This window comes from Perca fluviatilis, chromosome 22 (assembly GCF_010015445.1).
Source record: "Perca fluviatilis chromosome 22, GENO_Pfluv_1.0, whole genome shotgun sequence".
Taxonomy (NCBI): domain Eukaryota; kingdom Metazoa; phylum Chordata; class Actinopteri; order Perciformes; family Percidae; genus Perca; species Perca fluviatilis.
Genome location: NC_053133.1, coordinates 2,876,103 through 3,020,281, shown reverse-complemented (window position 1 = coordinate 3,020,281; position 144,179 = coordinate 2,876,103). Strand labels below are relative to the sequence as shown.

The 144,179-nt window shown below is 41.6% G+C and overlaps 2 protein-coding genes and 1 long non-coding RNA gene across 15 annotated transcripts in view; 2 read left to right on the top strand and 1 right to left on the bottom strand.

Moving 5' to 3' along the window:
• Nucleotides 1–31,356, top strand: part of svila (supervillin a) — a 147,289-nt gene extending 115,933 nt beyond the window's left edge. For 11 of the 13 annotated variants that reach the window (XM_039790282.1, XM_039790286.1, XM_039790285.1 and 8 more), the window contains 12 exons: nt 1,422–1,572; nt 13,724–14,003; nt 15,142–15,296; nt 16,108–16,213; nt 17,178–17,385; nt 18,012–18,145; nt 23,027–23,182; nt 23,884–24,027; nt 24,864–24,985; nt 26,312–26,467; nt 27,970–27,990; nt 30,151–31,356. In XM_039790282.1, coding sequence (XP_039646216.1) covers nt 1,422–1,572; nt 13,724–14,003; nt 15,142–15,296; nt 16,108–16,213; nt 17,178–17,385; nt 18,012–18,145; nt 23,027–23,182; nt 23,884–24,027; nt 24,864–24,985; nt 26,312–26,467; nt 27,970–27,990; nt 30,151–30,237 — 1,720 coding nt within the window. In that variant the 3' untranslated portion in view covers nt 30,238–31,356. The remainder of the gene's footprint in view (nt 1–1,421; nt 1,573–13,723; nt 14,004–15,141; nt 15,297–16,107; nt 16,214–17,177; nt 17,386–18,011; nt 18,146–23,026; nt 23,183–23,883; nt 24,028–24,863; nt 24,986–26,311; nt 26,468–27,969; nt 27,991–30,150) is intronic. The other 2 variants (XM_039790288.1, XM_039790275.1) reach the window with 1 other exon arrangement.
• A 20,764-nt stretch (nt 31,357–52,120) lies between these two features.
• LOC120552330 lies at nt 52,121–76,359 on the top strand. The gene is made up of 4 exons (XR_005637986.1): nt 52,121–52,409; nt 53,738–53,794; nt 75,381–75,464; nt 76,262–76,359. It is a non-coding gene; the product is annotated as an uncharacterized LOC120552330 (long non-coding RNA).
• An 8,353-nt stretch (nt 76,360–84,712) lies between these two features.
• znf438 (zinc finger protein 438) lies at nt 84,713–141,770 on the bottom strand. Its single transcript, XM_039790273.1, has 4 exons — nt 141,485–141,770; nt 104,413–104,509; nt 87,696–89,468; nt 84,713–87,518 (listed from the first exon to the last, which is right to left on the bottom strand). The coding sequence occupies exons 3-4, from the start codon at nt 89,438–89,440 to the stop codon at nt 86,921–86,923; spliced, it is 2,343 nt and encodes a 780-aa protein (XP_039646207.1). The 5' UTR covers nt 89,441–89,468; nt 104,413–104,509; nt 141,485–141,770; the 3' UTR covers nt 84,713–86,920.
• Nucleotides 141,771–144,179: the final 2,409 nt, after the last annotated feature.

The following is a 144,179-nucleotide window of genomic DNA, read 5'->3' as shown; positions in this document are numbered from 1 at the left end:
CTTGGTTGGAAACCTAATGGACATAACATGGGGCCCTATGCAGTCTGTCTTTATAGCTTTTTTTTAATTCTTAATTTTGTGTATCCAGACATTATTTGGTATAACTGAAACTATTGGGCTCTACAGTAATGCTGCCATCTGTCTGGGACTGGCCCCAGCCGGGCCCTCGTCGATAGAAAGACACTTGCCAGGGCCTAACAACTTTTGAATCTGATTTTAAAATATCAGATAACGAAACAAAGCGGTTTATCAGTAATCACAGCTCCATACAGTCTGTCAAACCTGCACGGGAGTTTGTTCAACCTGCCATGTTGGCATCTAGCCAATGATAATTAAGTGATTCATTAGTTGTTGTTGTTGTTGTTTTTTGTTTGTTTGTTTATTTTTTTGTTTTTTTTTACATTTCAACCAAGTCTGCCATTTCGCTTGGATTTGAGTTAAAAAAAAATGTGTAAGGAGCCTGGCTGAAACAAGCGACCAACAACAAGATGAGACTGATTCAAAGAAAAGAATAAGAATATGTTTTAATACCAAGTGGACAGTTGGCGACAAAGGCAAAGTTTTTGAGTAGCTGATTCACAGTATGAAAACAAGTACTGCTGTTGTGTGATTGGGTCAGAGAACGAGAAGTTGAATCCTTTTGTAATCAAGACTAAAAACGTAAATTTACAAGCAACTAAGGACCAATCAAAAACTTGGCTAGTAAAAAGCCTGTGAAAGAGCCACAGTGGCTGGTGGCCAAAAAAGTTAACTTCAGACCCTGCCACACATGAATGCCACAACTACTAAGGTTGGAACAATTATTACATACTGTAATTGTCTTATTTGCAATAATTTTTCTACATAATCGCCATTTCTTTGTTTAACCGCAATTACTTCCTGACACTAGCTAAGGTCCTACGTGGTATGACCGTTGATGGTCAGTTTTACGTTAATTTAAGAAAGAAATACAATGTTTTATGTTAATAAAGAGGCGTGGTTTACTTCATAGGCTGTGTAAGTAAGTAAAGTTTATTTATACAGCACCTTTGGCAAATAAAGTCACAAAGTGCTTTGCAGTAAAGTGAAATATAATAAATAAAAAGCATAAGAATACAAAGGAAGACATAAGTACATCAACTCCGACAGCCATAAAACCTGTGTTATGACATTCTCTGGGTCACATGACAGTGATATAACCATAGATGTATTTTGTACTGGTATTCATTCAAAACTTTAATTTGTTTGGAAAAGTAATACATAAATATTTTTAAATTTGACTGAAGGAGACAATTATATTATTGATCACACTTTTTTCTGAGACAATTAATTGTGCAGTAACATTCGGAATTGTTACAGCTCTAATTACTACAGTGCATTAAAAACATTGATTGAAGTACTGCTATTGGGTCACTGACGGACCGTATCCTCTTGGCCTGCAGGAAAGGTCAGGGCCGACCGGACTGGGCCGTGTTCGGCAGACTGACGCAACACAATGAAACCACCCTGTTCAAAGAGAAGTTCCTGGACTGGAGCGACTCCAGGAAAACACCAAGTCCCACGAAAAGCAACGACCACGCCGCTGATCAAAAGGTATCAAAAAGTTCTTCAGTCAGAGCTGGGCGATGTGGAGAAGATCAAATATCATGATTTTTTTTTTACCATATACATCGATGTCAATACTGCAGCGATATTGTAGGATTGACAAGTGGTGCTTTTCACAAAATATTTAGTGGGAATGCTGTTCTACAGCATTCCAACTATTGTTGTTTCTGTCGGCCATTTTCTTTATTAGTGGGAATGCTGTTCAACAGCATTCCAACTATTGTTATTCGGTTCTTTATATACTTCTTCTTATTATTCCGTACGTTTTTTGGCTCTCCGTAACTTCTGCATACTTTCAGCTATTTAAACCATTCAACTTTTCAAATGTTCAGCTCTTTCAGCTAATGATGGGACTTCTCCAACTGTTTTTCTACTATTTATACTTTTTAAAATTTTAAGCTTTTTAACACTTTTTTTTAACATTGAAGTGAATGAGAGCAGCGTTCAACTCCTTAAAATCTTCTTCCGCCCCTAAATTTTCAGCTCCTTCATACTTTCACCTACAGACGCCAAACAAACTTTAAAATATTCACAACATATTCAGCTATCTGGCTTGTGCTTTTCAGTTTGATATCTTTTACAGTTTTTGTGAAAAAGCGGTTTAAGTTTAGTGATTATTTCAGGAAATTTTATCGATTAAACAGAGTGTGTATTGCGCTTGCTAGAGTGGATGATGTCATAGCTAGAGGGTGAAGCTTCGAAAAAATTATCTTAGTTCCTTGTCTGTAAACTGCTCTCACGCCCACAATATCTACTTGTCATACACAATTTATACATCAAAACGTAGGTATTTTTGTCTAGTTTCAGAAAACTTGCTCGGTTAAGCGATATGTCTTATACTTTGGGCTCAGCGAGCTTCCAAATGACGAGAGTATGAAATAATTCTCCATTGGCTCCAATGTTAAAACTCCTGGATATTTCCCAGCGAAAAACTCAGCGAACCACTTTTTTAAATCGCTGATATGCCCACATTTTTACATTTATCCATATAAATTTTACACCGATACGTTCACAAAGGCCTTGTGTCTCTAACGGTCAAGTCGCTGTTTCGTTAGCATGTACTGTTGTGGATTTATTAAGGATTGTTTGAAGGGTTCTCTCACACTGTCTCTCACTCATTAGGTGTGGCGATTAATGATCAAAGGGAGGCTTTATAAAGACTGAAGGAACATTTCTTGTCTATCCTAAAGATAGCACAGTGGTTATGCTGCAGGGCTTTAGTGTGGAGGACCCAGGTTCGAATCCTGCTGTGGTACATCAATCAATGTGTCCCTGTGCAGGATGTTTTTGGACTTTTTCAACCACTCTCGCTACTTCAACTTATTCTTACGGATTTAAGCTATTCATCCAGTTTAGCAGACACACACACAAAGACACACACACACAGACACACACAGACACACACACCCAGACACACAGACACACAAACAGACACACACCTACACACACACACACACACACACACACACACACACACGCGCACACACACACACACACACAGATACACACACACAAAGATACACTTACACACACACGCCTACACACACACGCACATAGCCACACACATACACACAGACAGACACACACACAGAGCCACGATCGTGCGATCGTTATCAGATCAAAGAGATGTTTATAAACATGGCCCAGGCCCTTAGTAACCATGACAACCCTTTCACAGACAGTCTACCTGATTACTCCAGGCTTGCTGTAGGAGTCAACTAACTAGACTAACTATGATCATCAGGCTAGATCATTTGCGTTCCACTTCTGTCTGTCTGTCTGTCTCCTTATCTGTCTGTCTCCCTCCCTCCTGTCTCCCTCTCTTTCTCTATGCCTCCCTCCCTCCTTTCTCTTTTCTCTGTCTTCCTCCCTCCTCTGTTCCCCTCCTTCCTTCCTTTAGTCTCCTTCCCTCTGTCTCTCCCTCCCTCTGTCTCTCCCTCCCTCCATCCTTCTCAATCTCTCTCTCCTTCCATCACTCCCTCTCTTTCACTCCCTCTCTCCCTTCCTTCTTCTGTCTCTCCCTCCAGGGTCATTTGTGATTTCATCCATGTATATAGCCCGTTTCTTTTCAGCCAATATATCCACCTCTCAGCTCTTTAGGCTCATGCTTGTTTGTTCTACCCAATGGATATGGCTGATAATAATACAAAGTCTTTAAACTTTCAGCCTTTTTATTCAATTTTAGTCAAAGTTGCTGTCTTTCTTTTCCTCTCCTCTCTTTCCTCTCTCTCTCCTTCTCTCTTTATTCTCTTTCTCTCCTCTCTCCTCTCTCTTCTCTCTTCTTGTCTCTTCTCTCCTGCTCTCCTTTCTTCTCTCTTTCTCTCCTCTCTTCTCGTCTCTCCTGCTCTCCTTTCTTCTCTCTTTCTCTCCTCTCTTTCCTCTTGTTCAGACCCATTCTTTTCACCTAATATATTTCACATGTCATCTCAGCTACATTGATGCTTTTCGTGCTATGCAGTGTATATATCTGATAATAATAAAAATATTTCTTCTTTCAGCCTTTTCAACTTTCATCTTTAACAGTATTACAGTATTAATTTGTTTCATATTTCTGCATATGTGAGTCATTATCAGTTAGAAAATTTACTCAGACCTCACAATGTTCTACATATTTTGTCATTATTCAACCTTTAAAGCAAACAGTTCAGTTTAGCATAAACTTTTAACTTTTAATGAAATTCATACTTATTAAACCGATTTCCGCTTTTTCAACTATTTTCACTACTTCAACTTCTTCTTACAGATTTAAGCTATTCAACCAGTTTAGCTTTAGCAATTCAGCTGTTCAGCATTCCCACGCATTTTCTGCAGGAAATGCATTTTCTAGTTTATTAAGGGGAATGCTGTTCTACAGCATTCCACCTATTGTTATTCGGTTCTTTATTGGGGGAATGCTGTTCTACAGCATTCCACCTATTGTTATTCGGTTTTATTTATTATTCCGTCTTCCGTACGTTTTTGGCTCTCTGTAACTTCTGCATACTTTCACCTATTTAAACCATTCAACTTTTCAAATGTTCAGCTCTTTCAGCTAATGATGGGACTTCTTCAACTTTTTTTCTACTATTTATACTTTTTCAAATTTTAAGCTTTTTAACACTTTTTTTAACATTAAAGTCAATGAGAGCAGCCTTCAAATCCTTCAAATCCTCTTCTGCTTCAAAATGTATCTCCTCCTACATTCTTCCACCTACAGACGTGATTCAAAATTTAAAATGTTCACAAAATATTCAGCTATTCGGGGTCTACTTTTCAGGTTGATATCTTTTACAGTTTTTGTGAAAAAGCCTTTTAAGTTTAGTAATCTTTTCAGGATTTTTTATCGATTAAACAGGGTGTATTGTATTCTTGCTAGAGTGGATGATATCATAGCTAGAGGGTGAAGCTTCAAAAAAATTATCTTAGTTCCTTGTCTGTAAACTGCTCTCACGCCCACAATATCTACTTGTCATACACAATTTATACATCAAAACGTAGGTATTTTTGTCTAGTTTCAGAAAATCTGCTTCGGTTTTGCGATGTCTCATACTTTGGGCTCAGCGAGCTTCCAAATGATGAGATAAAATAATTCTCATCAACTCGAGCAATGATAAAAGCGTCCATATTTTTTCCAGCGAAGAGCAGAACGAACCACTTTTTAAATTGCTGACATGCCCACATTTTTATGTTTATCCATATAAATTTTATACCGATACGTTCACAAAGGCCGTGTGCCTCTAACGGTCAAGTCGCTGTGCGATAGCATTAACTGTTGTGGATTTATTAAGGCTTGTTTGAAGGGTTCTCTCACACTGTCTCTCACTCATTAGGTGTGGCGATTAATGATCAAAGGGAGGCTTTATAAATACTAAAGGAACAATGTTTGTCTGTTCTGAAGATGGCGCAGTGGTTATGGCACATGGCTAGGTGTGTGGGGCCCCGGGTTCAAATCCCATTGTGGCATATCCATCATTGTGTCCCTGGCTAAGGTGTTATTTGACTTTTCAACTACTCACTACTTCAAACTTATTTTTACGGTTTTAAGCTATTCATCCAGTTTAGCTTTAGCAATTCAGCTATTCATGTTTTATTTTGCAAACACACACATGCACGCAGCAACACACACACACACACACACACACACACACACACAAACAGACACATAAACACACACACACACACACACACACACACAAACACACAAAGACAGACACACATGCAAACACACACACAAACACACACACACACACACACACACACTACTCAAAAACACACACACACTCCCACCCCACACACACACACACACAAACACATTCCCCACACACACACACACACGCTTCGCTCATTGTGACACACACAATACACTCTTCTCTCTATCTCTTCTCTTCTGCTCCTCCTTTCTTCTCTTTCTCCTCTCTTCTTTTCCTTTCTTCTTCTTGTTCAGCCCCATTCTTTTCACTCTACTATATTTCTACATCTCATCTCAGCTAGATTGATGCTTTTTTCGTTCTATGCAGTATATATCTGTAATATGTATTTCTCTTCTCTCCTCCCTCTGTCTGTATCCCTCCCTCTTGTCTCCCTCTCTATCTCTATGCCTCCCTCCTTCCTTCTTCTGTCTCTCCCTCCAGGGTCATTTGTGATTTCATCCATGTATATAGCCCGTTTCTTTTCAGGCAATGTATCCACCTCTCAGCTCTTTAGGGTCATGCTTGTTTGTTCTACGCAATGGATATGGCTGATAATAATACAAAGTCTATAAACTTTCAGCCTCTCTCTCCCTGTTTCTCTCTCCTTTCTCTCTCTCTGTCCTCTCTCCATCCCTCCATCTCTCTCTGTCTCTCTCTCTTTTTCTCTCTTTCTCCTTCTCTCTCATCCCGCCTTCTCCCTCCCTCTCCCTGTCTCTTTTTTTCTCTCCTTCTTTCTCCATCCCCTTCTCCCTCCCTCTCTATCTCTCTGTTTCTCTTTTCTTTCTCTCTCTTTCCCCCTGTTTCTCTCTCTCTCCTCTCTCCATCCCTCCTCCCTCCCTCTCTCTGTCCTCTCTCCATCCCTCCATCTCTCTCTGTCTCTCTCTCTCTTTTTCTCTCTTTCTCCTTCTCTCTCATCCCGCCTTCTCCCTCCCTCTCTCCCTGTCTCTTTCTCTTTTCTCTGTCTCTGTCCTCTTCATCCCTCCTCTCCCTCCATCTCTCTCTGTCTCTCTCTTTTTTTTTCTCTCTCTCCTTCTCTCTTTTCTTCCTTCTCCTCTCCTTCTCTTTTTTTTTTTTTCTCTCTCTCCTTCTCTCTCCATCCCTCCTCCCTCCCTTTCTTACTTTTTAACTTTATTGAACCAATTTCCACTTTTCAACTATTCTTCAGCTTCAGCTAAAGATCTCTCACAATGTTCTACATATTTTGTCATTTTTCAGCTTTTAAAGTCAACAATTTTAGCGTCAACTTTGAACTTTTCAACGATTTCCACTTTTTCAACTATTCTCTCTACTTCAACTTCTTCTTACAGATTTCAGCTATTCAACCAGTTAGCTTTAGCAGTTCAGCTGTTCAGCATTCCCGCATTTTCCGCGAGGAAATGCATTTTTCTCGTTTTCTTCTGCTTATTCCCTCTTCCGGCGTTTTTTGGCTCTCTGTAACTTCTGCATACTTTCACCTATTTAAACCATTCAACTTTTCAAATGTTCAGCTCTTTCAGCTAATGATGGGACTTCTTCAACTTTTTTCTACTATTTATACTTTTTTTGTTTTAAGCTTTTTAACACTTTTTTTAACATTGACGTGAATGAGGCAGCCTTCAATCTTGAAATCCTCTTCTGCTTCAACATGTATCTCCTCCTACATTCTTCCACCTACAGACGTGATTCAAAATGTAAAATGTTCACAAAATATTCAGGTATTCGGGGTGTGCTCAGTGTTTTGATATCTTTTACAGTTTTTGTGAAAAATCTGTTTAAGTTTAGTGATTATTTCAGTGAAATTTTTATCGATTAAACAGGGTGTGTATTGCGTTTGCTAAGAGTGGATGACATCACAGCTAGAGGGTGAAGCCGAAAAAATTATCTTAGTTCCTTGTCTGTAAACTGCTCTCCGCCCACAATATCTACTTGTCATACACAATTTATACATCAAAGACGTAGGTATTTTGTCTAGTTTCAGAAAATCTGCTCAGTTTTGTGATACGCCTTTTACTTTTGGCTGGTTGAGCTTCCAAATGACAAGATGTCCATATCGTTCTCCATTGGCTTCAATGATCAAACTCCTAGATATTTCCCAGCGAAACACTGAACGAACCACTTTTTGAAATCGCTGATATGACCACATTTTTACGTTTATCCATATAAATTTTATACCCGTTCGTTCACAAAGGCCTTGTGATGCTCAGGATCACGTCATTTGACTGATAGCAGTTATGGTTGTTGCCACAGTGAGGCTTTGTTTGGGGCTCGCTCTCAGGGACTCTGAATAGCTGCAGCACGGCACAGCTGACAGATTCAGCAGGTGACAGGCTCGTTAGCTTGATTACAGACATCAAAGCAAGTAAACATTCCCAGGCCATGGTTACCATGACAACACTTTCACAGACACACACCCACATACTACAGGCAGTAATATGAACAGTAGTCTATACAGATACTACAGGCGTAATATGAACAGTAGTTATACAGATACTACAGGCAGTAATATGAACGTATTATAGATATACAGGCGTATACTATCTATACAGTACTACAGGCAGTAATACAGTAGTTTACAGATACTACAGGCAGTATGAACAGTAGTCTATACAGATACTACAGGCAGTAATATGAACAGTAGTCTATACAGATACTACAGGCAGTAATATGAACAGTAGTCTATACAGATACTACAGGCAGTAACATGAACAGTAGTCTCTTTGGCCTTCCACTTCTGTCCGTCTGTCTTCTCTGTCTGTCCATCCTCTTTCTGTCCTCTTTCTTCTTTCCTCTTTCTGTCTTCTTTCCTCTTTCTGTCCTCTGTTCTCTTTCTGTCCTCTCGCTCTCTTTTCTCTTTCCTCTTTCTGTCCTCTGTTCTCTTTCCTCTTCCTTACCTCTTCTTTCCTCTCTTCCTCTTTCTTCTTTCTTCTTTCTGTCCTCTTTCTGTCCTTTCTTCTTTTCCTCTTTCTGTTCTCTTGCTCTCTGTTCTCTTTCCTCTTTCTGTCCTCTTTCTTCCCTCTTTATTCTTCCCTCTGTCCTCTTTCTTTCCTCTTTCCTCTTTCTGTCCTCTCGCTCCCTGTCCTCTTTCCTCTTTCTGTCCTCTTTCTTCTTCCCTCTTTCTGTCCTCTCGCTCCTGTCCTCTTTCCTCTTTCTTCTTCCCTCTTTCTGTCCTCTTTCCTCTTTCTGTCCTTCTCTTTCTTCCCTCTTTATTCTTCCCTCTGTCCTCTTTCTTCTTTCTTTCCTCTTTCTGTCCTCTCGCTCCTTGTCTTCTTTCCTCTTTCTGTCCTCTTTCTTCTTCCCTCTTTCTGTCCTCTCGCTCCCTGTCCTCTTTCCTCTTTCTTTCCTCTTTCTTCTTCCCTCTTTCTGTCCTCTTTCTTCTTTCTGTCCTCTCGCTCCCTGTTCTCTTTCCTCTTTCTGTCCTCTTTCTTCCCTCTTTATTCTTCCCTCTGTCCTCTTTCTTCTTTCTTTCCTCTTTCTGTCCTCTTTCTTCTTCCCTCTTTCTGTCCTCTCGCTCCCTGTCCTCTTTCTGTCCTCTTTCTTCTTCCCTCTTTCTGTCCTCTCGCTCCCTGTCCTCTTTCCTCTTTCTGTCCTCTTTCTTCTTCCCTCTTTCTGTCCTTTTTCTTCTTTCTGTCCTCTCGCTCCCTGTCCTCTTTCCTCTTTCTTCTTCCCTCTTTCTGTCCTCTTTCTTCTTTCTGTCCTCTTTCTTTCTGTCTTCTTTCCTCTTTCTGTTCTCTTTCTTCTTTCCTTTCTGTCCTCTCGCTCTCTGTTGTCTTTCCTTTCTGTCATCTTCTTTCCTCTTTCTTCTTTCCTCTTTCTGTCCTCTTTCTTCTTTCTTTCCTCTTTCCTCTTTCTGTCCTCTCGCTCTCTGTTCTCTTTCCTCTTTCTGTCCTCTTTCTGTCCTCTTTCCTCTTTCTGATCTCTTTCTTCTTTCCTCTTTCTGTCTTCTGTCCTCTTTCTTCTTTCCTCTTTCTGTCCTCTCGCTCCCTGTCCTCTTTCCTCTTTCTGTCCTCTTTCTTCTTCCCTCTTTCTGTCCTTTTTCTTCTTTCTGTCCTCTCGCTCCGTGTCCTCTTTCCTCTTTCTTCTTCCCTCTTTCTGTCCTCTTTCTTCTTTCTGTCCTCTTTCTTTCTGTCTTCTTTCCTCTTTCTGTTCTCTTTCTTCTTTCCTTTCTGTCCTCTCGCTCTCTGTTGTCTTTCCTTTCTGTCATCTTCTTTCCTCTTTCTTCTTTCCTCTTTCTGTCCTCTTTCTTCTTTCTTTCCTCTTTCCTCTTTCTGTCCTCTCGCTCTCTGTTCTCTTTCCTCTTTCTGTCCTCTTTCTTCTTTCCTCTTTCTGTCCTCTTTCCTCTTTCTGATCTCTTTCTTCTTTCCTCTTTCTGTCTTCTGTCCTCTTTCTTCTTTCCTCTTTCTTCTTTCTGTCCTCTTTCTTCTTTCCTCTTCCTCTTTCTTCTTTCTGTCCTCTTTCTTCTTTCCTCTTTCTGTCCTCTTTCTTCTTTCCTCTTTCTGTCCTCTGTTCTCTTTCTGTCCTCTCGCTCTCTTTTCTCTTTCCTCTTTCTGTCCTCTGTTCTCTTTCCTCTTCCTTTCCTCTTCGTTCCTCTCTGTCCTCTTTCTTCTTTCTTCTTTCTGTCCTCTTTCTGTCCTTTCTTCTTTCCTCTTTCTGTTCTCTTGCTCTCTGTTCTCTTTCCTCTTTCTGTCCTCTTTCTTCCCTCTTTATTCTTCCCTCTGTCCTCTTTTCTTCTTTCCTCTTTCCTCTTTCTGTCCTCTCGCTCCCTGTCCTCTTTCTTCTTTCTTCTTTCTGTCCTCTTTCTGTCCTTTCTTCTTTCCTCTTTCTGTTCTCTTGCTCTCTGTTCTCTTTCCTCTTTCTGTCCTCTTTCTTCTCTCTTTATTCTTCCCTCTGTCCTCTTTCTTCTTTCTTTCCTCTTTCCTCTTTCTGTCCTCTCGCTCCCTGTCCTCTTTCCTCTTTCTGTCCTCTTTCTTCTTCCCTCTTTCTGTCCTCTGTCTTCTTTCTGTCCTCTTGCTCCCTGTCCTCTTTCCTCTTTCTGTCCTCTTTCTTCCCTCTTTATTCTTCCCTCTGTCCTCTTTCTTCTTTCTTTCCTCTTTCTGTCCTCTTTCGCTCCTTGTCCTCTTTCCTCTTTCTGTCCTCTTTCTTCTTCCCTATTTCTGTCCTCTCGCTCCCTGTCCTCTTTCCTCTTTCTGTCCTCTTTCTTCTTCCCTCTTTCTGTCCTCTTTCTTCTTTCTGTCCTCTCGCTCCCTGTTCTCTTTCCTCTTTCTGTCCTCTTTCTTCTCTCTTTATTCTTCCCTCTGTCCTCTTTCTTCTTTCTTTCCTCTTTCCTCTTTCTGTCCTCTTTCTTCTTCCCTCTTTCTGTCCTCTGTCCCTGTCCTCTTTCCTCTTTCTGTCCTCTTTCTTCTTCCCTCTTTCTGTCCTCGGCTCCTGTCCTCTTTCCTCTTTCTTCTTCCCTCTTTCTGTCCTCTTTCTTCTTTCTGTCCTCTTTCTTTCTGTCTTCTTTCCTCTTTCTGTTCTCTTTCTTCTTTCCTTTCCATCCTCTGCTCTCTGTTCTTTCTTTCCTTTCTGTCATCTTCTTTCCTCTTTCTTCTTTCCTCTTTCTGTCCTCTTTCTTCTTTCTTTCCTCTTTCTGTCCTCTCGCTCTCTGTTCTCTTTCCTCTTTCTGTCCTCTTTCTTCTTTCCTCTTTCTGTCTTCTGTCCTCTTTCTTCTTTCCTCTTTCTTCTTTCTGTCCTCTTTCTACTTTCCTCTTTCTGTCCTCTTTCTTCTTTCCTCTTTCTATCCTCTTTCTTCTTTCTGTCCTCTTTCCTCTTTCTATCCTCTTTCTTCTTTCTGTCCTCTTTCCTCTTTCTATCCTCTTTCTTCTTTCTGTCCTCTTTCCTCTTCATGTCCTCTGTTCTCTTTCCTCTTTCTGTTCTCTGTCCTCTTCACTGTCTTCTTTCTTTTTCTGTTCTCTTTCTCTGTTATCTGGCCTCTTTCTCTGTCCTATCTCTTTCCTCTTTCCTCTCTCCGTCCGTCCATCTGTCTGTCTGACAACTTCACCTTTTTCTTACACATTTTAACCAGCAATCCAGTTTAGCTATAACATAAGCTTTTCAAAAAAACTTAAATTATTCCACATATTTTGTACATTAGTGGTAGTATGATATGAAATTTAAAAACCATTCCTACTTTTTCAACTATTTTCACTACTTCATCTTCTTCTTACGGATTTAAGCTATTCATCCAGTTAGCTTTAGCAATTCAGCTATTCAGCATTCCCACGCATTTTCTGCAGGAAATGCATTTTCTAGTTACACATTGAGATTTGTGATAAATAATCTTCAGTAATATGGATATGACTAAGTTGGTAAAGGCAAATAATAGAACAGCTAGAACAGTCTGGTAAAGTCAGAAAAGTACATCACTTTACTGTAATGCAGCCTTTAAAACCAGGAAAAGACAACCCTTCATATTACGATATCCAAAATCTAAGACATCTAGTTTCATATTATGATATTGATTTAAATTGATATATGGTCCATCCCTAACTTCAGTATCCTAGAAGGCTTTATTCAGTGTGGCACAGAGAATAATGTACAGCAGATATCTTTAACAGGGGATCTGTTATTTATTGTTAATTATTTTGTTTGCTTGTTTTTTTCCAAAAATGAAAATGTCTTTTACATGAATCCAACATATTATTAGCAAATAAAAATCTGCCCATATGGGGGAAAAACATTGATGATAAGCTTACTGGCCTATAGGTAAGGTAGTCACTAAGGTAGCCATCCACAGATAAACTTCATCCTAAACATTCACTGTACCACATGTATGTTTACATTAAAAGATGATTTATAAAATCATGACAACAATTATTATTGTAATAGTGTATCCTATGCACTACAAAGGTATGTGTAAAGGCTCTAACCCGTCTATACATTATTGTAGGCACAGTTTAATATGCAACTTAATTTTATAGAATAAATGTAGGGGGTTCCCTGATCGGTCTCTCTCAGCTAAGGGTGTTAAGGAAAAACTCAGGAGCAGCACAACTCATTTCACATATGTGAAGAAGAGTCGGGAGACTTTGATCAATTACACAGAAGCCTTTAATGCACACTCAATTCAGGAGACAATTAAGGCAGTACAGTATAACCATGATGTATCATTGTGCAGTCCTGTCCCAACTCTCTGAAGTTCTTGTCCTCCTGAAGGTGGAGGGCTTACGTTTGGCTGAACCTTTAAGATAAACAAAGATATTGCAGGCGCCTAAACACAGATGCTGAAGCCTAGTTCAGCCTATCTCTCTCTCTCTGAGAAGAATCAGATGCTGAAGCCTAGTTCAGCCTATCTCTCTCTCTGAGAAGAATCAGATGCTGAAGCCTAGTTCAGCCTATCTCTCTCTCTCTGAGAAGAATCAGATGCTGAAGCCTAGTTCAGCCTATCTCTCTCTCTGAGAAGAATCAGATGCTGAAGCCTAGTTCAGCCTATCTCTCTCTCTGAGAAGAATCAGATGCTGAAGCCTAGTTCAGCCTATCTCTCTCCCTCTCTCTGAGAAGAATCAGATGCTGAAGCCTAGTTCAGTCTATCTCTCTCCCTCTCTCTGAGAAGAATCAGATGCTGAAGCCTAGTTCAGCCTATCTCTCTCCCTCTCTCTGAGAAGAATCAGATGCTGAAGCCTAAATTTTTTTTTTTTTTTTCTCTCTCTCAGTTAAGTATGCTAGAAGCCCCACAAAAAAAAAAACCACGACCTCCAAAAGGAGACAGTCCAGAAACAAATCATTCCCTTAACATTCAACTGTCTAGACTCCTTGAATCTGTAGCGAGACGAACATAATTATACATCAACAGGTCTGGTTATCAGAGACTGGCCGAATGTCCTCGTCCCCCGACCTGTGACCTATGAATGACCGGGTGTTGTCTAAGCTTTCCCCTGGAAACTTCAAAGGGGAACACCCCAGTATCAAATGCACATCCTGTCCTTCAACTCCATCCCTCATCTAAATCTTCACCCCAGGAGCAGTCCACGTCTGATCACCCCCACGCGTACGACGCCTCCCTGATGCTGCCCCTCCATCAGGCGCCCGTCTGCACCAAACTGGACGGGTTCAGTGTGGGCCGGGGCTACGGCCTGGTGGAGGCAGAGGACTGGCGGAGCTACGAGGTCAGCACGCTGGCTGTGGAGCTGTGGCACATCCTGGAGTTTGACTACAGCCGCCTGCCGCTGCAGAGCATCGGCCAGTTTCACGAGGGCGACACGTACGTGATGAAGTGGAAGTACATGGTCAGCACTGCAGGTTAGTGTTCACCTATTGTCACATACACACCATCACTTATTCACACACTTAAGGATCTTTTGTCTAATAGTAGTTTAAAAGTCTTTATTGATAACTTCATTTAGCAGTGCTCTGCAGGGTTATTGTAGTGAACTAAAACTAAAATGAAAATAAGCAGTGAAAAATATTTTTAGTAAACAAACTAAAAGCGAAAACCTTCAAGAAAAGCTAAACTAAACTGAAAACTATATTGCCAGGTTAAAAAAACTAATAAAACCAAATCAAAATGAATCATTGCCGTTTTGAAAAAAGGAGACTGCATGAATTCCCGTCAGCTCTCGTGTCATTGAACCACAGAAACTGAACCGACATGACATGAGATGGCGCTGTGCCGTAACTGCTTGACATCGACACTGAAGTAGCACAGAGATTAAACAGCTACTGCACTTAGACATTTACCTGGCCCTAAGAAAAAGTAAAACTAAACCTTTCTGAAAAATAAACCAAAAATATCAAACACACTCTGAAAACTAACTCAAACTAAAATAAAATGGAAAAGTCAAAAATAAAATGCAAACTAATTGATCATTTTGAAACTATTATTATACTGTAACCTTGGTGCTGTGCCAGTAAAGAGAATACTGGCACACTTGTTCGAGCAATAAAGTTGCTCGAATAAGTCAGCTGGTTTCATCCCATCTGTAACTTCTGACAGAAATATGAACACGCTACTGATAAGATCATTTACAGTTTGCCTCCTCCTCAAAAGCCACAACACTAGGTGATCCTAGTTTTTATGTGGCTTGCTATAGATCCAGGCCACTCAACTGTTCATACATCATATCCTTCTGTAAAATGCCTCTGACTCGCTCTGAAAACATCCATCTTTGATTTAGACACCAGTATTCTCTATTCACAGACATTATAAGATGTGGTTGAGTTGCCTCTGCTAGTCTATCCCTACTAGTGTGTGGATCAGAGTAGTTAAACACAAAATAAACTCATAAGAAAAGTCTTTCAAGGTATCTGATTGTCCAATTTAAATTAGATTATCCATCACTTCCTCATTAGATCATGAAAGAGATATGTTTATCTTTGTACTGTATGTGCTTAAAATGTGTCTGAACTTGACTCCAAATATACAAATGTTGGCCATCAGTTGGGAGGAGACAGAAGCCGGAGCAGCAGAAGACGACGGGGGCTGGGAAGGAGAAGTGCTGCTACTTCTTCTGGCAGGGCCGCAACTCCACCGTCAGCGAGAAAGGAACATCAGCACTGATGACGGTGGAGCTGGACGAGGAGCGCGGACCACAGGTGGGTGTGGGTGGGGGGGGTGTTGAACCGTCTTACTTTGCTGTTTGTGACAAATGTTTAAATGTGGAATTTTCCACTTTAAGATCAGGCCAGACAGATAAAGTAGGAGGGACACCAAACGGAGCTGACTCATACACAGGAAACCTATTAATGCCCTGCCTCACATTAAAAGCAAGCCGTTTATGGGACACAGGGAAATGATCGATTTTCTATTTTTTTTGCGCTTGATGTTCATGACTTTAGAAATGTTTTAGTGCCACTCATGACGTAAACATGAAAGGAATGTTTGTTCAAGTGTAGACAAAGAACAATAGCAGAAAGTTTCCTTTCAAATTTTGGTGTTGTGTGCGCGTGCGTGCATTCGTGTGCGTGTGTGTCTGTGTGTGAGCCGTTGGTGGATGAAACTGCACTTTGATCAGTATTCTGATTGTTTACTTAAATTAAAGTACTGATACTACACTGTAAAAATACTCTGTTACAAGTAAAGGTCCTGCATTGAAAATGTTACTTAAGTAAAAGTATGAAAATATAATTAGGAAAATGTACTTAAAGTATTAAAAGTAAAAGTACTCAATGCAGACAAACCCTTACATTATAGAAACTGGAAACGATCCAAACTGTTCTGTCAATCAACTCAGTGTTTAATCAGCTAATGAAAAGAAAAGACTCCAGTAGTACCTTAACATTTGTACTTGGGTAAACGTACTTAGCGAGTCAGTTTTCTGTCCGTCTATTTACTGTAGATTAATTGTTAATTGTCATTCATTTTGTGAGCTTTACTCCTCTCCTGTATCATTGGATCCCCCTCCAGGTTCAGGTCCAGCAGGGTAAGGAGCCTCCATGTTTCCTGCAGTGCTTCAAAGGAGGGATGGTCATCCACTCAGGGAAGAGAGAAGAGGAGGAGGAACACTCCCAGGGTAAGTCCACATTAATCATCAAGACAAACGCACAGTTTGGTCTCTGCTGCTATTCCATTATTTTCTGCACAGGCTTAATACGCAAAAAAGTGTATTAAGAGTCCATTTTTTCTAAATTACACTTAAACTCGGACAGTTTTAAATGAATTAGACTCACAATGACTTCTTAGACCTGCATTTACAGTAATCTCTGCTTCTGTAACAGTGATATAAATTCATCATCTGCTCATAATGAGCGACTCACGTATATGAGAACTGTGTTGTGGCTCAGAGAATAATTGGATTGCAAGAATAGACACCATCCGGAGGGATAAACACTGCCACTGAATCATTCAGGAGCTCCGTATTTTCCCACACCTCAAATAGCTGAGCTTTTTTGTTCTTTAGGGCTACAAGTAGGGATCGCCCAATACTGGTTTTCAAGGCCGATGCCGATTATCGTTATTGAAGCCAAAATTAGTCAAAATCAAAAGATTTTGGAACATTACAAACTCCAACACAAAATGTAGTTTAAATGCTTTAAGCTAGAGCTGGCCAATATATCAATGATATATCGATATCGTGATATGACACGAGATATCATCTTAGATTTTGGATATCGTAATATCGTGCTATGACATAAGTGTTGTCTTTTCCTGGTTTTAAAGGCTACATTACAGTAAAGTGATGTCATTGAAGTCAGACTCTGTGGATAGTGAAACCAAAGCAGAAGGTCAGACACAGAGCTGTAGCAGAGCCAGAGTAGAACACTTTTTAATTAATACACTTTATCAGTTATCAGGCAAATAAAACACTGATACAGATAAACTGCCAAAAAATGGCCCGGTATTCAACCAGGGCCGGTAATCTGTCTATCCCTAACTACAAGTTCCACTTCAGCAAAGAAATATATAATTACTTTTTTTACATCATCCGCTAAATCTATCTCTGTGCCCGTGTCCCTTCTCTTATCTCTCCCCTCAAGGTGACTGGCGTCTGTACTGTGTGCGAGGGGAGGTGGAGGTGGAGGGCCACCTGCTGGAGGTGGCCTGTCACTGCAGCAGCCTGCGCTCCAGGATCTCCATGGTGCTGCTGAGCGCTAGCCAGTCCCTCATCTACCTGTGGCACGGCTGCAAGGCTCAGACGCAGACACGGGACGTGGCACGCACCGCCGCCAACAAAATCAAGGAACAGTGAGTGGAAACTTGATTGGCTGCCCTTTAGGGCTGGGTACCCAATCCGAGACTTTTTAGGCACCGACCGAATTGCCTCTAAAGTATTGAGTATTACAAAATGCCTCGTCATTCAATACCTAATTTCAATCCCTAAGGATTAAATCTCATCAGTGTCAGTGAGCCAATAAGCACGCAGCATGCTTCTACCAAGATGTAGTAATAATAATAATAATAATAATAATAATATGGCTGTCTAACGCTACACATTGTAGAGACATGCACGAAGAACTCTATGATACACAGAGACGGGACTCTTGAGTAGGAGCTGAAAAATACAAAGATTTGTGCTGTAATGTGTAATGTTGTAATTTATATTTGTTTTATAAATTGATATAGAAAAAAGTAGCGTTTAGGAATCTTTATCAAATTCACGTTACGATACCCAGCCCTAGTCCTCTTAAAGTATTCCGTCGGAAGTGACACTAGAAGTAAAATTCAAACAAGTGGGACTGTTCAATTGGAAGCAATTCCTGAAACCTTTTATTATTGATCGTGCAAATGTATTGAGAAAAATCCATTTATGATTCTATCTTTTTTTAATACTGCCGCCATCATTTCAGTATGACACGTTTGTCTTTGTACAGTTGTCCTCTGGAAACAGGCCTCCACAGCAGCAGCAAGGTGACCATCCGGGAATGTGACGAGGGATCAGAGCCCACAGGATTCTGGGAACCCCTCGGGAGGAGGGACCGGAAAGCGTACGACTGCATGCTGCAAGGTGGGGGCCACCAAAGTGCATCAAACCCCTAGACTGTATAATATTAATGGACAGAGCATGTGTGACGTCACCCGTTGGTTTGTGGAGATCTGCTATGAGTCGTCGAGTTTGCCGTTACGGGCGCAGCCATCCTGGTTGGGATGTGACGATTTTAGACGAGAGGGAGGAGTGAGGGAGGAGCCACGTTACGTTACACACTGTCACTGGCAATCACATCATAGCCACGCCCTAAAACCCTCCCTGCTTTATCGACGATTTTAAAATAAACAAGACCATAATTCAAAAACTGAACATCATTCTGTGTTGCAGAAGACTTAAAACTAGCGATTAAGACCATAAACTCATTATTAAAATGTTTACTGAGGTAATAAATCAAGAGAGAAGTGGGTCACTTTCTCATAGACTTCTACAGAACCGAACTCCTTTTGCCACCGCACGTGTCTCCCCCTGCTGGTATTCAGATAGAATGCAGGTTTAAGGAGTCTCCCCCTGCTGGAATTCAGATAGAATGCAGGTTTAAGGAGTCTCCCCCTGCTGGAATTCAGATAGAATGCAGGTTTAAGGAGTCTCCCCCTGCTGGAATTCAGATAGAATGCAGGTTTAAGGAGTCTCCCCCTGCTGGAATTCAGATAGAATGCAGGTTTAAGGAGTCTCCCCCTGCTGGAATTCAGATAGAATGCAGGTTTAAGGAGTCTCCCCCTGCTGGAATTCAGATAGAATGCAGGTTTAAGGAGTCTCCCCCCTGCTGGAATTCAGATAGAATGCAGGTTTAAGGAGTCTCCCCCCTGCTGGAATTCAGATAGAATGCAGGTTTAAGGAGTCTCCCCCTGCTGGAATTTAGATAGAATGCAGGTTTAAGGAGTCTCCCCCTGCTGGAATTTAGATAGAATGCAGGTTTAAGGAGTCTCCCCCCGCTGGAATTCAGATAGAATGCAGGTTTAAGGAGTCTCCCCTGCTGGAATTTAGATAGAATGCAGGTTTAAGGAGTCTCCCCGCTGGAATTCAGATAGAATGCAGGTTAAGGAGTCCCCCTGCTGGAATTCGATAGAATGCAGGTTTAAGGAGTCTCCCCTGCTGGAATTCAGATAGAATGCAGGTTTAAGGAGTCTCCCCTGCTGGAATTTAGATAGAATGCGGTTTAAGGAGTCTCCCCGCTGGTATTCAGATAGAATGCAGCGTTAAGGGTCTCCCCTGCTGGAATTTAGATAGAATGCAGGTTTAAGGAGTCTCCCCCCGCTGGTATTCAGATAGAATGCAGGTTTAAGGAGTCTCCCCCCGCTGGTATTCAGATAGAATGCAGGTTTAAGGAGTCTCCCCGCTGGTATTCAGATAGAATGCAGCGTTAAGGACTCCCCTGCTGGTATTCAGATAGAATGCAGGTTTAAGGAGTCTCCCCTGCTGGAATTTAGATAGAATGCAGCGTTAAGGAGTCTCCCCGGCTGGTATTCAGATAGAATGCAGGTTTAAGGAGTCTCCCCGCTGGTATTCAGATAGAATGCAGGTTTAAGGAGTCTCCCCTGCTGGTATTCAGATAGAATGCAGGTTTAAGGAGTCTCCCCTGCTAGAATTCAGATAGAATGCAGGTTTAAGGAGTCTCCCCCTGCTGGAATTCAGATAGAATGCAGGTTTAAGGAGTCTCCCCCTGCTAGAATTCAGATAGAATGCAGGTTTAAGGAGTCTCCCCCCTGCTGGAATTTAGATAGAATGCAGGTTTAAGGAGTCTCCCCCTGCTGGAATTTAGATAGAATGCAGGTTTAAGGAGTCTCCCCCTGCTGGAATTTAGATAGAATGCAGGTTTAAGGAGTCTCCCCCCGCTGGAATTTAGATAGAATGCAGGTTTAAGGAGTCTCCCCCCTGCTGGAATTTAGATAGAATGCAGGTTTAAGGAGTCTCCCCCCGCTGGAATTCAGATAGAATGCAGGTTTAAGGAGTCTCCCCCCTGCTGGAATTTAGATAGAATGCAGGTTTAAGGAGTCTCCCCTGCTGGAATTCAGATAGAATGCAGGTTTAAGGAGTCTCCCCCTGCTGGAATTTAGATAGAATGCAGGTTTAAGGAGTCTCCCCCCGCTGGTATTCAGATAGAATGCAGTTAAGGAGTCTCCCCCCTGCTGGAATTTAGATAGAATGCAGGTTTAAGGAGTCTCCCCCCGCTGGTATTCAGATAGAATGCAGGTTTAAGGAGTCTCCCCCCGCTGGTATTCAGATAGAATGCAGGTTTAAGGAGTCTCCCCCCGCTGGTATTCAGATAGAATGCAGCGTTAAGGAGTCTCCCCCCTGCTGGAATTCAGATAGAATGCAGGTTTAAGGAGTCTCCCCCTGCTGGTATTCAGATAGAATGCAGCGTTAAGGAGTCTCCCCCCGCTGGTATTCAGATAGAATGCAGGTTTAAGGAGTCTCCCCCTGCTGGAATTTAGATAGAATGCAGCGTTAAGGAGTCTCCCCCCGCTGGTATTCAGATAGAATGCAGGTTTAAGGAGTCTCCCCCCGCTGGTATTCAGATAGAATGCAGGTTTAAGGAGTCTCCCCCCGCTGGTATTCAGATAGAATGCAGGTTTAAGGAGTCTCCCCCCGCTGGAATTCAGATAGAATGCAGGTTTAAGGAGTCTCCCCCCTGCTGGAATTCAGATAGAATGCAGGTTTAAGGAGTCTCCCCCTGCTGGAATTCAGATAGAATGCAGGTTTAAGGAGTCTCCCCCCTGCTGGAATTCAGATAGAATGCAGGTTTAAGGAGTCTCCCCCTGCTGGAATTTAGATAGAATGCAGGTTTAAGGAGTCTCCCCCTGCTGGAATTTAGATAGAATGCAGGTTTAAGGAGTCTCCCCTGCTGGAATTTAGATAGAATGCAGGTTTAAGGAGTCTCCCCCCGCTGGAATTCAGATAGAATGCAGGTTTAAGGAGTCTCCCCCCTGCTGGAATTCAGATAGAATGCAGGTTTAAGGAGTCTCCCCTGCTGGAATTCAGATAGAATGCAGGTTTAAGGAGTCTCCCCTGCTGGAATTCAGATAGAATGCAGGTTTAAGGAGTCTCCCCCCTGCTGGAATTTAGATAGAATGCAGGTTTAAGGAGTCTCCCCCCGCTGGTATTCAGATAGAATGCAGCGTTAAGGAGTCTCCCCCCTGCTGGAATTTAGATAGAATGCAGGTTTAAGGAGTCTCCCCCCGCTGGTATTCAGATAGAATGCAGGTTTAAGGAGTCTCCCCCCGCTGGTATTCAGATAGAATGCAGGTTTAAGGAGTCTCCCCCCGCTGGTATTCAGATAGAATGCAGGTTTAAGGAGTCTCCCCCCTGCTGGTATTCAGATAGAATGCAGCGTTAAGGAGTCTCCCCCTGCTGGTATTCAGATAGAATGCAGGTTTAAGGAGTCTCCCCCTGCTGGAATTTAGATAGAATGCAGGTTTAAGGAGTCTCCCCCCGCTGGTATTCAGATAGAATGCAGGTTTAAGGAGTCTCCCCCCGCTGGTATTCAGATAGAATGCAGCGTTAAGGAGTCTCCCCCCGCTGGTATTCAGATAGAATGCAGGTTTAAGGCACTTGCAGCACTTCGCCGATGCGGTGTCCATTAATATTTACAGTCTATGATCAAACCCAAAGACTTTTTCTTTTTGATTTTTCCCAAGTTTTTTCTTTGGTGTTATGAACTTATGTTTGTTTGTTGCGAGGTGTTCTAACTGCATTTAGAATTTCTAGTTAGTTTTCATTTTAGTTTTCGGAGTGTCTTTGCTAGTTTTAGTTTTAGATTTTCACAAAGGTTTAGTTTTTATATATTTACTGTAGTTTTGCCGTAGGTTTAGTTTAGGTATTGTTTATAGTAAGTCTTGTGTATCCTACTGTAATCTGTTTGTCTGCAACTGATGTTGTGTGTTGTTCCAAACAGGTCTCTCTTGAGAATGAGACCCTGTGTCTCAATGACATTACCTGTATAAATAAAGGTTAATACAAAATAAAAATAAAAGCTACATATACATACAAAATACATGGTAGGAGAGAACTGTATATGAATGGCCACAATGGCTAATCTTCGTGCTACTACTAGTGTCAGATGTGAAGTAATTGCATCACAGCGCCATCTCCCGGAATGTCAAGTCCATAAGTTTCTGTGGTTCAGTGTCACAGGAGTTTAGTTCAGTTATTAATTTACGCATATACAAATACTACAGATTAATATACACATAATCAATAAAAGATGTGATGGAGCGATGCAAATAAACCTCAGAAGGTCTTCATCTGGGCACTCTCCAATGCATACTCCAATTGAAATAGAAAGATAGAAGAAAATTACACACTATCAAATCAACAGAATACATATGAAAGGTAAAATAATATCAGGAGTTACATGGGTTGTTTACAAGACATCCCATAGGGAGAACATTGCGGAGCCAAAAACCAACCTTTAACAGCTTTCTTAAATTGTACGTTGTGTTAGCTTTGATTAATCTGATGCTGAAGTGTTCCATATTACTGATCCTCTGTCATTCAATCCAAACTGAAGTTGAGATGTTCGACAGATAGGAGGCCTGAGTTTCTAATTATTTCAAGTGGCATGATTATGAAGATAACAGTAAAAAAAAAAATGTCATTATAGAATGAAGGAAGTGTCTTGTATAGAGATCTATATACAAAAAAAAGAGAAAGCAATCTCTAGTAGATTGACTGACTCATGCTGTCTCCTTTTTTTTCCAGGTGTGAAATATTAAAGCTGAAAAACTAAAACTGCATGAATTTCCTTTCATTTCTTATTTAATTTTCTTTGGTTTAACCAGGCAATATAGTTAGTTTGAGGTTGTTTTTGTTTTTTTAAGTTTTGCTGAAAGTATTTCTCACTGCCTTCTTTTGGTTTGAGTTTATTATAATAACCCTGGTGTGTTGACCTTTGACCCTCAGACCCGGGGAGGTTTAACTTCTCCCCACGTCTGTACCAGTTGAGCAGCAGCTCGGGGGAGTTTGCGGCGGTGGAGTTTCTTTACCCTGCCAGAGAGCCCAGGAAAGTCAACTCTATGCCTTTCCTGCAGGAGGACCTTTATGCAGCTTCCCAGCCAGGTATACACACACACACACACACACACACACACACACACACACACACACACACACACACACACACTTGTCTAACTGTACATGTGAAGATAAAAATAGTTATATAATTTAATAATTTTTATATGTGCTTTTCATGATCAAAGATGATTTACTTAGCCATTTCTTCACTCTGGGGGGGCGCATGTGCGATCACAGAAGGCTTGTACCATGTGTCATTGTCATTACTTTGAATTCTTGGTTACACTTTACTTGAAGGTACCTACATAGAGTGACATGACACTGTCATGAACATGTCATAAACATTATAAACAAGTCATAAACATTTATGACATTAACGCTTTTTGTCGTTAAGTGTCATTCGGTTTTTGTCATGACAAGTTAGGGTTATAGTTAGGGTTAGAGTTCATGTGTCATGACAGTGTCATTTGTTCTTGACAGTGTCATGTGTTATGACAGTGTCATGTCACTCTTATGTAGATACCTTAAAGTAAAGTGTTACCGAATTCTTCATAGGGGAGACAGAAACTATGCACTGTAGCTTTAAGACGAGCAAGTCATCCAAAACAGTTTTTCAGTGAATCCCCAACATGTAAGACCTAAAACCTCATTCCTAACACTAAACTAGCATCCTGAATAAGCTGATGAGCGACCACTCTATGAAACTGTCCTCACTCTGAGTGTCCTCCTCTGATTCTCCGGTCCAGCCCTGTTCCTGGTGGACAACCACCATGAGGTGTATCTGTGGCAGGGCTGGTGGCCTCAGGACAGTGAAAGCACCGGCTCAGCCCGAATCCGCTGGGACTCGGACAGGAAGTGTGCCATGGAGACTGTGCTCCAGTACTGCAGAGGTATTCCTCTTCATTCTTATTATTATGCCAAGGTCAGTTTGGTTCTGATCTATTAAGAAGCTAATTGTGCTTGATAAATATACTGGGTGGACAGTACAGTAATTAAGAAACTTATGGAATAGTAACTTGATCCATTAATTGATCTGCAAATGTTTTTTTTCGATGTTGACGATGTTTTCGGTTATAGGGCTGTATGGTTGTTTATTGAAAACAACCATTATCAACATTTCATAAAAAGGGTAGGACCTGATCTTGCTTCTTCCTACTCCTTTTTAAACATGAGAATTTATTTATTTAGCTTATTCTTGCTTTTTCTTAAACTGAAATACTGTCTTGAATTTTAAGTTTACGGTTTATTTTTTTTGTATGTAGTTTCATAATAAAACCATTCATTATTAGACACGTACAAAACCACTTTCTGTTACTGTTGAGGACATCCTCAGACAACCGTAAGACTGAAAATGATGTATGTGAACTAGGGCTGGGCAATATATATTTATCGATATATGAGGCTAGATATCGTCTTCAATCTTGGATATCGTAATACGATATTGTCTTTTCCTGTTTTTTAAAGGCTGCATTACAGTAAAGTGATGTACCTCACTGTTATATTACCACTTAGTTATTATATCCACATGACTGATGATTACTTATCTAAAATCTCATTGTGTAAATATTTAGTTTAAGCACCAATATCGCCGCAGTATTGATATCGAGGTATTTGGTCCAAAATAGTTTTTCTCCATATCGCCCAGCTCTAATGTGAACTGCAGTGCAAAACCACTGCAGCAGTGCTTTTTTAACACAGGTGGTCTGTTGTTACTTTGTTGCCACAGAAAAGAATGAGAAGAAGCCTCCCAAAGCGTACCTGATCCACGCTGGTCTGGAACCACTCACCTTCACCAACATGTTCCCCAGCTGGGAGCACCGAGAGGACATCGCTGAGATCACTGAGAGGGTGTGTGGATCCCATCCTATTATCTGATTCCTCCCAGCTACATCATCTGATATGAACAGTGTCTGCTTGTAGCCATTAGTGTGTCTACTGTACGGAAGCACATACACTTATTGTATTCCTTTTTGATGAATACAGGTCAGTATGGGCTGGGACGTTAGCAGACACTTAAAACAATAATCTGAGCCTGTCAGTGGTAAAACAGCACGTGCACGTTTTGTGGACGTAAACTGAAGATGCCCAATTGCCCATCAACATTACATTGTAGCTTGTTTCGCCGCTGCCGGCTGCAGCGATCTCGCTTAATAATGGACCAATTTCAGAGATTGTTGTTCCCATCAGTCAGACAAAAAACGTAGGAAAATAGGGTCCAGGTTGAAAATAAACAAACAGAAGTTACCCTTTCAAAGTAAAACTTGTGACAAGATGTTGCTAATGAAAGATGTCTCCTCACATGTGTGCTGATGGTCTCTGTGAGGGCCCGGTACCAGTCGTTGATGACGCTGTCGATCTCTGACTGGATCAGCAGCTCTGTCCCTTGACGAGTCTTCAGCTGGGGGGGGAAAAGTCAACATTACTATGGACTAGGGCTGGGGCCACATGCCTCTGTCCCCATTCCATTCTTTCATGATACATGGGCGCCGATTCCATTTGTATTGCGATTTTCATTGATTGTGATTCTAGAAGTATTGCGGTTTTCTTTTCCGTATTTGACAAGAAACTAAAGTTGAATAATACACTTCTGGAGAAAATATATCATGAGTCATTTCTAAAAACGCAAATCACGTCAGTCTGACATTTATTTCATTTGTAAAGAAGAACAAAACATGGATTTTCTGCTGTTAAGCTGTTTAGCTGGAAGCAGATATGATGTAGTCGCCATCGGCGGTGAATCATTGGTAAAAAATTTAAATAAATATCGGGAAAATAAAATCATCGCAAAAAAATCACAGTACATACAATTTTCGATTTCTTCGCACGTTTTTCTCCCATCCCAGAATGCTGGTCCCTGCTACACTCACTGCTGCTGCTGGCAACGTTTTGCCTCCACCTTCCTAGTTCAGAGTCCCAACATGACTCAAAGTTTAAAATGGTTTTCAGTGTCTTTCTTTTGGCTCACTCTTTTTTTTTTTTTTTTTTTAACCCAGGGGGGGTTTCAGCATGGTGCTCCCTGTCTGTTTAGCATGCTGCTTGGCTGATCCAGGGAGCATTATTAAGAGCGCAGCCATCGGCGCCAAGCATAACTGTATTTCCATTTGTTGCGCAATAAATGGTTAAATCTATTACCAGAGTGTTCCTGACTGAAATATTTAGTGTGTGTGTTCTCAGGAGGCGGAGGTGTGTAACCAGATTATCCTGGTAGAGGACGTGTTGGCCAGGCTGTGTAAGACGGCGTACCCACTGGCAGATGTTCTGGCCCGGCCGCTGCCTGAGGGCGTTGACCCTCTCCGCCTGGAGGTCTACCTGTCTGATGAGGACTTTGAGGTAAGACCCTGCAGTCTACAGCCGCTCTCTGGTGTTACTTTAAAGGTGCTACATGTTTAGTTTTTTTAGATATTAACCATGATGATTGTTGGTCATTAACTTAAAGAGAAAACATTTAGCTAGAGAATGTGAAACATCTCAATAATTGTTTAATCCTGATATATTAGAAACACATTTTACGACTACTTTCACAGTGATATTTTTTCAATTTGCACTATTCAATTAGCCTGGGAAAACCCTGACGAACTTCCAGCAAATTTGAGATTTGCTCTGCAAGTCAGTCTGGCCAAGAGCCCATTCAAGCCCATTTCCAATTTATCCAAATCGAGGCACATTGACGTTGAGGCGGGCTTTACACGATGACGATAGCGCAGCTACGGCAAGCAGCTTTTGGTTTACATTGATCATGACGGCCACCGCTTCGGCAGCAACCCGTTGATGCCGCTGTCGCTGCTACGTCACCCGGATCGTTGGTCTGATTGGTTGAAGGACTATCCAATTGCGCCCAGAGGCATTTGAGCGCCGTCTGTTTGTGACGCCCCTTTGGAAATGAGCTGTGAGGGTCTGGTGTCAGCCAGGCTACTATTCAATCTCATTCAATCCGTGGCTTGGTAGCGTTGCTTCCCCTCCCCCCTCCCCCCCTCGACTCATTTCCTGGTTCTCCTTCTCCATAAACAACATGAAATCAAGGAGAGGGTTAACTTTTCCTGCTACAGATTTACCACCTTAGTCAGAAAGAACAGGGGAGACACGTTGTTTCTCTCACTAGGACTCTAGAGTCACTACTCTGCTACTGACGGTGACTGCTCTGAAGCTAGTCACTGTCACTCTCTCACTCACTCTACCACACACTCCCCACACACACACACACACGACGACACGATGCACACACCAACGCACAAGTAGAAACATCAGGCCACTTATGTAGGCTACGGCGAGAGCTCTGCGTGGAGCCTCCGCAGAACCGGAAATCACGTTTTAGCCACATGAACTTTATATGCCCATAATATGTCAGACACGTGTGATGTTCAGCTTGTTGTGACCCAAAGTGGCCAAAAAAAGTGATTAGTACTGCTTTAAAGTACAGTATGATAGACTGTATTTTGCACCTTTTAAATGATAAGACTGATGTTGTTTAACATCTTTCTTATTGCCAATAAATCTTCATAAATACCATAGCAGTGAGTAGATGCATTCATTGTTTTCATTTATTGACAATGAGAAGAATATAGAATAAGTATGGAGTTAAAGGGTAAACTTATGTTCACTCAATATGACTTTCAGGAAGGTTCTTGTTTAGAAACACTGAGTTATAGGAATATTATAGATCACTTTCTGAAAATATGTTATGGTTTTCCTGACCTATCTCAGATTTCCCTTATGTTCATTCTCTTCCCTTTTTTTTATTTCGCATTCTTGTCTTTCATCATGTTTTGCCATCTTCTCTCTATCTTCTTGCCTTTTTTTGTGAACCTGTCTACTTCTTTCATTCCACCGTCCAGGGTGTAGGGGCTTATGGGAAGGTGAGTCATCTGACTTGAGCATGGATGACCCGGACAAGTTGCACAGCATCCTCACTCAATTTAACCATAAATCACTTCTTTTTTCTTTTTTTTTTATCCAACTTCCTCATCTCTTTTATATTTTCTGTCTGATAAAAGGTCTAACTCCTCTTATTAGTTTAGCATGTTGTTCACTCACAATCTACGAGCCGGTGTGGACGCAGTACTGAATCCTGGAGATTTGAGCTCTTTGACCATATTTTACCAGACATGGAAATTAAAGAAAAGATGACTGCGTTGTTAATCTCACTGACACATGAGTGTGTTCTCAGATGTTACTCATTCCTCACCATGCATGTTGCAGGATGTGTTGATGTGACATTCTCAACAGTTTGTATTGTAAACGTATGGTAGAGATGTTCTGATACCAATATCAGATAAACCTCCGATACCGCCTAAAATGCTGGTTTCAGTATCGGCAAGTACTGGAGTTTTGTCCCCCGAATACCACGTTATTTAGCCCTGAAGAAAATCTACTTAAAAGTAGTTATTATTTTTGTTTTTCCATTATGACTCACTGTCAAAATGGATGATAAAATAAAGTTCTACTACGTCCATTGTTTGTTCATGTTTCACAAAAAGTTTAACCTGAGCCAGAACGAACAACAATGGCTGTTTACATGCACATAATATTCCAGTTTTTTGCCCTTATTCCCAAAAAGACTATATTCTGACTAAACTGTCTACACGGCTAATGATTTTTACCACTGACAGGCTCAGATTATTGTTTTAAGTCCCAGCCCATACTGACCTGTATTCATCAAAAAGGAATACAATAAGTGCGTATGCAGTAGACACACTAATGACTACAGGCAGACACTCTTCATATCAGATGATGTAGCTGGGAGGAATCAGATAATAGGATGGGATCCACACACCCTCTCAGTGATCTCAGCGATGTCCTCTCGGTGCTCCCAGCTGGGGAACATGTTGGCTACGTTTACATGTAGCCGTGCAAAACAGGACTTTTTCAAAGTTTTCCAGCGGTGGAGGACTTGTTGGAGCGTGTGAACACAGCGTCACCCTTTTATTCCTTCAACCATCTTCTAGAAAAGGTCGGCATAGCGATGTGTGCTCATATCCAAAAACCTGTTGATATCCAAGTCTTTTGATAAAGTTTAAAAGTAGCTGTGTTTCTCCTTCTTATCGGGTCTATAGCCTTCCAAACTGTTGGCTGGTTGGTTTGTGTACAGAAACCATAGCAACGCACCGAGCTGACCATAAGTCATAAACGGGCAAGAGGCCACAAACTGGTTGTAAACTGCTGTGAAAACCCTGATTGAGACACATATTCCAAATGTGCTGTATACATGTCCAAAGAATGTCTCTAAAACCTGAATAATACCGGAATATCACCCATGTCTTAATCAGAAAATACTATATTCGGTAAAAGGCCTTATTTGGAATATCCTACCTAATATGCTGTTTACATGTCCTGTATCAAATTCTGAATATTGTCATATTCGGAATTATAGTGAAATATTGGTGTGCATGTAAGCGTACTGAGTGATAGCAATCCTATCCCATGCAGGGATAGTAGTATACAGCTGTTAAAACATAATAAAATATATGACTCACTGGTATCAGATTGGTACTCGGTAGGGCTGAATGATGAATCGTTTTCAAATCAAAATCACAATTTGAAAGAATGTGATTAGCTAATCGTGCAGACGGTGAATAATCAAATGTAAATGATTTAGTTGAATGTTTGTAACATTTGGTTTAACATTTTTTATTCTTATTAGATTTACTGTTTTTAATAGGATAATGCTGGAACAGTGTTACATTTCACAGATTGTTTATACAAATGTCCTATTTTCAGTGGATTTTTAATTTATTTGTTATTACTTTATTTAACATGATCGTAGAAGGTGCAATATGCGGCTATAAAAAAACGCAAATCGAATCGTAACCGCAATATCTGGCAGAAAAATTGTAATTTGATTTATTTTTTATTTAGTTTTTTTTTTTTTATTAAATCGCCCTAGTATTCCGTATCGGCCGAGACGCAAGTTAAGGTATCAGAATCGATATCTGGAAGCAAAAACTGGTATCAGAGCATCTCTGAACTATGATGTGCGTGTGACTGTATGTGACTGTGCCTGCTGCGTGCTCCCACAGAAAGCCCTGGACATGACCAGAGAGGAGTATGGGGCGTTGCCCGGCTGGAAGCAGGTGAAGCTGAAGAAAGCCAAGGGACTTTTTTAACAACAGTTGAAACTGAGAGCTTACCAGAAGACACCAGGATGTTGTTTTTGTCTCCTCTTGGCTTGCCGTCCGGACACAACAGAGGCTCAGGAGACAAACGTGTATGTATAATGCTTGAGTAAATGAAACCCCAATTAACAAAACAGAAAGTAGTATTAATATTTAAGTACTGCTGTCAGTACGGCTCACCGGAAGACACTGGACGGTAAAACTGAGATCAGCTCTCATATCGAAGTTTATGTTGTACGGTTGTTTGGTAAATTGCATTGAAACACATTGGGAGAGGATTTAAATCGCTATTTTTATTCTCAATTCTTGTCATTTTGGCGCAGCTGAGTTTTTATTTGGCTCTGGGTAAAATGTTTTTGGGGGGGGCGCCAAAAAAAAAAATCCCTGGTAGGTGGATGCACCTCTGAGGGAATGTGTTAATAGCTCTTCTTTAAAGTCGCCCTTTTGAAACTTGGCAGTTTCAGATGACGTCTATAGGCACGGAGTTGCAGGTCCAACAACTTTATTGAATTTAATGTTAATGGTTGTAAATATGTACTATACGCAGAACAACCCAGTGCCCTTACATTGTCAGCCATGCAGCCATGTGTTAGAGTGGGAGCAGGTCTGTCAGCCTGTTGAACACACTCCTCAGCATCTCTCTGCTGTTCTTTGTATGTCTGTTTGTGCATTACAAATAATTTATATTTATCAAATTCATATAGGATTTTTTTTTTTTTTTTAAAGCTTCATGAATGTTCACGGAGTTATTGATAATGATTGAATAAACTATAGTTAATGTTGAGGAGGTTTCTAATGTATGATGATGAATACTGGATATTACAGAAGTGTCTCTTGCTGTACAGTTCACCAGTTGCCATTTATAAATCAGATGACGCAGCTCTGTTATTGCATCTAGTGTCATTTCTGTTTCAGATATAGAAATAAAAACAGGATACGGGCTTGATAAACGGCAAAGCTAATGATGATGAAATGCGTTTGATTTTTAAATCCTACAGTGTATAGTGCCTTGCTTTTGTGTACAGTTTACATACAGATCCTAGTCTGCATTTCGAAGACTTTTTGTGATATAAAGAAATATTAGAGAAATAAACTCTGAAAGTCAGAACATTTTCCTTGCCTTTTTCTTTTCTCCGTGGGGCAGGTTGACCTCACTCATTTATATACTGGATTACAAACTGGTTCAGATTCTTAGATTCATAGCCAGTGTTTTTCATGACTCGGAATGGGCCTTTTGGGGGGGTGGGGGGACTTCACGTATGATCGCTTCGTACAGTAAAGGCACTGAGTCGGTGTTACCTTATTTGACAGAAATCTACACTACCGGTCAAAAGTTTGGGGTCACTTATAAATGTCTGTGTTAAAATGTTTTTTAACCAAGGCAGCAATTTTCAGATTACAGATTACATTATGTGCTTACATAATTGCAAAAGAGTTCTCCAATGTTTTCTCAGTTAGCCTTTTAAAATGATATCAGATTAGTATAACAGAATGGGCCTTTGGAACGTTGGATGAGTGGTTGCTGATAATGGGCAATGTAGATATTGCATTAAAGATCAGCCACTTCTTTCTACAGTCGAGAACCCTTTTGCAATTATGTAAGCACATAATGTCATCTGAAAACTGCTGCCCTGATTTAAAAAAACAAAATGCAACTGATCTCAGCTGGTATTCTGTCTGGAATGGATATTTCTAAGTGACCCCAAACTTTTGACCGGTAGTATATGCATTTGTCATTCCTGACAATTTGATAAACATGTCTACTATGCTTGAGTAAATGGAACCCCAATCAACAAAACTGCTTAAAAAACATAATGGGATAGAAGTGTGATGCCTCACTAGCTAAAACGGAGAGCTCAACACAGGGTGAAAAGAGGAGCTACAACAAAATATGGTGTTTTTTAAAAATTAAACCATGTTAACCTATTCTGATATAACCTCTAAATACAATTATGAACCTGAAAATGAGCATAATATGAGCACTTTCAATACTAACGTGAAAATTTGTGATTTGCGTTTTTTTGTCAGTTTGCAGATTATCTGTATCAGCGTTTTATTTGCCTGATAACTGATAAAGTTGATGAATTAAAAAGTGGTCTACTCTGGCTCTGCTACAGCTCTGTGTCTGTCCCTCTTCTTCAGTTTCACTCCCCACTGAGTCTGACTTCATGTCCCCCCCCCCAACAACACTATCTGACTCTCTCACTCTGACTCTCTCACTCTCTGTTACTGGGGATTATAGTGAAAGTTTCTGATTTATTAAGTAATTGCTTAAAGCATTTAAACAAAGTTTTGTGTTGGAGTTTGTAACATTTCAAAATCTTAATTTTGACTTAAAGATTTTCATTTTCACTGTAAATGCTGTTATGCGGTTATCTGTTAACTACTAATGATCGGTATCGGCCTTGAAAAACCAGTATCAGTCGATCCCTGGTAAAAATCACCGGGAGAGGCCGGCACAGCCTGACTGGATGGTAAAACTGAGATTAGCGCTCCTATTTAAGTTTTTGTTCTGCTTGTTCAACAGTTGTTTGCTAAATTCCTATTAAGCACATTCAGAGAGGATTTGAATTGCAATTTCTTCTCTCAATTCTTATCATTTTGGCACTCTTTGGGGGGGGCACCAAAAACTCCTTTATGAAGGAAAATCCCTGAGATCTGCTGTATGGGACCACAATATGAACACAATATTCTTTTATAGTCCAGTAGAGGGCAGTATACTAATGTGTGTGGACTGGAGACAGGACTGGTACAGAAACTCAGGTGATCAGTTGGGTTCATGGTGAGTCACATTGAAGTCATGTGAGATGACGCTGTTACTACCAGGAACACTGATTACACGGGGTTTGCGTCAGTATGATCTCCTCAATATCACGTGCTGCAGATCAATTTTTTTTTCTGTGATAAACTGTTGAATATTGACTAAATGTAACTTCTAGTAGCCAGAAAGACGAGACATATCGAAGCTGAGTGGGTCTGTGCCTCCACAAGGGAGGTTGCAATGGAAATCTGAAAGCTCACCAGATGATTAATAGTACAAATATTTTTTTTTCTTCGTTTTGTAATTAACAATTGTTTTACTTTTCACTTTTTAAGTAAAAGTCATCACCACCCACCCAGACAACAATCAAGAAAATATGACACAGCAACTACAATATTCAAGACCATACAACAAAATAATAACAAGATAGGAAATAAACATATGTTTTTATGACAACACCATAAACCCATCATACACGTCTCTCCCCGGTACACAGCCTCTTAGGAGCCCTCCAGAAAGTTCTGGCTCTTTCCCCATTTTCTATTATAGACATCCAATCTGGCAAACCCTAGCCATCTCACAACAAGCCCACTCCTAGATAGACGGCAGCCCTTCATTCTTCCATCCTCTTAAAAGAATCTGTCTGGCTATCATTCAACTAGTCTGGACCCAGCTTCTCATGTGCTTATCCATCCTGTTTAGGATTGACCCATCTCCCAGAACAAATAATCTTGGGCTGAATGGAACCTGAGTCCCTGCAATCAGACACAAGTTATCGTGTATCCCGGTCCAAAATTCCTGGACCTTATCACAGGATCATAGGACATTACGTTTTTTTTTGTTTTTAATTATGATGTGCTGGAGGGATTTTACCTCTACATCTCAGTTTCTATTTCAAATGAAACGGAAGAAAATCACATAAAAAACAGCAAAAGACAGTAGAAAAGGAGGTCGCAAGTAGTCCTAACTAGTTCCACTGCAGTAGCTCGGAGATGACGATTAATGATTGTGTTGAAAGAACAAAAGCTGAAGGAATCAGATTCATAGTCCCTTTTTTTTCCCACAGCAGACATTTTGACTAAGTAGGAAAACCACAGGTGTTCCTAATAACATTAATGATGGCTCTGTTGTGTTCCAGCGTCGCGGTGAGCCGTGACTGGGTTACGCTGAGCCAACGTGAAACTGAAGCAGCTGAATGGAATTCAGCCAGCAGTCATTGTATTATTTACACCTGTGCTTTTCCTACGGTCACACGTGAAAATGCCCTGTTTGGTAACCATAAAGCCGAAATCTTCAACAGCAGCTCAGAGTTGCTGCAGGGGGGGCCTCCAAATAGTTCAATGGTTTGAAAAAATGAAAGAAAATATACGTGAACATGAATCCAACATATTAATAGTAAAGATAAATCTGTAATGTACACAGCATTGATGATAGGCTTACTGGCCTATAGGTAAGGTAGCCACCACAGATACAGTTCAGCTTAAGGATTCACTGTGCCACATTTTAACATTAAAACATGATGTATAAATATATGAACATGCCAACAATTTTTTATTTTAAAAGCTTAGTATTGTATGCACCAGTGGTGTAGTCTAATGTCTTGTAGTGGCTATACTGTATTGTGTATACATATACTATATGGGCCAGAATCTGCCTTTGGGGAAGGGGGAGCATATCATAGTGGGGGGGTCTGGGTGTCTGCTCCCAGGGAAGTTATGAGCATCAACAACTTAATTTTCTGTATTTGGATAAACCTTTATGCACCAATTTACGGTGGAAGTACCTTTATTTAGCCTATGTGAAGAAAAATAACACCGATGACATTTCAAAATATATCAAAAATATAATGGAAAGTATGTCGTTGCGTGTCATTGGGCAGTTTGTTTTAAGTTGGTATATGGAAATCCTGGAGCTTTCTGAGTGGGTATACTGCGTATACCTGCTTATCACGTAGACTACACCACTGGTATGCACCAAAAAAATGTATGTGTAAAGGAGATAGGCCTCCCACATATTACTGTAGACCCAGTTTAATATGCAGCTCAATTGTATACAATATATATATGTTCTGTCTCTCAGCTGAGGGGTCCTTGGCCTAAAAAAACGTTGAAGACTCCCGCAATAAAGAAACAGATGCTACGCCAACAAGATTAATCTTGGAAAGATATATTTACCAAGCAAAATGTATGTAAAGCACAAAATGGGCAGATTTTTGGAAAGTTAAAAAAAAAAAAAAAATGTTCATTAATCAAACCTGTCAAATCCAAAATATGAAGAAGTCTATCTTGCTGTTTTTCTCAGTGTATTGAGAAAGACTTTCGGCACTAGTCACTAAAACCAATGGTGAATGTGACTAATAGACTCAATTATGCTATTTATTTGACAACTGTATTTAAAACTGGCTCCATGTTGACCAGCTACAGAGGTGAAACGCTACTTACACATTAATACATCAGCAGTATTTAAGTGGCCCTTTTTCTGTATTGAATACTTTTACTTTGGAAACTTTAAGTACATCTTGCTAATAATAGTTACTTTAAAGGGATGGACCGATACTGGTTTTTAGAGGCCGATACCGATCATTAGTAGTTAATGAAGCCGATAACCGATATTTGGAACCGAAATGAATTTACAGTGAAAATGTAAATCTGTGAGTCAAAATTAGGATTTTGGAATGTTACAAACTCCAACACAAAACTTAGTTTAAATGCTTTAAGCAATTATTTAATAAATGAGAAACGTTCACCATAATCCCCAGTAACAGAGAGTCAGATAGTGTTGTGGGGGGGGGGGGCATGAAGTCAGACTGCCAAAGTATTGCACTTTTTCATTAATTCACTTTATCAGTTATCAGGTAAATAAAACGCTGATACAGATAATCTGCAAACTAATAATCAGCCAGGGCCGGTAATCTGTCTATTCCTACTATAACTTAAGTATTATTTACATGTAAGACATTTACGTATAACAAAGTATATTCTACAGTGTTACTACGTCCTCCACCACTACTAAAAACTTCGGGACAACTTATATTTCTTCATCTGCACAACCGAAATACACGATAAAACATTTGGGGGAAAAAATCTGCACTTCATGTTTTTGATGTTATTTCAATTAGATTCAACCTGGCTACTTTTGTTGCTAGTTTCCCCACTGTCGATAGAAATGGGGTTACGTTTCAGAGAGGGGAGTGCCATCACTTTTTTTATTTCTTTAGGGGGGGGTCCAGGCAGTTAACCCCTTCCAAAGCCAAAGGAGGTGTTCAGTCATCAAAACACAAGACTGGCTGTGTTTATGCTGCGTAAATTCCCCGTGACTGTGGAACAGGGCGGACCTACTGTATGTGTATACATAAAGTCAGTGCGTTAATACTGGTAATCATACTGAGAAAGTTACCGTTTCCCCGTCAGTCTCTTATAAACACTTCTGTCACCTCTGGGGTTTGATATATTTCATATATTAGACAACCTTCCATTCGGTCTGCTCGGCTCACATATGGTAGCTTTATGGATTCTGTTAAAAGCTCAATTACCTATGTGAAGTCACAGGTGAAAGCTACAATCAGCCTTCCAACCTGTCAAACCTAACAGCCTCATTTTCCAGGCTGTCCTCCAACTGCACGCACGCACGTACACACACACACACACACACACACACACACGCTGAAGGCTCTCAGATGTTCTCAATATCAGCCATTGGCCTGTGTTGAGGAACAAGAGCAATTAGAGGGGAATTTCATGCAATCACAGTAGAACAATATACACAGCAGGTTTCTGTTCATCCAACTGTTGCTCGAGTGTTGCTCAATATTTTTACAGCCTTACTGACAGCCTGCCCCGAAACAGCAGCGAGAGAGAGAGGAGAAGAAGAAGAAGAAGAAGCTGCTGCCTTTTTCCAAAAGAGTTGGCAAGGCGCTGCGTGCTTCTCGCTGCTTTTCATCTGCTCGCCCTCTCTCGCATGCTAAGTTGTTGGATGCTGAGTGAGTCCGTGCTGGATTATGCTGGATCCACATGCCTCCTCTGAACTCCTCTGGCCTGCGAGGAGTTTGATGTGCGACACGGAGCGTATCCACCCACCCGCTCCTCCACACCCACTCAATGCAACATGCTCCCCCCCCCACCCCCCCCCCTTCCAACACTTCTCTGTCTCCAGGAAGACAGTAGGATGTACAGTGCGTTGCTGTGCACACACTGCCAGGTGTGTGTAGTATCTCTGAACCCGTTTTGACTCTGAGCCCACTTTCTGTGCTGAGCTCCAACATGCTTTTCTTTTGAAAACATTCTCTTTACAGACTGCAGAAACATGAATGCCAAACACCATGACACACACACACACACTCACCTGTACAGTATAGTATAGCGACACACACACTAAGAATCTAGCAGTCGGGGGACAGAGAAACCAAACAGTCAAACCAAATCAGTGGTGGAAGGTAATCAAGTACAGGTATGTTTATTCAGGTGCTAAAGGCTCAGTTCACCCAAAATACCAAAAGTTGTAGTTTAGGGCTGTTCACAGCATTGAAAAGTACATCAGAAAAAAAATCCCCATCAACAATCTATTGTGGATAAGCCGTAGAACTCGCTGACATGAGGTTTCAAAGGGAGGATTTCTTTGGTTGAAAATATTTCCATGTTGCCATCAATTTCCTGTGAGATGTGAAATGTTATTACTTGGTTCAAATGATTTCAAAATCCCCCCAAAGTTTGATGTGTCACACAGAGCACAGTTAAACCCTCGTGCAGTTCATTTCAGGGCTTACAAACCCATTTACTAAACTAGATTAGAGAATAGAGTTCCTCTAACTTCTCTATTAAACTGAAATCTGTTCGGAAGGCACATTTATTTCTACAAGATATTAAATTACAAGTAAACTCAGTGTGCTATACATGGCCAGTGGTGGAAGAAGTATTCAGATCCTTTACTTAAGTAAAAGTACTAATACCACACTGTAAAAAATGCTGTACCGTTACAAGTAAAAGTCCTGCATTGAAAATGTTACTTAAGTAAAAGTATGTAAGTATCATCAGGAAAATGTAATTTAAGGATTAAAAGTAAAATTACTGGATGCAGAACTCTCCTCCCATAGTAGTGTGTGTAAAGGATCCAAACTGTGTTTAATGGTCTCATCATCTCAGCTGGACTTGTAGCCGTTATATTGTCAGCTAGTTTACTTTAGAATCAAACATCAGATTTTATAAACTACATGTGGTTAGTGTGCAGAAATCTGAATGTGTAAAGTAACTAGTAACTAAAGCTATAACAGATGAATTTAGCGGAGTAACTAAAGTAACTAGTAACTAAAGCTGGAACAGATGAATGTAGCGGAGTAACTAAAGTAACTAGTAACTAAAGCTGTAACGGATGAATGTAGCGGAGTAACTAAAGTAACTAGTAACTAAAGCTGGAACGGATGAATGTAGAGGAGTAACTAAAGTAACTAGTAACTAAAGCTGGAACAGATGAATGTAGTGGAGTAACTAAAGTAACTAGTAAGAAGGGGGAGAAAAAAAAAGAGAGAAAAAAAAGAAAAAAAGGAAGAAAAAAAAAAAAAAAAAAAAAAAAAAAGAAAAAAAAAAAAGAAAGAAGAAAAAAAAAAAAAAAAAAAAAAAAAGGAAAGGGGGAGAAAAGTAAGAGGAAAAAAAAAAAAAAAAAAAAAAAAAGGGAAAAAAAAAAAATAAAAGAGAGAAACTAAAGTAACTAGTAACTAAAGCTGGAACAGATGAATGTAGTGGAGTAAAAAGTCCAATATTTCTCTCAGAAATGTAGCGGAGTAGAAGTAGAAAGTGGCATGAAGAGAACAGACTAAAGTAAAGTACCTCAACATTTGTACTTAAGTGCAGTACTTGAGTAAATGTACTTAGTTACATTCCACCACTGTGCATGACCATGCATGTGCCAGCATGCAGAACCCACATCCATCCCACAGGCACAAACATCCAGTATCTGATGGTGAGAAAATAAACCTGAGGAAATGGAAAGGTTTTCAGTTCTCTTTTGAGCGTGGACACAGTTGTAGGAGATCTCGGGCCATAAGGGACCAGGTCTGGATCTTATTCTAGGTACAGTTAGAAACCACCCCATAATGACCTGGAAGTGTGACTGTTTTGCAGTCAGTAACAAAAGGTCAGAACTATACTGGAGAGCCAAACCATTAAGTATTTGAATTAATTTAAAAACGCAGGCAAAGACATCCAGACATTTAGTCCCTAGTAGTGGTATTTATTTAGTATATTTAGTCCCTACAAAATGTTGGATGCTATATGTCTAATATCATCGTTATTTTGCCCAACCCTGCCTGTTAGATCTGAAGTTACTTTATGAATGAAATAGACATATTACATATCTGAGGGCCAATTCCAGGTCGGTTTTGAATCATTTACAATCCCATAATGTTCTCCATCTGTTGAAAGGCCGACTGAGATTGACTCGGTGTTTCACCCGTTGTCTTTCACTTTCCCTTTCAGCTTTTAGTTGATCTTTGTTTCATTCCCTTCTTTCCTGTGATGGTCCTGCCCCAGTATCAGCCATAACTACAACAGATAACTTCTAGAATAACATTAGAATACAATTAGGCCTATATAAAGAACTCTCCTGCTACCTTTTACCTGGCTCCGCTAACCTGGCATACACTAACACAGGCTTTTCTGGTGTTCCAAAGAAATCTGTGACCCTTCAGAATGTGTTACTGTAGCTCCGTCTACCTGCCCTAAATCACTCTGTGACTTCGCAGGAAAAATCAGACCAGGGCAGAGACATTATGATAACTATATGAAACTAGCGGTCTTTTCACTGTTAGTCTCGTTTGCTGTTACAGGTCATTTATGATCATCAGATGGAATATTACACAGTTTTAGAAACATGTAAAAGTTACATATCATCACTTTAAGTATCTTTTGGTTTTAAGTGTCAAGTTTGCTCAGCTCAGTTCCTGTTTTTAATGCATTCATTTTTGTCGATTTAGGGCTACGTTTATATGTGGATGAATGGGGCTATCTTATGTGTGTATATCTGTGTGTGTGGGGGGGGGGGGCTTTGTGCTACATTGACATGTATGAAAAGTGTCATATAAATACAGTCTGATTGATTGATTGAACCAGGTGCAACATGAAAATCCTGCGAGCACATTGACTAGTAATAATGAAATAATACATATTATACATATATTATAGTAAGGGGTAATTTTGCACCACGACGACTAATCAAAGGCTTCATTCGTAATGTATATTTATATTGTATTATAGGCCTTTTCAATTAAATCCAAAATAAATGGAAGTTGGACAAAAGCGTCCTATCCTTGATCAGTATGTGACAGCACCTCATTCTGAGCCTCCGCAGAGATTCTGTGCCTCTGGAGCAGCGCCGTGGAAAGGTGAAACTGTAATGTTTGTGATTAATTATTAGATTATGCAAAGGGTAATTAAAATATCAGTCAATATTTACCGGGCCATATGCCACGGGCGCATTTGCAGCCATGGCTTGCCTGTGAATTTTAATATCCCAAACGGGGGAGAAAGGCGCCCTTTGGCAGGTATCTCCCTAATGCTCTTAACCATCTGTCGCCGCTCAGCCCACTTCCACACTAACATAATGTTTTGTTTATGATAACAGTGTTAATTCAACACAGGCTTAGGTGCAAAGTGGCACAGTTGAGCTTCAGCACTATTTATTCCACAATATTTGCATTTGGCGGCGGGCCTGCCCAGCAGCGCTCCTCCCCTCCTCTCCCCTCCTCTCCCCTCCTCTCCTCAGTCCACAGAAGATGACAAGCAGCGAACAATGAGAGTCCAAATAAGGATTAGCACATATTCTTCTGCCTGCTGTGTTTCCTTTTTGTTCACAGTTTCTATTTATGTGTGGATTATCAGCTGCTCTCAGCATCACAATGGAGCTATAGGTTCCTCTCCTCCTCTGATTCCTCTCCTCCTCTGATTCCTCTCCTCCTCTGATTCTTCTCTTCTGATTCCTCTCCTCTTCTGATTCCTCTTCTCTTCTGATTCCTCTCCTCTTCTGATTCCTCTTCTCTTCTGATTCCTCTTCTCCTTTTCTGATTCCTCTCCTCCTCTGATTCCTCTCCTCTTCTGATTCCTCATCTTTCCTCTTCTGATTCCTCATCTTTCCTCTTTTGATTCCCTCTGCTTCTTCTTTCGTTTTTTTTGTTTATTGTTTGTATTTAGTTTTTTTCTTTCCTTGACTTGTTTTTGATTTTGTGATTGTATTGCTTCTTTGAAATGGTCCAATAAAGGGACTTTGAAAACCTCTCCTCTCCTCTCCTCTCCTCTCCGTCTTTGGGTTGGAAAAAAGCTCTAAGCCCCACACTTCCTGTCCAGAGTCTAGGAAAGCCACTTCAAAGACTCGGGCCTCAGATGATTTATGGGAAATGAATTTCAGAAAGAAGACTTTTCTTCTCTATTCTGGTGCCCTGGGCTCTTAGTGGTAAGCTCTGCTTGTTAACCCAGATTTAGATCTCTACCCTGATGGAGCCCATAAAAGTGGTGTGGATTTATATAATGTGGAGCGCAGCCACGTGCCTCAGGTCCCCTCGCTCACTGTCTCCTGTCCAATTTAGACCTGGACGGTCACGTTAAAGGCTGGATGGAGGCTCTGCACCGCCTGGGGCACATCAGCTCTAACAGACCACACACTACCGTATGAGCTCTACAGAAGTTTAGCTTTTATTCCTCAGGTTTATGATGGAATTATCCTCGAGATGGAAAATATTGGACAGGGCCGCAACTAAGGGATTATCTTTTGACAAAATAGTCTTCAATCTCAGAGCTCACTTAGTAGCTTTTTCCATAGGTATTAATTGCATCTCAGACCAAGACTACCATGTGTTCATTCTCGCCAGCTTCAGCCAAATATACAGATTATTTTTGCTCAAAATCTTCTAAACTTTGTTGCCAGTGTTGTAGTACTCGAGATCAGTCTTGGTCTTAAGACCAGTCTCAAGACCACTTTTTCTAGGTCTCGGAATCTACCACATTTTTACTCAGTGTCGTCTTGGATAAAGAGGACTCGGGATTTTACTGTATTTCAAGACCATAACTGCAGGGATATCACTAAATTGCCTGTGCATTTTCTGATTTATGTGTTAACATCATTAGAGTGATTGGATGTAAAACTTCCTGCTTGCAACTAGAGATGGCCGATACCATTTTTTGCTTCCCGATATCGATTCCGATCCCTGAATTTACGTATTGGCCGATACCAAGTACTGATCCGATACCAGTGTGACATATATTTTATTATGTTTACTAACTGTATACTACTATCCCTGTATGGATGTGATATTATTTCTCTTTGTTGTCGGTCTGGCTCAGGTTAAACTCTTTGTGAAACATGAACAAGTACAAACCATGAATGCCCCAGAACTTTCTTTTATCGTCCAGTTTGACAGTCAGTTATAACGGAAAAACAACATAAATAAACTACTTTAACGTAGATTTTCTTTAGGGCTTTATTACGTGGTATCGGATCGGTGCATAAACTCCAGTACTTCCCGATACCGATACCAGCATTTTAGGCAGTATCGGAGCCGATCTGACCATCGGACCATCTCTACTTGCAACCAATAACTTGACTAATTTCTAATTTAAAATGTGTTACTGTTAACCTCCTCTCCCCACCCCCTTACTGTAAACCGCACTCCCAAGAAAGTGAATGAGGGAGACAGGAGAAGCTCTGGCTGTCTGGCCCTGCCTTGGTCTTGGTCTTGACTCGGTCTGGCCTGGTCTTGGTCTTGGTCTTGGTCTTGGTTTTGACTCGGTCTGGCACTGGTCTTGGTCTTGACTCGTCTGGCCAGGTCTTGGTCTTGACTCTGTCTGGCCCTGTCTTGGTCTTGGTCTTGACTCGGTCTCAACCCCTCAAAGTCTTGGTATTGTCTTGGTCTTGATACACTCTGGTCTTGGTGATGACTTGGTCTCGGTTTAGGTGGTCTGCTTGTTGCTGCTCTATGTGAACACCCTTTCCATGGTCTGCCAAAAGCTTGAACAAAGTAGAACAATTGAGAAGTTTCATTCCAAAATGTCAGTGCCCCCCAGTGAAAATAGTGAAAGCCTCTTTTAACAAACATTGCAGGTGTCATAGTAAGGTCCATTATTAAAGACTTGTTTAGAAAACAGGCAGCTTGTGAGAGTTATCAGCTACTTGAAATGTTAACTGATACATTGCTGAAACAGAGACAAACTGCTTTATTTTACAGGTCTGTAATGTTCCAATCATTTTCTACTTATTTCCTGGGACTTTTCCTAGAAAGATTTTTTGTAAACTGGTACTAATTATGGGGAACGTTTCTTCCTGCTTCATTTAAACCCAAGTAAATATTCAGTTATATTCAGTAAGATTCATTTATTATTGGAAACTTTATTCGTCTTGTTGAATCGTATGCTATCCTTCAGACAAAATGTTGCATGTTCAGTTGACTCAGTGTTGTGCTGGCAAATTTTCATATAATGTGTACCAAATTACACAGTCATTAAAAGTGAATGAAAATGATTAGGAAATTACAGACCTTTGGGATAAAGTCTTAACAAAAATCCTCAATTATCGAAGACCATAAAGAGTCTGTGCTGATGAAGACTTTGTGTTAGGTTTGGTTTTGGTTTACCTATAAGGGAACATAGAAGTTAATATACTCTTATGAGTATAGATCATCTTAAAAATTACTTATTAAATTACTTACTGATTGTTTTCAGTATTCATCTGGAAAAAACACTTTTTGTGTTGTCAAATAATACATTTTTGTAAAATTTCAAATAATAGAGTCCCCTTCAAAGTGTCATAGAGCATCTTCAAATGACTTGTTTTGTCCAAGCAACAGTCCAAAAGATATTCCAGAATGTTTTTGCACGCTAACTAACTCAAACGATTGTTTGATTATTTCAGTTGTTAAGAATTGAGGATTTTAATAGCCTGCATGTTGGCATTCATTTCTTATTTTGGGGTTCCAGTATGAGCATACTACAGTAGCAAATTAATATATGCTATGACATGTGGATATAAGTGGAAAGCGGAAGTCTGAGTCAAATTATTCCATCCATCCAGGATGAAGAAGGGTAACTGCTGCACTTGAAGATTCTGCCAATCACTGAATCAGTCAAAAGCATCTTCGCCTGTTAGAAGAGCTCCCCTACTACGCACTTCACCTTTAGGTGTGACTCTGTGTGTGTGTGTGTGTGTGTGTGTGTGTGTGTGTGTGTGTGTGTGTGTGTGTGTGTGTGTGTGTGTGTGTGTGTGTGTGTGTGTGTGTGTGTGTGTGTGTGTGTGTCTGTTTGCACCTCCAAATCGCAGCCTTTGGACCGGAGTCAAGAGACTGCCCTCCCACCGCCACCTGGCATCATTAGAGGCTCTGATCCTCTAATCAACACCAACAAACACACTCCCCTCCTCCATCCATCCATCCTACCCTCCACCTCTCCATCCCGCGGCCCAGCCCCGGGCCTGGCAGCCTGCTGTGGAGAGCAGACAAGTGGATTGGTTTTTTTTGGGGGGTGGGGGAGGGCGCTGCTAACCAGGTGGGTGATGATGAGAGCCGACCCAGCTGACAGCATGCTGGGTGGTGGTGGTGGTGGTGGAGGGATTTGGACATGATTTAGAGAACTGCAACGCAGTTTCACTCACAAATGTGTTACTTGTGGTTGTTTTCCATTCACCAGCTCCCTGTAGAAGTTATTTTCTCCTCGACCAGTTGGCCAGACAGGGATTTTTGAAGTTGTAAAGCAGGACGAGGTTGAATGTGTCATCTAGAAAACACATGCCGGTCAGAACTTAAATAAGCTTGACATTAAACGTCTTTTGGTGTGTGTGTGTGTGTGTGTGTGTGTGTGTGTGTGTGTGTGTGTGTGTGTGTGTGTGTGTGTGTGTGTGTGTGTGTGTGTGTGTGTGTGTGTGTGTGTGTGTATTTGCAGGGAAAAGAGGAGGGTCAGGTGTATAATTTGAGACGCACAGGGATCCAAACAAAAACACAAAAAGCCGTAACCAAGAGGAGAGAGTGAGTCAGCCTCAGGACTCGCTGTTGTGCTCTCCAAAACCCAAAGCCGGGGAAACAAAAACACCGGGCTTCTCTCTTTAGTTCAACTCCAAACGGTGTGTTACCCTGCTCCAACTGCTCAGCCTCGCTGTAAAGACTGATGAGGAGACAACATGAAAACGCTGGGGCCCCTAACAGCCCATTCCCATCACCGTTATGGCACAGTTCACCCTCAGCTAACAAACAGGCTCATTTAATGCCCCCTCGCCGACCTACACACACAGATACACATCTACACACCAGCGCGCTAACTGGAGGGAAAGCTGCAGCGTGCAAACAGCTGGCTGCTGTCTGAAGCATAATTAGTGGTTAATAAAATAGGCTAATAAGGACTTACCTTCAATAGTCAATAGCTAAATGAAATTAGTCAGAGAGGAGAAGAGGATCTACAGGGTCTGGCAGACTGATTGGACTGATAGAATGTGGGACCTACACATGTCCTCCAAAGCTGCTTTAACAGGGGAAGCAAACTTTTTCTGTTAAAGCTATAGTGCGCAACTATTTTACTGTATATTAATGAACGCCCGTTACATTCAAGCCACAGACAAATGAGTTGATACAAAGCTAATTAAGCCTATCAGCTCCACAAAACTCTCTCTGGATTTCTCAGTATGACTTAGGTTGGAATGAAGATAATTAACCCTTCTGAAGAGTCCGTCATGTTTTTTTAATCCTCCGTGTCCTCCTTAGCTACTAGCAACTGTGCGGCGAAAGGTTGGGGGGCGGTGCGTGATTGCCGAAGGCTTGCCTCATGTGGATGCAAGGACAGTGTTGTTGTCATTACTTCAATTTCCTCATGGGGGAGACAGAAACTACGCACTATACCATTAAGGGATTGGAAATAAGATAAGTGCCAATAGAAAGGAAAAGAGAATGTGGAATGTAACTTCTGTGGATTACTGCACTGTTTACACTTGCGCTATAATGCTGCATATGTAATGCAAGACAGTTGAGTTCCTCCTCATTTTTTAATCCGGCTTCCAGCGTGGCTCTAGACATGGGAAAGTCGGTCATTCATTCGGTCTGCCACTTTGGTTCAGGTTGAAATAGCTCAACTATTGGATGGATCGGACATTCGCGGTCCTCAGAGGATGAATCCTACTGACTTTGGTAATCCCCTGACTTTTCCTCTAGCACCACCATGAGGTTGACATGTGTGAGCAAGGAACCTTCTTATTTTCTAATGCATTTGTTAAGCAATATTGTGTGTCTGTGCATGCGTGCGTGCCTACATGCGTGCACAGACAGACAATATTGTACACTTGTATGTCTTGTTTGTTTTTGTTAAAAGTCTTGTTGAGTATTCATTTTTCTATTCATGCTTTGTTTTTATGTGTATGCTGTTTTTAATGTAAAGCTTTTTGGGTTTAAGTGTAATGAAAGGTACAAATAAAATTGACAGTGACATTCCCATCAGCCTCAGCATAGCAATAGTTCTAATTAGCAACCTGACAAACTAATTGTCACTGTGTGTCTGTGGAACCTTAAGCCGTTTTTGTTATATGAAGTCCTTCACACATGTAGCACACAAAAGGAAATTGTGTCTGTCAGACGCATTCTCAATTACTGGAAATACTCCAGGCAAGGAGGGGGGCGCCTCAGGACATGACGCAGATTTCACCGCCAGTTCATAATTTGGTCATTGAGTCTTTTGCCATTACTTTAATTTGTCCAATGATTTCAGCATTGACCCTTAGCGACAGAAGTTCCAGAATTTCATGTTCTCTCCAGAAGTCTCCGGACAACGAACTGCTCTATTCACACATGGGCTAAATTGGACATTACACTGGCTTTGTACTAGAGAGCTGGCGGGGTAAAGTCTGTTTAATGTCCAGTCCAACTGACATTTGGGTTCGCACACACAGCTCCTCCAGGTAATGTCTAGATAAGTTCAGGGTTGCAATGCATGTGTGAAAGGGGATTTACAGTATCAGTGACATAACACAAGTAAACAGGGAAACATTACCTGCACACAAAAAAGTGGCACTGCTACATACCTCGGGTCTCCTATGAACCCATAAATGTTTTATGCTTAATGCTTCAATTTTGACAAAACAAATGCTTTAGGAATAGCAGAGAGTGGAGAGCCTAATTGAATTAGTCGAATGAATTAGAGTGTGATATGGTTCAAGGTATCTAAAGACCCATGGTATGAACCATAAATCCTAACATTATCACAATGTAAACAGCCTTTTCCTTTCGTACTGCTGATTCTGCAGTGATGTCAATCCTAGTTCACCTACTAAATCTACACAGCCTTTCATCTCAGCTTTTTGTAATGCTCCTTACAGCAACTCTCCCACAGACAGCACTCTTTCTCAACTGCCTGAAAACGCCTCGCCCACATTCCTGTTTGAAATTCATCAATTAGTGGTGTCATTGATTGAGAAAGCCAGCCCAGTTTTTACATCTGTGCTGCCCATTGGTGCTGCCAGAGCAAGCACAGCCCGCCCAGCGGCTTGTTTGAATTTGGTTGACCAATCACAACAGAGTGTGCCAGCTGACCAATCAGAGCGGACTGGGCTTTTCAGGAAGGCGGACCAAGAGCTCAGACGGAGCGTTTCAGGTGGAGGCAGTGCAGCAATGGGCAGTATGAGAAACATACCACGTTTTTTGAACATCAAAGCATGTAAACCTATTCTAGGAGACTCCAAGTGTACAAATATGAGGCTGAAAAGGTGTATAATAGGGGCTCTTTAAAGCTGCTCTATAGTCCATGGCACTATATGGTCCATATAGTACCTAATGGGGAAGTTTGCAGAAAAACACACAATATGTTATGCTTTGCAAGCTGTTACAAGCAGAAATATTACTATGTAAACAGGACATTGCATTCCGTGCTTTCCAGTGTTTATGTTTTGATTAGAGTAACACTGATTGACGACATGGCGTAGGTGTTGTTTCAACATTGGGGATAATTTCATTTCTTGCATTCTGGTGAATTTTTATGCAACAATTTGTGCCTTTTCTGCATCAATTGATGGTGCAAAAATCTTTATTTAGGTTAAGGGGATTATTATTTTGTATTCATTATTCTCATGTAATGTTCAAAACTTTCTGCATATTTTACATCACATGTATTTCAGGATGTTTTTTTTAGGAATCATGTATATCTCAACAACAAATAAAAAAAAAAGTTTAAATCTACATAAATCTATCTTTGTTTTTCACGCTCCTGTTGTGTTCTTTAACCCCCCCAATGTAGCACAAGTAGACCCAGTTCCTGTTTTCCGTACACGTTTTGAGCCCCCTAAATGGTTGTTTTTACTTCTTTTGGGGAGTGGGTTGTCTTTCTTTTTTTTTTTTTTTTGAGTGGGACAAATATATATCTAAATATTGGAGAGGACATATCCGCTGTAGGTCCCTGTGGCCTCCTCACAGCCTGATCACTGCTGTGATTTTTCCTCAGTACCTGCGTGCCAGAACACATAAATATATATTTAAAACCTGTAAACTCCTACCATCCATAAAAATGATTAAAGTCCCTATTTTGGTTAACTCCGTGCCTTCCCACTACAGTACAACTGGGTTTGATTTGTCAGTGCAAACCAGATGCAGGTGATGTTCCGTGTTCTCTTCCAGGGATGCAGTAAATCAAAACCAGGACAGGTCTGAATCTGATGAGCTCTGCGACGAACCTGATACCCACTCAGGTCTTGGCCAGGGACCTGTGGACATACTGTACCTATGGGCTTAGGGCTTTAGATTCCCCCGGGGGTCTGCACTGTGCTGTCTTCACCCTGAACTCAATGCTACAGCCCACAGTTGTTTTATTACCACCTAGTAAGCACTAATTCAGCCAGGGACGCAAAATGATGCAAGCCAAAGCAATCCGCTGAGTGTGGGTAGCTTTCAGCGCATTTCCATTTACCAGATAGCTGTGATCCTGCTCTGTCAGCTTAAAAAAGCTTATCAGCTGGAGAGGCAAAGGAGCAGTGTTGGACGTGTGACACGAAAAATGAAGATGTTACTCATTGCTCATTTTCATACTACTAAAAGTTCTCCTTGGGAGCAGTTAATTTGCTTTAAGCAATTCTTTCAAAATTTGGCATGAGTTGATAGTCCATGTCAATAGCTGGAGTGTGTAAACATTTAAATACACTAATCAATATTTTCGAACAGAAATGTATCAAATGACTATGTGTAATGTAAAAGGTGTAGCTTGTAGTGACAAACCCACAGTTAATTATCATCTGACTCAGTCTCCCTCAGGTTTTTTTTTTGCATCTTTCGGCTCACTGTTTTGGTTCGAATTTTTTTTCCGTCCCACATCTTTACTGTTTTGGTACAAACACTCATCTCATTGACCGTATTTTCTATCAGAATCAGGCAGCTGTTTTCAGGGGGGAAAGTTCTGATAAACTCACTGTACACTACCTGCCCAGCACCAAACAGCCAACATAGCGGGCAGACAAAATGAAGGACTAGTTGGTGAACAAAGTGGAGCACTTAGCAGCTAAAAAGATGGAGAGAGAGGAATTGAAGGGGACTAAATCAGAGCTAAAAAGGAGAGTGAATATTGAAGACTTAGAGGAACACGACTCCCAATACATGCTTATGTTGCTCTGCATCTAACACGTTAGCCATATCACCTTTATAAGGTGATAACCGTGTTGGGAGTAACGCGTTACAAAAGTAATGCAATTACAGTAACGTATTCCTTTTTGCTGTAACGCCGTAATATAATGCGTTACTAATTACATTTAGTTACATTTCCTGTTGCTGGAATTCCATGGTTGAGATGACTGCGGATACATTTGCGAGATGGACATTATTTTCAGGAGTTATTACGCTGCGTTGAAGCGAGCTGTCCCGTCACTGTTCCCCCATGGTCAGAGCCAGAACCAGAGACGGTACGGACAACATCTGTGTCCCAACAGGTGACGGTACGTCAGCGCGGACAGCAGTGTGTCCGAGCTGCTGACAGATAGAACAATAGAAACATGTCGTAAATACCATTAGATTTTATCAGCCGTGGAAAGTAACTATGCCGTACTTCACTACAAGTGTAAGGTACTTTTAATTGAGTATTTTCATATTCTCCTACTTCTACTCCACCACAATTCAGAGTAGGCCTATTGTACGTTTTACTTCACTATTTATTTAATAGCTTTAGTTTAATAAAGATGAGAATTTTTTGATCCGGTTGTGAAATTCACAAGCTGACAAGTCATACTTCCACTGTTATTTTGGTGGAAGTAAATCAAAAGTAACGCAAAAGTAGTGTAAAGCATTATATAATGTATCACATTTTGGAAGTAACTTGCCCAACACTGGGTGATAATATGTCATTGTTGTGGTGTGACTTACAGTAGTATTGTTTTAGCTGCCCCTAAGTTGCAAAAACAATCAATGCATAATCATCATCATGTTATGCTGTCTGGCTACACCGCTTAGCTACTCTGGTATAAGGCAGAAAAGGATCTGGCTTGTTTGTATTTCTTTGAACCAATCACGACCATCCTGGTTGGCGCTAAGACCTGATCAATCGAGAAAAAGATAAGTACCTCTTCTGAAGAGTCCTACTAGCAACGGGGTGGGGGCGGTGCGCGATCACGGAAGGCTTGTATCATGTGGACGCACCAACATTTTTGTTGTCATTACTTAGAATTCCTCATGGGGGAGACAGGAACTACCACTATAGCTTTAAGACAAGCATGCTGTGATATCACCACTAGTTTGGAAACCAATCATGATCCAATATGTAAAATTACATATACATATATATATATAGTCTTAAAACATTTCTGGAGGGGCTCTTTAATAGGTGCTGCTCACCTTGTATTGTGAGTCAGTCTTAATCTTAGAAAACAGTTTATGGTCCTAATGTAGACATCCTCTTTCACAGGAAGGTGTCACTCGCAATCATACTTCAGTTACATAACCAGGAATCTGGCCAGTATCAACATCTAACCTTACAGATAATAAAAAAAAAAATGTTTATGTCAAAGGAAACCACAGTAGTTTGTGTGTTTTCCTAATTCATGCATTTGTTATTATAATGTCTGTCACTGTGCAATTAGATGTTTGCCCTGGGAAAAGATCTGATGATACATCCCATACTGTAAATACTACGCTGTCATGTTAGGATGGGAATAAGTCACGGGGATACATTTCCACAAACATGTCAGTCAGTAGAAAAACGGTTTAATGAAAAGTGACAGAAAGAACTCCTCAGGCAATGCAGGCAATAGCGTACCCAAATTAACACAAGCATCATTCCAGTTGTCAAGCCTGCTCTCTACTTTTATTGGTATTTTTAAGTCAGGATAAACCTGAGGAATGGAACAACCATTAAAACAAACAATGATTCTGTTTTCTCTGGCAGAGAGCTGCTTTTTGGGGGGAAAGAGAAGAAAAAGAGAAGAAAAAAAGAGGGGAACGAAAACAACCGTGGCTGCTTTTCTGGCAGGGGCGTGAGATGCGGTGGTAGGGAGCCGAGAGCGGTGCTCGTGCCAGCACATCCACATGTCATCTCTGTTTAGACACACCTTGGAGAATATGACCTCTTTCCAAGCCTGGCCTGGCAAGGGGTCCACGATGGAGGGAGGAAAAGCCCCGGATTGTGGCTAACCTGCGCCAGAAAGCTGCCTCCCACTGCGTGCACGCATGCATATGTGTGCTCATGACTCACTTCATGGATGGTGTGTGTGCCTTTGCGTGCGGGTTCGCAGATCAATGACGTGGGCTCTGGCACGCCAAGTACTCACTGGCTCCACTGGTTTATTGGTAACCATTGGTGGGCCTTGTCACAGTGTCGCCGCTCAAAAAGCCTCCCTTCTGCCAACTTAGACTTATGTTTCGACAATTGTGACCCTTGTTTGAACAGAGGTGGCATGAGTGAACAACACACCCTGCCGATGGCAAAATTCTTGAGGGGAAACCATGTCAGAAATTACCCGTCACAATAGTGGATTTGAGATGGCAGCTTAGCAGCGAGGGGGCACCCACGGTGTCCTGAGGTTGTGGGAAGACAGTAGGGGATGAGGTGTCGAGTAGACAGGCAGGCAAAAAGGCATTCACCTGTGTATGAGAGGGATAAGCAAGCCGCCAGACACACAAAGTACAGACACAGCAGAATCCTGCTCCCTGCCCACCATTTGGCCTCCGGCAGCGAGGGATAACTGAATTACAGTAACAGCAAAAAGCTAATCTCACTTCCTCTGTGGGGGTTGCATGTGTGTGCACTTGTTCGCCTGTCTGTGGGGTGTTGTCAGTGTTCAGTTTGTGAGGCCGTGTGCATTCGTTCAGGCTCAGCATGGATTTTTGGAAAACATGTTATCCTGACAGTGAGAGTGTATGTTTACTAGATGAAGATGAAGGCTCCCATCCAACTGTCCTGCAGGGACCAGAAGGTGAGGAGTAATAGAGGTGAGGAGCATTCCATCGTCTGTGTGTGTGTGTGTGTGTGTGTGTGTGTGTGTGTGTGTGCAGCTTGTTTACATATTCTGTGCATGTGTCCACCTGTTAAAGCACACCCACTGCTGTCACTCAGCTTGACGAGCTGTCATCTAACATAAGGCTGAGTCAATTCATTTGTAAAGCCTCCAAGATTTCCAAGAACCAGATGGAAAACAGCCAATCTGAAAAAAGAAACTAAACATGAATGAAAACGCATTTTTTTGTATGTCCATTGTCATTTAGAACAGGTTTTATTTGCATTTTTTTTTAGCAATTGCTCGCCATTTCTGACCCAGACTGGAACAGACCCAGTCCATCTTGTTCCAATGAGTCGTCACGCCCAAATCATATTCATAATCTGCTTAACCGTTGTATTTTCTGTCCCTACTTTAAGGGAACAAAAATATAATCAAAAGTCTATAGCTATGCCAGCTGCTCTGTGAGGCTGTACTTTTTAATTAAATGATAACATTCTCGCAATGACAATGATAATATACTGATTTTTAGCAGGCATATTATTAACTACTGTATGTTCACCATGTTAGTTTAGCCTGTAATCATGCTGAAGTTAGCCAATTAGCACTAAACACAAAGAGCAACTGAGGCTGATGGGAATGTCAGCGGTTTTCCAAGTATCATAAACCAAAACAACCAAATTAAGTTTCTTAATGTTTTGTTAAAAACCCAAAAGTTCGACATCCTTATACAAAGTCAGGGGGGAGGACATCAGGGTCGGTAGTTGGTCGAACGGAGCCCAGGTCTTTGACAGGTTGGCTTCCTGCAGCCCATCTAAGTTTTAGATGAGTCACAGCCTCATGGAAGATGACAGGCGCAGACATTCTGTACAACTATTGATGCAGTTCCATAGTAAACTGAAAGTGTGTGAAAGTGGTTGTGGTTTTCAGTTGTGGTTTTATTTTGTCAATTCATTTCCTGTGTGGTACTGTTTCCCTGTTATCTGTTCATGGTTATGTTTTACCCGTGTTCGTTCTGTGTTTTGTTTTCCTATTTCCATCCTTCCATCCTTGTGTGTGTTTTCATGCTTCAGTCTCCTGTTTTACTTTGTAGTGTCTGTTTCTCCTGTGTCATGTCTTGTTCTACTTCCTGCCTTGTGTGTTTTCCCGCCTTCGTGATTGTCTGCCCTGCCCTGGTGTGTCTCACCTGTTCATCAGCCCTCATGTCACCCGTCCCTCGTTACTGCCCTCGTTACCTCGTGTATGAGTTTCTGTGCTTCCTTTGTCCAAATCACTGTTTGCTGCTTCCGATATCTCTCTGTTCCTTGTGTTTGGATTCCCCAGTCTTCAGTTTTCTGGACTCCTTTTGCCTGACGGCCTGCCTCAGGACTCCCCTTGTTTGTAAGCAGTTTAATTTAATAATTCTTCTATATCTTCCACAACCTTTTTGTCTCTGCACTTTTGGGCCCAAGCTTGCATCCCTAGACGTGACAAAGTGAAGTGTAGCGCCACCTCATTTATCCATCCTTCCTGGTCCAGCTGCAGTCTAGACTAATAATGCTCATAATCAGACCATTGAGGGGCACTTAGGCCCCTCAATGGTCCTTCTGGTGTCACATCAGGGCAACAATGATGACTGATAGTCTCTTATTTGGTCAGAGGCATATCCTGGTTGAATAAAGATATGAGAAAGGGAACATCTGCACTAACATCATACCATTGTTACAGTCAAATGCAGCGATTGATTTGGAAAAGTTGCCTTTTGGAGCTGTAAGAAACAAGCATTCCTTTCTTCACCCTTCTTGGACAGCCAGTCTCACCTTGGAGCCGGAGCAGCAGATTGTTGCTGTTTCCCATCTGCTCCCGCAGCGTGGTCAGAACCGGCTGACTGGGTTAGACTGGAGCCCAGGTTCCCCATCCAAACCTCTGAGAAGCGTAGCGTGGAGTGTATTGTTTCGCCACAGTCTCGCTGTAGTTTTATCAGGGGTTCAGCGTGTGATGTGGTTTTGATACAGAGGTAGAACACGCTGGCGTTCTCCCACACAAAGAACTTGGCTGTGTGAGATCCAAGTATTTGTCCACGTGTGAATGCCTTCTTGCGTGTTTACATTTGTGTGAATGCTGTAAGTCTGCCACTAAATGTCAGCAGCTGGCAGATCACGGACATGAGTGATCGGCAGTGAGCACCGCCTGCATTCCAAACCGTTTGGTTGGCAAAGATACAGTTTTCCGCTGATTTGACCATCTGACTACTGGAATGTTCAGATATGATGAGATGAGGGTTATAGGGGGAACACTGGAAATTACACTATTGTTGCACACATTTGACTATAGCTGCAAGAATGCTCTTATTTCAGAATTAAAAAAAATTAAAGCATAACTAAATGTCTTTCATGAGTCTGGAGGAGCTTTTTTAAGTCTAAGAAAATTACTCAAGTAACACTTGATAGGTATCTCAGTTGGGCTTGGCTACCATACATGTATAACATGCCGCCGTGTAGCCAGTATGTAGCCAGTATAACAACGTGGGGATGTGAGGTTTACCTTCCTGGAAAATACCCACTGCAGTATTGGACAGTACTTAAAGCCACTTTAGTTACATCTATAAGAGGAAATGGACTTTAAGTGTAAAAGTACGCTTCTGGACACAGTTATGCCCGTGAAGGTAAAAGGAATAATGGATATCTAATACTGACATTGACATTGCATGCACTACAGATCACCAGTCTCTGCTATTGGAACTATCAAAATTTGCGATCCTATAAATTAGTATGAGGGTCAGCATTTTTGGCTAAATCTACAAATAAACAGTATATGGCTAAAGTTAAACCTTTGCCAGCGGCAGCTGAAATTCAGGCAGGACACAGAATCTGGTGTAACACTAAACCCTTACGACGGATTCTCTTACTAAAGCAGGATGCAGTTGTATTAGGCTGCTCTAGGGTGGGGGGGAATGCTAACGTGGTGTCAGCACAGACAGCCATGTTCACTTACTATGCTTTCTGTCCCTGTGTGTTCAATGAAAATATTTCCTTACACACACACACACACACACACACACACACACACACACACACACACACACACACACACACACACACACACACACACACACACACACACACACACACACACACACACACACACTCACACACTCACACACTCACACACTCACACATACACTGAATTTGACCTCCACTTCCCTCATCAGTAGGATCAGACTGTTTATCATATGGTCCTATCTGAGTCACACTTATTTGCACTGCTGGTCATGTTGGCCGGAGCAACAGAGCTCCAATCTGTTTAGCCCGTTCTCCAGCCAGGAGGTGAACAACAATGTCTCCAGGTTGTGCAACTTGAAACATTCTATGTCTTAAAATTAAGTTTTAGAGCTTTGGAGGCAATAACAGCTTTAATAATGAAATGATATGCAAGAAGCTATAGTCCCTGGTTAAGATAATGCAATTAGATGATTTGGCAAACAATGAATGCAAATATATACACTAAAAAGGACAATAAACATCTCTTAATTCACCTAATAGTGATGAATTGAAGTTGCAATGCTACAACTGAGATGCTTCCTGTCATTTCAACCATACCACTAACTACAAACTCAAGGCAAATACGTTCCCTTTCATTCACATCATAGAGAAAATTGGATGCAGGAATAGTGAGGAAGTTATTTCATGTTCCTTTGATTTTTATGCCACATCTTTGTAATCAAATTGTATTCATTTATTTCTTTTTAGATTTAACAGTTTATACATTCACGGCTGCCTCCTCACAGGCTGATAGTGGGCAAAGAGCGCAGCTCAGAAAAGCCTTCTGTTTATTTCAAACAGCCAGATTGAGGGCAGAGAAATCACCAGAGGAAGAGAGAGCTAAACCCTGCGCGATAAAAACGTCCTCTTAATCTTACCTTGAAAGCCACGACAGAGGGGAGCCTCCCCTCGGAAAGAGAAACAGGCGGATTATTTCCATTTGAAAGAACATGCCAAATTACACAAACGTGTTCTCAGCCGCTCTTTTCAAAAGTGGCGACAGATGGAGGCCGGTCGGCGTTGTGAGCAGGTTGGAGTTGACGCTCCGCTGCCGCTGTGTTTCCTGTGTCTGCTGGTGTTTATCAGCACACACAGGTAGCCCAAGATCCATTATACAGAGCACAGATCTTATTCAACCGTACTCAAAGAGCGATGCCTGCCCAGGTGTGTGCTGTCTTTCACACATCCCCCTCCCACCCCATTTTGAATACAGACTATGGACTTTAAATGTAGCAGCTGCTGCATAACTTATCTCTACAGGAGTTTGGAACCAAGTGCAAAGAGTGATTAGACAACTGAGGAAGGAAGTTGGGAGCTAGGTGAGTGTTGGTGGAGATTAATGAAAGCCGGAGGTTTATTTTACCTGCTGTCAGATGGCCAAAACACGTGTGTAACTGACTGAGAAGTGTTTGAACCGTGAATCCCCGATAGGTTTTATCACACACATACAGACCTGTGTTCATTTGACACCTGATTTAATTTTAGTCTTTCAATGAAAATTTATTTTTAGTCACGTTTAAGTCTATGTTGTAGCCAAGAAAAAGTCTAGTTGTCAGTGAAATTTGAGTCACATTCATGCGTTTTAATTTGTATTTCGTCAGAGCTTTTGGAGGCTAAAGCTTGTCATCTTTAATGTCTTAAGTTACCATGGTCACAGGTGTAAGCCGAAAATGACCATTTGAACATGTTTCTACCCGACACGGTCTCACGGCAGTTCGTGAAATTGTCACGTTATTTTTAATCTATTGATTTGTGTACAACAACACATTTATCTCGTTTTTTTTCGTGGTGGCCAGCACGTAATGGGAAGCATCTATACGGAGGTTGGGTTTAGGAAAAGATTAACGGGGAAAGCCAACGTCACACCCCGGGACACGATCTGCGGTCTCTGGGGGGGACACGCCACAACAACAACGGGACGGTGGGGGTTGGGTTTAGGAAAAAAAACAACGGGGAAAGGACGCCTCACACGCCGGGAGACGGCGGCGGGGGACGTGTGACAATAACGGGACGGTTGTGATTAGGAAAACAACAACGGGGAAACAAAACGCCACATGTGGAACGCTATCCCCAGTCTTCGGGGTGAAAGTCCTGTGTTGTTTGACCCATCCACCAACCCAACCAACCTCCTTACACAGATTTTCGGCATTTCATACTAGTCACTACCGTAGTCGTGCTATGATCACGACATATGCTTCCCCTTAAAATGCATTAGTTTACATTTTTGTGCTGGCCACCACGAAAAAAACGAGAAAAACGTCCCCTTGAACACGAATCAATAGATTAAATAACGTGACCATTTCACGAACTGCCGTGAGACTGGGTTGTTCTACCAGACTGGTTTAGCTAGCTCTGGGCTACATGAACTTGGTCGTTTCGGTCACAAATAAGCTTAAAAAGATTGTTCAAAATACAAACTCAGCTATATTCTTAAAGACTTGAAGGTTGCTTTTATTTTCAACTTTTATTGTAAGCTAAAGTTCTCGGTTTAGCTTGGGTATAGCTTGAGACCAGCAGCTCAAACGTCGACTAACATTAACCCAATGGGGAAAGTTTAGGGGATCGAAACAATACGGCACGTAAACATGAAAGATGGCCGAATGTAATGTTAACGCCACCTCACAACCAAAGCCGTTGATGTTACGTTAACATGTACAACGTTAGCATACCTTTAAGCTAACAGTATGCCTGGTAACTTAACATTATCAGCATACTGTACCGTTGGCTTACAAATGGTAGCCTATGCCTGTTCTTGTGGTTGGTCCAAACCTGTTGCTTGCTTGTTAGTGGGATTGTCGATGAATTCGGTCCATAAAGCTGTTACTTTCCCCCCCACCTAAAAATCTACAATGTTAGCCAACATTACTGGCAGATATATAACATCACTGAAATGCTGCTCGTTTGAAGAAGAGACAGTTTGGGGTGGTGTAGGATACTGTTTTATAGTATTTAATTTATTTGTATAATTTTAATTTTTTTATGAGAATTGTAATACATGTCATAGTTTTTAGTTTTTAAAAGTTACCTATTATTTTTTTTTTAGGTTTGCTATTGTCATTTAAAAAAGGGATAACTAATAATTTTGGTTGTATTGTCATTCACTTAAGAAACACTGATACATAAATACAGTGTGTTCTCCTGGCTTAGAGAGGCCAGTCAGAAGGTCTCTCTGCACCTCCTGGTTTTAATTATTCCAGAAACACACAGTTCCCTCTTCTTTGCCCTCCATCCATTCTCTTCAACAGCTCGGATGAAGAGTAGTAATCAAGAGCTGGCAGTAGACAAGAGGCCATTTACTCAGGTGAGGAGCAGGGAGATGGGGGCCTCTTCAGGAGATGCAAAGCTTAAACCCGAGGATGCCACTCAATCATCTTTAATCAGGAAAACCCCCAAGAGGTCTCAGAGCAACATATCACATCCCTGCTTTTGTCTGACATGTCATATCTATTTTATTTTCCCAGTAAAGTAGACAAACGGGAAACACACACAATCTTTTTCAAGTACAAGAATCTTATTCACAAACAGCCTAATATTTTCTGGTCTCACAGAGCGGACTGAAAAGAGAAAAAGCAGTAAGGGCTGCCCCAGGCTGCAGCAGCACCACCAGGCTGATGAAGATACAATCCAGAAGAGACTACTCTTCTCCCTCCTCCACCTGCTACTTCTCTCCCCTTTTCTCCTCTCACTGTGGCATTTGCCAGGAGAGAAAAGAAGAAGGGGAAGGGAAAAAAAGACAGGCATTGAAGTCGATCCCTCTGTGAATAAAGCAGCCTCCGAATCCAATTTCAGTGAAAAGAGACAGAGTCAGCACGAGGGTGGTGCCGTAAAGAGGCAGGAACAGGCAGATGAATCAGGAACAGGAGAAGCCTTGGGTTGGAGAGATCAAAGATAGTGCTGGAAAAGAGAAGAAGGAGAGAGTGTTGAATTATTTTGGAGGTCTTTGAGGGGTGTTTTCCATCTAGCGTGTCTAACCTCAGAGGGGCATGTTCTGCCAGTTCTCACTGCATGCAAGCTGTACTCATGACACAGACACACACACACAGGCTTTTGCTTCTGAGTCTTTTTGCATTGCTGTTCTGGGAGCAAGTCAAATTTACTGGACGACGGGAACGAAGGATTTTCGAGCCTTTACGAAAGCCCTTTTGACATGCACTCTTCTACACTTTCAGTAAATAATCAAATCAAAGCAGACTGCACAATATAGTTTTTTTTAATCATCATTGCGTCAACTTGCATGATAAACACATTGCGAAAGACTGATTTTGCACTTTGAATATAGTATCTACAAATGAAATTGCATTCTGGCTGTAGGTGCTGTTTTGTCACATACATGCCATTAACGTTAACTCTCTGGCCAATCAGTCAGAAAGACAGAGCTCTTGCCGTAAGGCATCGTCTGATTGGTCAGAATCTACATGCAAGGTTTATTAGACTAGTGCTGTGGTACAACTCTGCATGGTTAAAGGAGGAAAGGGTGAATGCCAGAGAGGAACTGGTGCCTAGAGTGCTGATAAGCAGGGTCCAACAATAAGGATTGCCCAATGGCCTGTGGCCAGTAAAAAGTTAAGTTGGGTCAGTAAATACAATCAGCCAATTGCCCGATTGGTCCAGTGCTTAAAAAAGTGAGCAAGCAATCAATGTTACTTAACTGCTCTACTCTCCGAGACTTCACTCTGCTCTCCCTGTGTCTGTGTTCGGTGCTGTTTCTGTACCAGGGAGTGATGTTCCTCGTCAGTGACGCAGGAGTAGAAATTGTTCAGTATTTGTATTTGAGAAGTATACTGAAAGCAGCAGAAAGGAAGAAATTAGTTCACTTTAAGATACCTTATGGCATATCGCATATTTCCCTACTGTATACTGAATGTAGGATCAGGGTGGGCTGTGTCTGGTTAAATCCCGGTGAATGTGTCTAATCTAATGTCAATGAGAAATGAGGCACCTCTGAACCCTGAGTGGAGGTGGTGACCCAGAACGACCATATGGCCCCACAGCACCTATGGCCCTGGAGAGGATCCACCCAGCCATCGTGTGTGTGTGTGTGTGTGTGTGTGTGTGTGTGTGTGTGTGTGTGTGTGTGTGTGTGTGTGTGTGTGTGTGTGTGTGTGTGTGTGTGTGTGTGTGTGTGTGTGTGTGTGTGTGTGTGTGTGTGTGTGTGTGTGTGTGTGTGTGTGTGTGTGTGTGTGTGTGTGGGGACGTGGACAGACTAGCTGTAACAGCTGTCTCCTGCAGAGCTCTCTGGGGAATGGCTGACCTTATGCTTCTCAGGTGATCTAAACTCAAGTTTTCAGTCATGTCTACAAATGCAATTTTTGTCTCATCTTGAATATCAATTCATAGCCTTGTTTTTTCCTGCACCCTTACAGTTTATTACATGGGTTGCCCCATATTAGTTTTTTCTTTAATGTTTTCTAATAAAAAAAAAAAATTGTACAGATTTTATTAATAACTATACGGGACAAGATCCTGCTCAAATCTTACCCTCGGTTTACAAGATAAACTTGCTGCCTATATTATGCTGTACATACACATGCATCACAATAATAACAATGATAAACTTATAAAAGTACAAAAAATGAAAGAATTAAAACAAAAAACAAAAAAACACAAGAACTATGATTTAAAAGAGTAAAATAGATAACACATATTAAAACTTTAAAACATAAATAAAAGGCTTCTTTAAAAAGAAAAAAAAAAGATTGACGTCGAACCATTTAGTAGTTTATTGCTTGGCTGGAAGACGCCGTGTGAGCCTTTATTTTTCTAGAATCTGTCTGTTTTACTGTGTGTTGTGTCCCCATGTTTGCCAAATGCAGAGAAATAATCTGGTACTGTACATCTTTTGGTTTCAAACTGCTGACTGACGGACTGTAGCTGTCTGTGAATGGCCTCCCCTCCCCAAACACTGATGAGGGGCTGGGCATCTTCATTTGTCCAACAAGTCTTCTACAACGTCCTTTTAAAAAATATATATATATATATATTTTACAGGTACTTACTGTTTTTTGTGTGTTTGTTTAGCCGTTGTAGTTGTGATGTGAGAACAGATATGCTTGACTATTCACTGTGGACAGCACTGCCCTGCTACCCCTCAAAGTACCCCTCCTGTCTTTTTCTATAAATAAATAAAATAACCACTGTAATTAACATAACATATCTTAAAGGTAACAGACCTGAATCTTCTTGTAGAAGTAGTCCAGTAGGGAAATGGAATTTTCTTGCCTAATATATTTGATATAATTATGCGTACCTCTTTCTAAATATATACATATATACTTTCTTATGTCTACATGAACGTGCTGATTCTCTCTCGTGCAAAGAAACACTTTTGCGATTGAATTATTTGAGGAATGTCAAGCTCTGTATTAAAACCGGCACAATGCAGTGGAGGATTAATAGAAAATCTCTTCAATTATGCATATATTATGTTAATGTTTGGGATCTGGTTTGTAATTTGCCACCACACGGTGTCTCTGCAGTGCAGCCCAGAAAGGTGTGAAGCACGTCTGAGAGAACTGCAACTGTAACCTCCTTCATCACCACACACAGGCTGTCTATCAAACCGAACAGAAGGGGTTAACTGGATGAAAACTGGATGTACTTATCTTCAGCTGTGACAAAAGAAATGCCCTTTTGTTTTTGACTCTCAAGTGTGATTAGGGAATGGGTTCCAGTTTCCCAGCCTGGTAGAAAACAGGTGCTCTCGCCAGTTGTTCTTTTGTCCCATTACGTTTCTTGCGGATTGAAAATGGAGCCAGCACCTGTTAACATTCCTCAGTCGAAATGCAGGAGGAAAACAGACGAAACACTGTAGCGAAATACAAATGTTTCACACAGGAACTGAAGAAAATGAATGACGTTAGAACAAATGACTGACATTCCACAAATTCAATGAAAGGAAAACTATGATGAGTGTTCACTTTTTTCTTTTGTGCATACATATTACCTGTTAACTGAAACTCATGCGACTGATTGAGGTTACAGTTAATGAAAGCACTTTTAAAAATCTTACAAGCAATTTCAGTCTCACTCCTGTTAATGCATCCCAACCACACTTGGTCCTGATCGTCTTGCCTCAATAAATCATCTCAATCCTTCCAGCTAGGACAGAAAGCACTGACTCAGTAGATTCAAGCCATTGGAATTAGCGAAGCTGCTTGTTGTCGACCACATTAGGATGCAGAATTGAGACATTTTTGACGTGTTAGAAATGGCCCCGTATTTATTTTTAAATCATTATTTTAAGGGAACTGCTTTTCTGTGAAAAACGTCGGGAAGAATGTATGCAATTAGGCTATGTGAAAAATATAATGAGAGTTTAAAAGTCCCAAATGAGCAAGAATCCCAGTTGCCTGCGTTGCTGTTTGAGCATTCAGGAGGTTGGGTGGACCTGGGGTGTTGCTCCGCTCTGCTCTGGCCACAGCTGTGTGAGGTTGTCGAGAGGCTCTGATGTCATGTGTAATGGTCCGCAGGGATGGAGGGATGGAGGGGAGAGTGAGGGGCCGAAACCAGATCTCTGCTCTGCGCTTTGCTGTGCTGCTCAGACTGTGGGCGAAGGTTAATGTGGAGCCACCTGCTGCGTGCCTACTGCACATCTGATACCGACGCACAAACACAAAGAGAATACATCTTCGACAGAGAGTGTTTCTTTGTTGATTTTCTTTACATTTTGCGATTGCTTTGACACACATGCGGTGTGCACGCTTGTGCGTTAGTGCTTTTGCATGTGTGAGTGCAGGAGGAAGCACGAGGAAGGAAGGAGGCAGACAGTTATGGTGACTTAATACCACTTGATATTTCATGGCTGGGGGAATGTGGCGGCACTCCCTGCTTTATGGAGCTGGCCTGGATTATTTAGTTGGATGGAGTCCTGCCCAGAGGAACAGCTGAATGATGTCATGCAGCAGCACGTGCGCACACACACACACACACACACACACACACACACACACACACACACACACACACACACACACACAAGCACGTTGTGTTCGTCCACGCAATCAAGCTGTTGAGTTGAAGTGTTGTTCTGGTTTGCTCTGCAGTTTTTGAATTGTTTGAGGGTTTTTTTACAGAGCGGGATGTTGGGTAATTGGGAAGGTGAGCAGAGAAAAGGTGGGTGGGGTTTACTAATAAGAGCCTGGGTTGATTTCACAGAGGGTTAGGAGGGGAGGCACGCTGGGGAGCAGATGTGTGTTTGGAGTGCGAGATGAGAGATTGAGGTGGGTGTTTTCAGGGGGCTGTCGGTTTGCCGGTAAGCTGACCTCACGGGGCATATGGTTGTGCAGATGTGTGTGTGTGTGTGTGTGTGTGTGTGTGTGTGTGTTGTGTGCACATATGCATGTTTGTTTGTCCATCTGCACAAATCAATGTCTGGCTTCACTCTTAATGGAGAGAATCAGGTTCTCCCCTCCTCCCTGCTGCTCAGAGAGGAGCACGTTAGCATGTGAGGCCCTCTCTTCTCGCCTCCATATAAGAACCTAAATATGGAAACAGTGATTGGAAATTGTTTAGACAACCTGAAATGGTTTATCCCGGGGCTGTGCACAGCTCGCAGATCAAAGCAGAGGAAACATGAATCACGGAGAGTTTCTGTACGGAAACAAACCCTTCGCCTTTCTTCCTTTTGACATACACACTGGCACAAATAAGAATGTTGAGGAAAACAAAGAGAAAGAGGCAAAGACATGAGAGGCTCTCTGAGTTCAGTGGTTCTGGCGTCTTTGTTTGATCGTACTGTACTTGACATCATGTCATCTGCGACTTCACTCCCACGAGCAAATTGTCTTGCGTGTAATAAAGAGTGCACAGTCACCCAGAGTCACTTCTGAAACAGCCAGCAGAGGAAGGTTTCAAGGGACAAAGCTCTTCAGAGATCAGAGATCTTTCTTTTTAAATTCTTCACCATTTAGTCCTTCCTTCCTTCCTTCCTTCCTTCTTTCCCTCCTCTCCGTAATCACCATCTCCACTCTCTCTTGGGGAGCTGCATCCATCACAGGTTGGGCCTCCTCGGCTCAGCGATAACTGATCCACAGTCTAAAGAGCATCAGTCTCCTCCAGCCATCTCCGCTTACTCTCTCCCGGGACAGGCCAGGAGAAATAGTGCACCGCTCAGGTTGAAAACTGCCGAATGACAGCATCGAGCCCCCGCAGACAATCCTGCCGAATTTGAACCTTTGAAAAAAACCGACAAATGCTTTCTTTACCTTTCTGCTCACTAAAACTCTTAAAGGGCTTAGATTAAGGTTTTAAAGCAGCCATAACCTCCTTTTGCCCCCAATGTCTCACCCTCACCTCTCTCACAGTAATGATGTGGTCCCATGCAGAGGCCCACAGGCCTGGGTCAGTCTCTCTCTGAACGCCTACCCATCTTTCGGTTTGATCAGTACTCCTAATATTTGTATAACAGCAGTGGATGGAAACATGCATTGATTCACAATTTCTTTAGCAGATTTTCTGGAAATTGTGGCGCAAAATTTGGATGGAAACCTGACTAGTGTTGAATTTCAATTAAGGGCAAACATGCCGAGTGCTAGGCTGAGGTGGAATTGTCCTATCCTTGAGTACGCTCATACTCGACCTCCTCAGTTGTCAAGCCTTTCCAATGAGCATTACCATTTTCATCCTTGTCATTTCTATCCTTCTGATTTTCCTCTCCTCTCTTGTCTGTCCTCTCCTCTGCTCTGTGGGGGAGGATGGAGAGTTGGCAGTTCATTTTGGATTAAGAAAGCCCATTTTTATGTGTTTGACAGGTTTTGTTGTTGTTTTTATTTTATTTAGCTTTTTCTTTTGCTTGACTTGTTTCTGATTTTTGTGATTGTGATTTTTTCTCTGATAATTGTCCAATAAAGGCCAACCAAAACTTCTTCTCTCTTCTCCTTACCCCTCTTGTCTCTCCTTTCCTCTCCTCTCGTTTCTTGTATCTCCTCTTTTCCTCTCTCCTTTCCTTTCCTCGCCTCTCCTTTTTTCCTCTCTCTTCTCCTCTTTTCCTCTCTCCTCTCATTTCTTGTCTCTCCTCTTTTCTCCTCTCCTTTTTTCCTCTCTCCTTTTTATCTCTCCTCATTTCCTCTCCTCTTTCCCCCTCTCCTGTCCTCTTTTCCTCTCTCCTCTCCTCTCCTCTCCTACACTCCTCTTTTCCTCTCCCCTCTCATCTTCAGGAAACAGACAGGAAAGGCTGACTCACTCTTTTCGGGGAGGGGGGGGGGGTGTGAAGCTGCGTTGATGTCATCTTGACAGACAGGCCAGTCAGGTAAAGAGAGCAGGGATGGCGTCAGACCTTGGACGCATCACTCTGGGCTGACAGAGGTAGGTGATGTCAGCACGTGATGAAATCATTATGCAGGCACATATTCCAGCGTGTGATGTCAGCACGGCCGGGCATGACTGAGCACTGTGGAACCGTTTCCCCTCTATTTCTGAGAACGGGGTCAAACTTTTAATTTACTCTGGGTGGGGAACACCATGGAGAAGGCCGCAGAGCAAAGGAGACCTTAGATATATAAAATGTTACGTGAATATTGGAATAACTTTCACCAGGTGGACACAAAAACGAGTCAAATGTTGGTCTGTGTCTGCTGGATCTTTACTGTAAATAGAAGGCTTGTTGCACTGCCCCTAGTCTTGCTTTGCCAGACCATCCACACGCTGCGGACCTGAGGAGGGTCTGGCTAGTCCACTCAGCATTCTAGGATGGGAGAAAAACGTGCTCTGGTTTATTGGCCTTTCTTTAAACCAATCACAGTTGTCCTGGGCAGTGTTAAGCTCCGCACAGAGCCGCTGTAAAATAGGTGTGTGAGAGAAAACTCAGATTGGACAGATAGTCTAGCTAGCTGTCTGGATTTACCCTGCAGAGATCTGAGGAGCAGTTAACCATAGTCCTCACAAATCCACCAGAAGTTAGAACACCAACACAAAGAAAGAGGAAGGGGACGGACAATGGCAAAAATACATGACTGAACCAGAGCAATACCGGAAGTGGAACATTGTGGATATAGACTAACGTTGCCCCTAGCGGCCAAAACATTTGGTTGTTGCAGCAGCACCAATATATATAACCTTTATATCACAGTAATATCTGGAAAATCATTGAAATACAAGAAACAAATACATATACATAATAATACAGTTTTTTCCAACTGCTTACACACGTTTTCAAAACTACGTCTCCTTTTTTCAAAACTCTACACACAATTCCCAAAACTGCTCACACAAAATGCAAAATGCCTCACATCTCCTTCAAAATGAAACACTGCATTCAAAATACCATAAACACATCTCAAAATGAAGCATTTGCATCAAATGGCAAACACTTTTTTCATAATAGTAAATTTTTGGATATACCATGTACACACTGTTGTTCTAAATCTAAAGCTCTTTTGTCTTTCATAGGCTTATATATCTACATTTACAATGTTCTAGAGAGAAAGTAGTCTGCTGAAAGTGGTTGAAAAGTGCACTGTAAAAAACAATGTAATGTTACAATAAAACAGAAAATATTTATTGGGCACATTATTATTGTAAGAGTAGCTCAGTGTTGTATACAGTAGCATGAAACAAGAAAACAAAAGTATAAACATATGTAAAACAAAGGTATCATTTTTAGAATAAAGAATATGTGTGTGTGTGTGTGTGTGTGTGTGTGCGTGTGTGTGTTGTGAGTGTTTGTCCGTGCTTGTGTGTCAGGCGGTGGGGGGTGTGTGTGTGGGGGGACAGAATTGTATGCACTTTGTGCAAAACAAAGTCTGATTGATTTGTAATGCTGAAATAGTCATTAGATAGTTGCATGCAGTATGGACGCCACTGTAAAGCTACTCAGGATGGGCTTCTCTCCCTGATCTCATCAGAGATGGCTCTCCTTCTTACTCTTCTTCCTCCTCCTCCTCCTCCTCCTCCTCGTTGTTATCCCCTGTCTCTCCCTCCTCCTCCCCTTGCTCTCTGTCTATTGTTGGCATCCATTGTTCCAAACAGGTAATCTGACCTTTGACCTCTGTATAGGCCTATACTAAAGCAGTGATTGGTTAGTGTTCAGTTTTGACATAATGTGTTTGCAAATGTGAGGAGTGTGTGTGTGCCCTGGTAAATAAGTGTAGCATTTTGATTGGTTGTGTTTAGAAATGGATAGCAAGTCACTTCTTGTTAGATTTTTGTGTCTTAGGTAGAGAATTGTGTGTAATGTTTTGAAAAAAGTGTTTTATGCGATTGAAAGCTGAGTGAAAGGCTGAGAAATAGCTTCTGGTTTTGGAGATTTGCTGTGTAGTTTTGCACTTTGAGTGAGAGGTTTCAAAAATCGTGTGACATGAAAAGATTTTGTGTGTAAGCAGTTGGAAAAAACTGTAATAATATAATGTTTTTTTACATTGTCATTGAGCTGACGCTTTTATCCAAAGCAACTTCCAATTACGTGCTTTCGACCTTAAAGGTACAAACTCCAGACAACAAGTAGTAAGTACAAGTACATTCATTTTAAATAAGCAAAACTACAAAGAGCCATATGAAAGTGCAGCTTGAAGAAATATATATACTTTTTTTATGTTTATCCGAGGTGCAGTTGGAAGAGATGTGTTTTTAGCCTTCGGCGGAAGATGCGTAGGTTTTCGGCCGTCCTGATGTCAATAGGGAGCTCATTCCTCCATTTAGGAGTCAACAGTCGGGATTTCGTTGAGTGATTAGTTGTCCCTCGCTGTGAGGGGGCAGCAAGAAGGTTGGCTGATGCAGAGCGGAGTGGGCGGGTTGGGGTGTAGGGTTTGACCATGTCCTGGATGTAAGCTGGGGCTGATCCGTTCGTGGCCCTGTATGAAAGTACCAGTGTCTTGAAGCGGATGTGGGCAGCCACTGGTAACCAGATTTTCTCGATTGCTAAGACACATTTCTTGAAACCCTCACCCATTTTCTCAAAACTGGCAAAGTCAAACAATGCTCTCAGATCATACACACAGCCGGTCAATAACTAAACACTACAGAGCATTCATTAGACATTACCTCAAACATTTAAGAACACAGTGTCCAGGGCATGTAGTCACAGAATGTTTTTATTTTTTTTATTTCATATAGTAAACACATTTTACAATGAAAACTAAAAGTATATCACAACTTGTAAAGTAAATATTTTGTACACTGCAAGTAGTGCAAGTACTACAATATTGAATGTCTATATGAGGCACTTGTAGAACAATACAGCAGTCCAACTGCAAAGAAAGCGAAATGAAAAGCACATGACGGTACACTAAAAAATATTGTGAAACTGCAAAATAAAAGTCAATGAAAGATGTATTCAGCATCACGTCTGTGCACTCTGAACTGGCTCATATTCTCTACAGTTGAACATTCCATACATTAGAAACATGTGCGTACAATTTTGAGTCGTCGTGTGTAAACGATGACAACTGTGTTGAAGTTGTGTTTAACCATTTTGCAACACAAGTGCATCTCAGTGTGAAATGTGTTTTAGCGAGTGAGAGTGTGTTTAGAGTTTTGCAAGAAGAGTGAATGATTCGACAAGTGGGTTTAGGCCACTGAGCGTTTGGTTCAGAGAATGAGGTTTAGTGTTTTAGCATTTCAGATAAACTGTGAAAACAATGAAATTAATTGCACACTGAGGTAAAATTATTTTAAAATCATCTTGAAATGTTTAGGGGTAGTAAGCTTAAGTAATCGTTAAAGGTAGTTCCTTGCTTTTGGTGCACAGAAACCAAAAGCGGATTTACCAAACTCAGAAAGCTGTGGAACTTATGGAAGCATAAGGCAGTTTGTTGAGCTATAGTTTGGTAAGGTCCTGTGATCCAGTTCAGCATACCGTAGATCTACGCCACAGTATATATGATGGCGACAGTCCCATTAGAGATTTATGGATGAAAAGATACATATGTTTATCACGCCTTTGTGTCAGAGAGGTCCAACTAACTTTGAGTGTCAAAAACAGAAATAGTGCAGATAAACAGAGAAGGTAAAAGAAAGAAAGAAACTAAGACAAATAACTACAGAGCATATGGAGACAAAAAAATACAAGTGACAGTGATATGATTAAAGTGACAGTAGTGTAATATAATAGGCTATAATAGCAGCAGTACTTACTGTATGATAAGTAAGTAACGACACTTAGTGCTTGTCTGTATTACGGTAATGTAGAGCTATAAATACAGAATATGATGTGATCAGTAGCATATAACCATATTAAAATAATACAGTATAACATGGTAAATGATGATATAGTATAGGATATGAGATATAGTATAAGGTGAGGTAGCAATAAAACATAACATATTATATAGTATAGTGCAGCAAAATAACAATAATAACAATAATAATAAAATAAGAATGGAGTTGAATGTCAAGTATAAAAACAGTGTAATAAATCCATAAATATCATCCATATGATTAAGGTGAGTAACAGCACGCCCTCTCTTTGTCTTTTCTGCAGACATCAGGTTGCAGCTCTCAGACGAGCCCTCTCTGTGATCTGCACCTCGGACCATATCGCGTGACGCTTTAAATATACCTCTGCCGATGGTTCATTTCACGGTCACTTGAACATACAAGGCATGCCTGATTGTGTCACTTCCTGTGCAGCTCAAGTGTAGCAGGTTGAGCTCTAACCGGCTTAGCGTGAAGAAGAATTGCCCCTTTGTGTCCTCGCGGCCAGCGGCTCGATGTGGCCGAGCCTCAAAGAGTCTTGGCCATGACCCTGGGTAGGTTTGCAGACCACCCCCATCCCCCCCAAGCTCACACACATCTACGACACACACGTACTGTACATTCTCATAGAGGTTCTCAGGTTCCCCCGAAATGAGAAACAAAAGAGAAAATTCAGGAGGTGGTGACATACTTAACTCCCTAGTACAGGGGTCTTCAACGGTTTTCAAGCCAAAGACCCCTTAACAGAAACAGAGACGGAGCAGGGACCCCCCTACTACATATATTGTATACAATTAAGTTGTATATTAAACTGGGTCTACAAAAATGAGTAGGGTGGCCTAAAGCCTTTATACATACCTTTTTAGCTATTAAAATAATAACAGTTGGCATGATCATCATGTTTTAATGTTAAACATACATGTGGCACAGTGAATCCTTAGGATTAACTGCATCTGTGGACGGCTACCTTAGTGACTATCTTTTAGGCCAGTAAGCCTATCATCGTCATTTTTCACAAATAGGCTAATTTATATTTATATTATATGTTGGATTCAACATAAAATTTTTTTATTTCTGATGATTTTACGGCACCCCTTACAGTAACTCTGAGGACCCCCTGTGGAAGGTCTCTGCCCTAGTGTGTGTGCACGTGTGTTCACATGTGTGTGTGCTCACATGTGCACAAAATGCAGCCAGGGCAGCCCCCTCCCTCCCGACTCTCCTCAGCCACTCGGCAACTTCTGCCTCGCCTCATTTGCTTCACGGTGAAAGGGGCTGATTAAATATTTAAAGTATGGAGTACTTTCCCTTGGCATCAGGTGTAACTCACGCCTGTAATCTCAGATAGCCTGGTGCACGGCGCAGTAATTATAGCCGAGTTAACCGCGTGAGGCGGAGAGGGTCTACGACAGGCAAGGCTTTGTTGTTTATGTCTGCTTACAAGTTTATTGGCCTGTTTTCGCTTTCATTTGCTCCTGTGTGCAGGCATGTGGCCTTTCTGCATCCATTCTTGTGAGAATTATGACATTGTTCTGTTTGGAGATGCAAGAGGGTGTAATGGTTGTGTGAACATTATGAAAAGATTGGATTCAGTAATTTTTTTATTTTACCATAACTAATGTGCTAGTATATATATATAAACAGTACCACTTTTAACAAGACACCCTTTATTGACAGTCTATAAGTTGTAACTATGGCTCCATCGATGGTTAATAAATCATTTACTAGTGCTTTGTACATCAATTATGAGCTACAGGCCATGCAGGGAACATTATTGCATGCCCTATCGTATTTGTCTTTGCTAATGCAAAATGGAGCAGGCTGTGCTAAGTGGATGATTATGACACCAAACCATCAGGAACATAATATGTGGAAGCAGTTTGAATCAAAACCATCAATGTAACAACGTAGAGAGACACAAGGCCGTTTGTTCACTTTGTGAAATGCAGCCAACATCCTTTGTAATGGTTTATAACCAATCAATAAAGCAGTTGGTGGATGCTCAAAGTAAAGCTTAGCAACTCACAACATTTTCATCTGACAGTCACATGGTGCTGGTTGTTTGAACTAATATGAACTGATTTAAAATATAATTGAGAAAATCCTATTATCCATAAAGTATGAAAAAACTACCCAGGTGAGACGCGCTGTTACATAAAAGTTATTTTACCAAACTTATGCCCCTGTGCTGTGAAAACCTCCTTTAATCTCGAAAACAATACACTTCCAACTGTGAAGCACAACCTAAGAGCCTTTAGAAGAAGAACAATAGATGGCAGTGTTCGGCACCTCCAAATGTCTTAGCCAAAGCCCAGCTAAACAGACAATTCAGGCGCTGTAAGAAAGTCGTAGTGGGCGGCTGGTTGAACATCAAAGCACACAGTCACAGAGATACAGTGAAGAGGATATATGCCTGATTGTCTGTTTTGTATGCGGAGTGAATTGTGACTTTAATCCATTTAGGTGCGTACCTCCTCCAAAAAAGATCCCTTGAATGTAAGATGAGTAATAAAGCAAAAGGAGCCACATCCATGCTTTACCTTAATCCCACACACTCTCATTTTTGTCACTAATCTGACAGATTTACACCCTTTTATTACCTGAATATGCCGCCCTCTACATATTCCACCTCTTGGAGAATCCCATTTGAAAAATGTATAAGTTTTAGGAGCATTTCTTCATGGTTTTCGGAGAACGTGTCATCTCAGACAAGAGCTGAATAGAAAAAGGTGCTGCGCTACCTCAAGCACCAGCAAAGGCCTTTTAACTTTTAGGTCCTGCCAGCTCTTGAGCTGATCCTAAATAAAGTTTCTTGGATACAGTTATTATTCCATCAGGACTTGAAATACAAACCCCATAATTATCCTTCAGAGGAGCTAATATTGTAAGTTTAGGAAAGATGACAGTAATAACCTGCTAATGCATGAGCCTTACTGACTGTATACTCATGGGGAGCAGAATAAGGTAGAATGACAAATTGTGGTTGCACATGTCGTGTTCGTAAACCTATTCCTGCAGGCATTTAGGTCTAAATATTGCTCTATTTCCATTACAAAATGTGGAAGGTTCCTCTCTCGCTCTCTTATGTTCTTGTTCTGCAAACTGCTTTGTTAATCTGTACTGTTGCCAAGGATATTTATGAGTTTTTGGCTAGTGATTCATTCCAATAAACAAACTCCCTCACTGTTTCCACAGCAGGGAGAGCGTTGCTCCGCAGTGTATTGTAATGATCAATGAGGGTTTCAACGTCTGACTAAATGCAGGACCTCGTCATGTAGAGCTGCGCCGCTAGGCCCCTCCGAATCAGCCGGTGTGGTCACATTTGGAAACAGTCTAATTTCTTACATGTGTCTGCGAGGGTGTGAATTCACAACTTGTGATTGTCGTTGGCTTGTCTGCTGTAGCTTTTAGCATGCGGACTGATGAACCGATTTTAAGGGAAGGAATCTACCGAGCTTTCGGTGATGTAAGTATTTGACTCTGGTTCTTTCCTGCGGGAGCAATAATACAAAAAAAAAAAAAAAAAAAAAACTCTCCTGCAACGTTTTAGTTTCACCCTCAAAGCATCGCCTCAAATGCACTCAGAGGTGTTTTTTCACATGTGCATCGGAAGATGATAGAAAATCTCCCAGGTTGTATTGAGTAGGCGGAGGTGAGTTTTCGTGAAACGGCTGTGTGAGAGGTGCTTGTTTTCTCACTAGTCTTCAGGGGATTCCCCTCTCCTCTCTCTGCTGTAAACCAGCATCACTGCACCGCTGATGGACGTCTCTGTTTGGCAGGTGCTCATATACTTGGCGCCTACTGTTGCCCACAGCGATGAGGCTGTCAGGGCAGAATGCCTTCCAAAAGTGCAGGGGAACATTATATTTCACATTATCTCAGAACAATAGGCCATTTCCTGCTCACTGCAGGCCAGAGAGGCTGATCAGGGGGCTGCCAAGCTCCAGGAAGGGAGCACAGACTGCAGGAGAGGTTGGCGTCTAAAGGGGGGGAACTGTATGAATTTGATGAATTGTTGTGTAGGTGGTTCCAGAGTGGGTGCAACCTGAACTAACCTGCCAGTTAGTGTGAGCAAGAACAGTAACGGAGTGTGTTTCAGGTAGGATTTGAACAGAAACATGTGTTCATAACTTTACATACTGCTTTGGGCCACGCTAGCCAACGCTATTGGCTCTATAGCAATGTCGGTCTGTCAGTCCACCACATTAAGACTGAAATGTCTATTAAATAACCATTGAATAAATTGCCATTACATTTGGTACAAACCAGGGATTGATGCATAGACTGTAAGTTCAGCCAAAACATCTGGATCGCGGATGGGGCATGGACCATACAAAAAAAATCAAAGTACACGTCAAATAAATTTTTCCCAAAGATGGCTTCTGTCATTTTAGGTAGTACACTGATGTTTGTTCAAGTTTTCATTTTTCTGATAAGTTCGTTTTTTATTAGTTATTTGATGCTATAAAAACGGGGTGAAACAGCTGGGATTGACTCGCGATTGGTCACTGGCGGGTGTGTGGGCGGGACTTTGTTACCGCGACTCCACCGCCTCATCACTACTGCGCAGACTCTGGCTCCAAAATCACAAGATGAGAGCGCCCGTATCCGGGATATTTTGGCTTCACATTTGTACAGTGGGAGGAAGAGGAGACGCGGTACAGACCTCCATGGTACCCAGAGGATGAATTCTAATGACTCCTAGCACCACCAACAAGTCAAAGATATTCATGTTCCCGTCAGGATAAACTGGAATCACTTTAGTGATCTCAAAACTTCATCTAGCGCCATCATCAGGTCATAATTGGATTTGGTCCAATACCTCAATTCATGACCAAAATACCTTCAAAACTAATGACATTCCCATCAGCCTCAGGTGTACTTTGCATTCAGTGTTAATTAGCTAAAGTTAGCATGCCAACATGCTAAACAGAGATGTTAACCTGCTGAAAATCGATATGTTAACATCCTCACTGTGGGTATGTTAGCATGCTGACGTTAGCATTTAGAACAAAGCACCAGTCGCCGGAGCACAGCCTCGCGTGCTTGTAGACTGTACAGTCATCTTTGGAGCAGCTGTCCTAGTTGGTAAATCTCACAGATTTCAACACACTGTGGTTACACGGAAAACAATCAGTCGGTCAGTTGGGGTCACTGGCTCCCCCTCCACCCAGACATATCCAACCATTTAAAGCAGGCGCCAAACGCTTCGCAACCTCTAGAAATACCTTTCCACGAGTGCTCTTTCCCTCTCTCACCCCTTTCTTTGGCTTGCGTAACTGCTCTTGTGTTGTATTATTGAAACGTTTGGCTCTGATTAGTGCAGCAGATGAAACGGCTAAATGCTAATGTGTGATTTCCCAGGGGGGGCGCCCGGCTTCATGGGCTGCAGGTGTTTGCACGGGAGGAGGAGAGCTTTTTAAAACGTATCAATGCCAATTACGCCCTGCATTGTTTGTATTTTCTGTTACTCGCCGGGGCAGGTAAAACTCTCCAGGTTTGCTTCCTAAGTATTTGTGCCTGTGGACGAGCCGTACGGTCTGTATCGAACCCCTCCTTCTGTGAGCTGTTAAAAGCAGTCAGGCATTAAATATGTGAAATGTTGAGCGCACCAGAACCTCTCCTTGGCTGTGCTCTAGCACGTAACATGGTATTGATTATCTTGAGGGACACAACCCCTCCCACATATCAGCCCTCGGTCATAGATCTATTGTTTTCTTCTCAATAAGACCTGTGATACCTGAGCATGTTTCAACAGCCGAGCATTGCAGGTCTAAGGTGATTCTGCTTTGCATTCATGTTGGAAAATGTTTTTACAGTTCTGGCTTAGGAGGAGTGCTTAAGGCTTCCAGCTGTGAGATATCTTGCGAGCTGCCTTCAGGATCACGCACCCAGGGTCCAAGGTGAGTAACTCTCTTTTACTGTTCCGTTTGACCCTGTCACTCCTTTTTTTTTTTTAAATCCCTCCATCTCCATCCTTCTGGGATGGACTGTTCTTTTTTTTCTGCTGTGCTGAGCAGGAAGGCCGAGCCTCGCGGCTTCCCTTCTCCTTCATTTAATTTTTTTTTTCTACAGCACATCGCCGCAGATTTATCACCCCGCGCCGTTTTTCCTCCCGAAAGCGTCGGAAAAGGAGGGGAATTATTCCTGGGTCCTGACAGGGGGGCCTCAGGGTGGTGGGCAGGGGTGGGAAGGAAGGAGGAAGCAGGGGAAGGAAGGAAGGCAAGTGGATGCTTGAGACAGGGTCTGAAAAATGTGACTCATGTAAACTCTGCCGAGGAGAGAAAAAAAGGGGGATGAGTGTAATTGATTCTGACGACCCGAGTCGGATGGCGGTCTTCCCCAGGGGGGAGACGGTGAGCGGATCCCAGCCAGAGTCACCATTGTGGGGGGGGACAGGGGAGGAGACAGACAGGGGTGGAGGTGGAGGTGTGGGCATATCTCTCTCTCTCTCTCTCTCTCTCTCTCTCTCTCTCTGTTTTACACACACACACACACACTCAACCTACTCACCATGTAATCCAACACATCCCCTTCCCATCATGCTTTGGACAAAATGCACTAAATCTAGGCCACCCTCCTTAATCTTCTCAATCTTTAGTTAACGGCACAGGACATTACATATGCATGAGCTAATTGACCTATCAAATCAGTGATTTGGGGAATTTCCCCACTTGTCTCTTTCTTGTCTTAATTGCAGGTGGGAGTGAGAAGAAACAATGGGTGGATGATGGGCTTCAGCTCCCAAATCAAAACCTCACTTCTTTCTCTCTCACACACACACACACACACACACACACACACACACACACACACACACACACACACACACACACACACACACACACACATTTCGGTGCAGAAGAACCTTCTTCCTCTTATTAGTCCACGCCCACGGCTCCTTGGAGCCAGACTAAATAAATAAATTACCGATTCAGATGCTTGCTTACTTGCTAACCTTGTTAGCCTTTGCACTACAGCAAACAGAAACCTCCTTGTTTGTGTGTGTGTGTGTGTGTGTGTGTGTGTCTGATATGGTTGTATTGACGAATGTTATGTCTGTGTGTGTGTGTGTGCTCACATGAAAGGTCGTCTTCCAGCAGGCCTGATTCATTAACCTCATGTGTAAGACTGCTCTGTGAATGTAGGTTACTGCTCAGGCAGACGTTAATTCCCCGAAGGCGAAGAACGGCATTAGCATCCCGTTATCTAGCCACATTCCCCGGAGCTAAGATGAGTCCAGAAAGATGCTCTCTGTCTCGTTTAAATTCTGCAGGACACCCAAACACACATTCATACCGTACGCCATCCGCACACACACACACACACACACACACACACACACACACACACACACACACACACACACACACACACACACAGGTAGCAGAAATAGAAGCTGATGTTACAGCAAGGAATGTGGATAAGAATGTAAAACAGGCCCCATCGTGAAAGATAACAGAATCAAGACGACCACACTTTTTATCAGCTCCTGGCGCGTCTGTGCTGATGTTTCGATCTTGAGGTGTGCTGATTTTATTTACTCATCAGTCAGGGACAAACGGGATGGGGCAGAATCAGACCTTTACATTAAGTGGATTGAGCCTTGAGTTTGAGTCAAATGCAGAGAGAGCAGAGGATTGGAACAGATGGCAGGAGTCCCCCTGGGCGAACGGCGCCTACCCTGCTGAACACTGGGAGCTCTTGACCATCTGGACCAAAAGGCAATGAGCAGCACCCCGTAGTGGATTCCCCATCGAAGCGACATGGAAAAGAAGAGGCGGGCGCCCTCGGAGCAATGTCACCAACATACTGTCAATCAGCTCCATGTCAGAATAAGTATAGGGTGATCAGATCGGTAGGTTGAAACCATTTACACCCTTCAACTGCTCGCTTTTCCTGAAATTTAAAACACACAGATAAAGCATGTCTCGATGACCATTAGGTCTCAGTGCTTACATGCCCAATCTTGCAGAGAACAGTCTTGTATTTCTAAAGCAGGACAGATGCATAGATACTCTACTCTGAGCTGTTTATAGTTCCAGGTAAGCGCTTGCTGGAATGTATGAAGTTGGAGCGGTTGGTTAAATTTGCTCCTTTGGCAGAAACAATGTTTCCTCACAAATCAAAAGCATATTTTTGATTTGGCATGGTAAGATGTGCAGTCACCTCTCGGGCTGAAGAGCCTGGAACTATTGGATCCAGACTGGGAACGGAACAGGAGAGAAAGATATGTATTTAGTTAGTTGATTTGAAGCAGTGACTGAGTTGCCATCCGACCACCCAACCTATGTTACTATGTTACTGTTACTAATGGTATGATGCGCTGTTGTAGCTTCAGATGGACTCGCAGGAGTTTCTAAAGTGGCATCATTAAAGGGTGATTGATTCTTATTATTTTTTTTTTTTTCGAATTAAACGTTATGAATATTCTGCTTTCATATACTCATTCAGCCTCCTTTTTCTTATACTAAACAGCTATTTTGTATATATGTGTCTGTTTCTGTGTTTATTGTCTATTTTTTTTATTAATGCTTAATATGTTTATTTGTGTATATATGCACCGATCACCATGGAAAAATTCCACATAAGTGTAACTACTGTGGCAATAAACTCCTTTCTGATAACGACAAACGGCGTGCAGTATATGCAGTTTATATAACAGGGTGATTGCTGTGGGAACACTATGTCACTTACTTTTTAATGGACTTATTAAACCGTCAAAGTACACAAAAAGAGGAGAAAAAAAAACCCCCCCCCCTTTGTTTTATTTTTTTTTTTTTTTTTTTTTTTAAAAAAAAAAAACCTCTTTTTTTCCAAAAAAAAAAATTTTTTAAAATGTTTTTTAAAAAAAAAAAAAAATCACTTTTTTTAAAATAACTTCCTGAGTTTTTTTTTTTTTTTTTTTTTTTTTTTTTTTTTTTTTTTTTTTTTTTTTTTTTTTTTTTGATTTTTTAAAAGTTTACAATCAGAAGATGGATTCACATATCCACTATTATAAAATCCTGTGGTTGGTCCATTTGCTTTTCGTAGAGATGTTTATGTGTGTGTTCCCAGAATAGTATCCCAGCTTACTCTGCGTATTCCACATTCATTTGGGGCGTTGCTTATGAGAAAATGAAGGCAGATGTGAAGTCAGGTCATCAGCAGAGTGTGAACAAACGAAATCCACACATAAGTCAACACTTATAAACATTGTTCCATAATGTGGTGCTTGGGTTTCATCAAACGGGGATCCATTGCATGTTTTTGAGAAATACTGAAGAGGCCCATGTACTCCAGAGGTTTCTGTTTAACCTTTTGCTCTTCGTAAATCTAAATACCAATCAGCACGTACAGCACAGAGTGTTGCAGTGATGTACCTGCACCTGCTCATCCTCCCGAGGCGTCTCCATCCCTGCTCCATTTAGAGCCGCAGCCTGGCCTCGGATCGATGCCTTTTCTCCAGCCGCCCGTCATCAATTATTCACCTGATCAGCCCTGCTGCTCATTAGATGACTAATCTGGGAGGGTGAGGAGAGACGGGACACTTTGAAACCTGAGACCGAGAGGCAGCAGGGAAGGGAAGGGAGGATCACATCTCCAGATCGAGAGAGAGATGGAGGAAGAGTTCATAGATGTGGCATTACCGATTTGTACATCTAAGTCCTGACATCCAGGAGGGTTTATAAATCTTTGATGAAACCATAGAATCACTTTGATGAATGTGCACACGTATCGCCAACGGATTGCACGTGCCGACAGAGGCTTTACGGACGTTAGTGCATTAAGACAGACGGGCGACAGAGCATGAACAGTGAGAAGTGAGAAGGTTGGAGTGCAGCTTCCGTTAGCCAAAAGAGTGCTTGTTGCACTCACATTACACCCCACCGAAGTTGTTCTCGAGAACATCTGTGGTCAGTGTGGCTCACATTTTTACCATCCTATAAATCTCCCCCCGACATTCTCCCAGTGACGCCAGTTTTGTTATTTCCCGTCTCCCTGCTAGATGAGTGCATCAGGGTCAAATGAACTTAGATCTTAACAGGTACACAAAGTAGGTCCATTTCTTTTAATACATACCGTCTGTCCCTCACCCTTCCTGCTCAATCTCAACACTTCTGGGGCCACGGTAGTGTTGAAGGCAGTGTAGCTCAAAGACCCAAAGAAAGAAAGAAAGAACGAGAGAAAGAAAGGGAGCAGTTCTCCTTCTTTTCCACTGATCATGTACAACCGGGGCTTTGATCTCCCCTGCCCCCCTGAGAGCCACAGTGAGGTGGGAGTGCAGTAAGTGTGACGGCTGTGGTACACGTTAGCTCTGATTAAAGGGAAATATGCATCACCGTATAGCGCTTTCCTTTTTATCTGCGCCTGCGATGTGGTGCTATGGCGACACTAGATTGGGCCCCGATATGTACTGATGTCGCAGCTTCATCTGTGCTGAAAGACACGTGGAGTTGAGTCACTCTCATTCCAAACATTTGAGGCCACGTAAAGTTAGTTTGAGGAAGTTAAGGAGTTGACTTAAACCTAGCTGGGGTTGTTTTGTGTGTCTCTCTCTCTCTCTCTCTCTCTCTCTCTCTCTCTCTCTCTCTCTCTCTCTCTCTCTCTCTCTCTCTCCTGGGCTGCTGCCTGTGTGCCCTTTGACCTTTGATACCGGGTCACGTGCCTCCAAATCAATTAGAGCTGAGGACCTGCATTCCACAACGGTGTGGCAAGGACTACCACTACCGGGGGCTGCGCCTGCAGCAGAGCAGAGAGCATTTGCTTCTGACGGCATGGTTACAAATAGAATGCGCATTCTCAAACCTATTTGTCCCTCTCTGTTCAGAAAGAGTGGTTTAGTGCTTACTCTAAATGCATCCTGCAATGCAGAAAAAGAGACATGCAGAGGGAAAATGGAGATCAGTACTAATGTCATCTCCATTCATTAAATATGAAGCCGTCACAAGGCATAGAGCCATTGTTGTTATGCTCCTCTCAGAACATGGAAACCTTTCTCTGAACCTAAGCAGTCTTTAAAATGGTCTCCAGCTCACTATTGTGCGTCATGTGTGGCCCAGCTAGTAAAAAAAGACAGATCGTCAAAGACACTAAGACATCATTGAAAGGTAGAAACATTTGCACACAGATTTGATCATGTTTTAATGCTAAAGCAGACAGATGGAAGGTCTGTTGGAAGGGGAGGAGCACAGAGGTGTATGGCATATGTATGATCTTAAAAGCCCTTTGGCTAACCCACTTTGCGGGACCCTTACGTACTGCACACATGCACACACCTTTCCAGAGTGCAATATCAATTAATCCTATTCTCTGAATCTCTTCTCTGTCCTCCTGTCTGCCTCAGCCCCACGCTCAGTCTGGCCATTTTTGCTGCAGTAGATGAGGCACTGCATCTGCAGGGTATTACGTGTGTCTGTGGGTGGCTTTATTCTGTATTTCTGCTTCATACTAGAGCTGAAAAGATTAGTTGATTAAGAGAAAATTAATAGGCAATTTTCCATTATAGTCATTCATTTATCAAACAAACTTCTCTGGTTCTAGAGGCTTTCAAAGGAGAGGATTTGCTGTCTTTGTCTTTGTTTTAAGCCATGCTAGCCATGGCTCTATGGATGACTATTTAGGTCTGCTCACCATGTTGGTCAAGACAGAAATATTTGAAATGCTGAATGGATTGCCGTGACATTTTTTGTACAGATATTTGTTGTTCCCAGAGGATAAACCCTGACTTTTCATCTAGCTCCACCAACAAGTCAAAGGTGTCACTTATCCAGTGAAATGTCTCAACATCTAAAAGAATGGTCCATCATTCGGTACAGACATTGTTCCCAGACGATATATATCCTAATGACTAATGACAAGAGGTGCAAATATATTGTGTGTGAAATATCTCAACAAATAGACTGGATTGGCAGAATATTTGGTACACGCATTCATGTCCACCTCAGAATGAGTTGTACCATCTTGAAGGTCAAATTCTTAATTTCAATACTAGCCACAGCTTGTGTTCAGTTCTAATTAGCTAATGTTTGCATGCTAGACATTATAGCTGCTTAACATATTCATAGCTTAGCATTGTCATTGTGAGCATGTCAGCATGCTGATCTTATCATTCTGCTCCACAAAGCTGCTAGCGATGTACTGTGCTGCTCGTACTGCTGCTGCAGTGAGCAAGCTCTAAGTTTTTGGCAAGTCTACTTTTAGCCAATGTGCCTATTGCTTACATTACTAAGCAAAAGGACGTATACATTTGGCTCAGTGAGCCTCCACATTACAAGAGCCGCAAGCATTCCTTCATTGACGGCCCTTCTTAAACATCCTCGACATTTTGGACGAAAGCACAGAGTACCAGTTTTTCAAATCACACAAATTATATATCAATATGTTCGCAAATGCTTTCTAGTGATCACAGTGACGTCATTTTATTGATACCACGTGTTGTTTAGGCTTTTTTTCAGGCGTCTTCAATTGGAAGTTTACCACAGCTCGTTCAGTTAATCTCAAATATATATAGTATATCATTACTTTTTTATCACTTTTTTCGAAAAATTCCATTAAAAAGTCTTTTTAATGGAATTTTTCGACATACTATACTATGACTTTTTTATTACTTTTTTTTAACATACCATATATGTCATACACTTTGTCTATGACTTTTTTATCACTTTTTTCGACATACTATACTATGACATTTTTGTCACTTTTTTCGACATACCATATACATCATATACTTTGTCTATGACTTTGTTATCACTTTATTCGACTTACTATACTATGATTTTCTTCAAAATACAATACTATGATTATGTTATCACTTTTTTCAACATAGTGTACTATGACTTTTTTGTCACTTTTTTCGACTTACTATACTATGATTTTCTTCAAAATACAATACTTTGATTATGTTATCACTTTTTTGGACATACCATATACATCATATACTTGTTCTAGACTTTTTTATAATTTTTTTTTACATACTATACTATGACTTTGTTATCACTTTTTTTACATACTATACTATGACTTTGTTATCACTTTTTTCAACATAGTGTACTATGACTTTTTCTTTCACCTGTTCCCTCGTGTCACCTGTCTCTAGTTTCCTCGTTACCTCTTGTATTTAGTCTCTGTGTGTCATTATTTCAGTTTGGAGTGGCTGTGTGTCTAGTCTACCCATTTTGTCTTGTTGTTCCTGTGATTCCTCTTTTGACTTCATTTTGAGTTACCCCTGCCTGTCTGCCTACCTGTCTGCCTGCCTGCCTACGTGCCTGCCTGCTTCTCTCTGGATTCTCTCTGGTATTGTTTGTTGGACTCTGGAGGACGCCATTACCACATGGTCGACGCCACAAACAAGAGACACTGATTCACTGGGCACGCTCTGGAGAGCGCTCTGCAACCACCACTCACTCCTGGATCCCCTGGACATGACAACCCCTTCCCCTTGCACTATTCACACAAAAAAATATAAATACAAATAAAGAATGAAACAACAATAGAAACAACAGAGTTTTTTTTCAACATACTATATGACTATGTTATCACTTATTTCGACATACTATATACGTCATATACTTTGTCTATGACTTTGTTATCACTTATTTCGAAAAACCATACTATGACTTTTTAGACATACTATACTATGACTTTTTTGTCACTTTTTTCGACCTACTATACTATGACTTTATCTCTTTTTTTCAACATACTATAATAGGTATTTTTGCGACTTACTATACTGTCCTTTTTAACACTTTTCGACAAACTATACTTTGACTTTTCTATCTTTTTTTCGACCTACTATAACATGACTTTGTAATCACTTTTTTCAACATACTATACTATGACTTTTTATCACTTTTTTCAACATACTATACTATGACTTTATCACTTTTTCGACATACTATATATGACTTTGTTGTCAGTTTTTTCGATATACTATACTATGACTTATACTATGACAAACATTATTTGTTGGGGGCATTTCCACCTTTAATAGATAGGACAGCTAGATTTGAAAGGGGCGAGAGAGGGCAAAACCATTCAGGAAATTGTCACAGGTCGGATTCCAAACCTAGACCCTCTGCGTCATGGTAAAAACCTCTGTATGTGTGTGCCTGCTCCACCAACTGAGAGAACTCGGCCACATACCATGTCTTTCTTTTCTCTTTTTTTGACATAACATACTATGACCGTTTTCCATATACTATACTATGCCTTTTTAATCACTTTTTACAACAAACAATACCATGACTTCTTATCACATTTTTCAACATACTATATTGACTTTTTTCGACATACCAAAGTTTGATTTTTGTTGACATATATATACTATGTCTTCTTTATCACTATTTACAACATACTATACTATGACATTTTTCAACATACTATACTATGGCTTTTTTATCACTTTTTTGACATACTATACTATGAATTTTTTCGACATACTATACTATGACTTTTTTATCCTTTTTTTGATAAACTATACTATGACTTTTCATCACTTTTTCGACAAGCTATATTACTTTTTATCACTTTTTTTGATAATATACTATTATACTTTTTTTTGACATACTATACTATGATTTTTTGACACACTATACTGACTGTTTTATCCTTTTTCTGATAAAATACTATTTTACTATATTTTCATCACTTTTTTCAACTGCTATTACTTTTTATTACTTTTTTGACATTCCTATACTTTTCAACATGCTATACTATGACTTTCATTTAAAAAAAACATAAAATATTCCACTATTTTTTAATACATTATTAGTATTATTCAACATTTCAATGAAATGACATGCCCATTTTGATAGGATTCCCAGTTGGGTGACATGCTTTTTGTGCGAATAGTTCTGGCTACGCTTTACTTTACTACATAAGAGAGTCACATAAACATTATACACAAGTCATAAACGTTTATGACATATGTTTATGACATTCGTTTTTTGTTATTGTTAGGGTTAGAGTTGGGGTTCATGTGTCATGACTGTGTCATGTGATCATGACAGTGTCACGTCACTCTTATGTAGATACCTTCAAGTAAAGTGGTACCACAGTTCTGAAGTTTTGAACATAAATATCCACCTTTCTTGAACCCATGGCAGTGTGGAAATCTTGTAATTGACTTATATTTGCGCATCCCTTTTCTAAAAAAACTACAGTCACAATGTCCTCAACAAAGCATATCTTTATTCTCTTAAACATCGGGTTCTTCAGGTACACAAACAGTCACGAGCACAAACACTTCATTTGTAGACACAGTCAACATATTAAGTGAGTCAAACACATCACATCACCTAAAGTGGGATTTTTCACTTTCCGACTTGTGCTGACGGTCACAAGTATGTTTCTCATCTAACTGAGGAAAGAAGAGTCTGGCCCTAAATTCTGTCACTTCCTGGTTTGTGTCGAGGGCTTGAAAACAAAGGACACTTCACCGATGAACACTTAAACATGGTATTCAATAAACAGTAGTGCACTATACCGTAGATCACCCGCTCAGTGCGACACGTACACACCAGTGCTTTGCCCTTCATTCACAGTCCTGCATTTTGTGTCCGACACATAAAGACAGCTCTACATGGCTTTTGTTGCCAGTGTTGGCAATTATATATTCATCTCTTGTTTCCCTCCTCCACTATGACAGAACACAGCAGCTGATTCACAAGTTACTCTATGTAAATATATATTTTTTTTTTCTCAATATATCTATATATTCTATCTATGGAATAAGTCTATATAGCATATATATACTTTTGGTAGGGTTTTGAAAACATTCAGGTACATTCACTTGACCCTGTGATGTTGTTTTTTTTTTTTTTTTACTTCATATGAAAGATAACCACAGACAAATGTTAGCAGAGATACTTGCCATGTAGTAATGGCCTCCCATCAAAAAACAAGACGTTAAGCACCCCCCAACTCGGAAGAATCAAACATAAATCTTGAAGGACCAACAACAAGCAGGACTATACTAACAGACCTCTGTATTAATCTAGTATAAAATAGCATATTTTCTGGACTTGACAACAGTTTATATTAACTCTAATAATAGAGTCTGGGTGCACACAATTCCACAGGTGCGTACATGAGCTGGCAACAACAGGTAGGCAATTCGATCATTTTCTTTACGTATTTACTAAGTCACCAAAAATTATTCTGTCAGTGGTTAAAAAGCTTCAATGCAAAACTCACTTTTACAATCACTAGTGTAAATAGACCCTTGGCATATCACATAATAGACAAGTAGGCATTAATCAACAAGTCAAGGAGATAGAACTTGGCCTACAGAGGACCATACTGACGGTAAGCCACACTACGCATGAACACCGATTTCTTTTCAGAAGGCCACAAGGATGTCACTTGGGTGCTGGTTAAGAGTGTTCCTTCATGGGTCCGGATTGACAGAGGACCCCGATACTGCCCTTAATCGGACTGTGAAAGTTAAAGTCATAACTGAAATATTGATTTTTCCGTTACAGGAACAATATTACATCAAAGGATTGCGTATTCATACCGATTCATTTTTACCTGTAATAATCCAAGGCCAATAGATACATTGTCAGCCAGTGTGACAGTAGACAGTGTGCCCTTGTTATAAGATTTTACATTTCTCCCAAATTAGAAACTTTATTTTCTCCAATAGTGGTATCTAGCCATGCACATTTGGTAGTTTTAGTCAAAATGAAGAAGATCTTTTAGGATTTCTGACTCCAACTTTATGAAATGGAGTGGAATGGAATTTTGTTTGCGGTGTTCACGGTATTACACAAAAAAAAAATTTGTTTCCTCTGGATCGTCTTCCGATAGTTTCCGCAATGAGACGTAGTCATTAAACTTTTGAAATGTAATTTTCATTGGGGTGAAGGCAGAAATCTCAGCGCAGATATCTCAAAAACTCAGCACAAAAAACCAAATGATCTGCATGGCTAGATACCATAAGAGCTAAGGATTTAGGTGAAATGACCCTTTACCAACATTAATGCGTCAGGTAGGTTATAAATAACCATTTTAATAAGATTTAAATAAGCAGTAGAAAAATTATCCAACAGGATATTAAATACATACCTACAAACAAAATGTCCAAAAACAGAACAGTGCAATCAAAATAACATGGAAAATAATATCGTTTATAAAACTGAATTCTCTGACCTAGAGAGAGTATCCCTTATGAACTGTAACACAAAGATCAATTTTCACCATTGGCTTGATATTCTTTTTCTATTTTCATTTGAACCAGGTCAAATGCCTCAACTGGTGAAAGATGAAACTAGTGATAAAAAACATCAGGGAAACTCTGCATCCCTGTGCTGCTGATTGTTAGTACTGAGTGTGTGTGTGAGGTGCCACAGTGAAGGGCTCCATGCCCATTCGAGGGCTAGGCTGGATAGTGTGGGCTTGGAGCAGGAGTGTCCAGATCCCCGTCCGCTTCACCCTCTTCCTGGCCAGAGTAGGAGCTCAGTGCATCCCACAGAAGGCCGGGCTGCTCACAGTGGTGGCGACTCCTCCAGTGCTCCATAACCCCCTCTTTAGTGTCCAATATCTCACTGCAAAGCACACAGTTAAAGGCTGCACCTGCTGCAAGGACCCCGTGGCCTCTGCCGCTATCTGGTGATGCGAGGGCCCCGCTGTCCTCCCCCTCCCTTCTATGGTGGTGGGACATGATGTGTCTCTTAAGCTTGGAGAAGGAGAAGAACTCCTCGTCGCAGCTGCCGCACCTGACCAGGTTGCGCTTCTCGTTGAGCTGCCGCCAGTAGTGGGCGGCGTGCTTTACCAGCTCGTTCTCGGCCTCGCGGCCGCCGCGCAGTGCCTGGCCCTTGTGAAGCGGAACCTGGACCTCCTCCCCGTGCACATACAGCAAGTGCATCTTCATGTCGGCAAAGGTCGGAGTGATGGCCTGGCAGCGGCCGCATTTAATCTGCAGCTCTACAGGGTCTTCCCGATCCTGCTCATCTGATGGCTCTGGGGAGTTGGCCCTGGTGAGGAAAACAATGAACAGTGCTTATTTAAAACTTTGTTTTGACTGTTTAGAAAAGGTTGCCAGTTGTCAGGTAATCAATCAATATATTTAGCCATTTCACTTATAAGTGGACATCTCTGAATATAACCTGCTACAAGATAAAGGTCACAACGAAGATCAATTATAATCTCACCTCTCCACAGATAGGCGATCCTCGTGATGGCTGATGGAAGGCTCCACGGTCAGCACCACCTTGTGGACCTCTCTCAGGTGACTGAAGTAAACCCCAACATAGCCAAAGGCCTTCTCGCAGAACTCGCAGCACAGAGACCGACGTGGGCGTACCTCAGAGTGGTGAAGCTTCATGTGGGTGCTCAAGCTGCCGGAGTGGGCGTACGCTTTGCGGCAGACCGGGCAGACGTAGGGCCGGCTGTTGGTGTGACTGTTCATATGGCTCTGGAGGTGATGCTTGAACTGGAAACAGCGGCTGCAGGTGGGGCAACGGTGGAGCGGACGGCTGCCTATGAACACTCTTGGATGGGAGGCGCCTCTCAGGTGGAGGGTTACTGGGGATGGTTGGGGAGGGCAGTCCAGGGTCTTGGTTGTGGTAGTGGTGGGGAGCTGATGACCAAGTACGAGCTCCTGTTCTTGGCCATCTGGGGTAATGGCAGGCAAACTAACCAGTTGGGGAACCGTCTCCATTACCAACATAGGCTTGGGTCGGATGCTGCGGTACTTCTTTGAAATATCAACTTCCTTTTGTTTGGAGCCTGGGACAACTGCTGGCGGTTTCTCTGGGACCCTTCTACTGAAGAAAGACAAAGACCTCTTCTTTCTAGCCTCAAATGCCAAGATGTCCTCCATCGTCTTTCTCTTCCGCCCCCTCTTCTTCCCAGGTGGTTTCTGGAGGGTTCCCAACACAGGGAGGAGTGTGGTCTTTGCCTGGGGCTGGAGAGTGGAGTTTGGCACCTGGTTGTGACCCAAGGCTTCAGCTGTCTCGAGGGGCTTGGATGTAGGATCTAAGGGGCTGGTGAGTCCTGTCTGGCTAGAGAAACCCTTCTTCTCTGGGGACAAATTGCTAAGCTTTGCAGCTGGGATCAGGGCGCTCTTCATTTTAGAGTAGGGCAGAATGGGCAGTTTACCCTTAGGTGGGGACGGGATGATCTGGACTGCTTTGCTGAAGATGGCTGAGGACAGGACCGTTATACTGCTCTGGGGCTGGGCTGCAGTGGACTTAGATTGGCACAGCCTCACTGTCGTCTTACTTTCCTCTGGGGATTTGCCTGGGGAGCCTTTGCCAGCAGCAGGGGGGAACTGGAGGTTCTGAATAAGGCCAGTTGTAGCAGGTCGTTCAGAGCCATCTGGTGCTCGCTCTAGCTGAGAACCTGGGTACAGGACAGCGTTGTCTGGGAGTAGAGCAGTGACAGAGATGTCAGAGGAAGCTGGGTCAATCAGAATTACCTGCTCTGAAGACTCCTCTTTGGCCACTAGGGTTTCCGTTGTGTGCTTGGACTCCTGTTTTTTCTTCATCACGGTTGATGCCCCACTCACCGCTGACTTGGTTTGTGCTGTCACAGCAACCTTGGAGGCTGTTTTCACCCTAGCAGCTAGTGGTGGTGACTTGACCTTATCTGTGGTCCCCTTGCTCCTTACTGGCTGGTACCTGGGAATGGGCAACTTGAGGTTCTTTTGGGTTTGTTGCTGTGGTGTCTGAGGGGAGACAGAAGGAGGCAGTGCCACCAGAGAGAAAGTGCCATCCTGACCTGCTATTTGCATCAGTGCATAGTTTTGGGTGGGCACAATGATGGACTTGGGGCTGGAGGCGGTGGTAGCCTCAGGGAGGGCAGAGGGAGGCTGGCAGGACAGGACTGCAGGGGAGGGGGAGGGCACCACAGCCGGGGCCTTAGGGGCGATGCTCCGGAACTGAAGGCTCTTCATCTGAAGGGCTGGACTCACTGGCTACCAACTGAAACAGAATCACAAAAGAGTTTTAGGAGTAACTGCACTGAGCCTAGCGAGCCTTTTCAGCCTTAACGTGCCCTTTTAGCTTTAACCCTCTAACCTTAAATTTCCACATCAACAATTACTGACAACACTGCAACACTGTATGATTGCAGTCTTAAATTTGTTTGATCTAACATATTCAATTGAAATAACTGATGGTTACATGACTTCCTGTGGTCTCTTCTGAAAGCTGCAAAGATCGTGACTGTAAATGTGAATTTTTGATGGTGTCATTACTGTGCAACCCAAGCAGAGAAGCAAACAAAAAAACAGGCATCTGCACAAGTGTGACAAGCTGTCATATTACCCATGTCTCTCTGGTCACACACGGCAGAGTCACTCTGCCCCAGGCTAAGGACAGACTGTCCCCTTTGATTTGGGCTCAGCATGCAGCCGTGGTACACGCTGGGGCCCTGCAGGGGACTCCTTTTACGCCCCCTCACTTCCTGGAAGGATCAGCCAGTGGAGCATGAAAGCTGCCCAACAGCAGGATCTTTACTAGATGAAGAGGGGCTCCCCTCTCATCTCATCTCCCCCTCCACTGACCAGCATTGCAACCTGGCCAAAGGCAATGAGGATGCCTCTGAAAAAAAAACCTGGCTGTTCTTTATCATCCCTTGTTCACAAACAACGTTTCATGGTTTTCCAGCATGGCTGAGGCTTTTCCACTCTGTGGATCGCCATTCTGACTGTGTTGATACTAAATACTGCTGAAGTCAATGGGGAAACTATAACCTCAGAGTGAGGTTTTAAACAAGCCTATATTATACGAATCTACCGTACAGTTTCCATCCATCAATCAAGAGCCACAGGTATGGCTTTGAAAACAAAGGCAAAATTTCCTTCGTTTATATCAATACTGAATCTTTATATCAAAAGGAGGGAAGAGATTACAGAGGAATGCTTCAATGGGCCTAATTGTAAACAGACTGAGGTTTGAATTTCACAATTATGACCCGACTTTCAATAGCAGCGTTTGATACAAGCAGCGTTCCAACTCCACTCTGTAATAATAATCAGCATAAAGTGCAACAATCTGGAGGTGTCACAAAAGGCAAATATTCATTACCAGAATTTCCCAATACTAAAAAAAAAACCTCTGTATTCATTTTCAAAGCAGTCTGGCGCTTTATTCATTGGAAAAGAAGGAGACGAAAAGAAAAACTGCAAAGGGCATATTGTTTAACAGCTGGAAGTGTTTCTGTGCAGAGAGATTATTTATACAGTACCCCTACCGCATTACGACTCCATAAAACTGGAGATATTCCTCCTCCGTGTGGATAGTTGACTCCAGTTTGACTGTGACTTTGGCTGAACACCGAGTGGAATAAAACCGTGGGATGTGTGCTCCTCTGGGCATTTTATGTGGCTATAGAAAGTGGGAGATTGGGGTAGAGGCCACGCTTGGCGATTAATTGTGCCATGGGAAAGTTTACGGTTGGACATGGGGTGGGGGTGATGGTGTGGGCGTAAGGTGTGTGTCAACAGCTGGAGGAGCAGCCAGTAGGCCTAAAATCCTTTTGTCACAGGTGATTCAGTCGACATCACCCGACATTGTAAGAAAAAAAAAAAAGCTTCAATAGATTCCTTTGTCCTATTTCACCTGGAAAAGTGGCAATAGTATTGGAGTAGCATGGCCAGTGTTGGGGGATATCATGTTTGAACTTTAGTTCTTGGAGTTTAAAATTTTAAATGAGAAAATTAGACCTCATTGAATTCACCATCATCATCCTCATCATTAGATGGTAAGTCAAGAAGCACTCAAACACAAAGTCTGTGCCAGCACTTTTCCCTCATTACTATGCAAATCTGTTCAGCAAGGTGATCCAACATCTAATCTGATCATGTACACTGATGGTTCTATCATGTACTGTTCTTGCACTGCTGTGTCTACAAGTGTCTATACACTGATGTGTTTGCACAGACAGACACATGCCACCATGACTTACTGACAAGGGGAATTACTGGAATTGTTGGGTCTTTGTAAATTATAGAGTGTGGTCTAGACCTACTCCATCTGTAAATTGAATTGAACTGAGTGACGAGCATTTGGCAGGAGGAAGTTGGGACAGGAAGAAACAGGAGCAACTAGACAGTAAATATTAGAATCTTTTCAGTAACAATTAGAGTGTATGATGATAACAACCTTATTTTTTGCACAATAAACATATCCTTGCACATATGCAACCATTCTCTTCATCTTTATTGATAGTACAGCTACAAATTTACAAGAAAAGGGTGAAGAGATGGGATGATATGCAGCAGAGGGCTGCGGATCGCTGCGGTAAGGACTTTAGCCTTTGTATATGGAGCGTGCACTCTACCAGGTGAGCTACCAGGGCACCCCATGTACTGCCAGTATTAACATGCTAATGTTTAGCAGGTTATGTTTACTACTCACATTTACACTTTATCTAGCATGCTAACATTTGGGACAGCTGAGCTTTTATGTATTTGGACATTAACTAAAGTATTGGACAAGTTTAACCAAACTTCGATAGTCCAAACTTCAATATATCTGGGATTCATGAATGCCTGAATACATTTTTCTATTGGCATTCATTTGATGTGCTGATCCGTTTGTTCTTTCAATGCTATTGTTTTTATCCCATTTGAGCACTAGTGTCTTTTTCATAATTTCTGTATATCAAATTTTGTGTAGTAGATGTTCCATTATCCTATTCCACTGGATAAGTGAAAGTTTGATCTGATTGTGGCACTAGCAGAAAAGTCAGAGGATCAGGGGAAATTTTGTGGCAATCCCTACAATAGTTATGGCTCTATTTCAGTCTGGAACAAAGTGGTGAGCCAACTTACATTGCCATTCCTGCAGCTAATAATAGGAGACTGAGGAATCCTCAAAATTGCACATCAATCAGGACGGTTCAAAACAGACAGAGTGACTTATTGTGTAGCATACAAACATTTACAACAAAATTGTGCTTTGAAAGTCAGGCTAGATTTTCAAATTCATATGGAAGAGTTGGACAAGGGTAAGAAAAAGCTGCTAAAAACCAACTGCATCAGTAACTGATCCTACAACAGCTGGTATTTTCATAGTACTGGTTTCTGGAGGCCCCGAAGCTACTGGTTTAAAACTCTCCGAGCTCTACTACAAGAAGTACGCCGATACAACAGGTGAGCGTCTGTGACGATGACAGCCTTAAGGCGGATTTATGCTTATGCGGGGGCTCCACGCAGAGCTTTCGACCGTAGCCTACGCAAGTGGCCTGAAGTTTATACCTGTGCGTTGTTGCTGCGTCGTTCTAGCGTATCTCTTTAAGAGAATAGCAGGGCCGGCATGTGTGTATGCGTGGGGAGTGTGTGGTAGAGCGAGTGAGAGAGTGACGGGGATTAGCTTCAGAGAGAGTACCGACTCCGAAGGCTTAGACGCAAAACAACAAAGTGTCTCCCCTGTTCTTTCTGACCACCGTGGGAAAGCTATAGCAGGAAAAGTTAACCATCTCCTTGATTTCATGTTGTTTATGGAGAAGTAGAACCAGGACATGAGTAGGGGGAATGTGACGCTACCAAGCCACGGCCAAATTGACCAATCACAGTTGTTGCGGTCTGCGTCGTCGCGAAATGTATTTACATTTTTTGGTGCGTCAGGCTACGGCGTAGAGTCCGTAACTCCATTTACCTACGAGCGTACCCACAGCGCACAGGAGCATAAATTGGCCTATAGGCAACACCTAGTTATTCAATATTCAGAATGGGGCAATGAAAAAGTATCCTTTACTGTTGTAGGTCATTGAAAAAGGCTACCCATTTCTGTCTAACAACTCTCTCCTCCAGTTCAGCCACATGGGAGCGGGTAGAGAAAAAGGGAAGGAGGCGAAGAAGGGAAGGCATTATTAACTTGTTGATCTACCAGAGACTGTCAGTTTGCCCTGCCATCATCATTCTCTATTCCCTATGAGGTGGTTGTTGTGCACAGTGAGACGCAGTGGGAAGAGAAAAAATGTCTGGAAGAAAGCCAAGAGAGCTACAGATGCTTAAGAGCCAGACCTGTAAACCAGCTTCTGATCATGATGATCTAGACTCAGCCGGGATAACAGCAGAGACAAAACAATTATATCAAGAGGGTGTCATAATTTCCTCCAATTGGTGTTTTTTAAAATATATTTTCAAAATAACACCAGTTGTTCAATTCAAAGAAGTCAACAGGCTGCAGTGGTCGAAAAACAAATTTTTCTCTAGTTACGGAAATATAAGAGAGGTCTATGCTATTTTATGTATTTGTAAAAGCCACACAAATGGCAGCAGCATTGGAAAGTTTTCAGACCCCTTCACTTGTTGCTAGATGCAGCCTGAGAGTGTGATGCTGCCACCATCATGCTTCATCATAGGTATGGTAGCAGCCAGAAGATGAGCAGTACCTGGTTTTTGCCAGATGGAGCGCTTGGAGTTCAGGTTCTCTTGTAGGGCTGAAACGATTCCTCGAATAACTCGAATAATTCGATTACAAAAAATCCTTGATGCAAAATGACTTGCCTCGAAGCTTCGTTAAATCAATGTTACCAACGTTGTATCGCTGACGCACGGTGTTTCCGCACGGAGCATTATTACTGTCGCACACCAGACGCTTCTGCTGCTAGCGACATATGCTAGAGCGTAAATAGCGAGGGGCTAAGAGAAGAGACAGGCTGGAGAAAACGACAGAAAGTGTCCAAAGTTTAGAATCAGTGCAAACGGAATTAAACATTGTACAGTGTGTCTACTGCAAAATTTAACTAGCTTACCACAATAATAGCACGATGTCAGTGCTTTAGCATCTCAACAGAAAATATTTGAGTCTAACTTAATCCTCCATTCCACGAAGCGGACCCGACAAAAATAAATCACAGAGTCGTATGGACGATGAAACTACACCAAACACAACAACTACCAAAAACAAAGACAAGAAAATAAGTAGCGGTGACTACAATCTGATCTAAAGAGCTGACGCGTTGATCCCTTCGGAAAAACAGATGATTGTTGCGCACCTCTCTCTCCTCTCTCTCTCTCTCTCTCTCTCTCTATACGGAGAAACAGCTGATCAACGATCTACTAGCGTAAGTGTAACAGAGCTGTTTAGCACTGTAATCAAATATATAAATGAAAATAGGTTGAGTATAACTAATATTTACATATAGGCCTATATACAGATCAGACTCAGGTTGAAACTGAAAGTTAAGTTGCACAACTTAATGTAATGTTTATGTATGTTTAATGTATGCCTTAGTTTGAGGTTGCTATCATTTAAAAAAAGAAAATCTTTAAAAAAAACAATGTAATATGGCACTTGAATGCACTTAATGTTTAGTTTTTTGAGATGTGATATTTTAAGCAATGTAGGCAATAAAAATGTAGCTTTTTCCGAAAATTTAACCAAACTATTGTTTATTATTGCTCTTCAATAAAACAAAAGTATTTCTTATCCGATTACTCGATTAATTGATGGAATAATTGGTAGAATACTCAATTACTAAAATAATCGATAGCTGCAGCCCTATTCTCTTGACTCAAAAAAATAGTCCTGGTAGTTCCAAACTTACGTATGTGCTCTGAGGAACATTCAAAGCTTTAGAACTGGTTCTACAACCTTGCCAAGATAAATGGACTTGGCTGGGAGTCTGACAAGCACTGTGGACTGTGAGCTACAGGTGTGTGTCTTACCATATCATGTCCAATCAATTGAATTTAGCTCCAATCAAGTTCTACAGTATCATGAACAGACCACACAGTTTCTTCAGGATAAATTAAGAAAACAAGGTACACCTAATTTAGAGTAGTGTAGTGTTGATACGATACCCTGCCTAAATATCTCGATACCAATACTGAAACGATACCATGCCCATGCATTAGAAACAGTTCAGGTGGAGAGTGGTACTACAGCACAGGAGACAGCGAGATTAAGGGTGCTTTCACACCTGTAGTTAAGTAGACTAGGTGCAATTTAGGGGTGAAGTTGCAACATTGAGGCATTTTTCATTTGGTTTGGTTAGCGTTCACACCGCACTTTGTCAAATGCACCAAACACTGTAAACAAATGTCACACGGTCACTGGTCTATTGGACAGAATATCCTAGTGAAACTGTCCGACACTTGAAATAATGGAGCAACACCAAATGTATAACGTCTTGGGTTTTCTGATTGCTAAGGCCCTATCTTGCACCCGGTGCAGCGTAGCACAAAGCCCGACTCAAGTGTCTTTGCTAGTTTAAGACCGACGCAGGTCTCAATTTCCTGTCCAGCGCCCACGTCGTATAAATAGCAAATGCACCTGCGCCCATCTGTGCGCCCATGGGCGTGCTGGTCTTACAGGGAGGTGTGTTCAGGTGCATTCTGGGCGTATTGCTATCTTGAGGCAGGAGAAAGTGATCACGCCATTGACCATGCTTAGACTTATGCACAGCACTTGCACACTATGCTTGTTACACACACACACACACACACACACACACACACACACACACACACACACACACACACACACACACACACACACACACACACACACACACACACACACACACACACACACACACACACACACACACACACAGGGAAGCGCAGCAGCACACAAACAAACAAACAAAGATTATAAATAAAAATATTACGGTGCAAATCTGCCATCATAATAGCAATGCGCCAGGGTCCAAATGCATCTGGCTTTTAAAGGGAATGGGAGATGATCTCTGATTGGTTTATTGCATGTTACGCCCAAAACACACCTCTGATTAATGAACACACTAAGTACAACCCTTTAGAACCATGCGCCAAGCGCACGGACCCTTTTTTCCACCGTTAAACTAGCAAAAGTGTATTTGGACACGCCCTAAACGCACCTGCACCAGGCTCTTCAAACTGTGCGCTTAAATCGTTAAAATAGGGCCCCTAATATTTTAAAAGAAGCCGAACAATATGAGCAGCTGACAGACAGAGATGGAAGGATGATTAGAGAGATTTTGATCGACGAGCGATGTATATATCGTCAATGTCATAATAGGTTAGGGATTTGAAAGTGATCGTTCCTCAAATCACACCACCAAATCAGGAAGACACCACAGTAACTGTAGAAAGTGCAGTTTGAGTGGTGTTTGAGAATATCATTCTCATTCTCTCAGACTGATTTTCCTCTCTGTCCATTTCATGTCAACGAGAAACATCGGTGTCTGGGGAGCGCTCCTTGGTGGATTATGTGTTTGCCGAATTACAGGAGATGCTTGAACAGATTCAGAAAAGATGGTGAATCTAATTTGATCAGTACATTTAGTCGTAATAAGAGCTTCTCTTACATTAGAAATACATACTGAAGCATTTAGAGGACTATAAAACCTTTTACATTCATTCAAACTAGCATTAGCCCATTTACCAAGGTATTGTTTCAGTGCCTGAAAATGCCCTCCACTGCAAACTTGTGTCTAGCTAATTGGTAGTGAGATCTGACGGGCCCTGTCTTGATTCAAAATGGTATAACACAGCGGGGCAAGGGGAGAAATGCGCATGGAGGTCACAGACGCTACTCAATCTGCCACTGGATTTGAAACGCCAACCACTCTAATCTGACTGGGGTCAGAGGTCAGGACTAGGGTGATGCAAAAACCTGGAGAGAGAATGTGAGACTGAGGGAGAAAGAGAAGAAATAAAGGGTGGGGGTGATCCACAGAGACAGATTATCAGGTAAAGCCGGAGGGGTGAGAGGTGATGATCTGCTGTTTATGCTGGAAACAGGTCAGGGTTGAGCAGAAGGGCAGTGTGGGGACGGACCAGGCATCCACCTGGAATGGTATGAAGTGAACTGACACACACACACACACACACACACACACACACACACACACACACACACACACACACACACACACACACACACACACACACACACACACACACACACACACACACACACACACACACACACACACACACACACACTTCAGCTCACACCCTCAAACCTGGACCTGGGTCACATGCAGAGGTGGTCCAGCCAAGACCGATGGGCTGACCAGCTAAAACAACCCGCCTATTGTTAGCCAGTAATGCAATTTAGTGAGAGGTGAAAGCACTGCTCTGTGAAATGTCAAAACATGGAGAGTGCAGTGTTTTGGTAGCATCCCTGATGCATTCTCTGATTCTGTTTTGTCTCGCTTTGGGCCAACTACTGTTTAAACTGCACAGTCCTGCATTTTGCTCCCACAATAGGGAAAGGGAAGTAGCTTCTCTTGTGGGGAGTTTTAAAAAAAAAAATCAAATGTGAAGTGTTTTGAGAAAAGCAGAGCAGGGAGCGGAGTAGTGTGGGGTTTGTTATCTCCCTTGTAGGTGAGAGCAATGCTCATCTGGGACTCGAAGATAGAGCCCGGAGATGGAGGGGGTCTGGAATGAAGTCTGTGTGTGTGTGTGTGTGTGCTAAAAATCCAACAGAGGCCAAGCTCCCCGAGGTTTTAGCCCAGATGAAAGGCCAGGATCTGGGCTAGATAAGAGGGCAGATCACAGGGGGCCGGGGCCAGCCGGCTGTGAGAAGCCATGTCCAGCGGCCTTTTTCACCAACCTCTCCTCCCTCTTTCTCTCTCACACACACACACACACACACACACACACACACACACACACACACACACACACACACACACACACACACACACACACACACACACACACACACACACACACACACACATTCTGTGAATCTTGCAGTCCAAATGAAGAAAATTAAATCATTCCATTTGTTTTTTCCTCCTGAGTGAACCCTAGTGTTATCTGTGCACGATTGCTTCGTCCTGCACGCATACTAACTGCTCATCTTTGCTCCTCAGTCTGAGGTGTACATGTGTGTACATGTGTACGTGTGTATGTATGTGTGTGTGTGTGTGTGTGTGTGCAGGGGACGTAGGTTGCGAAGTGAAGGCGGTCATGGGGAAAATCAAATCAGTGTTTGCAGAGGTCCTTGTTTCATCCTAGAGCTCTGCTAAATGAGAGGGCACCACGCACACGCACACACACCAACAGTGAAAGGTGTTGCAAGAGAGAACAGCATCATATGGTATTCATGGCACACACACACACACACACACACACACACACACACACACACACACACACACACACACACACACACACACACACACACGTATGTCATCCACTGTCACCTGAGCAAATCAATGCAACAGAGAAATCCATTCCAATTAGGATCCCGCTGCTCTGCTCTGCATGTGGATGTAGATGAATCGATATAGAAATCCCACCGCTAACCTGCCGTTCCTCTCAGAGAATGCACTTAACTAAGACTCTGGAAGTTTTGCTTTCATTGACTTAGAAATTACACTGTATTCACTAGTCATTTTCTTTAGGTAAGGCAAAAAACATCTCTCTGTTGAGTCGAGTGTTCACTACAGACAAGCTGGACCCTCAATAAAAAACGAGACACTGCTTTTTGAAGGCAGGATGCTGTAAACCCCTGACAACCAATGACCTTTGACCCGATGTCCAACAAGCCCATGTGTCATCCCCAGGAAGCTGTAACGTCTTCAATCATCCATGCTCACAGATGAACCAAATGAGCACACACACACACACACACACACACACACACACACACACACACACACACACACACACACACACACACACACACACGGCTGCCGGCTCGGAGCTGAGTGGCAGCGACGTGGAGCGGAGGTGACAGCAGTGTGTTCGAGGGCGTGCGGACGCGTGTGTTCAAGGTCTCGAGTGTTACCGTGCTCCCCCCTCAGGCAGCCAGCACTGTGTTAGCCATGCTCCACACTAAACCTTTATCTGACCTTTCCCTCTGCCGTGACATTTGGACCTTTCTGAATAGGTCAAACAGCACTAAAGAGTGGTGGAGAAAGAGAAAAAAATAAGGGAGGAGAGGAATGAGGGCTGTCAGTGCAGGGAGGTGACAACTGATGCTGCTTGGGAATGCGTAAGAGAGAGAAACATCACTGAAATTCCCACAATTAAAACCTCATAAGGGATTATTTCGGTCAAGATTTTACTATCCCAGACCAAATGTTGTCATGGTGGGTAAGTTGTTTGGTTGTGAACAGCAGAGGGCCATCATTCAGTGTGACCGCATGTGAGAATGGGCAACTTAAAATGCTAGTCAGCTGAAGTCTAGTCTGTGAAAAAAAAATAAAAAGCACTGGCAGAGTCAAATATGTCGTTTCAGAAATGTGCAGAGTCACTGATATCAGGAAGTTGCTGCAAGTATATTTTGCTGAGTGACCAACAGGAACAAGGCAGGAAGTGACGATATGGCGGTAAGATTGCTACAGAGTAAGATTACACACATGAAAAAGGGGAAAGTGGTGAATGTATGACATACAGTACAAGGGGGACCTTGTGTACCGATGCCGACGCAGATAAAAAACTCAATGTGATGTGCTGTATGTGTCGTTAGGATGTTCGCAGTATAGGCATTTACTAAATCCCACGTTAAACAAGCCACGATAAATCAAATATAATCAATATATCGCCCACCCCTAATATATATATATATATATATATATATATATATATATATATATATATATATATATATATATATATATATTTAACACACACACACATATAAAAAATGTATACTCCTTTCCACTGCCTGAAGAGGCAAACAACAGGAACTGTCCATCTATCCAGCTCCGTCCTCCTGTCCTTTCCCTTCGTCCATTTATCGGTAACACTCTGATACACATACTCACAAACCGGTTAAGACACACCCGAAAATTAGAGCAAAGTCTCAAGAGCAGACTCTGGAGTAGTTATAGTCTGATTAAACATTAAAAACTGTTCATGTAATTCCCGTAATCACCTGAGTTCATGATTGTAATGATTTATTTTTTTTATTTTCAGGTTTAAAAGACAGACAGTTGAGTTTCTGAATAAAAATAATAAATAATCTTGGTGCAGAGTTTTGAAAGTGCAGGCAGCCAGGAGAAGGAGTGATTGGATTGGATGTTGCTGATGTTAAAGCGAAGACATGACAGTCAGTTAGTCAGAGTTTTGAAATTCATGTTACAGCCACCCCCACCCAGTCTCATCCCGAATTTTATCCATTCTCATCTGGTCACCCTACTCCCCAGATGAGGATTGCAAAGAATTTTTGTTCATGTTGGCCCTGCCAAAGAAAAGGGAAGCCACTGCAGCCTCGACTGGGACACTAAGATAACACCTGCGCTCCCGGTCCTACCTTAATGATCACTCAACGCAATGGGGGAACTTTAATGGGGGCCCTGGAAAGAAGGAAGGAAGGAAGGAAGGAAGGAAGGAAGGAAGGAAGGAAGGAAGGAAGGAAGGAAGGAAGGAAGGAAGGAAGGAAGCTGCCAGCTTGCTAATTTTAGGCACTGTGCATCTCAGATGAAACGCTGGAAAAGGCAGAGAGGAGGCGTGGAGAGGCGGGTAAGTTCTCCATCTCTCACTTTCTGCACCATGTCTTTCCAACTATCATTACCTACTGCATCCGCTATGAGAGAGAGTCTCAAAGCTCTTTGATTCTCTGAATCATTTCTCCCTCTCTTCCTGTTACCAGCCCTCTCTCTCCCTCTTCCCAGCTTTCTCTGTCTCTTTCTCCCTTTCCCCCCTGACTCTCGCTTTCATTCTCACCTCCCTCCCCTTTCTGTCGGTACCTGAGTAAATAAACAGTGTTGTGTGGGATGCTAATTAGAGCAGGTTCAGGGACGTGATGAGCCCAGAGACAGACAAACAGCAAGGTGGGGAGGAGAAGAGATGAGATGGAGGGGGTGGGGGAGGTAACCCACCCCAAGGGCAACACAACACAGACACAAACACTTCAGCATAGCGGTGAAGGACAGGCAAGAGGGGTTTTGGCTTTCAACCCAACTTAGGGCGGCTTTGAAGCGGAGGGCAGTAGCAGGGTAGAGGATTTGGAAGGGGCTTGTGATGGAGTGAAGGGCACTAGCAGAGAAGGGGGCACGTGGTGGCGCTTCAGCCACGATGAGAGGAAGAGGGGAAACGTCGCACGAACTTCCTTAATGATGGCTGCTCCTAGAGACCCGGTGCGAGATCAAAGGAATATGCAGATGATCCAAGTTTCTTCTCCTGTTGAGGTGAGCCCGAGCTTCTAAAAGCAGGTCAACGTGAGGCAGCTTGTTCTTATTTATCATAGGCTGGCCTGCCTGGGGGGAATAAGCTGCTGGATGTGCAGGTGAGAAGGTAATGTTACAAAGGAGAGGTGAACACAAACAAGTATGCTTACACTTGGTGGTAACTTGTTGTAACCCTTCTACAAATGTAGTTCTGCAAAGATTAATAAATGAATCGATTTGTGGTCAACTATTAAATGAATCGCCAACTATTTTGATAATCGATTAATCGGTTTGAGTCATTATTTTATGAGGAATTCTTGGATCCCAGTTTCTTAAATGTGAATATTGTTCTAGTTTCTTCACACCTCTGTGACAGTAAACTGAATATCTTTGAGTTGTGGACAACACTGATCAAAAAAATTTTTCACCAGTTTCTGACATTCTAGATCTAGACCAAACAACTAATTGATGAAAATAACTGCAGCCCTAAACTCTACACTGTCAAAGCTAAAATAGAAATTCATCAGGCAGCTGGCTGCTGTGAAATCATTTACACCTTGGTAAAAAAAAAATAAAAACTCATTACATTACGCTACATTACCTTTGATGACCTAAAGACTTGGGACTTGGACTCAAGTCAGACGGAAGTTTAAACATACGAGGACTTAAAACTTGTAGCTCTTTTTCACTGCAAGAAATTAATCTGTAACCTGGGACCTCCCATTACCTGAATCTTTAAGAACATTATGAGGCTTTGGTACGGTGTTCCTTGTACGGTGTACAAAGTGAGACATTTGAGATGTACTTATTAGAAAAGGTGAGACATTATGTTTACAGTATGTGCTGTCGCAAAGGGGAGTAAAGTTCATCATGTTAATGGTCAGCATTTAGAGACCTGAATGACCTGCAGCTGACTTCCACTTTGTGTCTTCTGACTTGACTTAAAGGTGCTCTAAGTGATTTTTTTAGGCTACAACATTTTTTGTCACATACAGCAAACATCTCCTCACTATCCACTAGCTACCAGCTACCAGTTACCAGCTAACGCTAGCGGTAGCTTGCTAGCTTGGTTCAATCTTTCAAAATGAATCCAGTTGTCGTCTTGTAACATGTGACCCTGCAAGATCCCCAGTCTTTACATATTATTTATGACCGTCTTTGATGTTAGATGTGAGAGGGTGTCATACTTGAGTCTTTTCAAAGTCTTTTTAAAGTCTTCTAGTGTAAGGTAGGCATTACTTGAAACTTCAGTGGAACTTGTTCAAAAGATTAGTGGGCTTTCAGACTGAAATCAGGGCTGCGTTGGTGGAGGTGTGATGCTTCAGGTAAGAGAATGCTGATCAGATGCCAAATTACTGCACACACTAATACTTCTGTCCTCTAGATTACAAAGGTTCTGTGAAAAATCAATGACGTTTGTTATTCCATGCCCCTGAATTATAAACCAATGTGACGGTATATTCCACAGGCTCCCCCACGCCCCTAATCACTTTGGTTGCACACTTTAAACTCTGTGGAACACTTGTTATTTATAATCATTTGTATTCTAATTATTAGTTCTGCAGATCTTCAGTACCCCGAGCTGCTCCACTGGAGTGGCTCAGTGGCCAACAGTGCTGCGCTTGTATAAACACCTCCCAGGGGTGACTGTGTGTTTAACTGTGAATGTAAAACAGGGCTTTACTGAAAAACAGCATGAACGCTCAATCACCTTTATCTGCCTAAAAAAAATAAAAAATAAATAAAAGGTCTTCAAAAGAGAGTTGTTTTTTAAAGAATCTTACAAAGCGATTCTCATTCCTGAAGATTGGGCGAATCCTTCATGTCTGTCTGCCTCCGTCTTTGTCTTGAGTCCATAAATTTAGCATCTGCTAAGGTGTCTTTGTTGGGTTATTAAAACTGTAGGAAACTCTCTCTGGCAGGATCAAAGCCAGCCTTGGACCGTAATGATCACTGATGCTGTTAAATTAACCAGACGCGAGCGCTGTTCCCTCTGATAGGGGGGATATCGCTCCACTGGCAGGGGAGGTGAGGAGAGGCGGTGGGCCAGGTACAAGAGAGTAAAAAAAAAAGGAAGCCCAGAGAAAAATGGTGGGACGACTGCCTCAGCAAGACACAATGTTAACAGATCATGTAAACACTGTCGTCAATGTTACTCATAGATGTTTCATGATTAAAAGACATCTTATGATCCCAGATTATGGCCAGATTGGTAATGACTGGTGGGGGGGGGGGCCTTGCCGTTACAAGGTCTTGCGTAAGCTTTTAATCTCACGTTAAATCCAGCACAAACACTGACGGGGAGACGGAGAGGGGTGAGTGGAAGGTGGAGAGGATCACGATAGATATCTAAGAGATTGCGGAGGAGAGGGGAAATGGAGGGAAATGTGATGGCTGGATAGATGAGCTATTTTTATAATGAGGTCAGTGTAAGCTGTGGGATTTTGTTCTCCTGGGAGAGAGAGAGAGCGAGACACACACGCACACACAAAAACACACGGGGGAACTGTGGCGATGTATCTCTCATGCTGAGCGGAGCAGCTTCTGTCCACAGGAGGAAAAAGAAGAGGAATATGAAGAGGAGGAGGAGGAGGACACAGATTTTGGTCATGACCTGATTGGTTGAAGCGGTCTTATTTTCTCTCTGTAGCGTTGGAACACAAGGGCTGATGCTTAATTATTGAACAACACTGACACTCATATTGTGTTTGTTTCAACAGACAAACTAATTCCTCCACTCCCATGACTCCCACTGTGTCACAGCCTTTGAAACTGTGTATACATAATGACAGAAAACAGCGCTAAAATGGGCTTTATTGTATCTGAAAAACAACTGATGTCCAACCAAAAAGTGTTTACCGATTGGATGATCCTTCCTCCTCCGCTGCTCCCTCGCTCCTCCTCTTTCTGGGTGGTGCCCGGGTTGTGGTCCTGTCCCCCCCTCTCCACACTCCCCCTGTAAAGACATCAAACACGAACCTTTAAGATAAAGTGTACAAAATAGAGAAAACCCACAGCAATCACAAGGAAAGCTCTATAACACATTGGCTACGCCATTAGTATGGAGCCCTAACATGTTCAGTAAATAAACAAGACAGGATGAAATAAATAATAAAAGTCAAAACACAAAATCAAAAAAAAAAAAACTAATCTAATCTAGAAATCATTTATATTTAATTATAGGCATGTTCATTTCAAAACATTCCTTTTCAAAAGTCACTTTTCATAACAGTGGAGGTGTCACCAATGCCTGCCCCCTCACCTTTTAGCCTCTGCTAACAAACGTAGCTAGTTAGCTCCTGTTAGCTACAGCAACAACTAGCCAAAGTACGGTAATGTGGCATCTACCAACTAAAGGCTGCTGCTGTTTATAAACACAGTAGTACACAGTTACAATAAAATACCTAACCTCTCCCTTTTTTTATCTTAACAGGGCTACACATGCTGCCTAGCTAGCAAGCAAGCTAACAAGCTGGCTGGGCTTGTGAGCATGGATTATTACTCAGCATTAAGCAAAGCGCTAGTGTTAGCAGCAGCTAGCTGGTTAGTTCAGGGTTACCTCAGCAGGGTTGTAATTCTTAGCATTTTCTCTTTGAAAAGCAAAAACACACTTTCACCCTTTCTCTTTGCTCTTAGCCACCATAGATATATAGCCACATGGACCTAGCTAGCTTGCTGGCAGTCGGTTAGCCTGCTGGAGGCTGAGGGCTAATGTGATTGGCTGAAAGGTGAGGGGGGGGGCACTGGTGACAACTCCACTATCACGAAAAGTGACATATGACATAAGTACATCATCGTGAAAAATACCATTATAAAAAAGGGCAATTTGAAATGAAAAGGAACAGAAGACGTGATAAAAATTATGAAATATCATAACAATAATAACAAATTAAGTTTCATAACGTTTTAATAATTTATCAAATGTCATAATTTATAGTTTTTTCCAATATATTTAACTTTATGTATACATATAGTTAATGATATAATTATCATTAATAATTTAAATAGGATTAAAAGTCTATTCAATATTGACCAATTTGGGGCTCCATAAACTAGCACCAAAAATATGGCATCTATAAAATGTATTTTCCATGCATTCGTCAGAGGGTGGAGCAGTGTAACATAAATTCCTGGAAGCATTTAAAAAAAAAAAAAAAAAAAAATATATATATATATATATATATATATATATATATATATATATATATATATATATATAGTGCGAAGACAAAGCAGCGACAAGATTTGCATACTAGCATGGCCCTGCATGGCCTGTTTCTCACACACACACACACACACACACACACACACACACACACACACACACACACACACACACACACACACACACACACACACACACACACACACACACACACACACACACACACACACACACACAGTCTCTGATGCACCCCCTCACTCCCTCTAAATGCCTGTCGCTTTGGCCCTCCATTAAGCCGAGCGCTCGTTTAGCCGGTGTCTTGGCAGTTGGGGACGTAGGCTGCCCATTCAGTCAGATCCAGCCGTATTAAATAAATAAGGAGCGCTCTTCTGTGTAAATTATTCATTTAACACGCCTTATCCTCTTCCAACAACCTTGTTAGAGCAACTCAGGAGTTGAGAGGGGGCGAGTGCAGGGGGGCAGGAGGGGGGGTCTGAGGGGAAGAGGCAGACACCGCGGCTCATGTGCGACTCAGCAGAACCTGTGGTGCATCTCTAAGCTCTCTGGGCGTTCAGTCGTAGGGGGCCTAATTCACTCTGACACCTCCTTTGTTTCAGGCCGAAAAGAGCTGCATACGCACAGCAACACTTTTTGCTCACATGCACACACATTTGAGCACACACTGGCATGCACAAACTTAGAGAGAAAGAGCACAAGAAAGGAATTTTTAGTGCATATTCATAGAATAATCATTCTAGTTGTCTGGATAAATTATTGAGAAACGCGAGTCTCTGGAACACGCCATGCTGGAAATGTGGGAGCTGCCTGAACTCAAATCAGACAACACAGCAAGTCATCCACTCTGAACAAGCTGATTCTAATGAGCCGGGATGGGGACACATACAAAAATGCTTATTGTGAAGGAACTAACTGTTGTGGATATTAACCTTGAGTACAAATGCACAGAACGCCTAACGTTTGTTTAGCCTAAATGTCAGGGACGTTGCTCGGTATTCCATGCTCCCCAAATGTAGGCCAACTGTATTCATTCATCTATCTGTAGTATTCATGGCACAACAACAAAACAATGTATTCAAGGTGAATTAGGGTGTACAATAATTACAATTATTCTTAAGTTATGCACATACACACAACTTCCATTTAAAAAATTAAAATCACATTGAGGGCAACTGTATTATTTTCAACTCCTATATGTTGAACTCTGCAAAGTCAGAAACCAAACTGCATTGAAATGAGACTTAAATTACTAATACTTGAAAACCGGTAATGCTTAAGTACTAAGCTTCAAAGTGAAGTGTAATTCATTTGAGGTATGAGGGGCATAGAGCTGGGCAATATATCGATATTGTGATATGAGACTAGATATCGTCTTAGATTTTGGATATCGTAATATGGCATAAATGTTGTCTTTTCCTGGTTTTAAAGGCTGCATTACAGTAAATTGATGTCTTACCAGACTGATGTAACTGTTCTGTTATTTGCCTTTACCCACTTAGTCATTACATCCACATTACTGATGATTATTTATCAAAAATCTCATTGTGTAAATATTTTGTGAAAGCACCGATGGTCAACACTACAATATCGTTGCGGTATCGATATAGAGGTATTAGGTCAAAAATATTGTGATATTTGATTTTCTCCATATCGCCCAGCCCTAGAGGGACATGGGCGTCAGTTTGGTTTGAAATGTGCTGGGGACAGAGACGCATTCGGAAGTGCATTTTCAGAAGTGCTGGATACAATGATGCATTCATTTTTTTTTTCTCTCTCTCTTTTGCGCAGGTCATGTTTTGAAAGACGCTGTAGCTTTCTAATGTAAATAAATAAAAATGTATACAAAAATGTGATGATGTCCAACACATTTTATGAAGAAGAAAGCCTTAAAGGTGCTCTAAGTGATGTGACGAGCCTGGGCTGTCTACAGAGACCGCGTTTTTTTACAGTGTGTTCTGGGGACAGGCAGCTATCAGATCGTGAGGAGATGTTTGCTATATGTGACGAAAAATGTTGTAGCCTAAAAAACGCGTCACATCACTTAGAGCACCTTTAAGTTTTTAAAAAGCATTAGACATATGACCCACTAGCCTATGTTCGGCTTCATGTATCCATGTACCATGTTGACAATGTGACGTGACAGACTCAGAGAGAGGAGCTACGAAAGGACAACGTAGCCCACTGTTACAGTTGTTGCAGTGTTGTGAACAGAGAAGCGTGCAGCCAACGCAGCAGAACAACGCCTGTGTCTGTGCCTGCCTTGTGGGGATAGTAGAGATTTTTGTGGATTTGTTGGCATCTGTCACTCAAGAATTGTATATGTTATGAACTTTATTTTTATTTTTTTTTAAACTAAATTGAGCTTGAGGTTTTAAAAAAAAAATTGGTGGGTTCAAAATGACTCATGGCGAAATCTGATAGGTATGCGTGCCCACAGAAAATCGACGCATACGATGAGGGGAATTAAATGCAAAAGCACTCCTGTGATCATGTACCACAGTGAAGGTATAGTTTGTAGAAAAAGGGCATTTCAATCAAAAATCCAGGGCTAGACAGAAAGCAAAAAATGTCCAAACACCAAGCAAAAGATCAAAAAACAGCTGAATGTGAGTGGGAATTTCAATGATTAATTTGCAGAGAGTCCCAGGACAGACAGAATCTTTTTTTTTTTTTTTTTTTTTTTTTTTTTTTTTTTTTTTTTTTTTTTTTTTTTTTTTTTTTTTTTTTTTTTTTTTTTTTTTTTTTTTTTTTTTTCTCTCTCTCTCTCTCTCTCTCTCTCTCTCTCTCTCTCTGACTCCAGTGTTCAGCCCCAGAGCGGGAGGTTGTTATGTCAACTCTGACAGTGCTCATTACCAGCCTCTACGCTCTGAATTGGAGTTAACAGGCTTTGGCCCAGACAGAGGCCAGCTAGACCTGGTACAATGGGATCAGTGTGTGTGTGTGTGTGTGTGTGTGTGTGTGTGTGTGTGTGTGTGTGTGTGTGTGTGTGTGTGTGTGTGTGTGTGTGTGTGTGTGTGTGTGTGTGTGTGTGTGTTGAGAGTTAATCACAAAACGCTCTTTCATTTCCAAATCACACCCCGAGGCCACTGTACATTACAGAGGCAGTGATACACAATGTACAGTGACATCTACTGCTTATTTTCATTTTCATTGACAAACTTCTCCATACGAGGGCTGAGCACAGCATCCTGCTGCCAAACAGCTTCTGTTTGAGTTTGTACATGTACGTTTCGCCACATTACTCAGTGGATGATAATGGGCTTAGCTCCAAGAGTTCGCACATTAGACAATTCTGTGGTTTAAATGATGAAAACACAAATTAAATCAAAACGTAATTCAATTTAGTGTGTTACGTATATATTAAATATATATATTAAATATATACATACAGTATGTGTCATGACACGTGTGTGTGTCAATGGCATCTCATGGAACCTGCTGTGAAACTAACAAACTCTCAGTGGTGGACAAAGTACTCAAGATATTTGACTTACTTTCTCCTAAAAGTGGCGGACGGGTCGGGGTCCGGCGGAGTGCTCACTCCACATAAAACGCTTCATTACATCACTTCCAGCAAACTTCACAGCGAACAATCAGGGCAAAACAGCATCATCCAACTGTTTTAACCGAATATTCCCTGGTCCAACCCAGCAACAACGTTATCTTCACTTCACCTATAGCAGTTTAGATAACACACTCGACTGTCCTGCTGTGAACTAACCACAGGCAGTTGCCTCGTTCATGGACTCATGGCAGTGCGACACTGAATGAATGTAGGACAACACAATGGATATTTGGCGTTATTTTTGGCATTAAAATTTTTTTTTCTGGCCTGGCAGTGGCTCCCGTTGGCCAGTGGCGGGCTGCCAGGCTTGTACAGTTATAGTGGAAACACTGCTGTCTTAAAAGTCCTGCTATTAAAAATCATACTCAAAAAGTACAAAAATATTTGCATGAAAATATTCGGTCACACTTTACTTGAAGGTATCTACATAAGAGTGACATGACACTGTCATGAACGTGCCATAAACATTATAAACAAGCCATAAACGTTTATGACATAACGCTGTTTTTTAGTATGTGTCATTTGGTTTTTGTCATGACAAGCTATGGTTAGAGTTAGAGTTAGGGTTCATGTGTCATGACTGTGTCATGTGTGTGACATGTCACTCAAGTGTTACCAAATATTCTTTATGTACATGCAGAATTACTTCATGTACTGCTGGGTAGCTTAATCTATAATAATGCATCATCATTTATTAGTGGATTGTATTAATAATCTGAATGTGTAGTAACTAAAGTTGGTGAAACATGTAGTTGAGTAAAAAGTACAATATTTCCATCTAAGATGTAGTGGAGTAGAAGTATTACGCAGCATAAAATGTACCTCAAAATTGTACTTAAGTACAGTATCACTGCAAATTCTCAATTTACCGTCCAAGAACGCCAAACGTCTGCACAGCCTTCTGTAATGCAGGATTTTACAGCTCTCCCTCTCTCTCTGGCAGATCGCCAACTGAAGGCTGCTAGGTTAAAAAGTTTTTACGACTTAAGCTCCTCTTTCGTCCTCCCACAAAGTGAAGTTCAATTAATTTGAGAGTTATTTATGATATTATTATTATTATTATTATTATTATTATTATTATTATTATTATTATTATACCTTAATATCAGGCTGGGTGGGCGCCCGGATAGGTCAGTTGGTAGAGCAGGTGCCCATATATATCGATATCGGGATATGATACTAGATATCATCTTGAATAGATTTTGGATATCGCAATATGACAAGTGTTGTCTTTTCCTGGTTTTACAGGCTGCATTACAGTAAAGTTCAGACTGATGTAACTGTTCTATTATCTGCCTTTACCCACTTAGTCATTATATCCACATTACTGAAGATTATTTATCAAAAATCTCATTGTGTAAATATTTTGTAAAAGCACCAATAGTCAACCCTACAATATCGCCGCAATATCGTTATCGAGATATTTGGTCGAAAATATTGTGATATTTGATTTTCTCCACATCGCCCAGCCCTACCTTAACATTTAGTATATCAACAAAGGAAACGTAGTTTTGCTTTGACTCTAGTATTGCTTTCCAAAGTAAAAGAAGTAACACCAATCTGTTCTCTAGTTCATCCCTAGTTACAGTCTTTTAGTCTTCTGAAAGGCTTGTCTGGTTTCCTGCTGCTATCAGGTGTCTCTGCAGACCTTGATGGTATCCCCAGCCTCTCCTGCCCCTCCTCTCTCAGTCCAGTAACCACCCGGCAATGTCAATGATTACACTTGTGATTACGGCTTTCCACTTCAAACGGCCTGATGTTTACACCGGCCCTGATATGGCGCATGGGATAAAGAGCAGGTACAGCTCTGGGTTTGTGTTGGTGTGCATGCTTGCATGTTTGTTTGCCTGCCTAGATGGGAGGATGAATGTCATTACGCCCAGGCTCTGTGGACATACAATCATAACGACACACAGAATGCCATTCTGCATATTACAGCTGCATGTTCCTCATGCTCCTCCTCCACCTACATAGGCCTATGTAAACCCCATTGTGTTGCCTTATATTCAGAACGAGTGCAGTTTTTAGGCAGAGGTGGTTGGGATAGATTTATTTCTTTGAAGCTTACTTGGTTTTGCAACAGGCACTGGAAAGAATATTACCAAAACCTTTTTAAAGTCCAATTTCCACATCAGTGTTATGTAGGACAAGAAGTCTTCTAATGTCTTAGCAACAGTGTATTGACTTATGCTTCATTCTATCAGTTCTACTGGATGTCTTAATCTGGGCATGGCCAAAAGCCTTTGCATTATTTTATAAACAAGCTCCATATTTTTTTTTTTCCATCTCTAGGCAGAATGAGAAGGACAAAAGTGTGAGGTGTCCCACAGCTGCAGCACTGCAACCTAAATTAGCCCGGACCACATGAAAAGCTGTCGTCTCTATTCCAGGCCGGGGCGGGAAAATTACAGCCCTGCTCTCTCTACTCTAGCATTAAACCTCAATTAGTGCACAACTACACCAATGATGTCATCACCGAGGGACCCAAGAGCCCTGAAAATAAGGGGTGCTTTGCTTTACGAACCACCTCAAACTTCCAGGTCCTCTCTGAGGCAGCTCAGCGGCGGAGAAAGGTTATTCCATCCAGCTGGCGAGAAACAAGGTGATGTTCTTTTGATACGGCCTGAAAAAAACACAAGAGCACAGCAACCTGTGGCTAGGTTTGGCTGAATTTACCAAGAATTTTAATCCTGGAGTCGTGACTAGAGTTTTCTTAAGAGACGAGAGGTCAGTGAGGTGGGAAAAGAAAAACTCCTGTTTCACCTCCAGTGACCTGGCAGGAGACAGAGAAGGAGGGGAGGTGGTGGTGGTGGTGGTGGTGGGGGGCTGGCTCCTGTCCAAACACTGGCCGAGTGTCCCATTCCACAGAAAAACAGTTCTAAACAACAAGCGTAACAAAATCATATGCTAAGGACATTTCGTTTGTTGCTGCAGACATTGATCTAAGCTTGAATATTCAGGTTTTTATTGCAACGTGGGTCTTCGGTTTAATAAGTTTGACCATCATTACTATGGATAAGGGCTGGGTATAATTTGATACTTAGATAGGAAGTATTGTCAGTGTAGGGACGCCCTCCCCAAAACACTTGGTGTAATCTTTGGCCCTAAGTCACATGCAGTCTTGCCTTGCTTATGTTTCTTGTGCTGTCAAACTTTGTTGTAGCGATGTTACGGTGTTCCCAGTTCTCAGCCATTACTTTGCTAAGTACAATGTCATCATAACCATTGGAATGATGGCCAAAAATACTAAAACAAAACCCATGTTGTCATAATCCTGGATTATCCTTTAGCAGTGCTTTAGGTTTCCAACAAAAACATAAAAAAAGCCTGGACACAGCACTCCCTGGTTGGTTATTTTAGTCTGATGTGGTCCCTCTTGCTGCAGGGTCACTGTTCCTTCATGTGGTACAAAAAGAGGGAGCGACTTCAACACAGCTCAGCATGGGAACGCTCCCAGGCACCACCTTGTACCTTTCTCCTCTTTGTAACCGAGAGAGCCGTTCCCCACACTGGTGAGAAGTTGCTGGGAGCTGCGATGCATAATTCACCACTTGTTCAAGCAGGCGGCCCGAGGACCACGAGTCCTCTTTGGTGTACCTCCACCTGAAGAGACGGATCGCTCTCACATCTTCAAAGAGAAGTCAATCACACCATAGATTGTAGTAGTACCACCCAGTGGGTTTACAAAACTTTTTGCTCTCACAGGTGCAGAGAAAGGGGATGGGGCCCACATTTCTCAGAAAGTGGAACAGCTCCGACAAAAACTTCGAGCAGGGGTTGGTGGGTGCGGTGGGGGGGGGTTGAGATCAAAAGCCTGCAAGTTCCTGGCGAGCGGACCCAATCAGCCGAGAGGGCCAAGGAGAGGAGGAGAGACAAGAGCTTCCCTTTTAAATTGATCCCACTGAGACCCTCAAGGTTCCCCTTGCAGGACTCGCAGAAAAGCGATAAAAATCTGGCCCTGTGGATCTGACGAGGAACTGGGAGGGGAGAAGGCAAAGAAGAAAGACGGATTTGGAGGGTGGAGAGGCCCAGAAAGAACAGAGGGGAACTGTGGGGGGAGAGCAGCCAGTTGAGGCAGATCAAGGGGAGACGAGGGAGACAAGAGGGGTGGGCTCATTCTCCGAGGGCGCATCCAGGCATCGTTGTGTGCCAGCAAAGAGCCGGAGCAGGGAGGACCGGTGCTATCAGCTATCAAACCTGTGTTACACGTCTGATGATGTGCTCAACCAATCATCCACGGGTGTATCTTTATTCTGCCCGGTTCCTGGCAGCTGAAACGCTGGATGGTTTCGTGCTGGCCTGAGATCAGACTCTGGACGAGGCTGGTGTCGTTATCCACAGCATGTTGGGGCCTCAAAGGAACAAGCGCTATCAGAGCAACCCAGAGACCCCGCAGCCTGCCAGACACACCGCAGACCTGCACACACAATAAGGTGGTGTGTGTGTGTGTGTGTGTGTGTGTGTGTGTGCGCTTCAATTCCAAGGATGTGTTTCATGGTACAATATGAAGTCATTATCACCGGGGCTCCACAGTCATCAAAAGAGAGAAAATTCAATAACAAATCCACTCTTGCGCTGTCAAATGTCATGACCGAAGCCGGATGAGCAAATAGTAATCTGCCCATGCCATGAGTAGGACTGAACAATACACATACTTCTTTTCAATCACTTTCACCTTCTGTAGCCTTAATATTACAAATTCCACAACTTATTTCGTGCCTTTTCATAAACAGGGTTGAACCGCTTCCATGACCTGTACATGTGATTTCCTTCTGGTTTGTTAATGGTGTTTTGTCTCCTCAGAACGTGCTGAAGGGGTAAACAGTATTGGTTTCTACTACAGTTGAGATGGGACTAAAAAATGAAGGCAAAATAGCTGAAATACATAATCTAATTCAATTAATGGGCAGCAACATGTTGCAAGTACATTGTTGCATTTCTGCAAAGGGACCTCTGTATAACTGGAATTTCAGAAATTCATATTTTGTTATTTTTCCTGAATAGAATACGCTTTTAATATGACATATTTCAGAAATTCAATTACAAAAAAAGGGGCTGTATTTTCGGCATTTACACTTTTCACAGGGAGCGTTTAGAAGGTCAAAGTTCTAATGCTAACTTTTTGTCCTCAGCCTGTCAAGGCCTTGCTGGTAAAAACATGCGAGGTGTCTTCCCAGGTCAGGGCAGTAAGTCTTGCTAAGCTGGATCTCTTTACTGGGCATGTACACCAAAAGTAGCACAGGATTTTAAAAAATAAGTAAATAAAACATATTTGATTGGCCAAAACAGCATCTATGTACAGTACAGGCCAAAAGTTTGGACACACCTTCTCATTCAATGCGTTTCCTTTTTATTTTCATGACTATTTACATTGTAGATTCTCACTGAAGGCATCAAAACTATGAATGAACACATATGGAATTATGTACTTAACAAAAAAGTGTGAAATAACTGAAAACATGTCTTATATTTTAGATTCCTCAAAGTAGCCACCCTTTGATTTTTAGTTATCACTGCAAACCCTTGGTGTTCTCTCAATGAGCTTCATGAGGTAGTCACCTGAAATGGTTTTCACTTCACAGGTGTGCCTTTTAAGGGTTAATTAGTGGAAGTTTTTCCCTTATTAATAAAAAAGCAAAGCGTGGCTACTTTGAAGAATCTAAAATATAAGACATGTTTTCAGTTATTTCACACTTTTTTGTTAAGTACATAATTCCATATGTATTCATTCATAGTTTTGATGCCTTCAGTGAGAATCTACAATGTAAATAGTCATGAAAATAAAAAGGAAACGCATTGAATGAGAAAGTGTGTCCAAACTTTTGGCCTGTACTGTACAACCAAGTTTCAAGTTATTTAATGTCAGTGCAACACCTGCATGTCTTTGAGGAGAGACTTTACATACAAGTGGGGTATACTCAAAAATAGCTAGTTCATGTGATGTGTCATTGACTATTCAAAGTTATTGTAAAAATTCTCTTCCCTCTTTCTCATCTAGTGGTTGTCTTTGTCGTTTACCAGCAAAATTACAGGTTTACATTACATACATTTTAATCTTTTATAAAGCATCAGTTCAGGCACCGGCACCGCTTTAAAAGTATCGGAAAAAAAGTATCAGAAAAAAATCCAAACGACACCCAACCCTACGTAAAGGTGTGGGGGACCATGCGACAAGCAGTCCTGTTGGAGTGTACTGACACCTTTATCCTTATTTGTACGATTCATTGCTTCGAAACTACAAAGACACACAAAAGGCTGAGATTGGGGAGGCAGTGTGATGCAATCTGGCAGGCATTTTGCAGCGTATTCAACCCCGGACATTTAAAACAGCTAGAAACCCTTTTACCTTTAGACATGGGCGGACTCATTTTACAAACTAGATCGTTTTCAAGCATACTCAGCCTGTATGAGTGGTGGCAGGTGAAGTCAGAGGGAACTGCTACACCACAAACAGCAGGCAGCGTTCCTCCACCTCAGATACTGAGGACAACTAAGAAGAAAGGTGAGCGAAGAAAGTATATAAAAAAGAATGTTCCTTTTGCAACGCAGCACTTGGACTGGCAGGCTAATCATCGGCATATTCATCCTGCATTATAATCCGAATGTCTAGATATTAAAAGTTGTGAATGATCAAAGTGTGGGATTAATGGGTACTCTGGTAGCACTACTTTGCTCTGCTACTGTTGCAGGCTGCAGTAAGCCATCCTAGCTGTGATGGATAGTGAGTGCTGAGCATGAATAACTTACAGCCTCATAAATAAGCAGATCTCTACTAATAACATTAAAGTAGCCCTGGGGCTGACACACCCCCTTATCCTTGCACCAACCCCGCTCCTCTGCCTGTGACAAAACGCCCTGAAATCACATAACTATTCAACATCAATATTTTGACATTTCATTCAGCTGACTCTCCAGACAGCGCCATTTATTTAACTAGCTGAATAAAAATTGGCAGGAGAGGCGAATTCAAAGTTACGTGACCGGGGCCCAGTTGCCGCAGGTAACCTTTTCGGAGGGACTTAGTGTGGCAAATTGATTGCTGCGAGCGCACACTCATCATGAGTGCTAATTTTCAAAAGCAGCGCACGGCAGAGCGGGGGAATAAGAGGCTCTATTAATAACAGAGGGAAACAGGAGAGGGGGGATTAGCTTGTCATTAGAATAAAGAGCGCAGAAGAAGAATCAATTTCAGGGTTTAAAAAGCTGACAAACACAGTTCACTTATTCTTTCTCTCTCTGCCTCTGGCTCTCAGCTCACCTTCTGACTATACAGCCTACAACCCCACTACTACTACAACATATGGAGGTAGATTTGTTTTAAAAGAAGGCAAGCTCAGATTTCAACCTTTCAGACAGCCTAATTAGAGTCTATTCAACAACACAACAGTTGAAAAAAAATGATGGGGCGTTCTCAGACAGTTGTAGCTCTAGTCTGAGTTGGGCTCAAAAAAATAAAATGATTCTCAAAAATATATTACTCATATCAATTTACTCTCTGTGGATTAGACTAACAAATAGCCCTGACGCACAGTTATTCTTTGTAAAATGCATGTTTTTTTCAGTCAAAATGGCATGAAGAAGCAAACAATCCCACAGTGAACATCCAGACAATCCTAGAAAAACCTGTGATCTCTGTGACATGATCCACATTGTTTCCAAATTTGAAGTACTCGATGCTGCACTCATTATCAGAGACAGTATTCAAGTAGAGCAGAGATCTTCAACAGGGGGTCCTGGGCCCCAAGGGGGTCCTAAGAGTTACTGCCGGTTACTGTTGGGCTACCAACATTTTGTAAAAAATTTTAAGGTTCTTTCAAAAATTCAAATGTCTCAACATGAATCTCACATATTATCAGCAAATATAAACCAGCCTTTTTGTGAAGAAAAAACCCACTGATGATAGCCTCACTGGCCTATAGGTAAGGAAAGCACTAAGGTAGCCATCCACAGACACAGTTAATCTAAGTATCACTGTGCCACATGTATTTTCAATAGTAAAACATTATTTATAAAATCATGGCAGCGTGTAGGTGCCACAATCGTGGCACCCACAGCGTTCCATGTTCCTATATTTTACCCACGTTATGGTAGGCCCAGTTTAGTATGCTACTTAATTTTATACAATATGTGGTAGGGGGTCCCTGCTCCGTTTCTGTCTCAGTTAAAGCTTTGGCCTAAAAAACGATGAAGAACCCTGAAGTAGAGATCATGGGCCCCTTGACCTGTTAGTAATGAGAAACTTTATAGGGCTAAAGACGAGAATATTAACTAGCTTTAAGGACAGATCATACGGATTAAAAACGTGCCTGTTTGCATGACTCTTCTGATCTGATGTTACCGATCTGTGGAGAGGGGGCATTGCCATCCTGGAAGACTCCGCGCTGATCCGGTTTTTACTTTAAAATTTGTCAGATGTGCTCCTTTTCAGTAATAGCCAATTTCATGATATTATCATTGTCATCACTGGCAGTCCACCTGGTGTCATTACAGATGTGCATAATAGAAAAGGATTTGGAACAACATCAGGTTTCCCAGCATGCCTTTTGGGAACTAGACCAGGAAGGAAGCTTGGGGTTGATTATCAGGCAGAGAGGCAACCCATCCTGTTCACCCTACCATGCCGTCACCACAAAGCCCTCCCCCCCCTGACCCGGGCCATCGTGTGCCCGCTGCTTAACCTGGGCAAGTCTCTGGGACAGGAACCACACAGGAAACGGCGCAACTCGAAACCAACAGGAACTCACACAGGTGGGTGGTGAGAACCAAATAACACAAAGTTAACTTTTCCACCGATGCCACATTACAGCTAGGGCGAGCTTAGCGGTGCAGAGGCACTGGTGCTTTTCTCTTTTCAGCCCAGGTTAGGCCCACAATGAGGAGCTAAGCTGGCTGTGGGAGGCAGCAGTGGAGGGATTTATCATTCACAAGGGATTGCTCAAGTAGGGCTCAAAAGCAGAGATGAACTGAAGACAACCTCCCAATGACGCCTGTAGAGGATGCTGCCAAGACTCTTGTCATTACTGATACAGTAGCAGGAAAACATATTCAATTAATACACTAGGACAGACAGCAATACTGAACTCTCCAATCCAATCCGCTTATAGAAGATCTAATAGCATATGAGGAGGAAGGATATTGTGCTAATTTGTCTTGTCTGTGGAGCGCTCTGACAGCCCCATTGATGCCGACATCTCTTTAACATGAGGTTAGTGGGTGTTTGGCCTCCCCTCCAGTCGTTTGTGAGCTGCAGAGCCTGGAAATGATTAGGCCTGGGAGGGCAATTAGCCTGAGCAACGCTGGGCTAAATATAGTCCGGCTTGGCCCAGCTCTGCTCCTGGGTCATATGCACACCGCAGCCTCCACACAGACACGTTAGTTGAATCCGGATCCCGTTTGTTTTATGACTGATGTGAAGGCTCCGCTGACTCAGACGAGATAACATAACTCAGCCGTCGATCAGGTGAGTCGGGTGGGAAGGAAGTGAGTGGGAAGGATAAAAAATAAAGGGATGACGTTTGAAAGGGAAGCACATGTTAACCTCGATATGCAGAAAATATGAGTTGGAGAAGCATGTTCCTCAAGTTGACTGACTCATATTTATTTATTTCATCACACTTTAAATGGGTCGACATGCTGTGCCCCGGTTTTTCACAATCATACCTTCAGCTCCAATACAGCCGTATCTCGTTTATTTAAGAAACGCAGTCTTAAACGAACCATAGCCCGAAAAACATACTTTCCCACAGCCTTACACCAACTAAATGGAATGCAAAGAAAGAATTCTTTCCCATCGCATGGCTCCCTGCCCTTTCAGTCCCTGTATCTCCCACCCCCTGTGAGAAAAAAAAAAGCGTAGAGATTTTATCCTTAAAAACAGGAGGTTCGCCCACTCGTTCACCTGGGACGGCTCTTGGACGGCGGAGGCAAGCTAGAAGGTTATAGGAGCCTGGGAATGTTTAACATCAAGAAAGCAATCAGAATGTAGCCGGAGCTCTGGGAATTGGACAGGAAACATGGAGAGTAACCCCTTCCTGCCTGAGAGGAAAGAGAAGAGGAAGTGATTTGGGTTATGTGACGAATTTCAAATGGAACCTGAAAGGTTATAAAAGTCTGTCGGCATGTATAGGTATACTAGATTTTTGCAAATGCTAAATTTAGCAAGACTTTCTAAGAACTTGAGTTTCACTTCTCTTGAGAGTAACACTTTTTAGCTTTGAGAGCCTGATCCAATACCTACACCAGTGTTCAGAAAAGGTGATGTGTGAAGATCCAGGTCTCAAAGTGATACAAGAAAAGCGCTGAAAAAAAAAGGTAGTGGCCTCTAAAGTCAACATAGACTCCGCTTGAATTTCCCCATTACTGTCTTGGCCTGGTGTGTCTTTCGGCAGAGTATATAGACGGAGGTGAAACATAAGTGGAAATGTTCTGGCACTACACTGAGCTCAGCACAAATTGCACAAGACAGCTCAGGAAACAGGGGATTGCTTTGTACCCTGAGCAGAAAACACTTATCAACCAGTAAATCCCAATGTAAGAGGCCCATTCCTGCCTTGTCCTGTGACCCAGCTGGGGAAAAGCAGTTTTATACACACATACACAAGAGTAGCACCAAAATCTAGTCTACAGCTACACAAGTGAACATAACCAAGCCATGGTTCAAATAAGGGGTAGGCCAGCATTCTGACAAACCGACACGGTGCATGTATACACATATTGACAGCACCCAGGTTAATACAGAACATGTAAACATTGTCCGACTGCCTAATTTTAGTTAAGTGGTGTCCTGTGCATTGGTTTCCCACAACATGCCTCCTCTAATGTCAGAAGAAATTACTTCTTTATGGGAAATAATATTAAGCTTATTAGGCTTCTAAAAAAAACTCGCGATGGCACTTTATCACACAACAAAGGCTGCATATTTAATGAGGGAGGCAATAGCTTAAATAGCCATCGGGTAAATCGATTCGGGCTGTATATATATATATGATATGTATATGTATATGATATGTATATGTATATGTATATGATATGTATATGAATACCATTCTTTGAGCTTGGAAGCTTAGGTGCTTTTCAACAGCGACTATTCAAAGCTTTTTACCTTTGTAGTGGTACCTGAACGTTATGGGACTTGCACCACGTGACTGATGAGTCTGATAGACGGTTAATGTTACATCATTGTCCACAGCAGGTTGACGTTGGGTTGTTTTTTTCCAAAAATTTATTTGGACTAAACTTTTTGCCGCTGGCATTCAAAACAAACGGAAAGACCTGTTTTTACCAGACTGACTGACGAGCGACGACAGACTCAGTGGGTGTGTGAATGAATGCTCAGTCGGCCGCTGTCTCACTGTATTGGCATTAGGTACGGCCGTACTATGTTTATCTTTATCAAATCGCCTGAAAATGACACCAGGCTGCTACAGTATAACCATACAGATGTCTACAAACATCAGACTGCTTGCTTGTAACTCAACATTTCTCAGTTCTTGGCTGAGATGGACGACATAGCGCTGCATAAATTAGCCAGCAGGTAGCGGACAATCAGCAAGCAGATTAATCCCAACAAAACACCACAGATAATTTCAGCCTGCATGATTGTTTTTTTTTCTTCAAAAAAAAACAATATTCAAATCCCAAAATTGAAAATCGAATACCTACCAATCGAACCCGATTCGAGTATTTGGATATTATATATTCGGATCCAGCCCTATAATTGATCAAATGAATCAGGTTCTTGCCTGATTCAGCTCAGGAGGTCGTTGACCGATCGATTCATTCGTTTTCTTTGTAGTAATTAATCAAAGTAGCACGTCCAAATTTCACGAAGGAAAAAAACCCTTCAAAGTTGTGCAGCAGTTTGGGAAAAGTAGAGGCAAACAGCCTAATCTTTCACTAATCTAACTCCAGGCTCAAATGAGTTTCCACCTCCGCTAACTAATTTCCTAGGGGAAACCCTGTTGTGTGCATGCAAACGTAATATAAGTAGATTTTTTTGATATCATCACCAAAGTTACAATTAATCCTGTGGGGACCATGAGTATCTGTACCACATATTATGGCAATCCATCCAATAGTTGTCGGGACTAGGACATTAGCATTGGTCCTCGGGAACCATGAATGTCTATACATAATATTCTGTGCCTGTGCATTTTGTAGATGGTCAACATTGCATTAGAGGAAAGGTCAGGGCATCATTAGGATTCATCGTTTTTTTACCATCAGTCATACCCGTAGGACCTAAGCTAATGTTAACAAATAATTGCAGTTAAACAGCGATACTTAAAGATCCCATGGCATGAAAATATCACTTGAGGTTTTTTAACATTAATATGAGTTCCCCCAGCCTGCCTATGGTCCCCCAGTGGCTAGAAATGGTGATAGGTGTAAACCGAGCCCTGGGTATCCTGCTCTGCCTTTGAGAAAATGAAAGCTCAGATGGGCCAATCTGGAATCTTCTCCTTATGAGGTCATAAGGGGAAAGGTTACCTCCCCTTTCTCTGCTTTGCCCGCCCAGAGAATTTGGCCCACACATGAGAGAGAGAGAGAGAGAGAGAGAGAGAGAGAGAGAGAGAGAGAGAGAGAGAGAGAGACCATGGTGTCAGTACCCGATCCGTGCTGCCTGCACGATCCGTTCTGCGAATGCGCAAAATGTTGCATGCGCTGTTATACGAGGATTTACAACACTGCCCGATCTGTTCCACGCTTCCGGTCGACAGCCTCCACAGGCAAGCTAACGTTAGCTAAACTAACAGCTAATTCAGCTAACCGCTATGTCAATGGCTGAGACAGTATGTAAACTCTAAAAGACCCTCAAAATAAAACTTGAAAATAAATGTTAACATATGTAACAGCTGTTACGTCAGTTCTACTTTACTTGTGCTCATTTAAAATACAATCACTCAATACTTGTCTTTATTGTTATTACTGTAAAGACTTAATTTAGCTGTAGCCTGCTTTTCCCATTAAGTTTGACTTAACGTTATTTTAGACTGAATCTAGCTGTCGGCTAGCGGTTAGCCGAATTAGCTGTTAGCTAAACTAACGTTAGCTTCCCGGTGGAGGCTAGCGTGGAACAGATCGGGCAGGTCGTAAAACAGTATTATCATCTGCGCATGCGCAGAACGGATCGTGCAGGCAGCACGGATTGGGTACTGACACATGGCTTGAAAACAAGCAAAGTGGTAGTTGGTCAAGGCCACACCCCCACCTCCTCAATAGCATTTAAAGCTACAGACACAGTAATGGTACATCCTAAGGAAAGCTCATTGTGGGACTGGCTCTAGTGGCTGTAATTCTGCACCAGAATTTCGAGAAAGAGACTTCAGATACAGTATTAGGGGACCACTAAGGTCTATATAAAAGAGACTTCAGATACAGTATTAGGGGACCACTAAGGTCTATATAAAAGAGACTTCAGATACAGTATTAGGGGACCACTAAGGCCTATATAAAAGAGACTTCAGATACAGTATTAGGGGACCACTAAGGCCTATATAAAAGAGACTTCAGATACAGTATTAGGGGACCACTAAGGTCTATATAAAAGAGACTTCAGATACAGTATTAGGGGACCACTAAGGCCTATATAAAAGAGACTTCAGATACAGTATTAGGGGACCACTAAGGCCTATATAAAAGAGACTTCAGATACAGTATTAGGGGACCACTAAGTTCTATATAAAAGAGACTTCAGATACAGTATTAGGGGACCACTAAGGTCTATATAAAAGAGACTTCAGATACAGTATTAGGGGACCACTAAGGCCTATATAAAAGAGACTTCAGATACAGTATTAGGGGACCACTAAGGCCTATATAAAAGACTTCAGATAACGGTATTAGGGGGACCACTAAGGTCTATATAAAAGAGCCTTCAGATACAGTATTAGGGGACCACTAAGGCCTATATAAAAGACACATCAGATACAGTATTAGGGGACCACTAAGGCCTATATAAAAGAGACTTCAGATACAGTATTAGGGGACCACTAAGGTCTATAAAAAAGCATCCAAAAAGCAGCATGTCATAGGACCTTTAAAAAATATTACGTTTAGATAATTATGGAAAGATTGTTACAGGCCTAGCTGCAGTACTCAAGAAACAGTTCAGGGAAAAGATGCAGCATTTAAAACAGTAGATGACAGTGCCACCTAAACACTGCCTCCCTAAAAAAGCCCACTGGACCTAATCCCAGCCATAAATCCCATCCAGTGTGCCTCCACTATATGAAATCCCTGTAAGCCCTAACATTATGGCCATACCCATAGATATCTTGCAGCTTGTAGCAGCAGAATAAACCTGGAAAAAAACATCCATCATAGAAAGAGGTTATTCTGGCAGTGTGAAGTGATGATAAAAACTATGGACATGCTCAGTGCCCTGTTTATAAAGTGTTTGTTAATCTACCACTTGCCACAAGAGGAATGAGATAACAATATGGTGTGGCTTACAGTCAGCGTGGCCGCCATGGAAAGATCGAAGCGTGTCCTTGGACTGACATTATTTATTGAAATAAATTCACTCAAGCTGAAATATGTATAGCAAATGCATTATGAACAGTGCTTCTGATGGAGCAGAGAGGGCTTTAACTCACCGTAACACTGGCTTGCTCTTTTCAACATATGTCCCTTGTGTGACACACGGCGGGGATAATAGAGAGGAAAGGGTCTGAACGCTTTCATTTACCCCTTTCGTGAATGGAAGGGATTTCATTTTGATGGCCTATTTGAATGTATAGACAATTTGGAGTCCTTCTCTGAGCGGAGATTCTGATCTTAATTACTTCGTTAATTAGCTGCGATTCACAGGGAGAAGCCTTGCCCTATCCACAGTACCTCTGCATTGCTGAGGGGGCTCCTCGGAAGCTCTCACATCCTCACTCCCATTTTAGAGCAACAATCCTGCACTTGTGACACTGATTTGCAAGTCTGCCTTTGCTGAAGGTGGGCTTTTTTTCCTCAAATGTCAGCAAACCCCACAGAGCTCCGGCTCTCTAATTCTACTGCCTGAGGAAAGCAGTGCATATCAGCCCCCCCCACCCCACCCCTTCCCTAGTCCACCATAGACTTATATCACACAGACGCATTCCACAGATTTATGTTTATCGTTTCCCAATGAAAAAGGGACAGCTGTGCAACATCCTGCATGCTCCTCTCACTGTGTGATAAATATGGCTCCCTCGCTCTGGGTGCCGCAACTTGGCGGATCGATGGAGCATTTAGCTAATCACAAAGGAAAGCCACAGCAGGAAGAATAAAAAAGGTCTGTCATACGTAGTAAGCGCTGAGTGAACTCGCTGGACAAACAATGATGCTTTTCATTTGCTCGCATTGCTTAGTTACTCAAACACTGCCTCGCAGGAAGTTACCACTCATCAAGGTGGACCGCGCTTTTCCTTGTTCTCCATCCTGATTGCACACCACCTACGGCAGTTGGTCTCTCGAAGAGGCAGTGCAGAATTTGAACACAAGTAGGTGTTTTGGCATGCAGGCCATCTTGGTAGAACAGCAGGCTTACAGAAAGGAAAGGTAAGGTCCAGCTGAAGCAGCTGCTTGCCATTACCCCCCCCCCCCTCCTCCTCTTCTGGCAGGAAATAAGCAATCATTTAGTACTGACAGGTACATGCTGAACCATTGCTATCTCGGCTCTCAAACCAACCCAAATAATGGATTACAGCGGTTTAGTATTAACCTTAAGCCTCTCAAGTATCTTTGCCAAGGTTAGTCAGTTTCATACCTTCAGAGTGTGAGCATATTTTTTCCTGAGTGGGATAAAACATGAAGTAATACTGGTGTGGTGCATACACGTGAGTATACGTGAGAGAGATTTTACTCGCCCGAGCAAAGATATCAGATGTGTGATTTGTGTGTACTGTAGTTGCCACTGAGACAGAAAAAAATAAAACCTAACGGCAAAAACACAGAAAAATCTATCCTCAAACATGTGAGGTGCTTTCCTGCTCGTAAAAAAAAGAAGTAATTTAAAAGGTCTCTGGTGAGCTGTTAGAGGGCTTAGCGTGTCCAACTGGATCTGGAGTGTAGCTGCAGATCTGCCTTAATACACTGCCAGGTCACCGTTAGTGTGTGAAAATGGCAATACAAGGCTAGTATGGCTGCTTGTAGCTTTTGGGCACATAAACAAGGTGGCGGTACGAGCTAAAAGCTAAGAAAATCCACTATATACGGAGTGCCACTGTCCTTTGCGTTTGTACCACTCAAGCACTGTGTTCAGCCAGGACCACCAGAGGTAAGACACCTAAGTACTGTAAAACCATGTCAGGGTGAAGCCATAAATAAAGAAAATGTTGCTGTGGTACTGTACTAAACTGTGCAACTGTGCCAGAAGGAAGAAGCATTGAAGGCACACTGAAGGACAGGTGCTGGCCCAATTTAGGGGTAACATAATGGTCTTTGTGATTGGTGGGGTCATTCCACAGTCCAGACAGCCAACAGTAACCATAATTGCCAAAGTATTACTAAGCAACACATTATCTACTGTTCCAGGTTAGTTAACTTACCAGTACACTACTATACTAGGAAGGGCCGTTTTTATTTTTTATTTTATTAACCTTTATTTAACCAGGAGAAATCCCATTGAGATTCAGAATCTCTTTTCAAGGGAGTCCTGGCCAAGATAGCAGTAGAAAAGTTCCATATTTAAAATATACAACAAAAACAGACAACAGAAAACAAAAAAAGAAAACAGTTGGCAAATTAACATCATCTCCACATAATCACCAGCAGCGCTCAGAAGCAGCACATAACACATTTAACTGTGTTTTTCCTCTCACCAAGGTTCAAACATATCTATCCAGATAGAGTATTTTGATGTGACTTAATGAGGTTTAAAAATACCACTTCCCAGTACTATGGAGCTCATGGGCAAATAAAAGACATCTGAACAGCTCAGTAACAACATGTCTTTCCAGAAAGAATGAAATGCTCAATAAAACTGTTTACATTAAGGTCTGTAGATTACCATGATTGTTTAAGGCACCACGAACCAAGGGCCTCTGAGATTCGACCGCAACTTGATACACCCAAAACAGTGGCAAATTACACTGAAAGTATAGGCAGACATACATATGGCATCACTTTGGGGGAAAAGTAGAATAGATTTTTTTTTTATATATATATATATATATATATATATATATATATATATATATAATATATATATATATATATATATATATATATATATATATATAGCTCATAAAGACAGACACAATAAGTGCCCCCTGTATTTACAGGGCCTTTGTTTAGTGTGCTCAAGGTGCTCCTGAGGATCTAATAAATGTGCCAAAATAAACTAGATATTTAGTAGTTCTATTCAAACTATTCTGTTTTCATATACACAACCGGCACGCTCCATAGGAGACTAAGTTAAGCCAATCATTGTAATCGTGAAAACTGAAAGAGAACTTCTATCCGTAGTAATAATACAGTGTCACTATACCTGCAGTGACAGTTCCTTTCCAATGAAACAAATCTAATCTAACATTAGCATGGCAAATGAGACTGTGCTGAGACAGTGTTAGGGCAGAATAAAATGCCCACGTACAGACTAAAGTAAATATGCAGTCAGCTTTGTTGTTTTGTCTGTGACAGCCCTACAGGCCCTAGGGCTCAAGAGCCGTTTCTCCCTCTACAAACAGCTCTGCTCTCCAGCCCCAGATGTCTCATTACTGTAAAACAAGCAGAGAGATGAGCGCCATACAAGCCACTGGCCCAAAACGCTGCCTCCCTTTCAATTAGAAAGGATTAGCCTAGCCCGAGCAGGCCTTCCTGTGCTGTGATATGTTACCTTGCATCGCAAAGGACAGCCATATGTCGGACCTAAATAAATTACTGAGGAACTGAAAGCTTGGCAGGAGCAGGAGAGGGAGTTATGGCTCCACTAGAGTGCACAACAGGCTTAATAGAGGAGGATGCTGTAGCCTCTATAAAAGTTGACACCCTATGAAAGGGCATGGGCAGAGACACAGGTACACACCTTCCCCCAATGACTCTCGTAAATTAGACCTATAGGATCCCACAATTCCTCAGTAGATTTAGTAGTTTTACTCAGCGTGCATTAATCAAGCAATAAAGCCAAGTCAGTAAAGTTTCTGCAGTGTCATGCTTTGGCTAAGCCACCTGTACAGATCCCGTGGCATGTACTGTAGGAAGACAGACCCACCTTAACAGGATAGCAAGACCCTCGTACCACTACCTGCATCACTCACTTTTATGGGAATAGGGCGGCGTGGGGTTTAACAAGAGGTTTTACTCGTCAAGGGAACCGACATTACATAACCATAAAACGATGAGGTCCACAAATCGCCAGTCGACTTGTGACGCACGGTATAGGGCTGGACTTGTGGTGCTGCTCACAACCCTGCCCCGTAAACACTTTTGTGTTTGTGGGTGTAAGGGTAAACAACAACAAAAATATTTCTGATAAACCCATTTGTCCTACAGTCAGATAATATCTATGTATATGCCTATATGCTTTAGTTTCCATGATATTGAAACTACAGCTCTAAAACTGCAGCTAACCCCGCTGCCCGCCGCTCGCTCGTCTGCATAATTTTCCAGGGACTCTGTGCCATAGCTGGAGCGACTCCACAGACCAGGGGCGTCTGTGGTTGAACTGAGCGAGTCCGCAGGTCCGGAGAGGCAGGCAGCGGGCAGGCAGGCTCCGCTACGCCTGACATGAAGCACCCTCGCAGGGGGAACGACTGAGTAATGGCAGGGTAACATGATCCAAGGCAGGGAGGGAGTGGGAGCAACCCTGACGCCAAAATCATAGCTGCGGGCTGGAGAGAGGGAGACACACAAATGTGTTTGCAAGAAAGATACGCAGGGGGATGAGAGGCTGAGGAGACAGTGGGTGGGATCGAGCAGAAGAAATGAGCAGCAGTTAGACAGTATATTTGGGAAGCAGCCAAATGACGGGATGAAAGTGAACACCTTTCATGCACGTGCTGCGCCCACCGCTGGGTAGGAGGGACCAGAGAGGAATGACACGGCGTGGGCTTGGGTTTCAAATTCACAAGCCTGTCTCAGACAGAATAAACCCCCGTAGGCCCAAAATGACTTTGATTTTCCCTAATGTCTGAAGCTAATTGAGAAATTTAGGCTGGTAGACATAAATAAATGTATACTCTACCTCTACATACAGGCCAAAACAATTAACCAGGAATTAACCTGTCTCTCCAGCAACGGAAAATCATTTCAATACATCTGGAGTAGGGATGTCCCGATCAGCTTAAATTAACTTTTTGTAATTCCAGAGGGAAAGTAACGAAAAATGGTACCGTTGGGTACCATTTCCGAATTCCAGGTACCGGTATCAATACAATATCAGTACCGTTAGGGTACCCAACCATAATTATTAGGGCCCGAGCACCGACCAGCCGTTGGTCGGCAAAGGTCCTATTGAAATTGATAGGATTATTATTAATATTCTGCCAAATGAATCCATTTTTGAGGGGCTAACAGTGCTTGGAAACGCCCAAACTGTGCACACATCAACACATCTGTGTTGCGTCACAACTGGTCAAAACGTTGATATTTTTATTCTCGTGCTTGGGTGTGTCCAGGGGGGCGTAGTGGTTGGGGTGGTAGGCATATGTACAGTATCATGTCCAGAATTAAAGTAAAGCCTCTTGGAGCCATCCCTTATACCCAACAGGAAGTCAGCCAACAGTCAGAGAACTCCCAGAACTCCAGGGGCCCTACGAGCTCCGGCTTACTGTGTGCCAACATGTTATTGTGCTACTTTTATTGAAAATGTGTTTATGTGCACCACTAAATAACACTATTACTGACTGAAGACAGACCCTGTTTCAAAATCACATTTTAAGGCATTAAAAGGATAAGTTCACAATTTTTCAAGAGTGTCTTAAAACAGCCAGATGCCCATATTCAACATTCAGTTTTTTTCCTATTCTTCAATTGTTGCTGTTAAATTTTCGGTCGATTTCACTAATAAATGATTTGATTAATTGTTTTAGCTCTAGTTAAAAAAAGAGTAATACGTAGAGTAATAACATTATTAAAGGCAATACAGTTTTACTTATGTACTGATACTTTATTTATTTTTATTTTTTTTACACATAGTAAATATACCTGAAGAAAAAAACTTTTAGACATTTAAAGAAATTCCCTGCCAACAAACAACAATCCCAACTATGGCTACATACTGTACATTTAAAAAGATCTATACAAAAATAGAAAATGATGAAAACCCCCTGATTGCAATAACTCTCATAGTGGGCCTAAGCCACCACGCCACTTTTTCATGATAGTGGCAGAACACAACTTCCCTTTTTTTTTAAGCCTTTAATCACTGAGAACAAATTGCGTTAGGAACAGCCTGCTCAATACTTTCAGTTCCTTGAAACTGGTCTATACAAAAAGTAGAGATGTTGTGATACCGTATTTTCCTTCCCGATACCATTTCTGATACCTGAACTTGAACGATATCAAGTACCGATACCAGTGTTTTTAAAAATACATATATTTTATTTAGTTTAAACAGCTGTATACTACTATCCCTGTATGGATGTGATATGAATTATATCTTTAATTGTATCGCCTGGCTCAGGTTAAACTCTTTGTAAAACATAAATAACACAAATACATACCGAGAATAAATGCCACAAAACTTTCTTTTATCTACTTTGACACTGAGTCATAACAGAGAAAGAACAAAATACTTTAAAGTAGATTTTCTTCAGGGCTAAATAATGTAGTATCGGATCGGTGCAAAAACTCCAGTACTTGCCGATACCGATACCAGCATTTTAGGCGGTATCGGAGGCTTTTCCAGTATCGTGATTAGGGCTGGGCGATAAAACGATAACGATATGTATCGCGATAGACACGTAATCAATATCAATAGAAAATGCATTCGATAAAACGTTCGATAACTTGTTTTTCTTCTTCGGAAGAAACCAGAAGTTGCAAAGCAAGTTTGGTTGCATGAACAAAGGCACTCACTCTCTGGTAACCTAGCAACGTAGGGAGTGACACTCTAACAGCCAATCATGTAACAGTATCAAGTTTGGTTGCGCCACATTGCTGTCTCGTGTTGGATTCTACAATAACAGAACCGGCGGCGTGTAGCGATAAGTGGAAAGTGAGTGCCGCAGCGAGCGAGGAAATTGTTGATAAAACAGGAAAAGTCAGTATGGCAGTTTTGGGGATTTTATAAGTCTGACCGTCGTCCCCACCAACACTACCGCAAACTTGTTTTACCACACTTTGGAGCACAGCCGTATTCGTCAGCAACGTCCAACATCTGCAGCTGCTACACCGCACAAGTAGCAGACCGCCATGGAGAGGTACTCTGCATCAGCGCCTTACTAAACGCTACAAAGAAATAACGGAGGCAGACGTGCTGAGCACTGTCCAGAAGCCAGGTTACCAACCTAGCACTAAACCTGCAGAAAATAGTTCTTCTCAGGTTTCAGGTTTCTCTATGTTTATATTTAACACTTTGCACCATTTTATTACACCTTATTAAGCAGTTCTTACTTATTCTTTCTTCACTGTGATTTTAGACTTTTTACATTTTTTTAAAACGTCTTTTTACAGACGTTTACATTTTAATTATTTGAGTGATTTCCATGGTTGTGTTGACATTTCTGCTTTTATAACTGAGGGGATTATAATCAGAGGAAGGTTAAGTTTAAAATAAAAATGTTTAAATTTAATATATTTTTCTCCTGGTCCTTATTTTAAATAGGTCATAAAAAATATCAATAATTATCGATATCGACCGATATGAAACACTTATATCGTGATACAGTTTTCAGCCATATCGCCCAGCCCTAATCGTGATCGAAACATCTCTGCTGTTGGCCGCACAGTCTGGGCTTAAGGGCCTTGCTCAAGGGGCTGCTCTCTCACTTCCCTACCCAGATTAATAAAAAAAGCGGCATTTACTGAAGTCCATTTCAAAAAGTCTGACTTAACTTTTATTTTAGAGGAACCCTGTGATGTATCATGAAGGCATTATTACAGTAAGTGAAATGACAGATCTGAAAACCAGCAGCTAGCTACAATGACCATACAGGTCCAACGCTGCAGTCTATTCTGATGCTACCTAGAGCTGGGCGATATGGAGAAAATCAAATATCACAATATTTTTGACCAAATACATTGATGTCGAGATTGCAGCGATATTGTTGGGTTGACAATTGGTGCTTTAACAAAATATTTACACAATGTGAGTTTGGATAAATAGTCATCAGTAATGTGGATATAATGACTAAGTGGGTAAAGGCAGAGAATAGAGCAGTTACAACAGTTTGGTAAGTTCAGAAAATGACATCGCTTTACTGTAACTGTTACTTTAAAATCAGGAAAAGACACCACGTATGTCATATCACTATATTACGATATACAATCTATATATACATTTAAGACAATATCTAGCTTCATATATCGATGTCGATATAATATCCATATATTGCTGCCCAGCCCTAATGTTACCTCACCAACGACCAACAAAATGGTTTGCTAGAAGTGGAACATAGCCAGCAACTATGCTAATGCTCAGAGGAGCAGCCTAATATAATAATGTGCCATAGCTGCCTGCAGCCTACAAATCCAGTAAAAGTCAGCCGTTAGGCTTCACATGTAATTTTCATTAACTTTTCTTGGAAACAAGAGTCTAGCAAGACCAACAATTTAGCAGAGAAAGAAATGTTCACCAGACTATTACCGAACCACATCCTCCCTTTTTCCATCCACAATATGGTCTCCATTCATTATTCAGACTAGAGATGCACTTTCCTTGTTCTTCAACTCTCCCCTCGTGACATCTTTGGGCAGCACTTAACAGATGGGTTACATATCAGCTGCTTATAATTCAGGTAGAACAACAACAAAAAACTCTAAAATGTGAAAAGACCACTTCAATGGTTTTAATCAATTAGGCTAAATAGGCTGATGGACTTTCTAATTTTGTTCTAGGTTTTCTTCCAAAAGGGGATTCGGTCTTTGAATGCCTCACTGAATTAGTATTAATGTTTTTAGGGGATTGTTGCATTTTAAATCAGTCAATATTATGCCCATAACGTAGAGATGCCGTAATTGAAAAAGTAGGCCAAGACTTATTTCACTCAGACCAACCTGCGAGCCGCTCCACGCAGAAAGGCCGGCTGAATGTTTGGCTGTATTATCATACTCATCGTGCAAATGTCAACAAGATTTGGGAACACTCTCGGCTTTTTTGGTATTACCTACCACTTAAGACTCTTACTTCAAAGCCTGCAATGAGTGGCGCCTAAGTAAAAAAAGAAATTTTGGGGTTATGGTAACATGATCTTAGTTATGATAGAGCGGAAATGTTAGACATGCATCTAAGTTTCCTCTGCCTGCTCCCACCGTCCTCATCTAGCCACATGTGAAACCACACTGCTCGCCAGCCAAAGTAAATGCTCCAGTTGGTCACATGGCATGGGTTTACACTGGATGCCAAGTTTACATGCCAACCCTTTACTCATATCCTGGTGATTAATAATATCACATATCATGTAATTCTTCTTTTATAATCATTGTATGCGATGAACCTTAAAGTGTGAGACATTTCCCACGGTTAGCTGCGAGATAAAGGATGCCGTTGCAGCCAAACTCCGCTTTGTGCGAGAGTGAGTGTGTGTGTGTTCCTCACACTGACTCATCTCTAAAAAGGCAGAGAGCTGCTCTGAGTCTGCAAAAAAAATCTTTTAAAAACAAATGTATAGGCTAACCAATTTTCCAAGTGAGCAGCTCTGAAAAGAAGAATAAACGTAAATGCTATGTAATTCATCAGAGGACCTGTATCCAGATTAAAAAGCTGATTCATGTGTTTATGACTGGCTGGGTCACATACTCGGGCAAGTGCCTTAAATGAACTGTCACTGAAGTGACCTGCGCTTGTGTAACGTGACACGTTCTTTCAAGGCAAACAAAAGGCAGCCACTCAAGGCAGAGAGGGACATTTTGTAAAGTCCAGAGCAATAAAAGGGTCAGTTCACCCAAATTAAGAAAAAACATATTTTGCCACTTTGCTTTAGTGGTGTATGTAGATATGTTTATTTGACTAGATTTAAAAAAAAATTATACCAACCGTTATCATTAGGGATGCAACTAACGACCATTTTTGTAATCGATTAACGTGCCAGTTATTATTTGGTCTGATCAGAATATCAGAAACCAGTGACAAATACCTATCACAATACTCCAGAACAATAGGGGACATATTCAAATATCTTATTTTCTCCTAACAACAGTCCAAATCCCCAAATATTCAATTTACCATAATAATCAGACTAAGAAGTATAGCAAATTCTCACATTTCAGAACCTGGAACTATCACATTTTGGCTTTTAAAAAAAAAAAAAATGTAGTAGGCCTATTTATCGATTATCAAAATAGTTGCCGATTAATTTTCTTTCTTTCAGCTTTAGTTTTCCTAGGGCCTATTTCTATGGTAGAAAGTAGACAGCATGTTGTGTGGATTACCTAAAGTTACCAGGAACCAGGGCTGTTGCCATGCATTTTACAAATGTTGCGATCATGTGTCCAGTTTTGCTGGAGGCAGAAGTCTCAGTGACAGATATCTACAAAACCTGGACCAATAAAACCAAGTGAACTGGCCCTTTAAGCTTTTTGGAAGTTTACATGATGTTTTTATGAGCCAATTAATCACGACAAACCGAAAGCGGGACTCCCCACACAGTGAGTTTACATGCACAGCAGTAACCAGGTTATGCCAGTTCTCCCCGTATACATGAGCGGGGAAGAATGGGGAGAATGACAGGAGTAACTCTACCTCCGCTACAGTAGGTGGCGCTCTGCCAATGTACAACTGTCTTTTTCTTTCGGTTGACCTGGTCAAAATTACAACGGCCAACCACTAAATTAGTCAAATTCAACAACTTAATTTCATTTACACACTCTTGTCACAGCGTAGGAAAGCAGAGTGTTTATTATATCTAACCAGTGTTGGGTAGAATTAGCAGGCTAACTTTGTTAGCCCTAGCTAACATTAACGTTAGCTGGCGGCCGAAGCGGGGGCTCCTCAGTCCCTCCACTTGTGTCTAACTGTGTCAATCACTGCTCATGCACACACATTCATTCTCCCTTGTGGGGGGAGGGGCTTAGGAGACCGTTTTGGGATTTAGCGGAAAGGAGGGAGGGACTGAGAAGTTGTCCATGTTCACATTTTTTGGCTAAGTCCTGGATCTTCGCAATACAACCTGCAGCACCTTTAAGGTATACATGCAGGAATCCCCCGGTTACTGAAGGAGTTCTCTACCTCTGTTGATGAGAACTTAGATTTTAACCAGGGTAAGGTGCTGCATGGCGTTTGAGAAATTGGGGTATTGCCTTAACCCAAATATAATAATTTTTTTTTTTTAGACTACATGTAAACGCACTGACTGATGACGACAACCACAATCAGACTGGAGCGTGTGCTGGAGGGAAAGTAGGCTAAGGCTGAATCTCATTTCTCTGTCTTACCCCTTCCCCTTAGTTTTACGCATTCACGTCAGAGTAAGGACTATCCCAAATCTCGTTTTGTTTGAGGGGTGTGGCTAAGGGGAAGGGATAAGGATAAAAAACCAAGCAAAGTCCCAAGCTTTGTTGAAACTAAGGGGTACCCAGAATACACTGCGCAACCGGCAACAATGGCAGCCAGATCAACCAGAGAGTCCCATAAACGTAGGTATTTTCGGCTTAAAGAATTGATTTAAAACTTCCGACAGTCTGGTTTTGTGCTCTACACAGTCCTGTGCATATATATTTGAAAACCATGTTATTAATTGAAACATTTTTGAAAATCGCTAGTTTGCTATGCTAACGCTAACATTTAGGGCTGAAACGATTCCTCGAATAACTCGAATAATTCGATTACAAAAAATCCTCGATGCAAAATGACTTGCCTTGAAGCTTCGTTAAATCAATGTTACCAACGTTGTATCGCTGACGCGCGGTGTTTCCGCACGGAGCATTATTACTGTCACACAGACGCTGCTCAGTCTGCTGCTGGCGACACATGCCAGAGCGTAAATAGCGAGGGGCTAAGAGAAGAGAAAGGCTGGAGAAAACGACAGAAAGTGTCCAAAGTTTGGAATCAGTTCAAACGGAATTAAAACTAAAACTCTGTACAGTATGTCTACTGCAAAATCAAACTAGCTTACCACAATAATAGCACGACGTCAGTGCTTTAGCATCTCAACAGAAATATTTGAGTCTAACTTAATCCTCCATTCCACGAAGCGGAATATATATATATATATATATATATATATATATATATATATATATATATATATATATATAATTTATAATCAAATATATAAATGAAAATAGGTTGAGTATAACTAATATTTACATATAGGCCTACTGTATACAGATCAGTCTCAGGTTGAAACTTGTAGTTCTGAAAGTTAAGTTGCACAACTTAATGTAATGTCTGTGTATGTTTAATGTATGCCTTAGTTTGAGGTTGATATCATTTGACAAAAAAATCTTTAAAAACAATGTAATATGGCACTTAAATGCACTTAATGTTTAGTTTTTTGAGAGATGATATTGTAAGCAATGTAGGCAATACAAATGTTGCTTTTTTCCGAAAATGTTGCTTTTTCCCCTAGCAAAAAATTACCGACCGATTAATCGATCGATAAAGTGCTAGATTAATCGATTACAAAAAGAATCGATAGCTGCAGCCCTACTAACATTACATTGCTGATTTGCTTTTCTCTGGCTTGAATGGATTCCATGCATGTCTACAGTGTTAACTAAACTCCATTAGCAGCGTTTGATATCAGTGCATAGCACTACTTGCTTTGGAGACATTGTTACGTGCTTTACATTTACCGTCCTGTATCACACAGGGACGCTGGAGGAAACCCAGCAGCTGATCCACTTTCAGGCTGAAAACAGACAGAAGTTCCTGCGTTCATGTTGTAGCCAATCATTATTGTATTGGTACTGTATTATTGTAATCATGTGTAATTCATTCCTGTTCATGTACCTGTACATTGTTGTTGGTTATGATACAGGACACTAATGAAAGCAATGGGGTTGGAGGGAAAGGTTACTGGCCAACAGGCATCAGACTGGGGTCTGGAATTTCAGAATAGCTCTAGTTTATTGGTTTGTTTGGGGTCTTGTGTGTCTTTTTTGAGTTTTAGACATTTGAGTGCCTTTTTTATGTGTGTGACATGCAAGTTATGGTTCTAATAGTTGATAATGGTTCTGTAATATAATATATTTTTATATAATGTTTTTGCCTGTTATGTTTACTTTATTGGGCAATAAAGACAGATTTTTGTTAACAAAGAAAGTGTTTCTGAACATCAATGACATTCAAAACAGTGATAACTCAAACAGATATACAACACACCGTGCAGTGTGTATAAAAATATTTATTGCAAACAGACCTCAGTATGTATGATGACGTAACCCTAACCAAGCGGTGTCACATTTCATAGGGTTATGTTTTCACCCAGAGCCTTTCCACTCGGTTTTGAAGACGAAGGGGAAGGGGAAAACAGAGAAATGGGATTCAGCCTAAGTGTCAACTAGAGATGTTCTGATACACACTGGTATCGGATCGGTACTCGGTATCGGCCGATACGCAAGTTCAGGTATCGGAATCGGTATCGGGAAGCAAAAAATGGTATCAGGCCATCTCTAGTGTCAACTGTGTTAAACTATGATAATCAAGAGGCGGCATGGAGCAGGTGTTGGCTGTGTCGTGGGAGTTTCTGGTATGAGTGTGAAAGTTGTACCAAATGCGAAAGAGTGTTTTCTGATTTGTGTGATGTGGTGTGACCTGCTTTCCATCATCGGCACTAATATTGCTGATACAGCAGTTTTTCTACAAAAAAAAAAAAAAAAATGCAACAGTGAAAGCATTTTTCTCTCTACAGGTCCTAATAATGTTGCCCTACCATGAGTTTGTCACAGTCTGACTCACACAAAACCCGCCCCAAGAAACTGTGTTTGTTCTAGGAACCTGCCAGTTCCGAGTTGGTGTTAACTGCAAAACTGAAACCATTGTTAAAAAGAAAACTTTTTTTTTCTCCAGTCAACTTTTCCTGCATAAAGACCCAAGATATCTGGGGTTTGCTGACATTTTACGGTGGCTTTTTCTGTGACATAAACTGAGCTGGTGCAGATAGTAAAATAATTAACTGTTGTATCTGGAAAAGAAAAACCAAGAACACTCGGTACGCCCCAGTTAGAGAGATTGCCAGTTCCATTAAACTGGAGGGGAATTTTCTCCTTCATCCGGAATCTTCATTTCACCCCAGCGGATCACATTCCTCATTTTTAACAACTTAGGAGGTGTTTAATCTAAACGTTCACCCTGATCTTAGGTCAGACACTTCAGGGACCATGAATGGTCTCAGACTGGCAGTCGCACAGCCTGTTCACTGGGACGACATCACTCCAAAGTACTCCAAATGTAAAAAAGCCAATGAAATCATGCTCTAAAGTAGGGCTGGGCGATATGGAGAAAATCAAATATCACGATATTTTTGACCAAATATCTCGATATCGATACAGAGATGATATTGTAGGGTTGACTATTGGTGCTTTCACAAAATATTTACACAATGAGATTTTTGATAAGTAGTGGTCAGTAATGTGGATATAATGACTAAGTGGGTAAAGGTAAATAACAGAAAAGTTACAACAGTCTGGGAAGTTCAGAAAATGACATCACTTTACTGTAATGCAGCCTTTAAAACCAGGAAAAGACACCACTTATGTCATATCACGATATTACGATATCCAAAATCAGCGTTTTATTTGCCTGATAACCGATAAAGTGAATGGATTAAAAAACTTTGGCTCTGCTACAGCTCTGTGTCTGACCCTCTGCTTTGGTTTCACTCCCCACTGAGTCTGACTTAATGCCCCCCCACAACTATCTGACTTTCTGTTACTGGGGATTATGGTGAAAGTTTCTCATTTATTAAGTAATTGCTTAAAGAATTAAAACTAAGTTTTGTGTATGAGTTTGTAACATTCCATCTTCCACATTCCAAATCTTAATTTGATCGGTATCGGCCTTGAAAAACCAGTATCGGTCGATCCCTAGACCAGATCACTCCAAAATACTCCAAATGTAAAAAGCCAGAGTAAATCATGCTCTCAGAGCTTTTCCTAGTATGTAACAGTGGGCCTGAAAAGTATACCAAGGAACTTGTGCAGTTAGCTCATGTGGAGCACACCGGGTTCAATCAGCTAAAAAAGCAACATGTCAGCAACATTTCAACGACAACACAAAAACTCCCTCCAGGCGAGCTGTCCTGAAGCTGCCGCTAACCTTTGACCTCCCTGTGGAGAAGTGCCAGAATCTATTAGGAAACACAGAAAGACAACTTTTCTCCATGCATCAAAAACCAATTGTAACTTCTCTCTCCTGGTACTGTTTCTTAAAGCTGCGGTAGGCAATTTATTTCATCATTTGACCCAAACGTTGGGCCCCATCTGCTTGAATTTAGTTGTAATTTGAATTATACAAAGGGGGTCAGCCCTATGTTCCCACATTTCTAAGATTTTCTTAAAATTAGCCCCTATGTTAGGGTTAGGGTTACATTCCATCTGTAGTCCATTGCTACTGGATGATAGGTTGGGTATAATTGGCTACCAAATTGGGAGAAAGGGGGCAAAATCTGATACAAATTTATGAAAAAGCAAACATGGGAACATAGGGCCTAATTTTGGAAAAGAAATCTTACAAATGTGGGAACACAGGGCTGTGGGAACATAGGCACACTCCCATTAAAGTGCAATAAGATAAGCCTGTCAAGTATAACTGTAGTATGTCTTCTGTTTCAACAGAATCATGTGTTTGCTTATTTACATTCTTGCTCTAACTGGGCAACAGGTTATTAACTGCATTTAGAGTTTATTATTATATCCAGAGCAACTACAGCTGGGCAATATGGAGAAATTCAAACATTACGATATTTTTCGACCAAATACCTCGATGTCGATATTGCGCCGATATTGTCGGGTTGAGAAGTGGCGCTTTCACAATAATTTACACAATGAGATTTTTGAGAAGTAGTGGTCAGTAATGTGGATATAAAAGACTTAAGTTGGTAAAGGCAAACATAGAACAGCTAGAACAGTCTGATAAGTTCAGATAATGACATCACTTTACTGTCATGTAGCCTTTAAAACCAGGAAAAGATAACACTTGTCACACTACAATCTAAGATGATATCTAGCCTCATATCACGATCATCGATATAATATGAATATATTGCCCAGCCCTAACAGCAACCAAATAGTTTGAATTAACCTAATACTGATTATAACTATGTTTATTTTGTATCTATGTCAATTTCTTTTACGTAATGGCAGTTTCTTTGTTTGACCACAATTAATTGCCAACATTAGCTAAGGTCTTAAGCCGTACGACTGGTAATGGTGATATTGTTTAGATATGCCAAACTGTAATTATATAACTGATTATTGGTCGGACTGTTTTATTATAATTTATTATTATTTCAATTGTTGGTTGTTTGTACTTGACCCTAAACACGTTCATAGCAACAAAAATGACAAGTGGGGATATAGTTAGGCAATAAAGGGGTGTTGTTTAATTCATAGGCTGCTATTACATTATCTGGGTCACATAACAGTGAGATATATATATATATATATATATATATATATATATATAGTTTACTCCCCGGAGTCCTTATGTTTTTTCACCCAGCATATTTTCTTGGAGTACGATGGCACCAAGATCTTGGTTGCAGCTGTCGCCGTGGTCCTGCTGCACTCCCTGCTACACCCTGCTAAGCTCTGCGGTGCCCTGCAATGTCCTGCTACATCCTGCTGAAGCCTGCTACTTCCTGCTACAACCATCCCTGCTCTGCTGTGCCACGCTACATCCTGTAACGCCCTGCAGCGCCCTGATATGACATGAACTACTACGACTACCATTTGAAGTCACTGTTCCATTAAATTTAATGTGACTATTATTGCCACTGTTCATCACACCCCCAACCGGCACCGTCAGACACCACCTACCAAGAGCCTGGGTCTGTCGAGGTTTCTTCCTAATAGGGAGCTTTTCCTCGCCACTGCTTGCTCTTGGGGGAATTATTAGAATTGTTGGGGCTTTGTAAATTATAGTGTGGTCTAGACCTACTCTATCTGTAAAGTGTCTCGAGATAACTCTTGTTATGATTTGATACTATAAATAAAATTGAATTGAATATATTCAAAAGATGTATCCTGGAATTCATTCAAAGCTTTAATTTGAATGAATACAAAAAGTAATAAATAAATAATTTGAAATGTGACTGAAAGAGACAATTATATTGTTAATCGCAATTATTTCTGAGACAAGTAATTGCACAGCAACATTTGGAATTGTTACAGCTCTACAGCACACAATGCCTATTAAAAAATAAACCAAACTTCCAGACTCCCTCCTCTGAGGTTCAGGTCTACACAGCATAGGCCTACAGGTGCACGTCCAGCACTGCTGACATTCAGGAGGAGAGTTAAGGACAGTAGTGAGCTTGTTTACAGCACAATGCAAGTCAGTGCAATGTCTGTTAGCACATCTCTCAGATCGTTGGTGTCTGTGTGCAGAGCATAGACTGTTATACAGTCTATGGTAAAGAGCTCACTGCAGGGAATCCTAGCCTGATGACGTACTTCTTCGATGCACAGCTGCAGGGTTAGCCGCAGGCCCGCTCTGCATTAGCCACACACACACACACACACAGACACACAGACACACAGACACACAAACAAACACACACACACACACACACACACACACACACACACACACACACACACACACACACACACACACACACACACACACACACACACACACACACACACACACACACACACACACACACACACACACACACACACACACACACACACACACACACACACGACACCTTCGATATCTCTCCGCTGTTTGCTGCACGTGCACTTCCACGTAAACCCCTGGTGAAGACTGTTATTTCAGTTCCAAGCTGCTATTCATTCTGTTAGGCTCTGAGAGGTCCTTAACTGCTGCATGTAAATGCTACCGTGCTAACGTTGCAAACGAGCCCTGTTCGGCTTCGTTTTCGCTCTCTCGCAGCGGCGGGCTGGGCGTAAATGTTGGATTAACTTTAAACATGTCTCACCTGGGTCCCCAGATATGTGGAGGAAGCGCCTTCAAGCTACGACAGGCTCATTTTTTCGTAAAGACCGTCGATCCTCATAACTGTTTCTCTCCAGCCATTTTGAGCCAAACCGTCAACTTGATCCGGCGGGTGGAACAAATATGACAGAGTTATTAATCAATTTGCCTTACTCAGCTTATGCGTACCAAAATAATAAATAGAGTCACATGGACGTCAAGTAGGTGTTAATAGTGAACAATGTGTGTTTCAAAAGGGTGAGGAAGCTTCATCCTGCAGTCACTATTTCCTGTGAAACCCCGTGTAGACAGAAATGGTACGGCTCGTAAAATTCCGGGGACCTACTTTGCTCGGCTCGGTCAACGCAGCCAATGAGCGGCCGCGTAGTAACCTGTAGCAGAACAACACAGCGCTGTCACTGTCACACAGCTGAGAGGACGTCAGAAACATCCAAGCGCTCTGGTAAATGGGTCATTTTGGCCCCCTTTCATATCTATCCACTTTCAAAAAATAAAAGGAAAAGTATCTTTAAAATAAAATAATCTTTAAAAAAAAAAAAATAAAGGTTTAGTAACAATGATGTAACGTTGCCGTAGCACCGGGCAAACACACAGACACCTACTCACACATTACGCCAGTTCCTTTATTTCAGTTCCACTATGTAATAATTCATTAAAGGTAAACGTACTGCATTTGAATTTGAAATTGAAGGGGCACTCCACCGGTTTTACAAACTATTTTTTCTGTTGCTCAAAAGTCCCCCAACTTTATGGGAGTGCAATACTAATTTACCTGAGTATCCCTTTTAGAAAGTACAGAATACAAGTATCACAAGTAAAAAATACTCTCTATGCAGGATAAATGGCCTCTGCCGTTGTTATGTTATTCTGTATTGATGACTGGATTTGTATGAGTGATGAGCCCATTAGGGATGCACCCATCAAACTTTTCCTCTCCTACTGATTCTGATTATAAACCGATTATGTCACAGCTAATACCCAAGCTCCTTAATAAGACCAACATCGACGTTGATACCTATCCAGTACATCGGATCTGAGCATCCATAATTGAAAGTATTTTATTTAATAGTGGGCAATTTAGTTCCCTGTATTACAACCAAAAGCCTGTGTCAGTTGGTTATAATAATTGAATTTATTGCAAATTTGTTTGGGAGTTTGCACCACCAAAATACAGAACCACCTCAGGCGAGATTTGATGTATTACTTACATAGATGATCTTTCTTGTCCCAGAAGGGAGTTGTTTTCAAAGCCTGCACATGTTTATGTCTCACATGAAAAGCATACAAGACATACATACATTGGACATATTGTCATACACACACATAATATACTGTACATTTGTGTCCCTATATTGTATCCTCACATATACTTATAAACACAGGCACACACACACACACACACACACACACACATATATATATATATATATATATTTATATATATATATACACACATGTATATATAGTTATAGTATAATACCCTGTTGAGGGCATTTAATTTAATGCTACTATGGCAGAAGGGACAGATCTCCATCCAAAACCGGCCCCCCTCCTAATGGCTTGGCCATGTCTAGTAGAGGGGCCCTGTGACAAAATCTAGCTTTCATTTATGCACACATAATATGCTAGTATTAGTACAGTAGAGTACATACATTGCGAGGAGGGTGCTGTAATTGCTACTGAGTACTACATTCAACTGTTTCCACTAAAGGTGCATTCTTGTTGCATCGTTCCCACTAATATTTTATTCTTTCAGCAATAATAAAAGAAAGACTAATAATTACTTTAAGAGTTATAATGATATTCTTTTTGTTGTTGTTGTTTGTCAGTTATTTTAATCCTAATGAAGTCCATGTGAATTATTTGCGATACATTGTAGGATCTGTTATGACACAAATGCATACCCATAAACACACACATTTAGACATGCATGTGAATTGACACACACGCACATACACACATTTACTGGTATTTCACACAACGTTCTTGGTGCAATGAAGCATGGTGTTGTTAGTTTTGCAATTTGAGTCACCTGGGGCTACACATGTCCTGTTCTGTTAACCACTGTCACAGGCCTCAGTGTATAGTCTGTGGCAGGTGGTGATGCTTTCTGCCTGTGACTGTGTGTGTGTGTGTGTGTGTGTGTGTGTGTGTGTGTGTGTGTGTGTGTGTGTGTGTGTGTGTGTGTGTGTGTGTGTGTGTGTGTGTGTGTGTGTGTGTGTGTGTGTGTGTGTGTGTGTGTGACAGACAGACAGACAGACAGACAGAAAAAGATGTATTCTGTTTCATGCTACTTAGGATGTCTTTTTCTGTCTCCCTGTCTCTTTCACACAGCAGCAGTGACAGAAGCCTTGAGAACAAAGACATGTAATCAGGAACTTCAGTACAGGTGTTGTCACTGCTGCGTTTCTGAAAGGCTCTGTTTCATGCTGATAGTGCTCGGCGAGTAATATCAACCTTTCTCATCTCCCAAAACAGGATATGAAAGAGAGTTGCCTTTTTCTGTTACCCTTGATGAAACACTGAGGTATCACTCACTGGCATTTGTGCCTTATTACTGTAAGCAACACTTTAAATAAAGCCGTAGGTATCGCTGTGAAACATATGTTTAAACATTCAAAATGATATTGGATTCTTCAGTAGTGTGTGTGTGTCCGTATATTGAACTCTTGGCTATA

What these genes read in the sequence shown, in the direction of transcription:
- znf438 (XM_039790273.1), bottom strand. Translation starts at nt 89,440, where the DNA reads ATGAAGAGCCTTCAGTTCCGGAGCATCGCCCCTAAGGCCCCGGCTGTG. An exon ending in GATCGCCTATCTGTGGAGAG is followed by an intron (nt 87,519 to 87,695) that starts GTGAGATTATAA and finishes TTTCCTCACCAG; the next exon opens with GGCCAACTCCCCAGAGCCAT.